At 38.7% G+C, this 144,179-nt stretch overlaps 2 protein-coding genes, 1 long non-coding RNA gene and 2 other non-coding genes across 7 annotated transcripts in view; all 5 read left to right on the top strand.

Annotated features, from left to right (window-relative positions):
- LOC132537560 (uncharacterized) overlaps positions 1-1,336 on the top strand; it is a 163,703-nt gene extending 162,367 nt beyond the window's left edge. Inside the window, exon 3 of the long non-coding RNA XR_009549037.1 lies at positions 1,033-1,336. This is a non-coding gene — a long non-coding RNA (uncharacterized LOC132537560). The remainder of the gene's footprint in view (positions 1-1,032) is intronic.
- A 37,906-nt stretch (positions 1,337-39,242) lies between these two features.
- Positions 39,243-73,049, top strand: TMEM33 (transmembrane protein 33). 3 transcript variants are annotated; one of them, XM_007527006.3, is made up of 9 exons: positions 39,243-39,387; positions 39,569-39,636; positions 44,980-45,074; positions 45,559-45,746; positions 48,761-48,828; positions 49,927-50,060; positions 51,483-51,566; positions 61,655-61,775; positions 72,236-73,048. In XM_007527006.3, exons 2-9 carry the CDS (start codon positions 39,592-39,594, stop codon positions 72,251-72,253), a joined length of 753 nt encoding a protein of 250 aa, XP_007527068.2. In that variant the 5' UTR covers positions 39,243-39,387; positions 39,569-39,591; the 3' UTR covers positions 72,254-73,048. The 3 variants fall into 3 exon arrangements, with proteins under 3 accessions (XP_007527068.2, XP_060044105.1, XP_016045445.2); XM_060188122.1 differs by lacking the exon at positions 72,236-73,048 and adding an exon at positions 62,645-68,204; XM_016189959.2 differs by having other exon boundaries at positions 39,260-39,468; positions 72,236-73,049.
- Positions 42,492-42,625, top strand: LOC132537972 (small Cajal body-specific RNA 14). The gene has a single exon (XR_009549371.1). It is a non-coding gene; the product is annotated as a small Cajal body-specific RNA 14 (non-coding RNA).
- Positions 73,050-75,638: 2,589 nt separating the features above from the next.
- Positions 75,639-135,754, top strand: SLC30A9 (solute carrier family 30 member 9). Its single transcript, XM_016189955.2, has 19 exons — positions 75,639-75,887; positions 86,244-86,411; positions 94,947-95,009; positions 96,602-96,701; positions 100,759-100,851; positions 101,922-102,004; positions 105,107-105,165; positions 107,981-108,048; positions 110,258-110,360; positions 112,174-112,229; positions 114,956-115,091; positions 116,427-116,466; positions 117,638-117,709; positions 118,456-118,563; positions 123,639-123,804; positions 126,357-126,486; positions 128,103-128,216; positions 132,265-135,400; positions 135,443-135,754. Exons 1-18 carry the CDS (start codon positions 75,776-75,778, stop codon positions 132,307-132,309), a joined length of 1,716 nt encoding a protein of 571 aa, XP_016045441.1. The 5' UTR covers positions 75,639-75,775; the 3' UTR covers positions 132,310-135,400; positions 135,443-135,754.
- LOC132537871 (U6 spliceosomal RNA) lies at positions 121,092-121,197 on the top strand. The gene has a single exon (XR_009549294.1). It is a non-coding gene; the product is annotated as a U6 spliceosomal RNA (small nuclear RNA).
- Positions 135,755-144,179: the final 8,425 nt, after the last annotated feature.

Below are 144,179 nucleotides of genomic sequence, written 5' to 3'. Positions count from 1 at the left end.
ATTCAAATGCTCACTGTATTTGGTTACAAAAGCCCACAGGTAGTAAAGTTGGTGCTGTCAAAATAGCATGAGCTTCACTTGCCACTCAACAGGAAGGCAGGATTTAGTAGGCAGTCGTTTAAATCTGTTTGTCTTGTTTTCTTAAGGAAAGCAAGTTTCAACGACAACGACAGCCTCGCTGCCGAATGGATTTGACTGGCCCACTCTTTTTAAATAAATAAATACCATTAAAGAGTCTGGCAGTTCTGGGAGGCAGGGTTTTATGAGCTAATCACACCCCTGGGGGGAATTTGGCTGTGTGTAGTGTCGTCTCACCCTAGGGGTGTGATTCCGCTTTGGTAACCACACCCACCCGTCATGCTTTATTGCTGGACTAATAAATCACTACAAATGATGGGATCCGTGCAGCCTTCTATCTCGAGGCTGTCCCTGCACTCACTAACAGTCCCCTCCAGTGATTGTGAGTCGTGTCCTCACAATCAATATTCCACAGCTTGCCCTTTGTGATAAAATAATAATAATAATAATAAGCTGAAACAAGGGTGTGTCTGAAATGTGTCTATTTTCCGTTTCCTCATTTGATTTTTTCTAACATGGCATAGACTCTTTCTTGCCAGAGATCCTCTGAGCTGCCCTGAAGAGTGAGTGCCCAGCCTGTTGTCTAGTGAGCTTCTAGATTTCAACGTGAGTTTGTCCACAGAATTTGGTTATTTGTGATTGCAGGGTGATCTGGAGGTGACCTCTGTGCCCTCATTCTTTATCAGGGATTGGCTGGAGCTGGCACACACGCTTTTAAAGGTCTTTGCACACAATCAGTGTTTCTCCCATTGTATTCCTCCAGGTCCATTTTCTCCTCCGGCCCCACCCCCCCCCCTTCCTCAGCAAAGCGTTCATTTGCTTTAACTTCACCTAGTCTAGTTGACAGTATCCATTGTGGCCAGTTTAAAACTTTTGTCCTGCTGGGTTTTATCTTCCAAAATGGAATACCATGACCATCTTTTCCATTCTCTCTCTCTCCTCTTTCTCTTTCAGTTTCTTGAACTGATTCCATCTAGGTCAGCATTCTACCCTTGACAGGCAAGAGTTAATGAAGGACAAAGAAACTTCCAAACCTCAGAGGCCAAGCTGGAGCTGAACACCAACCAGAAAAAAAAAAAGGCTCACACATCTGAGACCTGGCAAGCAGCAAGAAAGCACATCCACCTATAAGTACCGTCACGTTTAATAAGAATCCCAGGCAGGCTGCAAATTGATATTGTGGTGTCAGATACCGCTAGGTGGTTTTGAAAATTAAATTTTTTGTTTGAAAATTAAAGTTAATCGCAAAAGTACTTGATGCCTGCACTTTTAAATATATGTATTTGCTTCATTCTCTTAAACCATTTTGGTAAAAGTAGATATATCAATGGGACAGGGGATTTATGCTATAGGTTTTTTTTAAATCTCTGTATTGGGGGTTAATGATTTATAGTTGACAATAAAATGCAATAGTTTGTGCATGCATAACATTGTATGTACAGTTGTTATGTGGAAAACTGGGAAATGTTATGCACCTTTAAATATTATCACCGGGAATAAAAATAGTAATCCAATTTTCGAAAGAAAGAAAATGCACCCATGCCTTTATAGTGCTGGTTTTTTTTGTTGTGGATTGGGAAAAGAAGAAAGTGGTGTTTTTATATAAGTATGTAACTTGTACTTTACAAACTTGAGATACATTTTGTGAACTTTTTGCCGTATCTAGGAGGTAAAAACCAGTGGCACTATCTGTGTGTGAGTGTGCATGTGTCTGTGCAAGTGTTGGGGTTTCTACTTCCAATGTCAGACCTGAGAGAAAAGTCTAGTATTGCCAACAGTCACAGCCAGGACATATGGAAAATTTGCCTATTGTTCTGAATGACCTTGGCACTTCCAGCCTGGACTACCCCCCCAGCTTCGGCCTATGATTCTGATCCTCTGCCCACCAGAGGCAGAGCCTGCTATATTTGGGCTTGAGAGACAGGCACAGGCTCATGAACTGTCACTGGGAAATAATGAAAAGGGGCCTCCATATTTTATGATCAGCCGGAGAATGTGATCTACACTTGCTGGAGTTCTTTGACATTAGGGGCGTGTCATTTTCTTGTAGGTGAATTTGGAGCTAAGGGGATGTTCATTAACTTGAGCAGTAGAATGTTTCAGTTAATAGGTTTTACTAGGCATTCTATTGATAATTTGGATTTATTCTCTATTTTCTGTTGCCTCCTACAGTCCAGCAGTGCTCCGGTGACCTGTCCTTTTGTTAAAAGTCATTCTGGAGGAGAAGTGCTTCATACTGCCACTTTTCCCCCATATCTGCCTGAGTGGGTCAGCACATACTCATGACAAGCACAAATCTCTCAAATATATAGCATAAATCTCTCAAATACTCCTTCTCAAATATCTTTTTTAAATTTTTTTTGTAATTTTAATTATTTTTTTCCCTTTTGTTGCCCTTGTTGTCTTTTTATTGTTGTTGTATTTATTGTTGTTTTATTGTTGTTATTATTGTTGTTACTGATGTTGTCATTGTTGGATAGGACAGAGAGAAATGGAGAGAGGAGGGGAAGATAGAGAAGGGGAGAGAAAGATAGACACCTGCAGACCTGCTTCACTGCCTGTGAAGGGACTCCCCTGCAGGTGGGGAGCCGGGGCTCGAACCGGGATCCTCATGCCGGCCCTTGTGCTTCGCGCCACCTGCGCTTAACCCACTGCGCTACCCTTTCTCAAATATCTTTTTTATATATAGTTAAATGAACAAAGATATTTTTTTCTGTTTATAGCATTTTTTTACTCTGCTTTTTTTTTTATTGGGGAATTAAGTGTCTCTTAAACTCTATATCTCTTTGACCACATTTCACCTTTTATTTTTCAGTGTTTTTTTTTTCTTCTTTGTAATTAGCATCTCACCTTTTCTTTTTCCATTTGTTTGTTTTTCCACTGTGACCTCACTTCTCAAGACTAGGTAGCATTTACCCTAGGTAACAGAATGACTATTGCATTTGTACTTAAAGGAACTGGGTTTGAGTTCCAGCTTCACACTATCTGAGAATAGAATAGAAAGTGAAGAAATGGGAGTCAGTTGGTAGTGCAGCGGGTTAAGTGCACATGGCGCGCAAAGCGCAGGGACCAGCATAAGGATCCTGGTTCAAGCCCCCGGCTCCCCACCTGCAGGGGAGTCACTTCACCAGTGGTGAAGCCGGTCTTCAGGTGTCTTTCTCTCCTCCTCTCTCTCTCCCCTCCTCTCTCGATTTCTCTCTGATCTATCCAACAACAACAACAACAGTAATAATAATGACAACAACAAGGGTAACAACAATGGGAAAAATGGCCTCCAGGAGCAGTGGATTCATAGTGCAGGCACTGATCCCCAGCTATAAATCTGGAGGGAAAAAAAAAAAGTGAAGAAATATCTTACGGGTCTTTTTTTTTTTCTTTTTAAAAAAGTACTTTATTAATTTTTATTTTTTTATTTTTTTATTGGGGAATTAATGTTGTACGTTCAACAGTAAATACAATAGTTTTTACATGCATAACATTCCCCAGTTTCCCATATAACAATACAACCCCCACTAGGTCCTCTGTCATCCTTCTTGGATCTGTATTCTCCCCACCCACCCACCCAGAGTCTTTTACTTTGGTGCAATACGCCAGTTCCAGTTCAGGTTCTACTTGTTCAGATTCTACTCTTCTGATCTTGTTTTTCAACTTCTGCCTGAGGGTCTTTCTGATTTAATTGAACTGCTTTGGGATCTGATTTGAAGTGTGCTGTAGCAAGTCCCAGGGTAGTCTGTCTTTTTTAAGACTTATTTTATTTATTTCACAAGAGATAGGTAGATTGAGAGAGAGGCCAGAGTAGCAATCTGGCATATGTTGGACCTGGGCTCCAACTCAGTATCTCATGCTTATAAATCCAAGCCTCTAGCCACTTCATAACCTCCCAAGCCTCAAGGCATTCTCAGCGCAGTGATGGCTATGAAGCTCTGTTCTATACTGGTTCCTTGATGGAGCACTTGGAACCAGTGAAACCACAATCTAGAACTAGTAGCATAAGAAACAGTAGAATATCTGACTCAAGCCGTTTGAATCAGTGGGCAAAAGCTCCTCTCTGGGCCTGGTAGTGGCACACCTGGTAGAATACACATGTTACCATGCACAAGGACTCAGGTTCAAGCCTCCTTATCCAAAATAAATAAAATAAATCAAAATATTAAAGAAAAATTTTCCTTGTGATATTGTTAGTGTTTGTTGTGACTAGCGCATAGAACATATCAGGAAAAGGAAAAAATGTGCATGAGTTTAAATCCAGTCTTGGAAATTCCAGCATGTGACCTTGAACAAGTCATCTGATTTCTCTCAGATCTCAGTTTGTCAATATCTGCTAATGCAGAGACATGACTCTGTAGGGCACAGTATTGTTGGCACATTAAGTGATAGTAACAGCCACCACTCATCACATGTTGCTTTGATGCCCACATGCCCACTTTGTGTAAGTTACACTTTGTGTAAATTGTCTCAGTTAATGCTTGCAAAATCCCATTTGAAGAAGGACTTCTGGGGAGATAGCACATGGAAAAGTGCTTCTTAATAGGGAAAGTTTTGTGAGTTCATGATTTGATCATGTCCCACATGATAAAGAACAGATGTGGTGCAACATTATTTCTCCACTATGCCTGTAACCGCCCAAGTTTACATAGCTGGAAAGCAGAGATCCTAAAATTTATATTTGTTTTTTAATACTGAAATTGCTCATTTTTGAGGCCAGGCAGTGGCACACCCGGCTAAGCGCACACACACAGTATGAAATTGTTCATCTTTTCACTATATGCACCAGGTTTCTGTTTAATTACAAACTGTAGCATGTTTGAATCCAACTATCCCTTAGTTTCTTATTATGCAAAATGTGAACTTTGTAGTTGCACCATAAACCTCACCCAAATTGTGGGAAGGTTTAGAACCAAAAAGTTTTAATTTCATTATGTCATTAAGTATAGCTTTTCAATTATGACAGATGCATGTATTCCAAACCTAAATGTCAATTCTGGGCATATAAAATGTGATGACTTATATTAATTATCCTTCAGATGTTCAGAGGTGTATCAATAATCCTGAACTTGAGGATGTATTTCTTAGAAGTTCATAGCTGGTTTGCATTTATGTATGTATGTATTTATTTATGGATAGAGACAGAGAGAAATTGAGAGGGGCAGGGAGATAAAGGAAGAGACAAAGAGACACCTGCAACCCCACTTCACCTGAAAGGGGGGGGCTGTTCTGCTTTTACAGCAACTATTTTTTCTTCTTACCACATTTTAGAGGAGGCAGGAGACATAAAGCATCCTTTGATGAATATATATGCACTATGCATTTGATACCTTAACTCTCCCACCAGTTGTCACTAGCTCTCTTAATTAAACATTTGCATTTAAATGTTACTTGCAGGGCTGGTTGATTCAGAAATAAATGACAGGACTTGTATCATCTGAGGTACCAGAGGTAGCAGGTTCAGTTCCCATCACCACCATATACAGGAGCTGACTGATGCTCGGATCTTTCTCAATCTCCAATAAAAATAAATATATCTTTATAAATAAATAAGTAGATAGCATTCTCTACATTGAATTTAACCTTGGCCCCTCACCAAGTCGCACTGAGACTGGACTCCAGATTAGCAATCCCTGTCTTTCTTTTGTCTCTTGATTGTCTATTCACCAATAAGGCCAGTTCTTCTATGTTTTCATAGATCTCATAAAAGGTTTGTTGAGGGGGGGTGGGATGGTAGCGCAGTGGTAGTGCATCAGGTTAAGCGCGTGTGGCGCAAAGCACAAGGACCAGGCATAAGGATCCCAGTTCGAGCCCCAGGCTCTGCACCTGCAGGGGAGTCACTTCACAAGCGGTGAAGCAGGTCTGCAGGTGCCTATCTTTCTCTTCCCCTCCTCTCTCCTTTTCTCTGTCCTATCCAACAACAATGACATCATCATCAACAACAATAATAACTACAACAAGGGCAACAAAAAGGGAATAAATAAATAAATATTATAAAAAAAGGTTTATTGACACCAATGCTAACTTAGAATGTGGTTTTTATTTTTAAATTACATTTTGTGCCTATTCTTGCTTCGGTCTTTGGTTTCAATGAATCGACTGCCCTCTGGTGGACAAGAATGTTAATTCATATGAAAACTAGTTTGTTTTTGCTGCTTCAGGTAGTATGCTGAATTATTTTCCTTCGATTAGTATGAATTCTGTTCATATGAAAAAATAAATTGAATTGACAACACATAAAATTAAGTCTGTATAAATTAAGTACAAAATATAGGTACTACTCTTAAGACTATCTCAAGTACAAGAGCAGATCTTTCTTAATCTTTGTATACTACATTCCCATTTTTCCAGAGAGGTTGAGAACTATGAATCCCAATGAGTATGTTATCACACACTCACTGATACCTTACACAGACTAATTACTTGCAAAAAATATAGTAGGTCATATATAATTGAATGCATGAACTACTATCAATTTCATAAATATTTGATAATAACCAATATTTATGCTGCCTACACTCAGTGTTCAGATATTTTCATTTCTCTTTTTCTATAAAATGGATGTGACTTCTGTCTTTATGAAGGTAAAGAAACCGAGAGCAGTGACCCAAAAGGGGGCACAGTGGATAAGGTGTTAGACTCTCAAGCATGAGGTTGCAAGTTCAAGCCCTGCCATCTCATGTGCCACAGTGATGTTCTGGTTCCTTCTCTCTCATAAATTAGTCTAGAAAGAGAGAGGGAGAGAGAGAGGGAGAGAGAGAGAGAGAGAGAGAGAGAGAGATGGAAAAGAAGGAGAAGGAGGAGAAAGAGAAGAAGGAGGAGGAAGTGGTGGTGGTGGAGGAGGAGGAGGAGGAGGAGGAAGGGGGCCAGGTGGTGGCACACCTGATTGAATGCACATCTTACAGTGCACAAGGACCTGGGTTCAAGCACCTCCCCCCTGCAGGGGGAAAGCTTCATGAGTGGTGAAGCAGGTGTCTCTCTTTCTCTCTTCCTCTCTATCTCCCCATTCCCTCCTGTCTCTATCCAATAAATAAAGGTAATTTTTTTTTTTTGCCTTCAGGGTTATTTCTGGGACTCGGTGCCATGAATCCACTGCTCCTGGAGGCTATTTTTCCCCTTTCGTTGCCCTTGTTGGTTTATCGGTGTTGTGGCTATTATTATTGTTGTTGTTACTGATGTCATTGTTGTTGGATAGGACAGAGAAAAATGGAGAGAGGAGGGGAAGACAGAGGGGGAGAGAAAGACACCTGCAGACCTGATTCACCACTTGTGAAACGACCCCACTGCAGGTGGGGAGCTGGGGGCTCAAACCAGGATCTTTACACCAGTCCTTGTGCTTTGCACCATGTGGGCTTAACCCATTGCACTACTGCCCAACCCCCAATAAAAAAATGTTTAAAGGAAGAGAGAAATTGAGAAAGAGAAAGTCAAGGGGAGAGAGAGAGAGAGAGGAATAGAAAGAAACTGGCAACAGGTAGGAAGTGACAAAATTTTAATTTAAACCTGGGCCATGGTCATCAAGCTCCAGGGAGCTTGATCTTAAGATCTTAATTAACCCGATTTAAGTGAACCAGCTTACAAGTCACACACAGTTCATTGCAGCAGCCACAGAGTCTGCCTCCTAAATGTTGCTCCTCCTTGTGCTGCATTGCCAGTCCAGACCCTGGAGAGAGTCAGAATGGACCTAAGGTCAAACCATCTCCTTCTCCCTTCCTGCACTTCCCACTCCTCTCACCATATTGACACACATGAGGGTATTGTACATATTAAGGGCATGACACATACTTGTTATCAATGAACTTAACTTTTTTGAAAGTCTTCTAAAAATAAATAAAACAAACCTCAGCTTTCAGTTTATTTGTTGATCATTTATTTATTTATTTATTATTGGATAGAGACAGAGAGAAATTGAGAGGGGAGATGGAGATAGACACCTGTAACCCTGCTTCACCATTCATAAAGCCTTTCCTCCTGCAGGTAGAGACCAGTGGCTTGAACCTGGGTCCTTGCACACTGTTGTGTGCGCACTTAACCAGATGTTCCACCACCTGGTCCCGATCACTTTTTTTTCTAAGACCATGATGGATGTTAGATAGCCCAGCTATGAATTTAATTCAAGATAAGCAAATCTTGTTATTATTATAAATTGAATAAGAATTAACAAAACAATGAATACATATAAAACTCAAATATATATATTCAAAAATTATTCATGTAATTCAAGATACTAGCTTCTCCACATATGCTGAAGCACTTCTAGCACATCCGAACTAAAGTTCTTACCCACTTTGGTATGAACCGTTTCAGCCTTTCAAGGCAATTTTGGGGTTGTCAGTGTTCAAGTTCACATGAACCAGGTTCACATCTCTATACATAACACCTCAGGGGGGAACTGTGATGCTACATTTCATGAAAATGTGCTGGATTCACAGTCCAAAATGGAACCTGTATAACAAACTCTTGTAGCCTGTGGGTTTGCCTACCCAAGAATGACTGAGTGGGAGTACACCCTGTCCTAAAGTATTCCTTCTCTGGATGGCCTATATCATTCCTACCTACAAATCTGGCTCTGGTTTCAAGCTCTGATGCCTCTCCACCATGAATATGGGCAGGCAGCTGGTGGTGCAGAGACTCTGTCTCCCACTAACTGGTTTATGGCATCAATCTTTGCAGCGGATGAACTTCCTTTTGGTAGCAATGGCCATTTCCTAGTTGGAAAGCCAAATTCATTTCTCATTACATAGAAATCTGGACTCTTGACATTCCCCACATCACATTGTCTAATCACTTTGTGCTTGACATTATACAGTATCCCTGCTTACTGCTAGGTGCACCGGAAACAGTTATAAATGACATGGAAGCATTCCACCCAGCAATTTCACCAATCTTTCATCGCTATTATAGTTTTCCTAGGAATAAGTTGTATGCTTGGAGACTGCTTCTACATATAATCATGTACTTCAGATGGATTTGTGAAGATATAGGGAGATAGAGAGGTGCTGCACCAGGCTTGCATGCTTGAGGTCCCAGAGGTCACATGTCCAATCCCCAGCAGTACTGTATGCCAAAACTGAGCCATGCTGTTTTCTCTCTATTTCTCTATTTCTCTCTTGATTATGAGAATAAGTACAAAATAGTGAAGATATTTTTTGCAGGTGGGAAGAAAAGGTTATCTCTATGACCCAAGAGAAATAGCATTGCTTCAAAATATGGTCTAACTGATCTAGAAACACAGATATTGCTTTGTCTTTACATGAAATATTAATGAAGCCAGAAATCATGGTGCTTTTTAAATCTTGTTGTTTTATTAATAAAGTTCATCATTTCATGTGCCATTTGGTTGGTTGGTTTTACATTTCAGCTGATATTAAAGCTATAAAGCATTACATTGCACACACATAGAAAAGTTAAAAAAAAAAAGAAAACATTGTCCAACTCTGAAGTTTTGGTATAATTAACATGGGACTTAATTAAGTTCCTTTTTCCCCCTCCCCTAAAGGAAAAAGAGGGGAAAAAAAAACCAAACCTTATCATCTGCATTCACCCAGAAGCACATGCATGGTTGAAATCAGACAGTCTGAGTGTTTTGGACACAAAAGAAACCTTTGAAAACCCTGACTTGAGCATATGAGTGTCAAGAACCCCCACAGCAGAGCCAATCGAAGACGTGCCACAGTGTCTCCATTCAGAGGGCATCAATGTGCCTCTTCAGTGGTTTTTCAGCATCCCAGGAAATTGTGATTACATGGCATTAGCTTTTTATTTTCAAAAGAATGGATGAAAAGCATGAAAGTCTTTGGAACAATGTGAAGAAAAGTATTTTTTGGTTCTGGTAAACTTCTGCTTTCCCTGATTTAAAAAAAAAGACACAGAAAATGCCTTTAAGATACCACACAATTATATATACAATCATAGCTCAGTAGTTGGGGTGCAACAAAGACTACAACCTTCTCCAGCTTGAAAAGGCCTGCAAATGGCCATTGTTCTTCTTGAACAGTCACTTAGTCAAGGATGGTATCCATTCTGGAGACATCAGGAATATTTCTCTTTCTCTGTTAGATGCTCTTATTTCTCCCTGGATCAGAGGGAGGAAATATGCCTAGTAAATTATGGCAGATCTTGAAGGAAATTCACTTCATCTAGTTGATTGTTTGGTATGAAGAGGAAGAAAGTACTCACTACTCCATCATTTGCGTAAATTACAGAAATCACGCTGGCCTGGACATCTTCCATACATTCTAGCAGTATTTACTAGGCATTGGTAAAAAGTACTAGTAATGGGCCCAGAGGAATTCTAAAGGCATTGTAAAAACTAAAGATTCCTAGAAGATTCAGGCGAGATCCCAAAATTGAAAGCATAAGCAATTTTAGAAAAAACATATTTTACTTCTTTTGTAATTAATGATTTAATAATGATTAACAAGATTGTAAAATAACAGAAGTACAATTCCATACAGTTCCTACCACCAGAGTTCTGGGTCCCATCCCCTCCATAAAAAATAAGGAAGCTTCCTTATCTTTTTATCCTTCTTTGGGAGTATGGAGCAAAATTCTTTTTATTTTTATTTATTTATTTATTATTGGATATATACAGAGAAAGACTGAGAGGGGAGGGAGTGATAGAGTGGGAGAGAGACAGAGAGACACCTGCAGACCTGCTTCACCACTTGTGAAGCTTTCTCCCTGCAGATAGGGATCAGGGGCTTGAACCTGGGTTTTTTCAGACTGGAAAGTGAGTGTTTTTATTATTATTATTATTTACTATTTTCCCTTTTGTTGCCCTTGTTATTTTTTATTGTTGTTGTAATTATTGTTGTTGTTATTGATGTCGTCGTTGTTAGGGCAGAGAGAAAATGGAGAGAGGAGGGGAAGACAGAGAGGAGGAGAGAAATATAAGACACCTGCAGACCTGTTTCACTGCCTGTGAAGTGACTCCCCTTCAGGTTGGGAGCCGTGGACTGGAACAAGGATCCGGTCCTTGCACTTTGTACCACCGGCACTTAACCCACTATGCTATAGTCCAACTCCCAAAAGTGAGCGCTTAACCAGGTATGCCACCATCTGGCCCTCTGGAGCAAAATTATTATTATTATTTAAAGATTTTATTTATTTATGAGAAAGATAAGAGGAGAGAGAAAGAACCAGACATCACTCTGGCACATGTGCTGCCGGGCATCGAACTCGGGACCTCATGATTGAGAGTCCAAAGCCTTATCACTGTGCCACCTCCTGGACCACCGGAGCAAAATTCTTTTTTTTTTAAATTTATTTCTTTATTGGGGAATTAATGTTTTACATTCAACAGTAAATACAATAATTTGTACATGCATAACATTCCCCAGTTTCCCATTTAACAATACAACCCCCACTAGGTCCTCTGAATCCTTCTTGGACATGTATTCTCCCCACCCACCCACCCCAGAGTCTTTTACTTGGGTGCAATATGCCAATTCCATTTTAGGTTCGACTTGTGTTTTCTTTTCTTTTTTTTTGACTTTTTGATTCATTTTTTTTAAATTTTTTTCTTTTTCTTTTTTTTTTTTTTATTTAAGAAAGAATTAATTAACAAAACCATAGGGTAGGAGGGGTACAACTCCACACAATTCCCACCGCCCAATCTCCATATCCCACCCCCTCCCCCGATAGCTTTCCCATTCTCTATCCCTCTGGGAGCATGGACCCAGGGTCATTGTGGGTTGCAGAAGGTAGGAGGTCTGGCTTCTGTAATTGCTTCCCCGCTGAACATGGGCGTTGACTGGTCGGTCCATACTCCCAGTCTGCCTCTCTCTTTCCCTAGTAGGGTGGGTCTCTGGGGAAGCTGAGCTCCAGGACATATTGGTGGGGTCTTCAATCCAGGGAAGTCTGGCCGGCATCCTGATGACACCTGGAACCTGGTGACTGAAAAGAGAGTTAACATACAAAGCCAAACAAATTGTTGAGCAATCATGGACCCAAAGCTTGGAAAAGTGGAGAGGAAGTATTAGGGAGGTACTCACTGCAAACTCTAGTGTACTTCTGCTTTCTTACTTTGGTGCCATACTCCAAACTCAGTCAATTTCTGCTTTGCGTTTCTACTTCTTTTTTTTTTTTTTACATGCATAACATTCCCCAGATTCCCATTTAACAATACAACCCCCACTATTTCATTCATCATTTTTCATGGACCTGTATTCTCCCCACCCACCCACCCACCCCAGAGTCTTTTACTTTGGTGTAATACTCCAATTCCATTTCAGGTTCAACTTGTGTTTTCTTTTCTAATCTTGTTTTTCAACTTCTGCCTGAGAGTGAGATCATCCCATATTCATCCTTCTGTTTCTGACTTCTTTCACTCAACATGATTTTTTCAAGGTCCATCCAAGATCGGCAAAAAAAAGTGAAGTCACCATTTTTTACAGCTGAGTAGTATTCCATTGTGTAGATATACCACAACTTGCTCAGCCACTCATCTGTTGTTGGACACCTGGGTTGTTTCCAGGTTTTGGCTATTACAAATTGTGCTGCCAAGAACATATGTGTACACAGATCTTTTTGGATGGATGTGTTGAGTTCCTTAGGATATATCCCCAGGAGAGGAATTGCAGGGTCATAGGGTAGGTCCATTTCTAGCCTTCTGAGAGTTCTCCAGACTGTTCTCCACAGAGGTTGGACCAATTGACATTCCCACCAGCAGTGCAGGAGGGTTCCTTTGAACCCGCACCCTCTCCAGCATTTGCTGCTGTTACCTTTTCTGATGTATGACATTCTCACAGGAGTGAAGTGATATCTCATTGTTGTCTTGATTTGCTTTTCTCTGACAATCAGAGACTTGGAGCATTTTTTCATGTGTTTCTCGGCCTTTTGGATCTCTTCTGTGGTGAATATTCTGTCCATGTCCTCCTTCCATTTTTGGATGGGGTTATTTGTTGTTGAGTCTGGCAAGCTCTTTATATATGTTGGTTATTAAACTCTTATCTGATGTATGACATATAAAGATCTTCTCCCATTCTGTGAGGGGTCTCTTGGTTTGGGTAGTGGTTTCTTTTGCTGTGAAGAAGCTTTTTAATTTGATGTAGTCCCATAGGTTTATACTTGCCTTAGTCTTCTTTGTAATTGGATTCGTTTCATTGAAAATGTCTTTAAAATTTATGCAGAAAAGAGTTCTGCCAATATTTTCCTCTAAGTATTTGATAGTTTGTGTTCTAACATCCAAGTCCTTGATCCACTTGGAATTTACTTTTGTATTCAGTGAAATACAGTGATTCAGTTTCATTCTTCTACATGTTTCAACCCATTGTTTCCAACACCATTTGTTGAAGAGACTCTGCTTTCCCCATGTAATAGTCTGGGCCCCTTTGTCAAAGATTATATATCCATACTTGTGGGGCCTCATTTCTGGGCTCTCAATTCTATTCCACTGGTCAGTGTGTCTGTTCATGTTCCAGTACCAAGCAGTTTTGATGACAATGGCCCTATAATACAGTTTGAGATCTGGCAGTGTGATGCCTCCGGTTCTGTTCTTTTTTCTCAAGATTGTTTTGGAAATTCTAGGTCTTTTCTGGTTCCAGATAAACATTTGTAGCATTTGTTCTATTCTCCTAAAAAATGTGCTTGGGATTTTGATGGGAATAGCATTAAATTTGTAGATGGCTCTGGGTAATATATTCATTTTGATGATGTTAATTCTTCCAACCCATGAACATGGAATATCTTTCCACTTCTTTGTGTCTTTTTCAATTTCTTTGAGTAGTGACTCATAATTTTCAGTATACAAGTCTTTCACTTCTTTGGTTAGGCTTACTCCTAGATATTTTATTGTTTTTGTTGCTATAGTAAAAGGAATTGATTTCTGGATTTCAATTTCTTCTAACTTAGTGTTTGCATAGAGGAATGCCACTGCCTTTTGAATGTTAATTTTGTAGCCTGACACCTTACTGTATTGCCTGATGATTTCCAAAAGCTTCTTGCTGGATTCCTTAGGTTTTTCCATGTATACTATCATGTCATCTGCAAATAAGGAAAGTTTGACTTCTTCTCTTCCAATCTGTATCCCTTTAATGCCTTGCTCCTGCCTGATCGCTATGGAAAGAACTTCCAACACTATGTTGAATAGTAATGGTGATAGTGGGCAGCCCTGTCTAGTACCTGATCTGAGTGGAAATGCTTCCAGTTTTTCACCATTGAGTATGATGTTGGCTGTAGGTTTGCTATATATAGACTCCACTATCTTCAGGAATTTTCCATCTATTCCCATTTTTTGTAGTGTTTTGATCATAAAGGGATGTTGTATTTTGTCAAAGGCTTTCTCTGCATCTATTGATATAACCATGTGGTTTTTGGTCTTGCTTTGTTGATGTGGTGGATCACATTGATTGATTTACGTATATTAAACCAACCTTGGTCATGATGAACAATCTTTTTGATATACTGCTGTATCCGGTTGGCTAGAATTTTATTCAATATTTTCGCACCTATGTTCATCAGAGATATTGGTCTGTAGTTTTCTTTTTTGGTTGTGTCCCTGTCTGCTTTTGGTATCAGGGTGATGTTGGCTTCATAGAAGCTGGCAGGGAGTATTCCAGTGTCTTCAATCTTCTGGAAGACTTTTAAAAGTAGAGGTATTAGTTCCTCTTTTAAGGTTTTGTAAAATTCATTTGCAAAACCATCTGGTCCAGGACGTTTATTTTTGGGGAGATTTTTGATAACTGTTTCAATTTCATTAGCTGTGATCGGCCTGTTCATGTTATCCGCTTCCTCTTTACTTAGTTTTGGAAGTTGGTAGGTATCTAGGAAATCGTCCATTTCTTCCAGGTTCTCTAGCTTGGTGGCATATAGTTGTTCATAGAAGCCTCGCATGATATGTTGAATTTCTGCGGTGTCTGTTGTGATATCTCCTCTTTCATTTACTATCCGATTTATTTGGGTCTTCTCCCCTTTTTGTTTTGTGAATCTGGCTAAAGGTTTGTCGATTTTGTTTACTCTTTCGAAGAACCAACATTTACTTTCGTTGATCTTTTGTATGGTTTTCCTATTCTCAATGTTATTTATTTCTGCCCTAACTTTAGTGATTTCTCTCCTTCTGGTTGCTTTAGGATTCCTTTGTTGTTCTTCTTCTAGGTCTTTAAGCTGTGCAATCAGGCTGTTTATTTGTGCCTTTTCTTGTTTCCTAATGTGTGCTTGTATAGCTATGAACTTTCCTCTTAGGACTGCTTTAGCTGTGTCCCAAATATTTTGATAGCTTGTGTCTTCATTTTCATTGAACTCTCGAAACATTTTGATTTCTTCCTTGATTTCTTCTTTGACCCAGAAGTTGTTAAGAATTGTACTGTTGAGCTTCCACATTTTGGCACTGTTACTAATCTTTTGTTGATTGTTAAGTGTTAGTTTAATTCCACTGTGGTCTGAGAAGATGCTTGGGATGATTTCAATGCTCTTGAATTGGCTGATGCTGTCTTTGTGGCCTAACATATGGTCTATCCTTGAGAATGACCCATGTGGATTTGAGTAAAATGTGTATTCCAGTTTTTTGGGATGAATGACTCTGAAAATGTCCAATAGTTCTAGTTTATCTATCTCTTCATTTAGCTCCCTTATGTCTTTATTGATTTTCTGCCTGGATGATCTGTCAAGTTGAGAGAGTGGGGTGTTGAAGTCCCCTATTATGATTGTGTTACTGTTAATATATTGCTATAGTTCTTTCAGTAGAAGTTTGATGTATTTAGATGGCTTCTCATTGGGTGCATAGATGTTAATAATTGTTAAGTCCTCTTGATTGACTGATCCTCTGAGCATTAAGTAGGGTCCATTCCTATCTTTTTTAATCTTATCTATTTTAAAGTCTATCATGTCAGATATGAGAATAGCTGTTCCTGCCCTTTTTTGTGGGCCATTGGCTTGTATGATAGTTTTCCATCCTTTCACTGTGTTTGTCTTGTTGAGTTAGGTGGGTTTCCTGTAGACAGCATATTGTTGGGTTGTGTTTTCTGACCCATCTTCCTACTCTGTGTCTTTTAATAGGTGAATTTAGGCCATTGACATTTATTGATATCAAAGATTGAAGATATTTTAACGCCATTCTTGTAGAGTTTTAGAGTGTTTTGATATATGTCCTATTTATGGTGGTCTGGTTGTTTATAGGAGACCTTTCAGAACTTCTTTCAGGGCAGGCTTGGTGATGGTTGATTCCTTCAACTGTTGCTTGTCTGAGAAGGTTTTGATGCCTCCATCTAGTCTGAATGACAGTCTAGCAGGATATAGTATTCTTGGCTGAAAGCCTTTCTCATTGAGCACTCGATAGATATCTTGCCATTCTCTTCTGGCCTGTAGTGTTTGTATGGAGAAGTCTGCTGCTAATCTTATGGGTTTTCCTTTGTAGGTGACTCTTTGTTTTTCTCTTGCCGCCTTGAGGATCCTTTCTTTATCCTTATTCCTTTCCATTCTAAGTACGATATGTCTTGGGGTCTTTAGGTCTGGGTTAATTCTGTTTGGGACCCTCTGGGCTTCTTGAATTTTTATGTCTTTGATGTTGTCTAGACCAGAGAAGTTTTCAGCTACTATGGCCTGGAAAATGCTTTCTTCCTCTCCTTCTCTTTCTTCCTCTGGTATGCCAATAATGCGTATATTGTTTCTTTTGAAGCCATCCCATAGAACTCTGTTGTTGTTTTCAGCATCAATTCATCTCTTTTTGAGATCTCCTACTTCTTTTTTAGTTGTCTCTAATTCATCCTCAATCTTGCTAATTCTGTCTTCAGCCTCACAGATTCTATTCTCTCTGCCCTCTACTGTTTTCTGGAGTTCATCTATTTTGTTGCCCTGCTCTGATACTGTTTTAGCTTGTTTAGCTAGTTGCATTCTTAGCTCAGCGACTTCAGCTTTCAGCTCTCTAATAACCATGAGATAATCAGTATTTTCTTCCATATTCTCATTTGTTGTTCCTGCATTTCTGATTACAATTTTTTCAAATTCTTTACTCACTCCTGTTATTATTTCCTTAGCTAATGTTTGGATGTTGAACTCGTTATTTTGTGCTTCACCCTCTGGAGGACTTTTATCTGGACTCTTGTCCTGGTTCTATTCTCCTATTTCTTCTTGTTGTTTTAACCATTTTATATATTATGTTATGAGTTCCCTTTATCAGTACTTTTCAAATTATTGATCACTATTGCCTGGATTGACTTGTGTCTAAGTAAGTTGAAGGGTTCACAGTGGTGGAAGTTAACAGTTATTTAAATCCCTGAGTTGGAGCTCAGTGGTTTAAAAGCCTCTTTCTTTTTTTTTTTTTTCCTTACCTGTAGGCTATGGGATCCTGAGGGCTTTTAAACTATCAATAGGCTTCTTAGCTTAATCACTGACTCCTGACCAAGAGATAAAGCAGGGTGTGGCAGAGATAATCCAGTGGCTATGCAAAGAGAGTTTCACAGCCCCTCAGCTATGCCACCAAGGTATAGGTCTTCTGAGTTTCCTGGTTATATCTCTGTCCCCTGTGTCCCTTCCTGTCACTGCTCCAGATTCTGAGGGTAGTAGCAATGGAGACTCAGAGTTGCACTTGGTGAGTCTCTGGGGAGTCCTTTCCTCCCTTAAGCTGTCCCCTTGTTGGTGGAGCAGACTGGAGGTGGTGTCTCCACTGATAAACTGTTGAACTGTTAGCAGTCACTTAATCTCTCCTTAGGCCCCTCTCTCCTCTCTGTCACCAGCCACACGTGTTTGTACTCACCGGTGATTTACTGGGTTCCTGTGGTCATTCTAGTCCTGTCTTGTTTCGGTCCTGGGTGGTCTCCTTTGGTATTCCTAGTTGATCCGGGAGAGGAGAAGAGAGGAGAGAAAGCGATCTGCTGCTTGTAGTTCCACCTCCGGAAGTCCAGGAGCAAAATTCTTTATGGGGTGCAGAAAATAGGAGTTCAGGCTTCTGTAGTTGCTTCTTCGCTGGACATTGATGTTAGCAGGTTGGTCCATGTGGGCTGCATCTGCAAAACCCCACTGCCTCCTCGGTCACTGGAGGCAAGAGTGGGGCGGACCACCAGAGGTCCAGGGAGGTACCCGAGGGTTGGGGATGGGCACACAGAGGAAGACATGACCCCCGGGAGTGCTTCAGAAAGACAACTCAATCTTATTGGGGTGAGAACAGATTTATATATGGTTTAGAGAAAGAAGAAAAGGGGCAAAATGGGAGAGGACCAACAGAGGAAGATGGGTCCAAATAAAGACTATTGGGGAAAAGTCTGTTGCTACTATGCAGAACAAGGTGGCTAGTAAAGGAATTTATGGTCAGGCTGGTCCTGGTGAGAGGGGATAATTTTATCTGGGGTGGGGGCTCTTTTATTGCGGGGCAGAGATCCTTTAAGCCGAGGGAGGAAATGCCTGCCAACCTCTTTGCAGAAGGAACCCGGGGTTCAACCCTCTCAAGGCCTGGGGTTGCCTAGGGACCACTCCCTACAGGTTCATACCCCCAGCCTGTTTCTATTTTTCCCTAATGGGGTAAGGCTCTAGAGAGGTGAGACTTTGGGACACATTGGTGAGGTTGTCTGCCCAGTGAGGTCAGGATGGAATCATAGTAGCATCTGCAAGTTGGTGGCTGAAAGGTGGTAAGATATAAAGCAAATTGTTTGACACCTTCTCTCCACCATCACTGGTCACTTCTATCAGGAACATCGTAAGCCTTCTTTTGAGCCTCTCCAGGACCTTGCCCTCACTGTAGAGCACCAATAGTAGGAACTGCCCCACTCTCTGAAGGAGGGCTGGGTCAACCTACTATGCCACTCAAGGAAGATCGGTCCTGAAACGAGTGGAGCCTAGAATGTTCCTAGCTATGACCATGGACGTCGAGCTTAGACTGACAGGGATGCAGAGGTTACACAAGCTCTTGTGCTATACATCCATGGACATGGGCCCTAGGTCAGATCAGTGGGGTTAACAGTTAATGGCCTTTATTTACTTTCCTCATATTTGGGAGCTACTCTCTGCCTTGACCCAGATTTCTATTCCTATTCTCAATTCTGACACCACCTTCCCAGACAATGTCTTTAGTCTACCTACCTGCATGTTAGCTATCAGGCTCAGGCAAAAATTACTCAAGTTATGGGCTTCATGGAACAAACCTAAAATAGACTTCCTAAGACAGGGATTTCTACTGTGTATACTGCAGCTATGAACATAGAAATGCTTATATATCTCTGAATTTGTGTTTTCATGCCCTGTGGATATCTGCCTAGAAGTGATACTTCAGAGTCATAAGATATATCCACTTTTGTGGTCCGGGAGGTGCCACAGTGGATGAAACATTGGGCTCTCATGCAAGAGGCCCTGAGTTCAATCCCTGGCAGCACATGTACCAGAGTGATGTCTGGTTCTTTAACTCTCTCCTCCTATCTTTCTAATAAATAAAATCTTTAAAAAAAAAAAAGATACATCCACTTTTATTTTTCTGAAAACTCTCCAAACTGTTTTTTTTTACTTGACTTTTTTTTAAAGATTTAAAAAAAAATTTTTAATATTTATTTAATTTATTTATTCCCTTTTGTTGCCCTTGTTGTTTTATTGTTGTAGTTATTATTGTTGTTGTCGTTGTTGGATAGGACAGAGAGAAATGGAGAGAGGAGGGGAAGACAGAGAGGAGGAGAGAAAGACAGACACCTGCAGACCTGCTTCACCGCCTGTGAAGCGACTCCCCTGCAGGTGGGGAGCCGGGGTTCGAACCGGGATCCTTATGCCGGTCCTTGTGCTTTGCGCCACCTGCACTTAGTCCACTGCACTACAGCCCGACTTCCCAAACTGTTTTCCATAAGTGCTGCACCAGTTTGTATTTCCCACCAGCAGTGTATCAAGGTTCCTTTTTCTTACAATTGTTGTTTCCATTTTATATATATACAGAGAGTTTTACTGAAGAACCCAAATGCTCTAAATTCATCCCCCTTGGAGGAATAGTGACTGGATATAAAGACCAAGTGATCTTACAGAAATAAATGAAACTCCAGTCACTATCTTAATTTTCCAAGTCATTTGATGATATTGTTTTGACCTCATTCTATAGATTATGAAAGATACGACTGGAGTGTCAGAGCCTATCTGAACAGCTGGAAAAAGAAATTTAACAAAAATGAAAAGATCTAGTATGAAATGTCACAAATGAGTGTTTTCTTCCAGTGAACCTTTCATGGAGGTAATTATAAGAGGTAGGGAGCTGGCTAGTGGCCCACCTAGATAAGCCCACCTAGTTAAGTGCACACATTCCCATGTGCAAAGACGTGGGTTTGAGCCCCTACACCCCACCTGGAGTGGGGATGCTTCACTAGTGGTGAAGTAGGTTTACAGGTGTCTATCTCTCTTCCCCTCTATGTCCCCCTCCCCTTTTATATTCTCTCTGTCCTATCCAGTTAATAGACATATAGAAAGGGGAAAAAAAGAGGAAGGCAGCTAGGAGCTGTGTATTTGTAATGTCAGCACAGAGCAATAACCCTGATTGCAATAAAAACAGAGCAGGGGCAATAAAAACAAACAAAACCAGGTGGTGGAACGCCTGGTAAAGTACTCACATTACAATGTGCAAGGACCTGGGCTCAAGCCCTCGGTTCCCACCTGCAAAGGGAAAACTTCACAAATTGTGAAGGAGGGTTGCAGGTATCTCTCCCCGCCTTTCAATTTCTGGCTATCTCTATCCAATAAATAAATAAAGACAATAAAAAATTTTAAAGGGAAAGAATTGAAAGATGTAAAGAACCCAAACTCTTTTTAGTTGTTATTGGCAAACTGACTGTTGAACTAGTATTCATTTAGGACATTTTCAGACTCTGAAATGTGTCTACTCTGTGTCAGCAAAATGGTATTGAACGTGTGAACAAGAAATGCCCAGAACAAAAAATAGGTGTTAACAGTTTTCAAATACCACCTCAATGTTGACATAATAGTGCCAGAAGATACAGACTTTAAAATGAAGCCCTAGGAGTTGGGGTAGATAGCATAGTGTTTATGCAAAGAAATTCTTGTATCTGAGACACCAAAGTCCCAGATTTAGTCCTCCAAACCACCATAAGTCTGAGCTGTACTCTGGTAGAAGAAGGGCATGGACGAGGCCCTAGTGTCCCTAGTGAACTTTGAGGTATGAGGTCCAGAGTTCAATTCCTGGCATTTCATGTGCCAGAGTGATGATATATATATAATTTTTTTTTCACCATAGCATAGCTCAGTTCTGGCATATAGTGGTGCTGGGGATTGAACCTGGGGCCTTAGAACCTGAGGTATGAAAGTCTTTTGCATAACGTTATGCTATGTTCCTAGCCCATAAATATATACATATAAAAACTATAAAACATGGGTCTAAATTTACAAATCTGATGAAATGATCAAACTAGTTCCTTTGTACGATACACTTTATCATTTCAATTGAAAAGAAGAAGCCTTCAAACAACTTGATAGAATATATTGTAGAACAATATATATTTTTTGGTTTTCTCTACTATAATGTAAACTCTTGAAAGTAAGCCCTTCGAGTGCTTATTTCAATATGCACTGTCCCCAGCACAAAGCAAGTGCGATCAAATTTGTCTTGCAAAAAGGTGAAAGTCTCTCAGACTTCATGAAAGGAAGAAAGTATATGTGTGTGTGTGTGTGTGTGTGTGTGTGTGTGTGTGTGTGTGTGTGTATTAAATGTCATTTATTATCCTGAATTATTCGTCACAGTATATTGTCACCAATGGGTATTTTTGAGGAGCAAATTCTGTTACTTTACAGTCTCCCTTCCCTTCCATTTCTAGGTAAGTGAGTGTTAGTGCTCACTCAGTGACCAAGGGGTTCTTTTTTTTTAATATTTATTTATTTATTAGTTTTTGTTGCCCTTATTGTAGTTATTATTGTTGTCATCGTTGTTGGATAGGACAGAGAGAAATGGAGAGAGGAAGGGAAGACAGAGAGGAGGAGAGAAAGTTAGACACCTGCAGACCTGCTTCACCGCCTGTGAAGCGACTCCCCTGCAGGTGGGGAGCCGGGGGCTTAAACCAGGATCCTTATGCTGGTCCTTTTGCTTCGTGCCACCTGCGCTTAACCTGCTGCGCTACTGCCCGACTCCTTGGCCAAAGGGTTCTATACATCATTCCTTACTTGAGAACTTTCTGTTCTCAGTATTGGATACACCTTATTACACACAACTGAATTTGACATGGACACTCTTGGATTTCCCCATATAAGTCAATAGAGGGAATATTTTGTCTTATCATGTGACGGGAGGTATAGACATGTTTTATTTTAAAAAATGATTCTAGCATAATGTAAGGTTTAGAGACTTCTTTGAATCTCTAGTAGTTCCCCTGAAGGCAGCAGTATTTCCAAGATACTTCTTAGACTTTTCAGAGTATTTTCTATTTAAATTGGCAGTTTATGTGTGAGCCTGCAATCCTTCCTCTAATTTGCATAATTAATACTGTAAACAGTACAATAATGTTCTTTGATATTGGAGTTGGGAATGAAATTTTTATTTGAAATGTCTTCCATAAATAATTTGATTGTTGATTCTGTAAGTGTCATTTTTAATGTGCTTATGGGATGCATTGGATCGACCTTCTCGTGGTGCATCCCGTGAGTACCCATTCATTGGGGAAACTGACGATCCTTCCTAGCCGACTGAATCCACATGGATCCCAGTCACTTTCAAAGCCAGCAACAAGCAGCTCCTGACAGCTTTCAACCTGACGCTGTTGACTGGCTACGGAAGAAGGGCAAACGCTAGAAGAAGAAGAATGTGCTTATAACTATTTTCCCAACAACTACTCTGGCAACAAGCCACACTGTGCAGCAAATATTCTGGAATTATATAAAACAGCATATTTACTTTTATCACAGTTCAGTTTTCACTTTTTGTAACTCACTTTACCAGTTCTAGATTTTAAAAATAAAGAATAAATTCTGATCATTGTTGTATGCTTTATATTCAGTTCTAGTTCTCCCCCGCCAAGAGAATTAGATTAGTCCAGTTAATTTCGCGGCCCGCTTGGCCCCGCCCCTAGAAAACCCGCCAGAGTTCCAGAGAGACAGAGTTCCTGGGTTCCTGAGTTGGGAGAGTGCCAGAGTTGGAGAGTTCCTGAGTTCCTGAGTTCCAGAAAAAGAGAGAGTGCTTGCTCCGCTGCAAAGAGACAGCCGAGTTCTGTTTGGTGATTAGTTTGTCTTAGTTTATAAATCGTTGTTCCTGAATAAAGAAATACAGCTTCCCTGCCCAGCCGTTGTCTCCGCGTCTCTGTTACCCGCCCGTGAAGCTAGCCCGGCCAGCAAGAGCCTACAAATTTTAACAACAGATCATTCTTTGTTTCCTCACCAGATTTAAAAACAATAAAACAAATTTATATTGAGAATAGAAAATACGGGGGTTGGGCAGTAGCACAACCGGTTAAGCGCACGTGGCACAAAGCGCAAGGACAGGCATAAGGATCCCAGTTCTAGCCCCCGATCCCCACCTGCAGGGGAGTCGCTTCACAGGCGGTGAAACAGGTCTGCAGGTGTCTATCTTTCTCTCCTCCTGTCTTCCCCTCTCCTCTCCATTTCTCTCTGTCCTATCCAACAATGAATGACATCAACAACAATAATAATAACCACAACAAGGCTACAACAACAAGGGCAACAAAAGGGGGAAAAATGGCCTCCAGGAGCAGTGGATTCATGGTGCAGGCACTGAGCCCCAGCAATAACCTTGGAGGAAAAAAAAAGAATAGAAAATACTTTTAACTATTATCTTACACTTTAGTTACAGGAGATGTATTAGATTTTCAGAGCTGCCATGACATTATGTTAAATACTAAGTGACATAACAGACTTCTGAAAAAATATTCAGGGAGCCAGGTGGTGGCACACACAGTTGAGCAACCATGTTATGATGCTTAAAGACCCAGGTTCAGGCCCCTGGTTCTCATTTCCAGGGGGGAAGAAGCTTCACAAGCAAGGAAGCAGGGCTACAAGTATCTCCCCTTCTCTCCCCTTCTACCTCCCACTCCCCTCTCAATTATTTTTCCCTTCTCTCTGTACCATCAAATAAAAATAAAATAACAGAAAATGTAAAGAAATGGCTGCCCTGTGTGTGGATTTGTTGTGCAGGCACTGCACCTCAGTAATAACCCTGGTGGCAAATAAATTGAAAAATATATATATATACATATATACAAAGTCACTAATTATCAGAGAAATGCAAAGAAATACAACAATGAGGTGCCACTGTATACCTGTGAGAATTTCATACATTAGAAAAGACATAGTGGGGGTTGTATTGTTATATGGGAAACTGGGGAATGTTATGCATGTACAAACTATTGTACTTACTGTTGAATGTAAAACATTAATTCCCCAATAAAAATATAAAAATAAATTTTAAAAAAGACAAAAAACAGGTGGAGGAGATGGCATAATGGTCATGCAAAGAAACTCACGTGCCTGTTGCTTCAAAGTCCCAGGCTCAATCCCCCATACCACCATAAGCCAGAGTTGAGCAGTGCTCTGGTAAAAATGAAGAAAAAGAAAGGAGGAAAGGAAAAAAGGAAGAGAGGAAGGAAAGAAGGGAGGGAAGGAAAGATAAGACAGAAACAAGTGCTGATGAAGATATAAGAGTAAAATAACACTTCTACACTGGTAGGGATGTAAATTGGTCCGAACTTTATGGACAAGAATCTGGAGATTTCTCATAATGCCAAAACTATGATCTAGCAATTTCTCTTCTAGGAATTTACCCCAAGGAAGCAAAACACCTATCCAAGGAGATCTATGCACATGTATACTTTTTCTAAATTAGTGATTTAATATTGATTTACAAAATGACATGCCAACAGGGGAATACTTCTACACCGTTCCCACCACCAGAGTTCTGAGTCCCCAATCTCCCCCACTGCAAGCCACTGCAGTTCTCCCAAGGTTGCAGACATGGGCCAGCCATCATCTCTAGAACTATCTGTCTACATTTGTACATGATTGTCCCTTTTTCTTCCTGGTCCAGTCCTCTCTTCCTCTCCAAGCCACTCATGGCACCGTTACTACATCCAAATGTCCCTCTTCTTTTCCTCCTCTCTTTCCAGGTGCTAATAGAGGCGGAACTCTTCCCTCTCACTGGGAGTATGGATCAAGATTGTTTTGGGGATCCAGAAGGTAGGAGTTCTGTAATTGCTTATCTGCTGGACATGGTGTTGGTAGGGCGATCCATACCCCCAGCTAATTTTTATCTTTCCCTAATGGGTTAGAGCCCTGGAGAGGGGAGTTTCCAGGACACACAGGTAAGATCATCTGCCCAGAGGAGTCAGGATGGAATCTGCAATTTGGTGTCTGGAAGGTGTCAGGATATAAAGTGAGACAAAATGGCTAATGAACAGGAACCAAAAAAAATAGGATCAGAGTGGATGAGATTAGGGATTTTAGGGTGGAAGAAAGTTAGGAAGTTCATTTTAGACATGTTTCTAGGGAACCACAACTGTGGTAGTTTTGCTTGAGTTTGCTAGCTAGCATGAAGCTGTGTAAGAATACTGTCTGAGGGGGTCGGGCAGTAGCAGCGGGTTAAGCGCACATGGCGCAAAGCGCAAGGACCTGAGTAAGGATCTCGGTTCCAGCCCACCGCTCCCCACCTGCAGGGAAGTCACTTCACAGGTGGTGAAGCAGATCTGCAGATGTCTATCTTTCTCTCCCTATCTCTGTCTTCCCCATCTCTCTCCATTTCTCTCTGTCCTGTCCAACAACAACGACATTGGTAACAACCACAATAATAACTACAACAATAAAACAACAAGGGAAACAAAAGGGAATAAATAAATAAATATTTAAACAAAGAATATTGTCTGAGAAAATGGTGTTAGAGTAGAGAAAAGGGTTAGAAAGTTGGATTAGGGCAGTGAGTAGCTCCCATCTAAAAAAAAATTCTGTGGATGAAATTAACTGATTACCTCCATCTACCTAACCCAGGGCCCTTATATGTATTTATATTTAGCACTAGAGCCTGTATAACCTCTAAGTCCCTGTTGGTCTGAGCTTGCAGCTCATGGTCACAGCTGGGAACATTGTAGGCTGCTCTCATTTCAGGACCAGTCTTCCTCAAGGGGCAGAGCAGGATACCCCAGCCTCCCTTCGGAGTCTGAGGCCATCCCTGTCATCACTGCTTTATGGTGAAGGAAAGGTCCTAGGAAGGCCTACAAGAGAGTTTATGATGACGTTCCTGATGGAACTGACCAGTGGTAGTACAGAGAGGGGTCCATTAGAAGTTTAAGCCCATCATGTTTGTGTAGGAATCCAAGGATCCCCTGACTAAGGCCCCAGATGATGAGGTGGTGTGATATTGACCAAAAGAGCCATTATTAAACACACACTTATAACAGCACAATTTATAATAGCCCAACCTTGGAAGCAACTCAGATGTCCAAAGACAGATGAGTGACAAGAAAGTTGTAGTATGCATACACAACAAAATGCTACTCAGTTGTTAAAAAAAAAAAAATCCGGAGTTGGACGGTAGAGCAGTGGGTTAAGCGCACGTGGCACAAAGCGCAAGGACTGGCTTAAGGATCCCGGTTAGAGCCCCCAGCTCCCCACCTGCAGGGGAGTCACTTCACAGGCAGTGAAGCAGGTCTACAGGTATCTCTCTTTCTCTCCCCCTCTCTATTTTCCCCTCCTCTCTCCATTTCTCTCTGTTCTATCCAACGTCAATGACATAACTGCAGCAATAAAACAAGAACAACAAAAGGGAATAAATAATAATTAAATATTTTAAAAAATTATGAAGTCATCTCCTTTGCCTCACCTTAGATGAGTCTCAAAGAACCATGTTAAGTGAGATAAGCCAAAAAGAGAAGGATGAGTACCAAAGGCTCTCACTTATAGGTGCAACTCAAGAAACAAGAAGTTAGAGCCAAGTGGTGACCCACCTAGTAGAGTGCACTTGTTACATTACTCAAGATTCCAGGTTCAAGCTCCTTGGCCTCCACCTGAAGGAGAAAAACTCATGACTGGTGAAGCCATGCTACAGGTGTCTCTTTTTCTTTCTCCCTCTCTGTCTCCCCCTTCCTTCTTAATTTCTGTCACCATGCAATAGATAAGTAATAAAAGAAACAAGGCAGGCCAGTAAAACAGCTCATTTGGATAGTGTGCTGCTTTGCCATGTATGCCATCCAGGTTTGAGACTGCTAACCCTTCCACCCCTTCACCCCATCGCCTCCCTCCTGGACTAAAGGAAACTTTGGTACTACAGTCTCTTCCACTCTCTTTCTTTCTTTCTGTCTTTCTGTCTCTATATTTATTTATTTATTTATTTCCTCCAGGGTTATTGCTGGAGCTCAGTGCCTGCACTATGAACCCACTGCTCCTGGAGGCTATTTTCTCCCCCTTTTGTTGTCCTTGTTGTTTTATCGTTGTTGTGGTTATTATTATTGCTATTGATGTCATTGGTGCTGGATAAAACACAGAGAAATTGAGAGAAGAGGGGAAGACAGAGGGGGAGAGAAAGATAGACACCTGCAGACACACTTCACTGCTTGTGAAGCAACCTCCATGTAGGTGGAGAGTCAGGGGTTCCAACCGGGATCCTTATGCTGCAACTTGTGCTTTGTACCATGTTCGCTTAACTCGCTGGGCCACTGCCCGACCCCCCTGTCTCTATCTTTAAAAAGGAATAAAAAAGTTCTGGTGGTGGGAATTGTGTGAAATTGTACCCTTCTTATTAGTCTTGGTGTGAAATTGTACCCTTCTTATTAGTCTTGGTCTTGTCAGTGTTTCCATTTTATAAATAAACATTTTAAAAAAAGGAAAAAAGGGGGGAGGGCAAGAAAAAAAGGGAAAACACAAAGTGAAACTTGGACTGGGTGTGATGTATTGCACCAAGACAAAGGACTTTGGGGAAGGAGGGAAAGGGAGAGATACAGAGGGCATTGCGGTCCTGGTGCGTGATGGCAAAAAAAGACCTAAGTTGGGGGTGAGACTGTTTTGCCTATGCCTATCAAAAAAAGAGATGGAAATTGTATCCATGTTAAAAAAAATTGAAATTTAAGGAAACAAACAATGAGGTGGTATACAACAACAGAAATGTTTTCTTGTGGTTCTGGAAGTTAGTCCTAGTTTGAAATCAAAGCAGGGTCATTTCCCTTTGGAACTTGTGGGGCAACCTTTTTCTTTTTCCTTTTTTAAAAATTTATTCATAAAATAAAAAATATCGATAAGACCATAGGATAAGAGGGGCACAATTCCACACAGTTCTCACCACCAGAGATTCGTATCCCATCCTCTCCTTGAAAGCTTTCTTATTCTTTATCCCTCTGGGAGCATGGTCCCAGGATTATTATGGAGTGCAGAAGGTGGAAGGTCTGGCATCTGTAATTGCTTCTCCACTGAACATGAGCATTAGCAGGTCAATCTATATTCCCAGCCTGTCCCTATCTTTCCCTAATAGGGCAGAGTTGTGGCGAGGTGGGGTTCCAGGACACACTGATTGGTGAGTCTGCCCAGGGAAGTGAGGTTGGCATCATAGTAGCATCTGCAACTTGGTGGCTGAAAAAGGCTGGGAGTATGGATCGACCTGTCATTGCCCATGTTCAGCCAGGAAGCAATTACAGAAGCCAGACCTTCTACCTTCTATGGACCCTGGGTCCACACTCCCAGAGGGATAAAGAATAGGAAAGCTATCAGAGGAGGGCATGGGATACAGAGTTCTGGTGGTGGGAATTGTGTGGAGTTGTACCCCTCTTATCTGATGGTTTTTGTCAGTGTTTCCTTTTTATAAATAAAAATTTAAAAAAATGAAAAAAGAAGGGAGCCGGGAGATGGCATAGTGGGTTAAGCGCACATGATGTGAAGCAAAGGACTGGATTAAGGATCCCGGTTCGAGCCCCTGGTTTCCTACCTGTAGGGGAGCCACTTCACAGGCAGTGAAGCAGGTCTGCAGATATGTCTTATCTTTCTCTCTCCCTTTGTCTTCCCCTCCTCTCTCCATTTCTCTCTGTCCTATCCAACAACTATGACAACAGTAATAATAACAATGAGCAACAAAATGGGAAAAATATCCTTCAGGAGCAGTGGATTCATAGTGCAGGCACCGAGCCCCAGCAATAATCCTGGAGGCAAAAATAAATAAATAATCAAGATATAAAGCAGAACAAATTGTTTTAATAATCAGGAACTTAAAGGTAGAAGTATAGCAGATGAGATTTGGAGTCTCTATTTTGGAAAAGCTAGATGGTCTATTTTAGGTACATTCCAGGGGGCCCATGATTTTACTAATTTTTGCCTGAGCCTGACAGCTAACATGCAGGTGTACCAAAGGTATCGTCTGGGGAGATGGCGTCAGAGTTGGAAATAGGACTAGAAATCCAGATCAGGTAAAAGAATAGCTCCCCAATATGGGGAAAGGGGAGATTTTTTTTTTTGGCCTACTCCAACCTCAACAGATTAGACTGGAAAAAATTATTTTGCATCTGCAGTATAAAGCACAGTGTTTTAATTTAATTTAATTTGTCATTGTAGGGGTCTTGCATATACATGATTTCATGTATGCTGACACTGACAATCCAGGTTCAATCCCCAGCACTGTGCTAAATCTGAACTGAGCAGTGCTCTGGTCTCTCTATCTCCCCTATCTCTCTCTCTCTCTCTCTCTCATTTAAAAATAAATAAATAAATAAATAAATAAAGGCACATACAAACAAACCTCAGATATACAGTGTCTGCAGAGTTTAAGGAACTTACTTTAAAAAAGCAGGAACATACTCCTAATGAGATGAATGATTCAGCACTTAGCAATTGCAAATATGCCCTATCCAACCACAGAACCATTAATCACTGAGAGAAGCAGGAATGAGCAAATTGATGACTTGATGGTTCAGTAGAATCCCCCCTGAAAAAAAGGGAAGAGCCAAATCATCAATAACTGTGGAATCAATTTTTGCTCCATCAGCCAATTTCTAGCCAAAAGGAGTAATGGCTTAGTAGCCAATTGCTTCAACTTGAGGGTTTGTGTTACAGCAGAATGTCCTTTCTTTCAATTAAAATAAGCTGGGTAATACTTAGATATTGACCTGGACAAAGCAATGTAGTTTGCCCCCCACACCTTTTTTTAAAATTTTAAATATATATATTCTCACCCTTTGGAAATTCTTACCAAGCACTGATTTTTTTAAAAAGCAATAACAAAAATACAAAAAGCATAACGTGGGGCTGGGTGGTGGTGCACCTGGTTGAGCACACATGTTATAGTGCGTAAGGACGGAGGTTCGAGCCTTTGATCCCCACTTACAGGAGGAAAGTTTTGTGAGTGGTGAAGCAGGGCTGCAGATGTCTCTCTGTCTCTCTCCTCTCTATCACTCCCTTCCTTCTAGATTTCTGGCTGTCTCTGTCTAATAAATAAAGATGATAAAATTTTTTTTAAAAAGCATAACGTAAAAACTGATAGATTGAAGAATTATTTTATTTTTGTTTTCCTATCACTCATACCTCATTCTTCTTTCTTTCTCTCCTTTTTTATTTTTCTATCTTTCCTTCTTTCCTAATGTACCAGAACACTGCTCAATTCTTGATTTTGATGGTGCTGGAGATTGAACCTGGGACTTTTGGTGCCTCAGTCACGAATGTCTTTTTCTTATCATCATTATGCTATTTCTTCAGCTCCTATTTCACTCTTTTCATAGAAAAACAACAACAACAACAACAACGACAACAAAACTTTAATCTTAAATAAATTTCACCTTCTCTTTGTCTAGTCCTTTTTGAAATCTGTGTAAACCTGTTTTGAGATTGTCTCTATTTATGCATGTAATAGCAAAAAATATATTATTGTCTGGCAAAAATTTACTTTGACTACTTTTACTCTTTTATAGTTTCAGCAATGAGAGGAAATGTAATGGCTATTTTAATATTCCTATTAAATGTCTAAATATATACTATTAAAAAAGGAAAACAAAAAACAACTCTGGCCCATGTATTGGGCTGGAAAGACAATATAATGATTATGTAAAAAGACTTTCATGGGGAGTTGGGTGGTAGCGTAGTGGGTTAAGTGCACGTGGCATAAGTATCCTGGTTCAATCCTCAGGCTCCCCACCTGCAGGGGAGTTGCTTCACAAGTGATGAAGCAGGTCTGCAGGTGTCTCTCTTTCTCTCCCCCTCTGTCTTCCCCTCCTCTCTCCATTTTTCTCTGTCCTATCCAACAACAACAATAATAACTACAACAATAAAACAACAGGGCAACAAAAGGGAATAAATAAATAAATATTTAAAAAAAAGAAAAAAAAGACTTTCATGGGGGGCTGGGCGGTAATGCACAGCTTTAAATACACATAGTACACAGTGTAAGGACCCCACACAAGGATCCCAGTTTGAGCCCCAATACCCCACCTGCAGAGGGGTGGGCACGCCTCACAAGTGGTAAAGCAGGACTTCAGGTTTCTCTCTCTCTCTCTCTTTTTAATTTATTGATTGATGAGAAAGACAGGAGGAGAGAAAGAGCCAGTTATCACTCTGGTACATGTGCTGCGGGGAATCGAACTCAAGACCTCATGCTTGAGAGTCCAAATTTTTATCCGTTGTGCCACCTCCTGGACCACTCTCTCTTCCTCTGTATCTCCCCATCCTCTCTCAATTTCTCTGTGTCCTATCCAATAAAATGGAAAAAATGGCCACCAGGAGGGTACTGAATTTGGAAGTGTGAGACCTGAAGCTTGATCCTCAGCACCCCATATGCCAGACTGGTGCTCTTGTTCTCTCTTTTCTCTTTCTATTTTGTGTTAATAAATAAAATCTTAAAAAGGGAGGGGCTGTGGTGAGACGGCATAATGTTTATGCAAAAGACTTTCAGGCCTGAGGCTCCAAGGGCCCAGGCTCAATCCCCAAAAAGTATCAGCAAAAACTAGAGCTGATCAATGCTCTTTCTCTCTGTGCATCTTTTTCTTTGCTTCACTCTCTCTCCCCCTTTTCCATTAAAGTTAATTAATTAATTAATCAATTAGTTGTGAGAGAGAAAAAAGAAAGAATTATCAGGCCAAGATTCCAGGTTCAATCCCTGACACTTCCATAAGCCAGCATGATCAGTGCTTTGCCTAAAAATTATAGTTATTTGGGAGTTAGGCGGTAGCGCAGCGGGTTAAACGCATATGGCACAAAACACAAGGACTCGCCGCATAAGGATTCAGGTTTGAGCCCCTGGCTCCCCACGGCTTCATAAGCGGTGAAGCAGGTCTGTAGGTGTCTTTCTCTCCCCCTCTCTGTCTTCCCGTCCTCTCTCCATTTCTCTCTGTCCTGTCTAACAACGACGATATCAATAACAACAACAATAATCACTACAACAATAACAAAAGGGAAAATAAGTATAAAAAATAAATAAATGAAAATAATAGTAATTTATGGGGTCAGTATCTGGAAGGTGGCTCACTGGTAGAGTACATGCATACATACATCCTCAGCACCACACGAAAGAAAAACATCAGAAATCACAGACTGGTGCTTTGGTCTTGCTCTCTCTCATTAAAAAAAAAAAATGAAGAGGAATTTATAGTGCTAGATTTGACACATTAAAAATTAAATGGATCATTATTTAAAAGTGTCAGTCAAAAGGCACTTTGTAAAGGTTGGTTTTTACTAACCTGGTAATTATTGACTAGGGTTGAAGGAGGGAGATTCAGCTTGAGGATGAATTCAAAGAAAGTAAAAATGAGAACACAGCACATATGTATCACCAACGCTTCTATTATTTGCAAATAAAAGAGTCCTCAGGCCATCATGTATATTTGAAAAATTGTCTCGCTGCTACTAAAAAAAAAATAATAAACTAAGATACATTATAAGTTTTTAGAGTTCATTTGAATGAAAATCTGTTCAAATCAGGCAGCATTAGGAATACTCCACAGGGGATCGGGTGGAAGAATGAAAGCAAAAGAAGAACATTTCTTAATTGGACGTAGCTTTAAAACTAAGTTTATTTGGAAAGAATAATTGGCTGTTAGTGATTAGTTGCTAACCTTTTAAAGGACTAAGTCCCACAAGTTGATTCAATTAGGAATCCCCCATTTAGAAAGCTAGGTGATTTTAGCGATTAAGAGCAAACCTTTAGAGAACTAGATAATGAAGGAATTTCCCCTTTTCCCCACCAAAGGACAGCGAGAGTTTCTGATTAACTAAGAATGTTTATAGAAGAGATACCGAAACCCATCTGCCTTGTAACCTTTATGCCTTGAAGTTATATGCCGGCCTGGGATCTCCCAGCTGGGATTTGCCTCGTCTTTGTCTGTGTAAGTCTGTGTACTGACCTAATTTTCACTCTTTCAAACTTAAGAATAAATTCCTTATCCTTCACTTATATACAAGAGTTGTGTCAGTTTTTGTGGGTTCCAATCAGAAGTGCTCTTTCACCTTGAGGGACTTACTGGGTTAAGTTAGGATTTACTTATTTAGTCTGCAAAAGTACTAGCAGCATTTCAATCGAATGACTTCCTTGTTTCATAAATTTAACATAACCAAAATACACTATGAAAGAAAAGGCAAATTTTATTTGTTAAAAAAGAGTAACATTAAATAATATCCATATGTTAAATACAACACAAAACATAAACCTATCTGACACTTCGTATTAAAAAAAAAAAAAAGATAGATGCCTGTCAGTAGTTAATTATTATCACCAACCAGTGAAAGGTCTTACATAACTAAGTATCTTGACAAGTTAGTTTTAATTTTGCTCTGACATCAATGTATTTTGTACTATCTCTAAATTGCTTGAAACATTGCCCTGGAATCCACATCAGCATCTACAGATTTGTTTGAAGTTGGGAGGAATGACAAAAAAGTAGAGGAAATGTAGTCTGTCTTGGAGATGCTTATGCCCTAGAGAGACAACAGGAGAAAATCTAACTGTTACAAAAAGAGAGCACTTTGTACCAATAACTGTAGCATACATCTGATAAAGTATTATGCCTCTAATCCATCCAGAACAAATTGTTTCTTCCTTGAAACCTTCCTGAAACTTTCATTGCAGGCTTACTCCTGTAGTCCTTTTAGTCTATCTTCAGTTCTTCTGAGAATGCAGAAGAAGCAAGGAGAATGAAATAAAAACTCAATTATTAGAATAACATGATTAAGTTGATTCAGTCAGCAAAATGAAGTCAACCTATTAAAAAGAGTTTTAATGGGGAGTATCATCTTTCATAAATCAGGCCAGCAAACCATGAACCATTTGTGAAGCAACTTGGTCTATGCTTTCTTTTCATTTATCTTAGTGAAGCAGCTTCATGGAGCCATGCCTTGGCAGTGTCTGGTTCAGCATAGGATCTAAGGTCGGGGCACCCACTGTTATTCTATCCTTCCCCCATATAGTCACTTATTGTTTTACTCCACTCTGTAAGACAATGGAAACACCCCTCCCCCCACTAAAGATTGGCATCAAAACACAGTTTTAACATGTATACATAAAATGTTTAAGCTCTAACAAAGCTGTTATAGTGGCTAATAATAAGTCCAACAGAAAAAGAGGCAACAGAGGAGAAAATCCCAAATGACCAATAAAGATGAAAAGATGCCCAACCTCATGGCTATTCAGGAAAATGCTGATAAAATGACATGCCACTTCATACATGCAAGGTGGGTGAGAATGAGAAATTACAAATGTCGATAGGGGTTAAGGATATTCTCATGCACTGAACATAACCACTGATGGGAGTAAACTTATAATAGCTTTAATATGGTTGATGAAGATACCCTGTGGTATACTAATTCCACTTTATTTTATTTTTGTTTTGCTTTATTGGTGTATGCTGCTTTCATGTCTGTATGATTCCACTACTCTTTTTTTTTTCTTTTACTATAGAGAAAAATAAGAGGCCAGTGTGAGAATCAAAAATGAATACAGGTATAATCAAGGGAAAAATGGATACAGGTATAATCAAGGGAAAAATGGGTACAGGTATAATCAAGGGAAAAATGGGTACAGAAATCAAGAAATTGCTGGCATAGTTCAGAGATCAGACCCGGATAGTATTCAGGCACCAGAACAATAGAAGAGTTAAAAAATACCAAACTTAGAGTAGGAATAATGTTTCCTTTCCGCCTCTGTAAGCCCTGCTACTTTTAGTAAGGTAGGATGTTTGTTTCTGGGAAAATAAGATGTTTTTGTACCAAGATGTGGTGCAAGCCTAAAAGCCCCCAGTCATTAGATTTCAAGTCAATGAGCCAAGTCCCAGAACCTGTGCCGAACTATAGTATGTAACCAATGCTGGCATATGCTGCAAAAAGTATAAAAAGATGCTGTGACTGTGCTTAGGCATTCCATCCTTGGGTAGCACCTGTGTGAGCTTGGACTGGACTCTCAGCTTGAGTAGGCTTTAAAAAAATTCATACTCAACCACCTTACTTGGTGTGGAGTACTGAGATTTTAGTGTGGAGAATTCTATCCCATTACAGCCAGTAGGTGGCTCACCCAGGCACACATTACTGCATATAAGGACCTAGGTTAGACCCCCAGGCCATGGAAGTGCCTGCAGGAGGGAAATTTCAGGATTGGCAGAGCAATGCAGCAGGATCTCTTCTTCTCTCCACCCATTTTTCCCTATCTCTGTCTGTCACCATCTATCTAAAAGGAGGGTGGGGAAAGACCACTGGGAGCAATTGAGTCCTGCAGGCACAAAATCCCATGATAACTCTGGCAGCAAATGCAGATAGATAGATGGATGGATGGATGGATGGATGGATGGATGGATAGATAGAGGAGAGCCACCACAGTACCTTCTGTACATGGTGTTCCTAGGTGGTTGGTGCCAGTGGCTTGAATCTGGGTCCTCACCCATGGTAAAGTATTTACTTTGTGGTGTGAGTTAACTTCTAGCCTGTTTGTTTGCTTTAATTTTGAGAGGGGAGGAAGCCGGGTGGTAGCGCAGCAGGTTAAATGCACATGGCCCGAAGCACCAGCATAAGGATCCCGGCTCCCCACCTGCAGGGGAGTCTTTTCACAAGAGGTGAAGCAGGTCTGCAGGTGTCTCTTTCTCCCTATCTTTCTTCCCCTCCTCTCTCGATTTCTCTCTGTCCTATCCAACAATAACAATAATAATAACAATAACAAGGGCAACAAAAGGGGAAAGTAAGTAAAATAAAAAGCTTAAAAAATTTTTTTGAGAAGGGGAGAGAGAGAGAGAAAGAGAGAGGGAAGAGAGAGAGACACACACACAGTGTAAACACACACGTAGAGAGGCATCTTAGAATAATCCCACCACTCATGGAGCTTTGCTTGTACCATCTCCCATGCTCCCATGTGATACCACATTTGTAGACTGCATTGGTGCCATACCCAAATTGATGAGTGTAATTTTGTCTTCCTGGCAAGAGATAGGAGGGAAGAATGAATTCACATCCCACTTGTATCAACTTCTCCTTAATTGCCTTTAGCTTAAAATCCTATCCTATGCAAAATGGCATATTTTGAGGTGGCATATTTTACTGTCACATGCTCTTATTTATTTTCACCTCATCACAGACCCCTGCAAGCGTCAACCCGGCTTTGACCTAGCATGTTATGATTGGGCCCTCCTCAATCGCTATCGAACAGGCCATGGCCGGTGCGCCGCTATGTTCCATCGCTGGGGAGCCAGAGACGACCCGAACTGCCCCTGCGGCTCCAGACAGACTATGATCCACATAGTCAACGACCGCCACCTCTCCAGATTCAAAGGAGGTCTCGAAACTTTACATCAGGCTCAACCTGACACTGTTGACTGGCTACGGATGAAGGGCAAACGCTAGAAGAAGAAGAATTTATTTTCAGCAACATCAGAGGACCAAATTAAACTGTTAGTTGTTTGATCATTACATATAATAATGGCAAGAAATCAATACTAATGGCTTTTAGACATTATATTGCAACAAAAATATTTCTTCTATTCTCTCCCAAACTTTTTTTTTTTGTGTGAGAGGCCAGAGCACCTCTCCATCATTTTTGGTATTTGTTGTCTTTCTTCTTGTTATGTGATAGGACAGAGAGAAATTGAGAGGAGGAGAGTAAGAGAGGCAGAGATAAAGATAGACACCCTTAGACCTGCTTCACCACTCATGAAGTATCCCTGCTGCAGGTGGGGAGCAGAGGCTCAAGCCCAGGTCCTTGAACATTGTACTATGTGTGCTTAACTGGGTGTGCCAACACCCAGACCTTTCCTAAATGTTTTATTGCCATTGCCCAATCCAGAATACAGATAATAAACCATGTAATTTATTGTTATGACTTTATGCCATTTTCTAATTTGAAATATTCTTTCAATTTATATAATGGTATATTCTGAAGAGTCCAGGTCAGTTATGTTACTTGTAAACAATTATTTCTATATACTCATAATTTTATTTTGTCTTATAGTATTTGATTTTTCACTCCAGATTTTCTGTAAACTGGAAGTTAGTTTTAGAAGGACTTGAAATTAGGAGGAAACATTTTGTCAAAAATTTTTATATGGAATGTCATATTGTACTATAATCCATCAAGGGATAGTATCAGGATAAACTTTATCACTTAGATAAAATTTCAACTGCCACCAAGTAGATCAGAAGCAACCAATAGCACAGCTATTTACAAGATACTGGGTACTATACAGCAAACCCTAACAAAAGGACTTTTCAAAGTTAACCCAATTACCAAATAATGTGATGATAACATTAACTATCCATTGTCTTTTTGAACCCTAAGACAGCAGGAACCTCACATCTCCACTATAGAGCCAATATTTCCCCCAGTCCTGGAACCTTAGGATAGGGCCCACTTTCCCGCATGCCTCTCCCAATCCATATCAAATAATATTGCATCTGCCGATCGCAACCTAATCAACCCAACGATTGCCACCTCAACATGCTTCAGCTCAGACTGTGTCCAGAGACTTCAGGTGTGGAATGACAACCCTTCAGCTTCATTACTCGGGTGAGACCTTTCCTTTCATAGCATTCTCTAATTCCATCCCAGGTGGATCACTTTCTAACAAAGTCCCAAAACCTAGATATAGACCAGGTTCTGTGAGAGAGAGCATATGTTCACACGTATCCATAAACTACTGCAAAATATACACCTGAAAGCAGAAGTACACTAGAGTTTTCAGTGAGTACCCCCCCAATACTTCCTCTCCACTATTCCAGGCTTTGGGTCCATGATTGCTCAACAATTTGTTTGGCTTTGTATGTTAACTCTCTTTTCAGCCACCAGGTTCCAGATGCCATCAGGATGCCTGCCAGGCTTCCCTGGACTGAAGACCCCACCAATGTGTCCTGGAGCTCAGCTTCTCCAGAGACTCACCCTACTAGGGAAAGAGAGAGGCAGACTGGGAGTATGGATCGACCAGTCAATGCCCATGTTCAGCAGGGAAGCAATTACAGAAGCCAGACCTTCTACCTTCTGCAACCCACAATGACCCTGGGTCCATGCTCCCAGAGGGATAGAGAATGGGAAAGCTATCAGGGGAGGGGGTGGGATATGGAGATTGGGTGGTGGGAATTGTGTGTAGTTGTACCCCTCATACCCTATGGTTTTGTTAATTTATCTTTTCTTAAATAAAAAATAAATCAAAAAAAATTTCAACTGCCATTTGGCTTCCTTAGGAAAGTTAATCATTCTCTTTGTCATTAGTGTTCAAAAATAGCTACAGTGATACTACAGAATTCTGTCCATATTGTAGCTTCATCAATATTTCACCCAATAATTTTAGTATCTGAAAAAATATTTCTATAACTAGTATTTTATGACAAAGGTTTTATTTATTTTAATTAGATAGTTAAAATTTTTTATTATAATTATGATACATATGTGTGTCAGCAAAATGTCCTCCACCCTCTTCTATTCACCATTGTTGAGCTTATGTTCCCTTCTTGTAATTTAAAATCTTCATAAATAACATAAAATTGTCCCAGTACAAAAGATTGAATAAACAATCTAATAGAATAAGAACACACAGTTTTCAGTGAGGGATTTTTCTAGTGGAAAAAAGAGAGATCAGTGATTGATTGTATCACTAAGGAGTGAAATTAAGTAGCCATTCAAATTTAAACAAAATTTCAATATCTAAAGGAAGTGAGAAGGACTGAGATTATATGAACGAAGACACAAAGTAGCTTGCAAGAAGTGATTATTACAGTTTAAGTAGTTTCACACATGCACACACATACCTTTCATAAAGAGAACCCGTACGGATTAAAAAAAAAAAACTACATTGCCCATAATGCAGCAGAGCACTGTTTCAGGGCTTCCTTCCATGACAGCTTCCTTTTCTCACGGAAGTGAAAGGAGTAGTTCCGTGTTCAACAATAACCCGGAGCTGGCGGCATTGGGTCTGCTCTGTTGGGCCTTGCTCAGAAGCTCCGCCTTCTCTCCGGTCTTTCTAGAAGCTCAGCTTTGCTCCCAGCGAAGCGGAGCAGGTATTTTCCAGCCAGAGACCACCCCCCCCTCCGGCAGTCTGCGCACAGAAGTTGCCTCTAGGGGCTGAAAATTCCGACTGGGTGCGGCAGGGTGGTGGTACGGGGTCTGGAAGGGGGTTGGTTACAGGAGTCGTAGCCCCGGCACTGACATCTTTTCTTTCTTTTGCCTCCCCGTGTGCAGCGTCCCAGACGCGCGTGTGAGTCATGGCTGAAACGGCCCCGAACGGCCCCCAAGGGCCAGGCGCGGTGGTAAGTGAGCGGGCAGGGTCGTTTGACTTACCTACTCCGCTTAGGCAGAAGCAGGAAGTGTTGCAAGTGAAAGAGTCAAGAGATTCCAAGAAGCTCAGTGCCTTGGCAAACGCTAGAAGAAGAAGAAGTGCCTTGGAGGGTTGGGATTAATGGACGGGGGGGGGGGGGGGGGGGGAGGTATTGGGGGGAGCGGTTGAAAAGACTAGATCGTGAGCGAAGATGTAGAGGGAGATCACAGGCTTCTGTTTCAGAGGCTACCACGGACTGGCTTGAAGCAGGTGGCTCTCACCTGGCCGCCTGCAGAATCGGACCTTTGAGCCTCTTGCCGCCCCGGGTCTCTGATTGATTGCAAGGCTGATGATGCCCCCCTGCGGTTGTGCAGTGTGACTCAGGCCTTCGTGCTATGCCATTCTGTAGCTGTTAAGAAAAAGGGAAGGAGGAGAGCAGCCTTTTTTGTTTTCTCTTTCTTGTTTTTTTCTCTGCCATCTCGTCCTTACACCTTGTGAAATGAAGTTGTATTGCGTTGTTATTGCTCCGTTTGAGATCGCAACTTCCTAGTCATTCAGCATTGATAATTGAAACATTACTTCACTCTCTTTATGCACTCTTGATTAGGTGGATCGAGCAAATGATTTTACTTTTTGAACATCTCTATATGCACTTTTCTTTGTTGCCCAGCCATTTTGGAGTCACTTGCTTATATCATGATGATTAACACATAAACACAGAAATAGATGTATTCAGCATCACCACAAAGCAGCTGTTGGTGTAGTTCTTGACGTTAAATGTAGGATATTTGACACTACTAACTAATATATAGTCCATATTCCAATTTCCTTACTTGTTTCTTAACATTCTTTCAGGATTGACAGAAAGCTTGGATTAATATACTGCCTTTAGTCTAGGCCAATTCCCTTGCTGTCCCGTCCCCACGACCCCCTTTTTCCCTGGTCTTTCTGCAGTATAGATTTGTTTTGTAGAATATTCTAAAAGTTGGAGCTGTTTGATTTCTTTTACCCATTATGGGCTAGATTCAGGTCAAACAAATTTTGACAGCAGTATTGCACAAGTGGTATTCTGTTTTCAGTGCATTCATATCTTAGTAAACTTTTAAAAAATATGCTATCTTTATATATTTTTTATAATTTTTTTATTATTATCTTTATTCATTTATTGGCTAGAGACAGCCAGAAATCAAGAGGGAAGGGGGGGGGGACAGAGAGGAAGAGAGACAAAGAGAAACCTGCAGCACCGCTTCACCACTTGTGAAGCTTTCCCCCTGCAGGTGGGGACTGGGGACTTGAACCTGGGTCCTTGCGCATTGTAACATGTGCACTCAACCAGGTGCGCCACCACCTGGCCCCCGCTATCTTTATATTCTTAGTAAGCATGTTGGTTTATCTAGTCATTGAAGATAGAAGATTTGGGAGTCGGGTGGTAGCGCAGCGGGTTAAAGCCTGTGGCACAAAGCGCAAGGACGGGCTTTAAGGATCCCGGTTCGAGCTCTCCCCTCCCCACCTGCGGGGAAGTCGCTTCACAGATGGTGAAGCAAGTCTGCAGGTGTCTCTCTCCCCCTCTCTGTCTTCCCCTCCCCTCTCCATTTCTCTCTTCCTATCCAACAATAATGACATCAATAACAGCAACAGTAATAACTACAACAATAAAACAAGGGCAACAAAAGGGGAAAGAAATAAACATTTAAAAAGATTTGATTAAGTTGATTCCCACCAGATTCTCGATTGAACAGATACTTTACTTCCTTTTTAAGTTTTTTTGTTGTTAAGATTTCTTTATTTATTAAAGAAAAAGAGAGAGAACCAGAGTATTATTCTGGTGTATTTGATACTGGGGATTGAACTCCCGACCTCATCTTAGAATCCAACACTGCCACTTCCCAGGCCATATAGTTGAAAATATTCTATGGTGTGATAATGTGATACTGAATAGTTTTCACCCAAAGATTTATTACTTTTTTTTCAAAATTTTAATATGGCTCAGTAGTTTAATTTTTTTTTTTAAAGATTTTATTTATTTACGAGAAAGGAGAGAGAAAGAACCAGACATCACTCTGGCACATGTGCTGTGGGGGATCAAACTCAGGACCTCACACTTGATAGTCCAAAGCGTTATCACTGTACCACCTCCCGGACTCAGTAGTTTAATTTTAAAATGTAAACCATTGTACTTTTAAAATCTTCTTATTGTGTAAGAAGATACATATCCAGCATGAGAGTATACAAAATGAATGGCCCAGAGATGGGCAGTGAATAAAACACTGAGCTCTTTTAAGACCGGGAGTTCAATCCTCAGCATCTCATGTACCAGAGTAACGCTCTAGTTCTCTCCCCTTTTCTATCATATATAAATAAATACACTTTTTAAAAACATACAATTAGGGGGCTGGGTGGTGGCACACCTGGTTGAGCGCTAGTTACAATGCACGAGGACCGAGTTCAAGCTCCCAGTCCCCACCTGCAGGGGGAAAGAAAGCTTCATGAGTGGTGAAGCAGGGCTGCAAGTGTCTCTTTGGCTTTCTCCCTTTGTATCTCTCCTCTCTCCTTTCAGTTTCTCTCTGTCTCTATCCAATAAATAAGTATGAGCTTCCAAAAAAACATAGATCGTAAAAGAGAATTTTCTAAATTTTAAACTGTGTTCTTGTGTCTGAGCATTTGTTATAGAAATTGCACAGTAAGCTATATTCAACCTTCCACTTATCTACAGGTGATATTATAATTTAGAGGAGTCGCAGTCTAGTAATGTTTAGTAGACTAGATCAGAGGCATGGCTTTGAAATTGCTTGCAAGCTAAAAAAAGACATGCAATAAAACATCCTTGAATTTGAAAATGTATTGCATGTGACTGTCCCTGGTACTGGTTGTATCTGTTAGTTGTACACTACAGCCTTGGGAAGTCACACACATCAAAATGTGGTTCCTGCCGACAGAGTCTGTATAGTTATCAGATTCTCTGTGCGATGGCTCCACACATGCTTGAAAAAACAATAACAAAAAGAAAATTTATGGGATTCTCAACTTTTTTTTTTTTTTTTTTTAGGAGAGGCTGCCATGGGTTGAACTCAAAGCCTCACATTTGTAAAGTGTATGCTTTACCACTGCACTGCATTCTTGGCCATTCCAAACGTTTTTAGTAGCTTTCTCCTTTTTATTATTATTTTTAAAATTATCTTTGTTTATTGTATAAAGATAGCCAGAAATCAAGAGGTGAGGGGGTGGTAGGGAGAGAGACAGAGACACCTGCAACACTGCTTCACCTGCAACACTGCTTCACCACTCACGAAGCTTAGCTCCTGCCGGGGGGGGGGGGGGGGGGGGCTGGAGTCTTGAACCCGGGGACTTGAGCTTTTTTGTAACATGCACTCAACCAGGTGCTCCACAACAGGGCCCCTAATACCTTTTCCCTAGAGATGACTTAGACTGCTTAGTGCGGTGTTTCAGATTTCAGGTTAAGACTCATGAATTCAGAAATCAGTTTATTTCTGAAATAATAAATAAAATACAAAGTACACAGTATGGGTAAATGTGAGTTTTTCATACTCAGTTTGCCCTCACATATTTGTATTGGGAGTTGATATAAACATTATTGAGGTTGATTTCTATTAAAAATAGAAAAATCACTTTAGGAGGTTGGGCAGTGGCACAACTTGTGCAAGGACTCCAGTTCAAGCCCCACTCCCCAGCTGTACAGGGTATATACTTCACAATCAATGAAGCAGGTCTGCAGATGTCTCATCTTTCTCACTCTCTCCTTCCTCTCGATTTCTGTCTTGTCAAATAAAAATAGAAAGGAAGGAAGCCAGCTACTGGCAGTGGATTCATCGTGCCATCACTGAGCCCTAGCAGTAACCCTGGTAACAATAAGAAAATAAGTATCACTTTAGAGGGTGGAGGTAGTTAGCATAATATTTATGCAAACAGACTTGCATGCCTGAGGCTCTGAGGTCCCAAGTTCAATCTCCTGTACCATCATAAACCAGAGCTAAGCAGAGCTCTGGGGGAGAAAAACACTTTATAACTGATAATAAAACACAATTTGAATGAGAAAATGTTACTTCAATATACATTACAGTACATTATACATAGTGCTAGTTAGTATTTATTATTTTTTAATATTTATTTATTGGAAAGAGAAATCAAGCGGGGAGAGACAGAGACGCACCTATGGTACTGCCTTACTGTTGGCAAATCTTTCCTCCTGCTGGTGGGGAACGGGGTGTTGAACTTGTGCGTTGTAACGTATATGTCATCTGGATGCTGTGCTTGTTAAGTAATGATGGCTGTTGTCAAAAAGTAGCAAAAAGAAAAAGTGGAGAACAAAGTGTTATATGGAAGGGCCACTGAAACTATGGTAAGACTTGTAGGGACTTCAAAGGAAGAAGAAAGTCCAAATCCCAGAGGCAGGTGTCATTTTAATATCTGAGAGCTATAGTTTGAATACTTGTAATATGTTAGGAATATATACATATACATATATATATATATGTAAGTTATCCATAGACCCAGGAGTTCAATAGTGGGTGGCTTGCCACAGTTTTACATTTCTCCTAATGATGTTTTTCAGATCCAAATTGATTGATAATAGTGCCTTTTTACTCAGATCTGAGACCTAAGTTTTTGAATTTGAAACTTCTAAGAATAGTCATTATCTCTTGAGAGCAATTAGTTTTTATTTAACATTCTTTCAAAATAGATACAGCCAGTATTACAAGGGTTGAAGGAATATAGAGAATTACAGTTAAATTTCTGTTCAAAAATTTTTCCCAATTAGTCTGTTTCATATTTAAGTAACAGCTGTTCTTTCCCCCCTAAGTACTTCCTCTATTTTTTATACTAAAACTTTAAGGTGTTTTGTGCTGTTTACTGAGCATATACAATTGCCTTAAAAAGTTTTCACTTTGGGAGTAGGGTGGTAGCACAGTGGGTTAAGCGCACATGACACAAAGTGCAGGGACTAGGAGTAAGGATACTGGCCCCGAGCCCCTGGCTCCCCACCTGCAGGGGGGTTGCTTCACAAGTGTTGAAGCAGGTCTGCAGGTGTCTATCTTTCTCTCCCCTTTTCTGTCTTCCCCTCCTCTTCATTTCTCTGTCCTATTCAGCAATGACAACAGTAAAAACAACAGTAACTACAGCAATAAAACAATAAGGGCAACAAAAGGAAATAAATATTTTAAAAAAGGTTTTTTAAAAAAGTTTTCACTTTATTATAAAGAAAAATTCTTATAGGGTGGCTAAACTACTTTAGTAGGACTAAAACCACATAATCTTCATCCTTATAGATGTAATTCTCAGGTTTAGTTTACTGACAAATTTTTTCTTTTCAATCTAGCAATTTATGATGACCAATAAACTGGATACAGCAATGTGGCTTTCTCGCTTATTCACAGTTTATTGCTCTGCTTTGTTTGTTCTGCCGCTTCTTGGGTATGTATTATATGTATTTTTGTCTTTATATTCAGCTGTTTGGTTTTTACGGAATACCTTTTAGGTGCAAGACTTGTTAAAAGTGTAAGAAGTTGGGGACCAATAAAACACAAGTCTTACTCTTGAAGTACTGAAACATAATATTTTCAGCTAGAGGAATACTTTCTGTTGTGTGCCTATGAAAACAAACAATAAAAATCTGAGGAATAATGGAAATATGGGATGAATCAAGTTTGTTTTTTGTTTGCTTTAACTGAACAGAAATGTTTATAAAATGTGATATATATATATATATATATATATATATATATATGACACTTCATATAGGTCTATATGTGAAACATGAAGTAGTGCTTCTAAGGTCAAGTAATTTTTTCTCTTGACAAGTAATAGATTTAGGTGTTATGCAATTATGATGCAATTCACAAAGGAAGAAGAGATGAGGTTGTTTATGTCTCTTGATAATTTCTCTGGTAATTTACAGGTTGCATGAAGCAGCAAGCTTTTACCAACGTGCTCTGCTGGCAAATGCTCTTACCAGTGCTCTGAGGCTGCACCAAAGATTACCGCACTTCCAGTTAAGCAGAGCATTCCTGGCCCAGGCTTTATTAGAGGACAGCTGCCACTACCTGCTCTATTCACTCATCTTTGTCAATTCCTACCCAGTTACAAGTATCCTTTTTGTACCTTTGGGACAGTGAGCATATAGGAAATCTGTTATTTCTTCCCATAAGAAGCATTCAGCTGTGAGTAGGTTGGTTTGTTGACATTGTGGTTCAGTGAAGATCTTTATTGTTAGAATTTCTGAGTATAAGGGACCAGGTGGTGATATACCTGGTTGAATGCTCATGTTACCATGCACAAGGACCCAGGTTCAAGTCTCTGATTCCCACCTGCAGAGAAGCCGCTTCATAAACAGTGAAGCACTGTTACAGGTGTCTTTCTCTCTTCTCTACCCTTCTCTTTCAATTTCTGTCTATACAATAATTTTAAAATTTTCTGAAGTGTAGAAATCTATATTCTAAAGAACTGACCTGGAAATTTAGATTTAATGTTTAATTTTAAATTCTTTTTTTTAAATATTTATTGTCCTTTTTGTTCCCTTTGTTGTTTTTATTATTGTTGTAATTATTATTGTTGATGCCATTGTTGTTGGATAGGACAGGGAAATGGAGAGAGGAGGGGGAGACAGAAAGAGAAAGACACCTGCAGATCTGTTTCATCGCCTGTGAAGCGATTCCCCTGCAGGTGGGCAGCCAGGGCTTGAACCAGGATTCTCACGCTGGTCCTTGCGCTTTGCACCATGTGCGTTTAACCCGCTGCGCTACTGCCTGACTCCCTAATGTCTAATTTTATTCTTGGCCTGAAGAGTTTCTCTTAGAGATGGATATTTGAAGATTCAGATTCAGAGCAGGACTTAACAATATTTCTTTTTCCAAAGACACTTTTTAAAAAATCTTTATTTATTGGATAGAAACAGCCAGAAATCAAGAGAAAGGAGGTGATAGAGAGGGAAAGAGACAGAGACACCTGCAGCCCTGCTTGACCAGTTGCAAAGCTTCCCCCTGTAGGTAGAGAGCTGGGGCTTGAACCGGGATCATTATGCCGGTCCTTGTGTTTTGCACCTTGTGTGCTTAACCCCCTACGCTGCTGCCCAGCTCCCCCAACATTGCTTCTTTATTAAATCAATTTTTCAGATAGTATGTGTTTTAAAATTATTTAGGAAACAATGGGGTTTAACAGTGTTCTTAAGAAAGTTGTAGCTATTATCAGTTTGAAAGGCCCCTATGAATCATAAAGGAATATTAAAATTTACACATTAAAAAAGTTTACATATGGGCCGGGTGGTGGCACACTTGGTTGAGCACACATGCTACAGTTCACAAGGACCTGAGTTTAATCCCCCGCTCCTTACCTAGAGGGTAGAAGCTTCACAAGTGGTAAAACTATTGTAGGTGTCTGTCTCTATATTTCTATCTCCCCCTTTCAGTTTCTCTCTGTGTCTATCCAAAAAATAAAATAAAAACAAAGTAAAAATTATACACGGAACATGTACATACGCATATATACTCAGAAAATTGGTGTTTTACTTAATTTTTATGACTGGCAGGGCAAAATTATATTAGTTGGGCAGAGGCTAGTAACTTATTTGCCCTTTGGAAATTAGGAGCTATTGGGTCTTAAATGAATTCTGGTTATAACTTAGTATTGAGATTGTGACAGCAGTCATTTCATGTCACATTAATTTCAGTTGGTATTGAAAAGCATAATGATTTATTTCTTAAGAAAGTGCAAACATTGTTAGAACAAGAATTTGCATCCATGGTTGACTAACAGTCGATACTACTTTATGGAAATACTTGAAGCATTTTGTTGTCATCAGCCCAACAGAAATTCAGGTGAATAAGGTATTCTGAGCAATTTCCAGTCTTCAGAATGAAAATTGTATGTCTACAGTGTAACACCGAACAGATGAATTTAAATATCAGGATTCTGGGGGTCGGGTGGTAGTGCAGCGGGTTAAGTGCACATGGCGCAAAGCGCAAGGACTAGCATAAGGATCCCGGTTCAAGACCTAACTCCCCACCTGTGGGGGGCTTGCTTCACAGGCGGTGAAGCAGGTCTGCAGGTGTCTATCTTTCTCTCCCCCTCTCTGTCTTCCCCTCTCTCCCTATTTCTGTCCTATCCAACAACAACAGCAATGACAGCAATAATAATAATAAGGGCAACAAATTGGGGAAAAATGGCCTCCAAGAGCAGTGGATTTGTAGTGCATGCACCAAGCCCCAGCAATAACCCTGGAGGCAATAAATAAATAAAAATAAAATAAATATCAGGATTTTGTGGTTAAGCCTCTAATGAGGCTTTTAGTTGAGTATATCTAAACTATATATACAGTCTTTATTTGAACAGTTTGTGAACACACTAACTATAACAGCTTAATTGGTGCATTTTTTTTTTTTTTATATTTTATTTATTCCCTTTTGTTGCCCCTGTTTTATTGTTGTAGTTATTATAGTTGTTATTGATGTTGCTGGATAGGACAGAGAGAAATGGAGAGAGGAGGGGGATAAAAAGATAGACACCTGCAGACCTGCTTCACCGCTTGCAAAGCAACTCCCCTGCAGGTGGGGATCCAGGGGGCTCGAACCGGGAACCGGGATCCTTACATGGGTCCTTGTGGTTTGCACCACATGCACTTAACCCGCTGTGCTACCGCCTGACTCCCCGATTGGTGCATTATTTCAAAGTAATGGAGCTTTTGTAGGAACAAAATATCTACAATTGAAAAAATTTGGGAACTAGTCTTTAAACTATTACCCAGACTCTTTCCTAAGAGTTGATCTGATGAAAGTTGTACAAAAGACCGTATTGAAGGCATAAATTATTCTAGCCAAGGTGGGCATTAGGTAGTGAAAATCTGCATTATTTAACCCATTGGGTTGACCTGAATTTCAAATTAATTTTTGCAAGTGTATACAATATTTTGTTATTCATTTAGAAATAATGGAAACTCATATTTTCTTTGTAAAACTGAGTTTTAGAAAATGAAATGGCTTACTTCTTTACATATTAAAACATTTGACTATAAAATATATCCATAAAAGCTGTTACTGAGCACATATTAGCAGATGCCATTTCAAATCTATGTGGACTTTTTAAATTTTCTTAATTGTTTGCTCCAGTGAGTATTTTTCCAGTCTTATTATTCTCTTTGCTTCATGCTGCCACATACACAAAGAAGGTCCTTGACGTAAGTAAAACTTGTTATTTTATTCTGGGGTTATAGATAATTGACATGAATTTGAGTTCTTAAGATATTTTGGCATTTACTACAAAAGGTTCCGCTACTCTTTACAGACTTATTCTAAAGTGTTTAGTGATTTGAATGTTTTAATTTTGGAATTTTATTTATTGTTGAAATTTTATAAGTTACTAGTATGTTTTATAGATAAAAGGCTATATTTATTTATGTTTTATTATTTAATAATCATCGACAAGACCATAGGATAAGAGGGGTCCATTTCCACACAGTTCCCACCACCAGAGTTCTGTATTCCCATCTCCTCCATTGAAAGCTTTCCTATTCTTTATTCCTCTGGGAGTATGGACCCAGGATCATTATTGGGTGCAGCAGGTGGAAAGTCTGGCTTCTGTCTTCTTTGGACATGGGCATGGCAAGCTAATTCATACTCCCAGGAACAGCTATATTTAATATTATCCCAGTGAAGTTTCTGAAGATTGAAATGTCTCTTTACTTGAAACAAAATTATAATCTTTGAGATCTGAATAAATTCATCAGAGATCTCTCGTTCTGTGAATATTTAATTTCTAGCATATCTTGTAAGTAGATTTTACTGAATTACTTTAGGTTAACAACCAGAGATGTTACTTCCCAAATTGTTTTTTCTTAACCCTAAATTGGAACACTAAGTTGAGTAGCTTTGCTGTAGTAAGGGATTGCAATGCACCAAAATTTAAATTAAAATAACTAAATGTTTTGTGCTGGCCTTTTTCTTCCTATGGTGCTTTGGTCATAACCATAATGGTAATCAAACTCTAATTTCTTTTTTTCAGTTAGCTAATGTGTCAGAAAAACTTTAATTGTATATGTAGCATAATTTGATATTAAAATGTGGAACTTATGCTTTCCTTTTTAACTCTTTAGATACGCAAAATACAATAAAATGAGTAAAACAATACCTTTTCCCCAAGTTTATAAACTTTTATATAATTTCCAAGATAGTTGCTTTTTAATTGTATTGGTTCCTGCATATGCTATTAGTTAGTGAATAAATGAGGGATCAAAAATGTTTTTATTATTACTAATGTCAGTTTTCTTATGTTTTAGGCAAAGGGTTCAAATAGTTTACCTCTGCTGAGATCTATGTTGGATAAATTAAGTGCTAATCAACAGAATATTCTGAAATTTATTGCTTGTAATGAAATATTCTTGATGCCTGCTACAGTTTTTATGCTTTTCAGGTAAGAATAAAAATGAGACTGGGAAGGCTAGTAACTGAGCAAGCATGTTCAAATATTAATTTATATTTTATTCTGCTTACATCAGTTGATGTTACAGAATTAGGTTGATTTTAACAATGATTGTTTCACTTTAGAGAACATGGGATACTATAGGAAACCTAGAAATTTATTACACATGATTTATCATCTTGAAAATGCCAGAATTACACCCTTTGAAAGAATCTTAGAAAATCTAGTTTAGTCTATTGTGCACTGTTAAGATGATTTTTCTCGTACTAGAAAAGAATCCCTAAATACGTGGTATAGGATCAGTGAGATCACTCACCAGTGGAGCATGTGCTTGTATTGTCTTGCATGCAGCCAGCTTTGAGCCCAGCACCACATGGGAACTCTTATGGCAGTGGAGGAACCTCCAGTGCTGTGTTCTCTTTCTGTCTCTCTTAATAAAAAAGTGGCGTAATGCTGAGATTAAGTATATGTGGGGGTGGGGGAAATGTGTGTGTGTGTGTGTATGTATGTACACATATATACATATATGTGTGTGCGTTTGTATGGTTTAGTATTAACAGTTATATACTACTGTATCCATATTTTATCTTTACATTAATTATAGAAGAAAGCTTTCCAAGGTTTGGAGATGTTACTCCTTGATAGAGCACATGCTTTATATGTAAGAAAATTTTTCTCTTAAAAATCAGAATATCTGGCTTAGAAGAGAGCCCAGGTCTCACATATGCAAGGTCCCAGGTTTGATCCTAGTTACCACTAACAGCTAAAGTTGAACAGTGCTTTGTTAAAAAAAAAAAAATTACAATGTTAAAATAGTATTGACCTCATTATTGATACTTTTAAAAGGTTTCCTTACATATTTTATTTGCTTATGTATTTATTTGATAGGACAGAGAAAAACTGGGAGGGGAAGGGAAGATAAGGATAAAGATATTTGCAGCCCTGCTTCATTGCTGCTCGTAAAGCTTTCCCCCTGCAGGTGGGGGCCCGGGGCTTGAGCCCAGATCCTTAGTGCTTAGTAATGTGCACTAACCAAATGTGCTGTCACCACCTTTTACATTTCCCCAAAAATGAAGTTTTGTGTTTTTTCTTAAGTGTTCATTTCATTAGTAAGGCAAATAATTTTTGTTGAAGTCCCAAGTATATTAACAGACCTATAACTTAATCTTTCATTTAAACACTTAATGTGTGACTAACTGGGTAAAGTTTATACAAAAGTTTATTAAGCAATAACACTTTACTCTTTACCAATTTTGTGGTGTTTTTCGTTTTTAAGAGTAACTTGGATGTGATGGACATTACTGTGAACATTTGAAGGTGCATATTCTCCAAGTAAATTACATTTAAAAAGCTTTGAGAATATACTTATGAATCGATATGTATATTTATTATCTTTTTATTTGTTTATTTCAGTGGGCAAGGAAGCTTGTTGCAGCCTTTTATATACTATAGATTTCTTACTCTTCGATATTCCTCTCGAAGAAATCCATATTGCCGGTAAGCTGGTGATTTAATCTGTTTACTTGTTAAGATTATTGTGAGGGCTGGGTGGTAGCTCAGCAGGTTAAGCGCACATGGCGTGAAGCACAAGGACCAGCTTAAGGATCCTAGTTTGAGCCCCCAGTTCTCCGCCTTCAGGGAGGGGCCACTTCACAAGTAGTGAAGCAGGTCTGCAGGTGTCTGTCTATCTCTTCCCTCTGTCTTCCCCTTCTCTTGATTTCTCTTTGTCGTATCCAGAAACAATAGCAAAGGCAACAATAACAACAGCAAGGGCAACAAAATGGGAAAAATGGCCTCTAGGAGCAGTGGATTTGTAGTGTAGGCACTGAGCTCCAGCGATAACCCTGGAGGGAAAAAAAAAATTATATATATATATATGAAGTATTTATTTGTAACTTTTAAAGGGTTATTTAGCTTTTATGATATAATTTAGGAACATGTAGTGATTCTGTAAATTTAACTTCTGGGCCTTTCTGGGATTGATGAAGTCCTTTTGTATTTCTTTTAAGAAATGAGATTGTAGGGAGTCGGGTGGTAGCACAGGGGTTAAGCGCACGTGGCCCAAAGCACAAGGACTAGCATAAGGATCCTGGTTCCAGCCCCCGGCTCCCCACCTGCAGGGGAGTCGAGTCACAGGTGGTGAAGCAGGTCTGCAGGTGTCTATCTTTCTCTCCCCCTCCCCTATCTTCCCCTCCTCTCTCCATTTCTCTCTGTCCTATCCAACAACAACTACATCAGTAACAACAATAACTACAACAATAAAACAAGGGCAACAAAGGGGAATAAATAAATAAATATAAAAAAATAAAAATAAAAATGAGATTGTAGTTGTCTTGAACAGTTCCAAAGTAGTGTTTAAAGCTCAGTAAATTTAAAGATGTCTAAATTAAAAAAATTTAAAGATGTTAAGACATGTCTCAATCTTAAAGGACTTTCCAGTTGAAATAAAAACATATATAATAAAGAAGGAAACAATTATTTATTTATTTATTTATTGGGGAATTAATGTTTTACATTCAACAATAAATACAATAGTTTGTACATGCATAACATTCCCTAGTTTCCCATTTAACAATACAACCCCCACTAGGTCCTCTGTCATCCTTCTTGGACCTGTATTCTCCCCACCCACCCACCCCAGAGTCTTTTACTTTGGTGCGTATGATACGCCAGTTCCATTTCAGGTTCTACTTGTGTTTTCTTTTATGATCTTGTTTTTCAACTTCTGCCTGAGAGTGAGATCATCCCATACTCATCCTTCACTTTCTGACTTCTTTCACTTGACATGAATTTTTCAAGGACCATCCAAGATCGGCTGAAAACAGTGAAGTCACCATTTTTTACAATTGAGTAGTATTCCATTGTGCTTATATACCACAACTTGCTCAGCCACTCATCTGTTGTTGGACACCTGGGTTGCTTCCAGGTTTTGGCTATTACAAATTGTACTGCTAAGAACATATGTGTACACAGATCTTTTTGGATGGATGTGTTGGGTTCCTTAGGATATATCCCCTGGAAAGGAATTGCAGGGTCATAGGGTAGGTCCATTTCTAGCCTTCTGAGAGTTCTCCAGACTGTTCTCCACAGAGGTTGGACCAATTTACATTCCCACCAGCAGTGCAGGAGGGTTCCTTTGACCCCACACCCTCTTTAGCATTTGCTGCTGTTACCTTTTCTGATGTATGACATTCTCATAGGAGTGAAGTGATATCTCATTGTTGTCTTGATTTGCATTTCTCTGACAGTCAGAGACTTGGAGCATTTTTTCATGTGTTTCTCGGCCTTTTGGATCTCTTCTGTGTTGAATATTCTGTCCATGTCCTCCTTCCATTTTTGGATGGGGTTATTTCTTGTCTTTTTGAGTTTGGCAAGCTCCTTATATATGTTGGTTATTAAACTCTTGTCTGATGTATGGCATGTAAAGATCTTCTCCCATTCTGTGAGGGGTCTCTTGGTTTTGGTAGTGGTTTCTTTTGCTGTGAAGAAGCTTTTTAATTTGATGTAGTCCCATAGGTTTATAGTTGCCTTAGTCATCTTTGTAATTGGATTCGTTTCATTGAAGATGTCTTTAAAATGTATGCGGAAAAGAGTTCTGCCAATATTTTCCTCTTAGTATCTGATAGTTTGTGGTCTAACATCCAAGTTCACTTGATCCACTTGGAATTTACTTTTGTATTTGGTGAAATACAGTGGTTCGGTTTCAGTCTTCTGCATGTTTCAATCCATTGTTTCCAACACCATTTGTTGAAGAGACTCTGCTTTCCCCATTTAATAGTCTGAGCCCCTTTGTCAAAGATTAGCTGTCCATAGGTTATGACCTTAGATAAGTTATTTAAATGTTAACTCCATCACTGGTAGAGGAGAAAACCTCTTAGGGTTGAAAGAAGGTTATGTTTTAAAAGCAGTACTTGACTTCTCTCAGGTTCTTTATAAATAGTTTATTTTTCATTTTATATAATTCTGTTTGAGTTTTTTTCCCATCTCACTTTGGAGGGCTTTGTTATTGTTTGTTTTCTTGCATTTTGTCTTAATACTTCCTGAATTGGAGCTTACTTTAGACATAGGTTCTTGCTCCCTCATTGTAAATAGATCTTCAGTTTTATCTCATTCCATGTATTTTTGCCCCCTTGCCTTTTCACATGTCTCTAAGATAAGTCACACCTCCCCCTCCACCAAATTGTCATCTTCTACCATATAATACTGGGTTCCCATTCCCCATTCAGCCTCCTACTGCCTATCCCCTTTTAGATGTACTGAAATAGACCAGTTTATTAACATTTCACCCTGTACTTTCCCTATTCTTAAATTGTATCAGCTCATAGAGACATTTAGAAGTGTCCAGTGGAGAGGGCTGAGTGCTGGAGCACCTGGTTAAGCGCACACATTACTGTGCACAAAGACCTGGGCTCAAGCTCCTACTCCTCACCTGCAGGGGGAAACTTCACAGGCAGTGAAGCAAGTGCTGCAGGTGTCTGTCTTTCTCCCTTTCTGTCTCCTCCTCCCCTCTCATCGTCTCTCAGTCCTGTCAAAAATAAATAAATAAATAAGCCACAGAGAGATGGATTCCTCATGTAGTAGCACAAGCATGTGTCAATGTCTTATAAGAGCTCCTATAAACATACCTTTTGGACAAAACAGTGAAAGGTGAAATACTTGAGTGTAGGTGGTGAACCCAGTTAAGCACGCATGTTACTAAGCTCAAGGACCAGGTCAAGGCCCTGCTCCCTACCTGTAAGTATCTACTTCATGAGTGGTGACGCAGATCTTCTGGGTCTATCTTTCTCTCCCTCTCTGTCTCCCCATCCTTTTTCAATTTCTCTCTGTCCTATCTCATAGAAATTAAGGGGGGCCACCAGGAGCAGTAAGTTTGAAGTGCCAACACCTAGCCCCAGCGATAACCCTGGTGGCAATAAAAAATATTAATAATAAGCATATTAAAGTACTTGAGTTTGTAAATATTGGTGAACACATATGTGCGCTTAACTGGGTACCCACCATCTGGCCCCCTGGATCACAGTTCCTTATGGGGTGCAGAAAGTGGAAGGTCTGGCTTCTGTAATTGCTTCTCCACTGAACATGGATGTTGGTAGGTTGATCCATATCCCCAGGCAGTTTTTATTTTTCCATAGTGTGGAGGGCTCTAGCGAGGTGAGAGTTTGGGACACATTGGTGAGGTTGTCTGCTTGGGGAAGTCAGGATGGAATCATAGTAGCGCCTGCAACTTTGTGCCTGAAAGGTGGTAAGAAAAAAAGCCCAACAAATTGTTTAGTAAACAGGAGCCCGAATATAGGAATAGAGCAGACGAAACTAGGGGCCTTCAGGTGGGAAGAAGCTAGCCAAGTATGACCCATGGGGCCCATGACTAGTAATTTTTGCCTAAGCCTGATAGTTAACATGCAGGTGGACTAAAAATATTGTCTGGAAAGAGTTGGGCAGTAGTGCAGTGAGTTAAGCGCACATGGCGCAAAGCACAGGGACTGGTGTAAGGATCCCAGTTCGAGCCCCTGGCTCCCCACCTGCAGGGGAGTCACTTCACAGGTGGAGAAGCAGGTCTACAGGTATCTCTCTTTCCCCCTCTCTGTCTTCCTCTCCTCTCTCCATTTCCCTCTGTCCTATCCAACAACAACATCAATAATAACTATAACAACAATAAAAAACAATGGCAACAAAAAGGGAAAAATAAATATATAAAAAATATTGTCTGGAAAGATAGTGTCAGAGCTGAGAATAGAGATAAAGCTAAATGCTACATTTTTTATACCTTACTTTTGTGTTGTTAAGGGTTTCAAGACAGCCTGTCTTTATATTAGTTTCACTTGTCATGTTCTCATTACTGCTATCAGTCCTTTGTAGATGTCTAGTACAGATTGATCAGAGCTGGTTGTCTAGTACTACAACCACTAACCACATTTAACCATTTAAATTTAGTTACAATTTGTTAATTTTCAGTCTTGGCTCCTGAGTCACACTAAACACATTTCAAATACTCAGAAGCCCATGTATAACTGATGTCCACTGTATTGAACAACACAGATACACATTAATTTTTTTTTTTGCCTCCAGGGTTATTGCTGGGGTTCAGTGCCTGCACTATGAATCTACTGCTCCTGGAGGCTGTTTTTTCTACTTTGTTGCCATTGTTGTTATTGAATAGGACAGAGAGAAATCAAGAGAGATGGGGAAGACAGAGAGAGAGAGAGAGAGAGAAAGATAAGACGCCTGCATCCCTCTTTCACCACTTGCAAAGCTTTCCCCCTCCACTTGGGCACTGGATGGCTGAACCCGGGTCCTTACACACAGTAATATGTTCAAGGTGCGCCACCACCTGCCCCCAGATACACATTTTTATTTCCACTGCGAAGTTTGTTGTCAGCACTATTACAAAGGAACTCTAGGTTGTTCTAGATTATGCCATTGCTAAAGCCAGTAGATAAAAAAAAGAACTAGTCAGGAGTCAGGTTAAGCACAAGGACCTGCGGAAGGATCCCGGTTCGAGCCCCCGGATCCCCACAGTGGTGAAGCAGGTCTGCAGGTGTCTATCTTTCTCTCCTCCTCTCTGTCTTGCCCTCCTCTTTCCATTTCTCTCTGTCCTATCCAACAGTGACAAGATCAATAACAATAATAACTACAACAATAAAACAACAAGGGCAGCAAAAGGGAATAAATATTATTTTTTTAAAAAAGAGAGTATAATGGTTATACAAAGAGAAAGAGACACCTGTAGCACTGCTTCACCACCTGTGAAGCTGCCCCCTGCAGTTAAGTGCTGAGGGCTTGTACTTGGGTCTTTGCTCATGGTAATGTTTGCACTCAGCCAGTTGTGCCGACACCCAGCCCAACTTTATCTTATAATTGCCACCAGAGTTATGATAGAGCTTGGTGCCCACACTATGAATCCACCACTCCTGGAGGGCATTTACATTTTCCTTTAATTTCTATTTTATATGATAGTACAGAGAGAAATGAAGAGGGCAGAGAGTGATAGAGAGTGGGAGAGAAAGATAGATACCTGCAGATCTGCTTGTGAGGCTTCCCCCACGTAGGTGGAGGGCAGGGTCTCAAACCTGGGTCCTTATCCATGATAACACATGCACTTAATAGAGTACACCAACATCTGCGCCCACTTCCTGGGCTATAAAATGATATTTATATATTTTTAACCAGAGCACTGCTTAGCTCTGGTTTATGGTAGTGCAGGGGCTGAACCTGGGGCTCTGGAACCTCGGGCACGAGGCTCTGCATAACCATTATGCTATCTCTACCCTCACCCCTGAAATGGTGTTTCTAGATCAAATATCATCATGGTCTCCACCACTGGAAATGATATACTTTTAATGTTCTTCCCACCACAAGATAAAAAGCCAAAACCTTCCCTGATCTAGTTCCTTTTTTCACAAAACTTCATTTCTTCCATAGTTTAAGACTGGCAGGGCAAGCACTCACAGGCACCCATGTACCAGAACTCAAGACTTCAAAAGACTTGGCACCTTCAGTGAATTTTCATCTGTCTTCCCATGTATCTGTATCTTCATCATGATATTTCTAATGATAAGAATAACCACCTACTGCATTCAGCTGTGAGTCTCTAGTAAAATAAATCAACTTGTTATCAATATACATTCACTGCTGGGGGAAAAAATGATTCTAATAAATAAAATTAATAGTCACAGGGCCAGGCAGTGGCACATCTGGTTAAGCGCACACATTACAGTGCATAAGGACCTAGGTTCAAACCCTTGGTCCCTACCTGCAGGGGGTAGCTTAACAAGGTGTCTCTCTCTACCCTCCTCTGTCTCCCTTCTCTCAATTTCTCTTTATCTTTATCCAATAATAAGTGATGTGACTACTTTTTAAAAAAATACATATTTCACTTATTAAGCAGTGCTCTGGTTAAAAATATATAAATACCATTTTATAGCCTAGGAAGTGGCACAGTAAGTAAAGTGCTGGGCTTTTTGAGCTTGAAGTCTTTAGTTTGATCCCTGGCATCCATATACTAAGTGATATTTTAGTTCTCCCTCTGTCTTCCTCTTTCTCTCATTCATAAGTATATCATCAACCAAGGGGACCCAAAATATCAAATGGAGAAAAGTGAGTCTTTTCAACAAATGTTATTGGAAAAATCGGGTTGAAACATGTAGAAGAATGAAACAGGGCCACCATATGTGACCACACAAAAAAGTCAACTCCAAGTGGATCAAATACTTGGACATTAGATCAGAAACCATCAAATAAACAGAAGTAAACATTGACATGATGTCTGTTTCAGAAGTGCCCTTGAAGAATCAAGTCCAACAGCTAGGAAAACAAACCAAAAAAGCCAACTGTATCAGACTGAAAAGCTTCTGTAAAGCCAAAGGAAATATCAAACAGAAAGACACCGTACTGAATGGAAGATCTTTACATGCCATATATCAGACAAAGGGCTATAGCCAGAGTATATAAAGAGCTCGTTAAACTCAGCAACAGTAACACAAAAAATAAACTAGCCCCATTAGAAAATGGGGAGAATGGGGAGTTGAGCAATAGCATAGCAGGTTAAGCGCAGGTGGCACGAAGTGCAAGAACCGAAGTGCAAGAACCGGTGTAAGGATCCCGGTTCGAGCCCCTGGATCCCCACCTGCAGGGGAGTTGCTTCACAGGCGGTGAAGCAGGTTTGCAGGTGTCTATCTTTCTGTCCCCCTCTCTGTCTTCCCCTCCGCTCTCCATTTCTCTCTGTCCTATCCATCAACAACAGCAATAATATCTACAACAACAGTAAAAAACAACAAGAGCAACAAAAGGGAATAAATAAATAAATAAAATTTTTATTTTAAAAAAAGAAGAAAATGGGGAGAATGGGTGGGGGCGATAGCATAATAGTTATGTAAAAAAACTCTTGCCTGAGACTGCAAGGTCCCAGGTTTAATCCCATGCACTGCCACCACCATAAGCCAGAGCTGAGCAGTGTTCTGGTTATAAAACAAAACCTAAGCCAATAATAATAATTAGGAAAAAATTGGAGAGGATCTGGGTAAAATTTTTACTAAAACAATATACAGGTGGCAAATAAAAATATGTGCAGCAAAGTAACTGATTATGAGAGAAATACAAGTTAAGACAAAAGTGAGATTTATGCCTGTGATTATGTCATATATTAGACAAGAGAGTGGGAAAGAGAGATAACATAATGGTTATGCAGACTCTCAAACTCTGAGGTCTCAGGTTCAGTCCCCATAACACCATAAACCAGAACTGAGCTAAAAGAAGAAACAGCAAGTGCTAGTGAGGATGTGGGGAAAGATGAACACTTCTAAATAGTTAATGTGGGGTGGTTGGGCAAACGCTAGAAGAAGAAGAAGTGGGGTGGGTGGGTAGTGCACCGGGTTCAGTGCACATAGTATGAAACAAGGACCTGCTTAAGGATCCCAGTTTGAGCCCCCCGCTCCCCACAGGTGAAGCAGGTCTGCAGGTATCTTAACTTGCCCCCTTTGTCTTCCTCTCCCATCTCAATTTCTCTGTCTTATCAAAAAATTGGGGGAGGTGGGGAAGGTCGCCAAAACACAAGAAAAGGTTCTATCATGTAATTCAGCAGTTTCTCTTATAAACCTATACAAAGAACACACAAGCACCTATCCAGAGATCTGTGTGAACCTATGTTCATACCAGTACAGTTTGTAATAGCCTAGACCTGGAAGCAACTCATGTCCAAAAACAGAGAAGTGGTTGAGGACATTGTAGTGCATATATATAAGGGAAGACTATTCAGCTGTGAGAAATATGAAGTATTTTCCTTTTTCCTATCTTGAATGGAACTTAAAGGAAACATGCTAAGTAAGATAAACCAGAAAGAGAAAGATGAATACTGAATGATCTCACTTATAGGTGGTACTTTCAAGGGTAGGGAAGAAAAGGGAAACAGAGGCTGAATTTTGGATAGTGTCAGATTACTGCAGCAAAACAATGGACAGTGGACTAGGAGAAAGAGCATAGATGTGGGGATAGGACATAGGGTATGCAGTACCTGTGGTGAAGGGGATTTGGGTTGGTGGTAGGAGTGGTGTGCAGGAACCTGTCATGGGAGATAAGAAACCGCCCATGTTTCAACAGTTACTCTATAAACCATTATTTCCCCAATAAAATATTTGTATTAAAAAAGCACCATTTCATCGATCAGGGTGGTGGATCAGTAGTAGAATGCATACCTCCCCTGCTTAGAGCCCTAGCATTATACAATAAAAAGACTAAAATAAATGGCTGATCCATATTCTGCTCTCTAACACAGACAGAATAATAAAGATAGATTATTGCAGGAGATAGACATGTAAATAGAAAAAGATGATGGGGGGATAGCATAATGGACATGCAAAGAAACTTTCATGTCTGAGGCACCAGAAGTCCCAGATTCAACACCCACCACCACCACCACCACCACCATAAACCAGAACTGAGCAGTGCTCTGATAGCTCTCTCTGTGCATCTTTCTCTCTGTATGTCTCTGTCATTAAAAATATTAAAGAGAGGAAGAAAAAATAAATAAAGGGGAAAAGAAAGTAAGCTATTTAGGAAGGAATATCAGAGAATATTTAGATCTAACTTATGTTGATGCCAGGAGCCAGGATTGAACTTGTGACCCAAGTGCTTTCAAGCATGAGAATCTTTTACTTACGCTATCTCCCTGACCCCTTATATCTCCTTCCTCTCTCCCTCTCTCTCCTTCTCTCTCTCTCTCTCCCCAACAGTATATTATTGCTTTCTATCCATAAAGATAATACAGGGGGCAGGGGTAGATAGCTTAATGGTTATGCAAAGAGACTCTCATGCTTGAGGCTCTGGAGTCCCAGGTTCAGTCTCCTGCACCACCATAAGCCAGAGCTGAGTAGTGCTCTGGTAAATAAATAAATAAATAAATAAATAAATAATACAGAAAGCTAGAACAGGAATTGTATCTTTTTGCAGGTCACTTAGCACATAAAGTGAAAATGTGAACAGTCAGAATTCTTGATATTTCAGATTACCTATAAATTACAGTAATATATATATAACTTTGCATCTGCTAGGATAAAAATGTATTATGTGTCCAGAACAAAATAAAGGTAAAGAGTACAGTGTGGTCCAGGAAGTGACACAGAGGATAAAGCACTGACTCTCAAGCACGAGGTCCCTAGTTCAGTCCCCGGCAGCACATGTACCAGAGTATGTCTGGTTATTTCTCTCTCCTATCTTTCTCATTAATAATTGAATAAAATCTTTTAAAAAAAAGTAGTGTGGCCAACTTGAGTTTACCTAAGTCTACAGCCTGTTTTTTAGTAATCATTTCAGCTTACCTGGCATTTAGGAGTCTTGGCAGAGAGTGGCAGGAGATGAAGCAAACAATTTGAATGTAACTAACTTTTTGTAGAGGATATTGGATGTTGAGGGCTTTCATCTGAAAGCGACTAAGCTTGTTCAAGGGAGTGCTCCAATATTCAGCATCTTCTCTGTTACTTCTTACTAAAAGTATGCTGCAACTCTTAATAACTCTGAAAAATTCCTCCATCAGTTTGCTTTCTGTTATGTTATCTTTTCCTTATTTCTGAAAAAAAAAATTTTTTTTCTTACAGGACCTTGTTTAACGAACTGAGGATTGTTGTTGAGCATATAATAATGAAACCTGCTTGCCCATTGTTTGTGAGAAGACTTTGTCTCCAGAGCATTGCCTTTATAAGCAGACTGGCTCCAACAGTTGCGTAGTTGAGCATCCATCTAAATCATATGTAATATAAGCATTATTAGCAACTGGTACTTCTGATAAGGATTCTTTCCAGGTGTAAAACTGACCTCAATGCAATTTACAAAATTTACATATGTGCATCTCAGTGAAAAACAAAAACCCTTTCTTGGCATGTTCATCAAGCCTTTTAGAAAGTTTCTGAGAAAATTTTACTGTGTTCTGTTGCTAATGGTTAAGGATGTTTGTATCTTGTGATAAATGTGTCAACACTTTTTTTAGATGCTGCTGTGCCTTTATCATGAAGTACATTTTTCTCTGTAGAAATGGCTCTAAATTTTGTTTAAACCTTACTGGTAACCTGAATTCATAACTGACCTGAGTTCATTATGGTAACGTAAATGGATATCCATGAATTCAGTAGTATATTTTGAGACAGTGTTCTTAAGCCATTCATTAATTTTAGTTGATGATTTTAACAAAGCACTTCCCACTATATTTAATTTCAAATTATTTAAAGTGATCTTGTGTTGCTTAAGTCAGATTTAGTTTGGATGTACCATAATGAGGAATTTTACATGTGTCTCGTGTGTTTTTCAAAATTACATTTTCATAATTACTCTGTAACTTTGACTTTTTTTTTTTAATTAAAGGCCCAACTGTATGCTTGTTAGCCAATTGGGTAAATATCTGAGGTCACTTAATCATTTTACATCAGAAAGCAGTAGTCATACAGCTTCCTTTCAGAGATCACTGAAAAGTAAAACTTCTCAAATAGAAAATCCTTCCTTTAGAACTATGGGAAAATAAATTATTAGTATTGTTATAATTTCTAGAAATACCTAGGTGAGATTATTGACTACCAATTTTCTTGGTTTCTTAGGTTTGAATTTTTATAGACAGTTGCAGCCTATGCAATTCAGATGCCTTTTGAAAGGAGTGTAACTGAAGATTGAGCATATGACTATACTTGGTTTCTATTCTGAAATAATAATGAAGATTATCCTATAGATTATATACTTACCCATCAAATCTGATTTAAAAGGTTAATGGAAAGGATTATAGGTAAGGTAAAGAATTGACTGGGAATGGGGCTGGAGGAGGAATTGGGAGTAGTGTGTAATTTGGCTTTGTGATGCAGAGGTAAACTTGGGGGTACTGGATGTATTATGCAACTATGATTTGAGTTGTGTAATATGTTAAATTCTGTTACTTTAGCTTCTTCCATCAGCTCCTTTATAAGTTTGTTCTTTATTACTATTGTATGATTGGAAGTGTTTAAAACAAAAATTTTAGTACAGAGTAATGTGATGATTTTGGTAACCAGTTTTCTTCTGTATGCATGTAATTTGGATTTCTCAAATACATTCATTAGTAACTTATCAGTAACATTAGTTTTTGTTTTGTTCAATTTTCTGAGCTATAGATATCTTCCCTTGATAACTGTCTATTTTTGTATTTTGTAATATTAATAAGTTAGAGAAGCAACCTCATGACATTCAGTTGAGTGTGTAGTCTCATAATCACTATGTCATCTGATGATTTTAAGAACTAAATTTTTAGAGCAATAAAGTGACTATAATGTTAAGTAAATAGTATATTGATTTCTAATGTTTTTAAAAATTAAGCCTTAAATAATATCATGAAATTTTGGCAGCTGAAGGTTTATTAAGTTACTAGTTTTCTTTCATATATATATATATTTTTTAATCTTAGCAAGTTTAGATTTTAGAAGAGTTGGAAAAAATAGTGCAGAATTCCTGTGTTCCATTTAATCAACTCCCCTTTTGTTAGTATCTTATGTAACTATACAACATTCATCAAAATTAAGAGATCATTTCTGGGGTGGGGAGATAGCATAATAGTTATGTGAAGAGAATTTTTCTGAGGCTCCAAGTCCCAAATTCATTCCCCACACCACATAAGCAAGAGTTGAGCTGTGTTAAAGAAAAAAGGGGGGGGGAGAAGGAAAGAGAGAGAGAGAGACTTTGGGATACTATTAACAGAAGTGTAACTAGCTTTCACCAGTTCCCCCCCCCTTTTTTTGGTACATTCTGCTTTTACTTTTAATGAGTCTTTTTTTTTTTTTTTTAAAGAATTTATTTATTTATGAGAGAGATAAGAGGAGAGAAAGAGCCAGACATCACTCTGGCACATGTGCTGCTGGGGATTGAACTCAGGACCTCATAGTTGAGAATCCAGTGCTTAATCTACTGTGCCACCTCCTGACCACAAATGATGAGTCTTTTTTTTTTTTTTTTTAATTACTATTGGTCAAAAAGATTTTCTTAATGGGGGTCAGGCGATAGTGCAGCTGGTTAATAAGCACACACAGCGCCAAGCCCCTCCCCCCCCACCTGCAGGAGGGTAGCTTCACAAGCGGTGAAGCAGGTGTCTTTCTCTTCCCCTCTCCGTCTTCTCTCTCCATTACTCTCTGTCCTATCTAACAACAATGACATCAATAACAACAATAAAACAACAAGGGCAACAAAAAGGAAAAAAATGGCCCCCAGGAGCATTGGATTCGTAGTGCAGGCACAGAGCCCCAGCAATAACCCTGGTGGCAAAAAAAAAAAAAAAATTCTCAATGGAAATAATTTATATTTATTTTTAACAAAAAGAACTTTAATACTAAAACTTACAATTTAAAATACTGCTTTAAAGTCAAGACTTTAAGGGGCTGGGTGGTGGTGCACCTGGTTGAGCACACATATTATAGTGCACAAGGACCCAGGTTCCAGCCCCCAGACCCCACCTGCAGAGGGAATGCTTTGCAAGTGGTGATGCAGTGCTGCAGGTGCCTCTCCCCCTCTACCACCCCGTTCCCTCTTGATTTCTGGCTGTCTCTATCCAGTAAATAAAGATAAAAAAAAAAAGAAACCACTAAATTTTTAAAAAGTCAAGACTTTAAATCACATAACAGGATTTTATTTCTGGTTGATTGTGTTCTTCAAAGAAAGGTTTGATTTCTAAATACAACAATACATGAAAATAAAATTTTACAAAGTAAGTATTACTAGATATTTATAGTTAGAAATTCAGCAATATGAATAGGTATTGCCATCTTATTTGGCATCTGAAATGGTAATACTCAAGTAAAAGTTTAGAAATAGAATAGCAGTGTATTGAATGAAAACTTGAAGAAATTATGCTTGCACAACTAAACTTATTTTTACCAGTTTAAAAAAATGCTGACAACATCCAGAATAAAAACAAACAACAACAAAAAACTAAATACAGATATTTAGTAACTTTTTTTTTTAAATCATACTTTAAAAAAAATTTATTTTTTTATGAGGAAGATAGGAGGAGAGAGAAAGAAGCAGACATCACTCTGGCACATGTGCTGTTGGGGATCAAACTCGGGAGCTCATGCTTGACAGTCCAAAGCTTTATCACTGTGCCACCTCCTGGACCACAAGTAACTTTTCAAATAAAGAAAATACTGGCTTATTGGAATAGTTATGACACATATTGACACAGAAAAAAAATATATGACTTTTCCAACAACACAGTAACTATGCTTATATTAAAGCAGTTTTCAAATTGTAATGCTGTCATTACTTTTTTCTTCCCAAATTTCAAGGAAAAAAAAATAATGTTTGTAGGGAGTCTCACGGTAGCGCAGCAGGTTAAGTGCATGTGGCACAAAGCGCAAGGACCGGTGTAAAAATCCCCTACCTGCAGGGGAGTCGCTTCACAAGCGGTGAAGCAGGTCTGCAGGTGTCTCTCTCTCCCCTCTCTGTCTTCCCCTCCTCTCTCCATATTAATGACAACAATAATAACTACAACAAAAATATAAAACAAGGAGAACAAAAGGGAAAATAAATAAAATATAAAAGATTTAGGTTTGGGCAGAGGGTTATGCAAAACAGACTCTCATGCCTGAGGCTCCTAAGTCCTAGGTTCAATCCCCCACACCACCATAAGCCAGAGCTGAACAGTGCTCTGGTTAAAAAAAAAAAAAAATAGGTTTGTAAGTTTGGAACATGATACTGTTCATCCTGAAATGGAAAATGAGTGTAGCAAACAAATAGGACTAAAAGATTTACTCCTTTTGAAGTTTGAGATCAGATGAATGGAAGTAATTTTGAAGAAATATGCAGAAGACCCTTATCTAATAATTGATTACATTTGTTTTCTGAAGCTCCCTCCCCATCTCCACAAGTCTCTTACAGTCCTTTAGCTGCCTAGCTGTCACCTACAGTTAGGTTAAATTTGATACTTTCTCTTTTGAAGTTTTCTTAAGAGTCACCACAGATGATTATGTTTATGATCAGTAGGTGGCACTCTTCTCTTCAAATAGCCCCCTAGGAGTGTCACACACCACTTTGAAAGGTTGAAAAGTGCTGGATCGGCCATAAAACTAGACATCTGAATTCCACAACCCCTTTTAGTGTGTAACTAACCAGTAAATATTTAATAAGCCCTTACCATGAATATATTTTAAGGTATTGAAGCGCTCACTATCTACTTTCTAGGTAAACAGTAAAATAGAACACGAATGGGAGTAGCGTCATTCAGATCATAGTCTCTGTTTTTTCAAATGCTTGATTTACCTAAACACATGAGTTGTGCAATTATAATCCTTCATTTTCAAGTGTATAGAAAAATGGCACTCAAGTCTTTGTGGTCATTCTGTATGAGCTAATTTCAGATCCTTAAATTTAGACTTCATAGTAATAAAAGAGCATATTGAGGTCCTGGGTGGTGGCTCACCTGGTTGAGCACACATGTTATAATGTACAGGACCTGCAGTTGAGGCCCTGGTCCCCACCTGCAAAGGGAAAGCTTTGTGAGTGGTGAAGAAGCAGTGTTGCAGGGGTCACTATTTCTCTTCCTGTCTATCACCTCCTTCCCTCTTAAACTCTGGCTGTCTCTATCTAATAAATAAATAAAGGTTATTATTATTTTTTTTAAAAAAAGCATATTGAAAATTTTGGTTATTGTATCAGAATAGTACCTAGATTTATAAATTTAGTTTGTGTTACAGATTCAACTAGTTTCTCCTAACACCTCACTAGAATATCACCAGAATTCTGCAGAGGTTATGATGTACGTATTATGTAACTTAACCGATAGTGTATTTGGTATGCTATCTGTTAAGTCCAGGAGTTATTTCCATAGATTATCTTAATGAGAAGTCCTACTACCATATTCTGGGTGGAATTTTTGGTATCAGGTATGAGAAAGCAGCTGCTAAAGTTGGTGAGGTTTCTTGGAAACAATTGTTCTATAACATGTTTAGTTTTCAAAGTGATGTTCATGTGGGCTCTTATAATTAACATGTTGCTCTTATGTGAGGGATTTAACCTAGGGCAGCCTTTCTCTTGTGAAATACAAATAGAAAAATTGCCCTTTGTTGAGTTGAAGTGACAATTGGTAAACTTTATTTTTCAGATTCTTAGTAAGTGATAGGAAAAAAATGATTGATGAATTTCCTTAAAAATTAACTTACATTCTGATAGTTGTTTCAGTTTTTCCTTAAATGGTACTTTAAAGCATGCTTTTTCATCTTGGGTTCATAACAATTTAACTCCAAAATTTTTTACTATTTTAACTTTAAAACAGAACAAAAAAAAATTTTTTTTTTTTTTTTAAATAAGTTGAGACCAAATGGACAGGAGTCTTGGGCAGGTAACATTTGTGATATGTACATATTGGAATAAATGTAAAAGGACTTCAGAGATTAGAAAGCCATTAAGAATGGCTTGATTTATAAATGCATTACGTCTAGTGCTGTAATATAGTGGGATATATTGAACTAAAAAAATTTGTAAATACAGTATGTCAGCAGTTCTTAGTAACTTCTCTTTAATCCATTTTTTAATATCTCCTATAGGTTAAGGAGTTATACTCTTTAGGCCAATACTACCCAGACTCTATAAATTTATAAAATAAATTGAAAAATTCATCATTCCCCCTGTATTCAAGACCAAAGCACGTAAATGCTAATGTAGGGCTCAGAGGGGAAATCTATTTCTCCTGAATATTTGAGAAAATGTGAAGTCCTTTCAAGAAAATCTAATAAACATAATAATCATAGCCTGCTGACACTAAGGAAAAAGGACCTCATTCGCTTTTTTCTTTTATGCAGTGATTTAGTGGTCCCTAATGATTTCCAAATTGGATCACTGCAGTAAATCATCTATGTTGGTACCTGTGCAAGTACGCCCTGAGATCCATATCTGTTTTGTTTTCTGCTTAAATCAGCAAGAATGATAAATTTGATGGTGTGAAATTGCAAGTGTCAAGGGCTTTTTTTAGTGATTGAGCAAAATAATGTCTCCACTTGTAATTTATTGTGACCCCCTTTCTCTGTATGTGCTTTGTATATCTAATATTTATTTCAATACAAATTAAATTGTTATTCCTTCATTTATATTGTTACATTGAAGATTTTATTGATGGAAATTGTGTAATAAAAATCTCTCCAGACTTAAGCAGATTTAAGATGCTATGTTGCAGATAAACCACTTACAGTTAGAATTGAGTTTTCCATTGTACTTCAATGTCTTATTGTTAGAATAAGGTGAATTTGAGCACTTTCGTTTTCCTCAATTTATCACAAAGTAATAGAAATAGTGTAATTTGAAGCTGAGTAAAATGTAGTCTAAGGTAGAACTGGAAAGAAAAAACATTACAGTGACACTCAGTTGTTTGCTTCTGTCCTTTTTTGTCTATTGAAATGTATATCCTAGTGATAGATTAGTTATTTGTAACCCTGAGATGATTCATAATATGCAGTACTTAAAAAAATCAGCAGGAGTTGGGCGGTGGCGCAGCGGGTTAAGTGCACGTGGCGCAAATCGCCAGGACCTGCATAAGGATCCCAGGGGGTGAAGCAGGTCTGCAGGTGTCTGTCTTTCTCTCCTCCTCTCTGTCTTCCCCTCTCTCCATTTCTCTCTGTTGTATCCAACAACGACATTAATAACCACAACAATGTTCAACAACAAGGGCAACAAAAAGGAAAATAAATAAATAAATAAAAACTTAATAAAAAAAAATCAGCACACAGTAACATATAGGAATATATTTCCTTCATAAGTGTTTGGATTTGGCAAATGTTTACTATGGCCATTATAGCAACTGATACTAAGCAAAATACTGTATAAGCAAGTTAAACAAATTCCTGTCCACTTAAAGATTATAATCAATGAAACATTATGGAAATTAGCTATCTAGAGGCAACTCCTATAGAGAATAATAAATATTAAACTGATAAGAACAGATACTACATTTAGTCAAAAGGCTGAGGAGTAGTAATAAATACTGAATTAGTAAATGAGTTGTCCATATACAGGCAGAAGTGATAACCTAGTAAGTTAAATAAGTATTAGGGTAATTGATTTGTTAAATATTTAGTAGTTAAGGTCTTAGGGACATACACATTATTGATTAATAATGGTTCTTTAGCATATGGGAATATAGAAAGCTGTTTATTGTTGAATCATTCTTGAGCTTTGGGAAGGACAGGCCATCTCATTTCTCCAGGTTGGTTGAATGAGACTCCTGAGAGTGATCTGCTGAGGTATTTGAAGTTACCAGTCAATCTAGGCAGTTGCCCACAATTTCTTTTAAATTTTTATTGTGAAATTTGAACACCAAAGTGGAATGGTATCGTGAACTTCCATATTATCACCCAACCCTCATACTCCACCACCATGGCCTACCCCATCATACCTTTGTTCCTTTTCCCTACTGGTTTAAATTCACTATTTTATGCTAGTAAAATATTTATTACTGTGTTTAAAAGATAAAGATCATTTTTAAGATTAATATATGTAAGAGTAATGAACTTTTGGATTGGATGACTAGAAATAATTGAGCACAACACTCTTGATAAGGAGTCTCATGATTTCATAAAAAATGTAAATCTGGGAGCCAGTAGCACACACCTGGTTAAGCACACATAGTACTAAGCACAAGGATCTGGGTTGAGCCTCCAGCTCCCCACCTGCAGGAGGGATGCTTCACAAGCAGCAAAGCAAGTCCGCAGATGACTGTCTCCCTCTTTATCACCCCATCCTCTCAAGTTCTCTCTATCCAGTAAAACGGAAAATATGACCACCAGGACCAGTGGATTCATACCAAGCCCCAGGGATAAGTCTAGAGGCAAAAACAAAACAAAAGGAAAAAAAATAATAATAACATAAACCTGAAGGAAGGGAGGGGGAATATTCTAATATTCTTCAATAGAACAAAGACCTCTCCCTATACTGCTACCATTAGAGAAGCACACACAAGACTACTATCTTTTTTTTTTTTTAAATATTTATTTCCTTTTGTTGCCCTTGTTTTATTGTTGTAGTTACTGTTGTTGTTCTTGATATCGTTGTTGGGTAGGACAGAGGAATGGAGAGAGGAGGGGAAGACGTGGAGAGAAAGATAGACACCTGCAGACCTGCTTCACCGCCTGTGAAGGGACTCCCCTGCAGGTGGGGAGCCGGGGGCTCGAACTGGAATTCTTACCGCGGTTGTTGTGCTTTGCACCACCTGCGCTTAACCCGCTGCGCTACTGCTCGACTCCCAAGACTATCATCTTGGTGAAGTGAAAATGGAGAGTCTGGTAACAGTGGTGACAGACCAGTTCTTCAAAAGAGGGAAGGGCTCTTGAGCAAAGAAGGGAGATAAACAATTTGGGATTAGTTTATTTCCTATATTCAGATCTGGTAATTAACAGATTCTCAAAATATAAAACATTAGAATCTTTTTAAATAAATATTTATTTTATTTTAGCATACAAAGAGAGAGATCTAGCCAGAGTATCAGTTGAATACATGGGATGTCAGAGACTGAACTCAGGAACTTATGCTTGAGAGCCTAATACTTGATGGACTGCACCACCTCCAGACAACATTGGAATATTTTAATTACAAGTAGATTTTCTGGAGTCTTGCTTTAATAGCATGCAAACTACCTCTTAGGTAGTAACTTTTAAAAATCTTTTTATTTATTAGATAGAGACAGAGAAATTGAGAGGGGAGGGGAAGATAGAGAAGAGAGAGACACAGAGACACCTGTAGGACTTCAACACTGGTGAAGCTTTGCCCCCTGAAGGTGGGGACAGGAGATTGAACCCCGATCCTTGAGCACTGTAATGTGTTTATTTTTCTTTATACCTGTCATCTTACCTTTAAAGTTTATCAGTTGCTAGGCTGGGGGACAGATGAATGGTTATGCAAAAAAACTTTCATGCCAGAGGCTCTGAGGTTCTAGGTTCAATCCCCTGCACCACGATAAGCCAGAGTTGAGCAGTGCTCTGGTGTCTGTCTCTGTCTCTCATTAGACTAAAATATATAAAGTATTTAAAGTTTATCAATTGCATATTCTCTCATTTGACATCCTGGTATGTAGTAACAAAAATCCATTGCCTAAAGTTTGCTTTTCATCATGAACTTGTACTCCTTGGCTATTGGGTAGAATAAGCAAACCAATCAGTGCTTTATTTACAGAAATGAAGTAATAGTGTAAGCCCACTATCAGACCAAAAACAGCAAGGGTGTAAAATATTGATCACTTCAGAGCTTCTTACTTGGCAGCATACAAATAGCTGGGCCAGTGGGCAAGCCAGTCTGCTCATCCTCTTCAAATAGTGTATTGAATTTTATGGCTAGTCCTCATACCATTTAGCCACTTTTCTATAATCTTTATCTTTCTTTTTATTTTGCTAAGTATAAAATTAGAAATGATTCATCTAAATTTCTAGATATTAGTGTTTATTCACTACAGAATTTAGTTGCTGAAATAACACGCAAGTTAATGAATAATTCTTTTTTGTACTCTGGCCTCTGATGGCAATTCATTTGTCACAACCATGTGAGTTTTGTAATTATTCTCTTGATACCTTCTAAAATGTTTTCAGCTTTCAAAGCACCTTTGATGCTTTTTTTTCCATTCCTTTTTATTCTGATCTTTTCAATGAATTTTTTTCATCTACCCCTAACTCTTTGGAAAGTCTCATGACTCCTAGTGTTCTAATTCTATGAAAGTATGAAAAGGAATGTGGAATTCTTTTAATTTATTTGTTTCTTACTGTAAATAAGTCAAAATTATGGTCAAGTTTGTTTACCATTTCACATAAAGAATGTAAGCCTCAGCTTTTAAAATCAAATTTGTGTTCTTGGCAAGCCTCATGACAGAGCTTCTCATTTTATCTTTAAACTTAGCTTTCCAAATAAACAGACCATTTGCTCTTATGACCATATCATATTTTCTCAAAGATTCAGAAGGGATAAAACCATGGAATAGTCAAATTATAGAAACAAATTTCTGAGAGATAAAACTCCTTCAGAGTTCATGGAGAATCATGTAGGAGTTGTATATAGTAAAAAATCAGATGACATTTCACCACTTCATACTTAAACTCCTATGTATCTGACTTAATAATTTCCTATATTTAGGTATTTAAATGAATCACAAATCCTTGTGAAATTCAGACAGTATAACACTTTTTTTTTTTTTTTGCCTACAGGGTTATCGCTGGGGCTAGCTACCTTCACTACTACAAATCCCCTGCTCTTGGAGGCCGTTTTTCTCATTTTGTTGCCCTTCTTGTAGTCATTATTGTTGTTATAGCTGTTGTTGGCTAGGACAGAGAAATTTGAGAGGAGGGAAGACAGAGAGGAGAGAAAGACAGACACCTGCTTCACCGGTTGTGAAGCGATCCCCCTGCAGGTGAGGAATAAGCCATCTTGATCATATCTAAAATGATGTAAAAGACCTGGAAAATTTTACATCAGTCAGGACTTCTGTACTGAGCTATGTTTCAAATTTAAAAAAATAATAATAAAGATCTTGTTGGCATTTGGGTTTTTTGAAAAGCCTCGGATTTTCTTTCAAAGGACAAAACCCTGACTGAGGAAGTATAAAATGGTGGTTGAAAACAAGATCTCCCAGGGTGGTCAGTAAGAACTGATCAAAGCTAAGCCAAGAAGTAAAGTCTGTTTACTCTCCTGGGGGGGAAAAAAAAAGAACAATATCTTTGGGCTGTAGTGTCTTCATCTATAACTTCCTAAAGTGTCATAAAAGAGATAATGTACATATAAGATGTAGCAACTAGGAAATAATATAACCACTACTAAAACAATTATTTTCAAATGAACTATGTTTAATTTTTATTTTTTGGTTTTCTTCAGTAGAAAATAAACTCCAGGAACTAGATAGTGGTGCATCTGGTTGAGCACATTTTACAGTGTACTAGGACTCTGGTTTCAAAGTCCCTGGTCCCCATCTGCATGAGGGAAGCTTCACAAGTGGTGAAGCAGTGCTGAATATGTATATCCCCTTCCCTCTGATTTCTGTCTCCAATAAATACTAAATAAAATGTTAAAAAAAAACAACTCCAAGATGTTAGATCTTACTTGTCTAGTATATCTGCTGAATACTGAATGTGCACTATTAACATAATGAATTTTGAAAAAGATTACCTTTTTTCCCCCAAAGAAGTTAGGGTTAAAGGAAATCCCCCAAAGAACTCTAAAATTGGCATTGCCTTAATTTTCAGTAGTTCAGAAAAAGTTGAAGGCTACCCAGCAAGATAACTATATGATGACAATATATGTGTAAACACTAAGAACTGTTCTGAGACTTTTAAAACATTTTTAAAAATATTTATTTTCCCTCTTGTTGCCCTTGTTTTTTATTGTTGTTGTAGTTATTATTGTTGTTATTGATGTCGTTGTTAGATAGGACAGAGAGAAATGGAGAGAGGAGAAGACAGAGGAAAATAGACACCTGGGAGTCAGGCGGTAGAGCAGCGGGTTAAGCGCACGTGGCGCTAAGCGCAAGGACCGGCATAAGGATCCCGGTTCAAGTCCCCGGCTTCCCACCTACAGGGGGGTCGCTTCACAGATGGTGAAGCAGGTCTGATGGTGTCTTCCCCCCCCATCTCCCCTTCTCTCTCCATTTCTCTCTGTCCTATCTAACAATGATGACATCAATAACAATAGTAACTACAACAACAAGAAAAAAACCAAGGGCAAGGAAAGGGAAAATAGAAATATATATATAAAGACACCTGTGAGGCAATCCCCCCCCCTGAGGTGGGGAGCCGGGGGTTTGAACCGGGATCTTTCCATTGTTCCTTGGGCTTCACGCCACGTGCACTTAACCCACTGCGCTACTGCCTGACTGCCCTATTTTGAGGCTTTAAAAGCACTTTGGTGGGGAGTCGGGCTGTAGCGCAGCGGGTTAAGCGCAGGTGGCGCGAAGCACAAGGACCGGCACAAGGACCGGCATAAGGATCCTGGTTCGAACCCCGGCTCCCCACCTGCAGGGGAGTCGCTTCACAGGCGGTGAAGCAGGTCTGCAGGTGTCTATCTTTCTCTCCCCCTCTCTGTCTTCCCCTCCCTCTCTCCATTTCTCTCTGTCCTATCCAACAACGACAACAACAATAATAACTACAACTACAACAACAAGGGCAACAAAAAGGGAATAAATAAATATTTTTTTAAAAAAAGCATTTTGGTTTTTTTATTATCCAATGACTGCGCTGCTGTAAAATGACTTTTTCAGAGGTGTGTGTATATGTGGGAGGTGGTGGGGTGGAGACAGAAAGGGGTATATCAGCACTGAAGCTTCCTTCAGTATAACGGGGTCTAAGCCTGAACCTGCTGTGAAGTACATAGCAAAGCAACACAATACCCAAGTGGGTTATTTTGATTTCAATCCAAGTTCCTGGAGAATTTATGTAACAGAATACTATGAAGGTTAAACAAGGTAACATAGCATGATCCACTTTATTATTTTTTTTAACTTACTTGGTAAGTAACAGTTTCTGGAGGTTAACGGCCCTCTTTCCTTCCATTTTCTTTTCAACACTAAGGTCTTGGGTTTGAGCTCAGGAAAAAAGAAATGACTAGGCAGATCCCTCCCACCCCTCACCTCCCTCCCCCAAACAGGAACAAAACTGGCACTTCTCCTAAAGCTTTCCTGAATGTTGCGGTGCAGTTTATTTTTCCCCCCGCTCCAGGGTTATTGCTGGAGTTCGGTGCCGGCACTACAGTAAGTCCACTGCGATTTTTTCCATTTTATTGATAGGACAGAGAGAGATTGAGAGGGCCAGGCGGTGGTTCACCTGGTTAAGTGCTCACACTACAGTGCGCAAGGACCCAGGTTCAAGCCCTTGGTCCCCACCCGCAGGGAAAAAGCTTCACGAGTGGTGAAGCAGGGCTGCAGGCCTCTGTCTCTCCATCTCCGCCTCCCCTCTCAATTTCTCTGTCTCTATCCAATAATGAATAAATAAAAATTTTAAATGATTTATTTATTTTTTGTTACCTTTGTTGTTTTTTTTTATTGTTGCTGTTACTGATGTCATTGTTGGATAGGACAGAGAGAAATGGAGAGAGGAGAAGACAGAGGGGAGGAGAAAGACATGAAGTGACTCCTCTGCAGGTGGGGAGCCGGGGGCTCCAACCGGGATCTTTACGCTGGTCCTTGTGCTTTGCGCAACGTGCACTTAACCCACTGCGCTACCGCCCGACTCCCCAAATAATTTTTTAAAAAGAGAAATTGAGAGGGGAGGGGAAGATAGGGAGAGAGAAAGATAAGACACCAGCAGACCTGCTTCACCGCTTGTGAAGTGTCCTCCCTGAAGGGGAGCCCGGAGCTCGACCCCAGATCATTGGGTGGGTCCTTGTGCTTGTGTATGTGCACTTAACCGGGTGCGCATCGCCCGTTCCCCCGGGAAGCAGACAATTTATCCCACGACTTCCCAGCAAAAGCCAAGAAGGACAGCTGGGAAAACGTGGTGTTACGGAAGGCCAACTTCACCCGAAGCCACGCCCTCCCCACCAGGGCGGAGTCACGGAGGTCAGCCCTCGGGATTGGTGCATCGCGTTTAAGTCACTTCCGCTGCCTCCTGGGCGGGCGTCGCTAAATGTCGTCACCGTTTCCGGATCCCAGAGGCCGCTGGCATTGATATTCTCAGGCGTCCGGTCTATGGAGTCTATTGGTGCCCCTGGCGGCGCCGAAGCTGGAGGTGGTGATCGAGTAGGGACCTTGCCCGGACACGATGTTATCGGGCTTGGCCGCCGCCGCTGCGGCCCACAGATGTAGCTGGTCCTCCCTGTACCGGCTCCGTCTGCGCTGCAGGGCGGCGGCCCGCGGCTCCAGCGAGCGCCAGGGTGAGTGTCCCGCGTCGGCCGCTGACTCCGCGGAAAGCCGAACTGGAGGATCGGGCCGGGCTCGGATCCTCGCCTGGGGGCTGCACGCCCGCTTATTCTTCCCCACCTGCAGATGCTTGCTTTCAGGCCTCCGATCGGAGCGATCTGGCGGCCGTATCTGATGCAGAGGCTTCTGACAGGTCTCCCAGACTCCGGTCTTAGCTACCCAGCCGCGGAAACTTGGGAGCCACTCATTGGCTGGGTGGCATTTATTAAGCCGACCGCGTTGTGATGAATAACTTCGTACGTGCGCATCGCAGCGCTAATGATGACACCCCCCCCCCCCTTCCGAGCAATGGGAAATGTGTCCTTCACAAAGTCCTAGGGTCTTTGGAGCTCGTCGATTTATCTTTATTGATCATTTTTGACCCAGTAAATGTCCTTGTACCACCCCTCCCCTTATTTTCCCAACTTTTTTTTTTTTTTTTTTTTAAGGAGGAAGAATGTGTCTTACACCTAAGTAGTGTGTGCTGCTCATCAGTTACGAATCATTTATTGAATGAATTCAGTTTTGAACAGAAAATCAAAAGTACTCTTTCGTTCCCTTGGACACTTTTCTTTTTGGTTAAAAAAAAAAGTAGCCATGGTAGGTAGCAAAACCCCAGAACAAAGTGGTCAGTGAGAGTAATCTTCATTCTTTTCTGATTCAAAATTACATTGTTCAGTAATTTTCAAAATATGTTTTAATCAAGCTAGCTTCAGTTCTTGCCATAGTCTGGCATTCCATAACTTGATGCTTTCGAACTGGTAGGAATTATGAGGGAGAAGACAGACCAAATCTGTGCCCAACAGCAGCCTTCAGATTCTTGGGGATCCAGAACATTTCTTTATTTTGTCTATATAATTTTGATAAGAAATTGAGAGGGGAGAGGGAAATAGGGAGAGACTTTAACTTTTTTCTGAACAAAAGTTTAAAATGCCTAAAAGACAAAATAATGTTTTAAGAAACAGCATATTTGTAACCCAGCAAAGAGAAGTGGGGCTTGCTGTCATTCAGTATTTTTTAAGTAATGTAAGCTACAGGAATTTATGCTGTGCCGTAAATTAGATTGTACTTGTATCTTTTATTTGCAACAGATGCAAAAACTGGTTGTCAGAATTTAATGACATTTTCATAAGTTGCTGAATTTTAATAGCATTGTCATTGGGACTTCTTGGTAGTGATAAACAAGTATAAGTTGATTTTTCATACTACCAGTATACCTGTTCTTTTCTAAACAAAAGGAATTACTGGCTATACTTACTTTACTCCAAATTCCCCAAGTAAATTTTCTAGCATGCTTGCTTTCATTGACTAAGCAATTTCAGCTAGCTACTTACACTTAAATTAGGTGTAGTGGCAGAATTTTAAATGTTGATTTTTTTTTTTTTAATTTTTTATTTAAGAAAGGATTAGTGAACAAAAGCATAAGGTAGGAGGGGTACAACTCCACACAATTCCCAACACCCAATCCCCATAACCCACCCCCTCCCCTGATAGCTTTCCCATTCTCTATCCCTCTGGGAGCATGGACTCAGGGTCGTTGAGGGATGCAGAAGGTAGAAGGTCTGGCTTCTGTAATTGCTTCCCCGCTGAACATGGGCGTTGACTGGTCGGTCCATACCCCCAGTCTGCCTCTCTCTTTCCCTAGTAGGGTGTGACTCTGGGGAAGCTGAGCTCCAGGACACATTGGTGGGGTCTTCAATCCAGGGAAGCCTAGCCAGCATCCTGGTGGCATCTGGAACCTGGTGATTGAAAAGAGAGTTAACATATGAAGCCAAACAATTTGTTGAGTTAAATGTTGATTTAAAGAAAAAGTTGAAATAGTGTTACTTGCAGTTTGTTCTCTGTAAAAACAGAGAGAAAATGTTGGGAGTAGACTGATGATAAGATCTTAGTAGCTTTGCACTCTTGAAGAAAATGTCTTTGCTTAGTCCTGTGGAATACTGAGTGCTAGATGAAAGACTAGTAGCTTATTTTAAACATCATCTCTAAGAAAGGGTATTAATATTGTATTTAGTACTTTTCTGCCTCCTTTAATCAATAAATTCAACAATTTATTCAACAAATGTATGTACATATGCATTTTAATACTTTAGTTTATTTTTATTATTTTATAAAAATATGTTTTATGGGGCCAAGTGGTGGCACACCTGGTTAAGCGCACACACATTACAGTGCACAAGGACCTGGCATCAGGCTCCCAGTCCCTACCTGCAGGGGAGAGTTTGTTAATTGGGGAAGCAGTGCCACAAGGTGTCTCTCGCCCTCTCTCCCTCTCTTTCTTTCCCCTCTCAATTTCACTCTGCCTCTACCCAACAAATAAGAAAATAAAGTATCAAAAATATATGTTTTATTTATTTTTAATGAGAGAAATACAGAAAGAGACCAGAAAGTGTTCAGTTCTGGCTTATGGGAGTGCTGGGAGTTGAACCTGGGACCTTTGAACCTCAGGCATAAGAGTCTTTTGTATAGCCATTGTGCTATCTCCCCAGCCCCTTGTGTGTGTGTGTGTGTGTGTGTGTGTGTGTGTGTATATATATATATATATATATATATATATATATATATATATATATATATATTAGAATACAAAATCTTAAAGGCAGCAATGCATTCTGCAATTCTGTGTAATTTTCAATCTTGTATTAATGGCAAATATGTACTTTAAAGTTGCTGATGACTGAAATTCCAGTGAAGTTAAAAATTAAGGAAATAATTATCAAGGAAGCTATCAAAGGTTCCTAGGATAGTGTTAAAAGGACCGAGAAGTTAGTAGAAGAGATCCTGACTGTCCAAGAAAACAAAAAACTAAAGGATAGAGCATTCATCAGGCTGATGACTAAAATGGATTATAATGCACTAGTAAATATTTAAGTATATGAAATGGTCATTATATATACACTTACATTAGTGCCATGATTGCAGTATGGTAGATAATAAGCTCATTATTTCATTAGGTTGATAAAAGAAAAAAAATTAAACATTTAAGCTGACTTATATAAACTGCTAGATGGCTAAATAAATTAGGGTAAATTTATTTTTGCATTGATAGAGGCAGTCTGGTAAATAAAAATACAAGGAGATTAGAATATCTCTTAATTTTCTGATTTCCTGGGGCCAGGTGGTGGCACACCTGGTTTGAGTGTACATGTTACAATGTGCAAGGACACAGTTCGAGGGAGCCCTTGGTCCCCACCTGTAGTGGGAAAGCTTTGCAATTGGTAAAGCTGTGCTGCAGGTGTGTCTGTCTCCCTCCCTCTCTGCCACCCCCCACTTCTTGATTTCTGGCTGTCTCTATCCAATAAATAAAGATTTAAAAATTCTTTTTAAGGTTATAATTTTCTAATTTCCTAATTGTTTCAGGCATTGAACTCAATAGGCATCATAAAAATTAAAGACACAACCAAATATTATATGGTTTCGAATGAACTCTTTTTTTTTCCCCCCTCTAGGGTTATTGCTGGGCTTGGTGCCTGCACCATGAATCCACCGCTCCTGGAGGCCATTTTTTTCCCCCTTTTCTTGCCCTTGTGGTTGTAGCCTTGTTGTGGTTATTATTATTGCCATTGTTGATGTTGTTCGTTGTTGGATAGGACAGAGAGAAATGGAGAGAGGAGGGGAAGACAGAGAAGGGGAGAGAAAGATAGACACCTGCAGACCTGCTCCACCGCCTGTGAAGCGACTCCCCTGTAGGTGGGGAGCCGGGGGCTCGAACCGGGATCCTTACGCTGGTCCCTGCGCTTTGCGCCGCATACGCTTAACCCACTACGCCACGGCCCGACCCCCATGAGCTTTTTTTTTTTTTAAGACATTCATTCGCTTTTTTTTTTTTTTTTAAATTTCTCCCCTGAGACAAGGAGAGAACCCCAGAGCATTACTCTGGCATATGTGATGAGGGGAGTCAAATTCAGGATCTCACACCTGCTTGTCCAGTGCTTCATCTACTCTGAGGCCAGTAACTCATCACTTCTTGATGAGTAGTGTCTTTATCTAAAGGATGTGAATTTGGGATAAAGCCTTTACATGTGTTAATTTATAGAAATATAAAACAGTATAAACATAGCCATTGGAATTCAATCTGCAAAATTCTAGGAAACTACTGGGATAAAAACTTGGTTTCTTCAATGTAAAAAATTACACACACACACACACACAAAAGACATTGTTGTTTAAAAGACTTTTTTAAAAAAAATACTTATTCCCTTTTTTTGCCCTTGTTTTTTGTGTTTTTTTATTGTTGTTATTAATGTCGATGTTGTTGGATAGGACAGAGAGAAATGGAGAGAGAAGGGGAAGACAGAGATGGGGAGAGAGAGACACCTGCAGACATGCTCAACCACTTGTGAAGCGATTCCCTGCAGGTGGGGATCTGGGGGCTCGAACCGGGGTCCTTACGTGGTCCTTGCGCTTTGCGCCACGTGCGCTTAAACTGCTGTGCTACAGCCTGACTCCCAAACAGGAAACTTTTTAAAAATGATTTTATTTATTAATGAGAAAGGAGGAGAGAAAAAGAATCAGGCTTCACTTTGCTGCCAGGGATTGGACTTGGGACCTCATGCCTGAGAGTCCAATGCTTTATACACGGTGCCAACTCCTGGACCACGAAAAAAAGAAACTTAAGGGGGCCGAGCAGTAGCGCAGCGGGGTAAGCGCAAATGGCGAAGCGCAAGGACCGGTGTAAGAATCCCGGTTCGAGCCCGGCTCCCCACCTGCAAGGGGGTTGCCTCTCAAGCGGTGAAGCAGGTCTGCAGATGTCTGTCTTCCCCATCTCTCTCCATTTCTCTCTGTCCTAGCCAACAGCTATGACAACAGTAATAAGAACAATAACAAGGGTAACAAAAGGGAAAAAATGGCCTCCAGGAGCATTGAATTTGCAGTGCTGCAACCGAGCCCCAGCAATAACCTTAGAGGCAAAAAAAAAAAAAAAAAAAAATGAAACTTAAATGACACCTCAGTCATAGTGTGAACCTTGTTAGTCTGCTTACACACACACACACAAAATAGCCATTTGTAACAATTGGAAATTTGATATAAAAGATATTTGATTAAAAAAATTTTTGTTTATTTACTTACTGGATAGAGACAGCCAGAAATCGAGAGGAAAGGGAATGATAGGGAGAGAGACAGAGAGACACCTGCAATACTGCTTCACCACTTGCAAAGCTTTCCCTCTACCGGTAGGGACAGGGATCCTTGCACATTGTGAACCCAGATCCTTGCACATTGTAACATGTGCGCTCAACCAGGTGCACCACCACCCAGCCCCAAAGATATGTGATTATTTGAGAGAATTTTATATTACTTTTTAATGTGTAGTTGTGGTATAGTTATATTAATAAAAGTTCTCTAGATACACACTGAAATATTTAATCAATGAAATTATTTTATGCATTGTATTTGCATTAAATTATTGGGTTGTCAGAAGTCGTGACATATTTTTCTGTACAAAAAAATGCATCATGACTTCTGAAAACCCAGTCAAGTATTACTGGGCTACTAAGTATGAAAAGAGCAGTAAGCGATGCTAGCTAAAAGAAGAGGCAGAGGGGCCTGGTGGTGACACAGCTGGTTGAGCACACATTAGGCTACCATGCAGGAAGACCTGGGTTCAAAGCCCGTGGCTCCCCCACTTGCAGTGGTGGGGAAGGTTCACAAGCATTCAGCAGTACTGCAGGTCTTTCTCTGTCTGTCTGTCTGTCTGTCTCTCTCTCTCTCCCTCTCTCTCCCTCTTTCTTTCTGTCTCCCTTTCTCTCTCCTCTCAATTTCTGTATTATGAATAAAATTAAAAAAAAAAAAGAGGTAGAGTGGCAGGAGAAATAGTTTGCTTAGTGGAGCTCCAGACTATCCTTCCGAGGGTCCGCCCCTGTTTGATCCCTGGCTCCACATACACTGGCCTGCTGCTCTGGCTTCTTTCTCCATCCTCTCTGCCGCATGTGATGGTTTGTTTCTTTCTTTCTCTCTTTCTTTTCCTTCCTTCCATCCTTCCTTCCTTCCCTTTCCTCCAGGGTTATCACTGGGGCTCGGTGCCTACACTACAAATCCACTGCTCCTGAAGGCTATTTTTTCCCTTTTGTTGCCCTTGTTGTTTATTGTTGTTGTAACTGTTATTGTTGTCATTGCTGTCAATGTTGTTGGGTAGGACAGAGAGAAATTGAGAAAGGAGGGAAACAGAGAGGGGGAGAGAAAGACACCTGCAGACCAGCCTCACTGCTTGTGAAGTGACCCTCCTGTAGGTGGGGGGTTGGAACCAGGATCCTTAAGCCAGTCCTTGCACTTTGTGCCATGTGTGCTTAACCTGCTGTGCTACTGCCCGACCCCTGTGAAGTTTTCTTTTATGTAATAAATGAAATCAATCTTTAAAAAAAAAAAGAGAGAGAGAGAAAGTGGGAACATTGGTAAACATTAAATGGTTATTATGCAAAAAATTAGTATGGAGGGAGTTACTGGGGCAGGTAGAGACAGATGAGACAAGATTGTCCCTAAGTTAATAATTGCTGAATTAAGCTAAGGTCTGTACTAAAGTTTAAGTACCTTTGCACCATTAATTTTTTTAGTTCAATTTATTAATATATATGCTTGCATTAGTGATTTAATGATGATTTACAAGATTAGAAGATTATAATAGAGGCCATAATTCCACTATAGTCTTCACCACGGAAGTTCCATATTGCCATCCCCTCCAGCAGAAATCACCATAGTTCTCCCAGTGTCACAGATAAGGGTTGACTATCTATATAGCCAGAAAATTTGGGGAAATGCTTATGTCCCTGATGCTCTTCAGATTATCTTCAGCATTCACACTCCATTATGTTTCAGTGAATCCTCAGAACTATTTTTTAATATTTTATTTGTTTAGTAATGAGAGGGATAGGAGATGGGGGGTGGAGAGAGAGAGAGAAAGAGAGCGAGAACCAGACATCGCCGCCGGTACATGTGTTGTGGAGGTCTGAAATCAGGACCTCATGCTTGGGAGTCCAGCACCTTATCTACTGCGCCACCTCCTGGACCACTTTTTTTTTCCCCCAGAGCGCGGCTCAGCTCTGGTTTATGATAGCATGGGGGAATTGAACCTGGGACATAATATCCTCAGGCATGAGAGTCTTTTTGTTGTTGTTGTATTGGATAGAGATAGAAATTGAGAAGGGTGGGGGAGATAGGGAGAGAGACAGACACTTACAGCCCTGCTTCACCACTTGCAAAGCTTTCCCCTGGCAGGTGGGGATTGGGGGTTCAAACCTGGGTCCTTCAGCATTGTAACATGTGTGCTCAACCAGGTGCGCCACCATCCAGCCCCGGATCCTTAGAACTGTTAAGAAAAAGTTGGTTCTTGATTTCAGGAGGCACACGCACTGCCACACTTTACTATTTCTGGAAGCTGTGAGAAAAGTTTCTCTCCCATCCTTCCTTTCTCCTCCCTCCCTCCCTCCCTCTCCCTTTCTTCCTCCCTCCCTCCCTCCCTCCCTCCCTCTTTCTTCCTTCCTCCCTCCCTCTCGCTCCCTTTCTTCCTCCCTCCCTCCCTCTCCCTTCCTTCCTTCCTTCCTCTCTTTCTCTTTCTTTCTTCCTTCCTTTCTTTCTCTCTCTCTCTTTCTTTCTTTTTTTTTTTTTTTTAAATTTTTTTATTTAAGAAAGGAGTAATTAACAAAACCATAAGGTAGGAGGGGTACAACTCCACACAATTCCCACCACCCAATCTCCATATCCCACCCCCTCCCCTGATAGCTTTCCCATTCTCTATCCCTCTGGGAGCATGGACCCAGGGCCATTGTGGGTTGCAGAGGGTGGAAGGTCTGGCTTCTGTAATTGCTTCCCCGCTGAACATGGGCGTTGACTGGTCGGTCCATACTCCCAGTCTGTCTCTCTCTTTCCCTAGTAGGGTGGGTCTCTGGGGAAGCTGAGCTCCAGGACACATTGGTGGGGTCTTCAATCCAGGGAAGCCTGGCCAGCATCCTGGTGGCATCTGGAACCTGGTGATTGAAAAGAGAGTTAACATACGAAGCCAAACAATTTGTTGAGCTTTCTTTCTTTTCATAGCACTGCTCAGCTCTAGTTTATGGTGTTGTTGGGGAGATTGAACCTGGGGTTTTGAAGCCTCAGGCATCAGTCTTTGCATAACCATTAAGCTATCTACCCACACACAACTTTTTTTTTTTTTTGTGATATGACGTGACTTTATTTTTTTTTATTTTTATTTTTTTATTTATTTTTTATTTTTTTATTTTTTATTTAGGAAAGGATTAATTAACAAAACCATAGGGTAGGAGGGGTACAACTCCACACAATTCCCACGGCCCAATCTCCATATCCCACCCCCTCCCCCGATAGCTTTCCCATTCTCTATCCCTCTGGGAGCATGGACCCAGGGTCATTGTGGGTTGCAGAAGGTAGAAGGTCTGGCTTCTGTAATTGCTTCCTCGCTGAACATGGGCGTTGACTGGTCGGTCCATACTCCCAGTCTGCCTCTCTCTTTCCCTAGTAGGGTGGGGCTCTGGGGAAGCTGAGCTCCAGGACACATTGGTGGGGTCTTCAATCCAGGGAAGTCTGGCCGGCATCCTGATGACACCTGGAACCTGGTGACTGAAAAGAGAGTTAACATACAAAGCCAAACAAATTGTTGAGCAATCATGGACCCAAAGCTTGGAAAAGCCACACACAACTTTTAATTTTTTTTTTTTTTGCCTCCAGGGTTATCGCTGTCCTGGAGACTGTTTTGTTGCCCTTATTGCCTTTGTTGTGGTTATTATTGTTATTGTTGTTATAGTTGTTGGATAGGACAGAGAGAGATGGGGAAGACAGAGAGAAAGACACCTGCAGACCTGCTTCACCGCTTGTGAAGTGACCCCCCCATGCAGGTGGGGAGCCGGGGGCTCGAACCAGGTTCCTTACACGGTCCTGTGCTTTGCGCCACTGAACTACCGCCCAGCCCCTAACTTTAAAATTATTAACCTTAAGCTCTTGGAAAATCTTTACTATCTCAAATAATAAAATTTTATTGTTTCACCTACAAATTTAGAAAAAAATATATACAGATTGACTTGGTTTTGGGGCTCTAAACAATCAATTGTTAAAAAAAAAAGCGAGAGAGAGAGAGAGAGAGAGAGAAGGGCACTTGAGAGTCGAGACAGATTTTTGTGCCGCTTCATTAGAACTGTGTAATGCAGTTTCTCTTTTTATTCCAGCTCTCCAAAGCCCGGTCAACTCATATGCAGCTGAAGTGTTTCATAGTCTTCTATTCTTCCATCAATTAAAATTCCCATATACTGAGGAATTTTGCACTAAATGTTGATCTAATTATCTGATCAGTGACATATGAATGGTTGATGAATGTAATTCACTTATTATTGATGGTGAAATGAAAGGGGGAAATATCTCCAGCTAGTAGAAGGAAGATACAGGGTAATTTTTAGTAGGAAACCTTTCTGACACCCTCCCACCTTTCCACACCCCAAGAGCTTTTTAATTCTGAAAAGTATACTACAACATGTCAGCTTTAAAAAAAAATTATTTTATTTTAGTGAGAGAGAGAAAGGCCAGAGCACTGCTCAGCTCTGACTTATGGTGGTGCTAGGAACTAACAGTATGTCAACATTTTTTTAACAGCATATGAAATAGTCACTGATATTTGCTAACTGTATTTTAGAATGATATCTAAGATGACTATTTGACTTTATATATGCTTTCAAAGTGTCCAAATCTACAAATTAGGGAAAATAGGGACATGATTCTAATTTTTTTCTTTTTCTGTATGAAGTATAGGCTGCACACACAAGGGGTGACTTGAAAGACCTTGTTTTTTGAGAGTGACTTGCCCTTGTGCATTTGACTAACAGTGTCAAAGTTTTTTGTTATGTAAAACTATTCTTTTTTTTCCTCTTTTATTTTATTTTATTTTTTTTTATATTTGTTTACTTATTTTCCCTTTTTTTTGCCCTTGTTTTTCATTGTTGTAGTAATTATTGTTGTTGTTATTCATATCGTTGTTGTTAGATAGGATAAAGAGAAATGGAGAGAGGAGGGGAAGACAGAGATGGGGACAGAAAGACACCTGCAGACCTGCTTCACCACCTGTGAATCGATGCCCCTGCAGGTGGGGAGCGGGGGGCTTGAACCGGGATCCTTTCACTGGTCCTTGCACTTTGCACCATGTGTGCTTAACCCACTGTGCTACCCCGACTTCCTCTTTTTTTTTTTTTTAATATTTATTTATCTATTCCCTTTTGTTGCCCTTGTATGTAAAACTATTCTAACTCTAGGGGCTGTGAAAATCCTTACTGAGTTCGTTTGAAATTAATTTCTTGTTTTTATTTATTTTTTTTTTGCTTTGCTTTTTGTCTTAGAATGGCAGAATTTAGTGACATTTGGGAGCTTTTCAAATATGGTCCCCTACAGTCACCCACACATCTGTCCATCAAATCCCGTCAAGTTGTACTCCACAGATGTTCACAAAGACAAACAAGGATCACAAACTCTCAGAGTGGAAAAAGTATCATTACTTGATAAAGCAGGTATGTATACATGTTTTAAATTACTTTTTCTCCTGTATACTGGAATAGTTTGCATAAGATTATTTGTTCCTGGAATGCTTGATAGAACTGTAAAACGAATGGGGGGTGGCGTGGGGTGGGGATGGGTAGTAGACAGCATAATGGTTATGCAAAGAGATTCTCATGCCTGAGGCTCTGAAGTCTCAGGTTCAATTCCCCCCCCCACCCCCCACCCCCCACCCCCCCGGCCCCCCATAAGCCAGAGCTGAGCAGCGCTCTGGTAAATAAATGGACTGTAAAACAGGACTAGCCCTTAATGTGTGTGCTCTACAGGTGCACCGCCACCTGGCCCCTTGGGCTAGTACTTTTCAAGGGGGGGGGGATATATCATCAAACTTAATAAGACCTTTTAAAATTGCTGTTTCTTTTTGGCTCAGTTTTGCTGTTCTGTTCTCCAACAATCTGTCTACTGAAACTGAAAATTTAATTTATTGGTACAAAGTTCATGGTATTCTCTCTCTCTCTCTCTCTTTTTTTTTTTTTTTTGCCTCCAGGGTTATCTCTGGGCCTTGGTGCCTGCACTAGGAATCCACAGCTCCTGTGGCCATTTTTTCTTTTTTTTTTGGATAGGACAGAAAGAAATTGAGAGGGGAGGGGAAGAGAGAGAGAGAGAGAGAGAGAGAGAGACCTGCAGCCCTACTTCACCACTTGTGAAGCGACTCCCTTGCAGGTGAGGAGTCAAGGGCTCGAACGAGGATCCTTGAGCAGGTTGTACCTCAAACTATGTGTACTTAACCTGGTGGTGCACCAGAGCCCGGCCCCTCATGGTATTCTGTTATGAAAAGCTTAATAGTATGTGTAGCATATGTAGTCAGTTGTATTCCTTTTTCATTCCCAACTATGTTTGTCTTATTTTTTGAGTAATCTTGCTGGAGCTTTGTCCATTTTTTTTTTCATTTTTAAGATCAATTTTGACTTTGAGCCTTTATGCTATCTATATGTTTGTTTCATATTTCATACTTTTTATCCTTACCATAATTATGGCCTCCTTTCTACCTGAAAACAATTTGCAAAGGAGGAAGACTGAAAGTTGTACAGGGAGTCGGGCTATAGCCCAGCGGGTTAAGCGCAGGTGGTGCAAAGTGCAAGGAGAAGGATCCTGGTTCGAGCCCCCGGCTCCCCACCTGCAGGGGAGTCGCTTCACAGGCAGTGAAGCAGGTCTGCAGGTGTCTATCTTTCTCTCCTCCTCTCTGTCTTCCCCTCCTCTCTCCATTTCTCTCTGTCCTATCCAACAACAACGACAACAATAATAACTACAACAATAAAACAACAAGGGCAACAAAAGGGAATAAATAAAAAATAAATATTAGGGAGTCGGGCTGTAGCGCAGCGGGTTAAGCGCAGGTGGCGCAAAGCACAAGGACCGGCATAAGGATCCCGGTTTGAACCCGGCTCCCCACCTGCAGGGGAGTCGCTTCACAGGCGGTGAAGCAGGTCTGCAGGTGTCTATCTTTCTCTCCTCCTCTCTGTCTTCCCCTCCTCTCTCCATTTCTCTCTGTCCTATCCAACAACGACGACAACAACAACAATAACTACAACAATAAAAAAACAACAAGGGCAACAAAAGGGAATAAATAAATTAAAGATAAATAAAAATAAAAAATATAACAAAAAAAGAATTAAAAAAATAAATGAATATTAAAAAAAGAAAGTCGTACAAGTTGTGTCCAGTGTAGGCTAGTAGCAGTGATTTTTTTTTCTTTTTTCTTTTAAGAACTTAAGGAGATTAACTGAATAATTAGGACTTGGTGGTTGAATCAGGGGAAAGGAAGGAGAGAGTAAGGAAAGGACAATTCCTGGGCAATTATGCAGATAATGTCATTGACTTCTAATATCATGGCTAACAAACCTGGGAGTTACTTGGAAGTGAAGTTAATGCCTGAGTCTTGGGAATCTGAATTGTAAGTGTCTACCTAGGTGATTGGATAAAGTACTGTTGTGTTCTGAGACACATCACTTGTTGACTGAGTTACTGTAATAGCCTTCTGCCTGGTCGGTCTGCTTCTGCTCTATTATTTACTGATACCATACTCTTTCTGGCCCTTAGAAATGCAAATCTTTGGGGGTCGGGCGGTGGCGGCGCAGTGGGTTGAGCGCACGTGATGCAAAGCCCAGCGACCGGCATAAGGATCTCCGTTCTAGCCCCCGCCTCCCCACCTGCAGGGGAGTCGCTTCACAAGCGGTGAAGCAGGTCTGCAGGTGTCTATCTTTCTCTCCCATCTTTCTCTCCCCCTCTCTGTCTTCCCCTCCTCTCTCCATTTCTCTCTGTCCTATTCAACAACGAACAACATCAACAATGGTAATAATAATAACCACAACGAGGCTACAACAAGGGAAACAAAGGGGGGCGGGGGGAATGGCCTCCAGGAGGCGTGGATTCATGGTGCAGGCACGGAGCCCAGCAATAATCCTGGAGGGAAAAAAAAAAAGAAATGCAAATCTTTTTCTTGTTATGAAGCTTTATTCTAGTTGCCTTTTTTTTTCCAAAGTGCCTTTCATCACAAGGCTAATACCTTCTGGTTATTTACATATTTAAAGAATATTTATTTATTAGTGAGGAAGAGGGAGAGAAAGAAAAACACAAAGCAATACTCTGGCATATAGGATGCTGGGGATTGAACTAGGACCTCCTGCTTGCAAGTCAGACTCTACCAGCTGTTCAATCTCCAAGGCTGTTTATTTACATCTTAGTTAATGTTAGCATTGCAAAAGCCATTCTTTAGTAATCCCTCAATGTAGAGTATTAATAAATAAATATTAACCACATCTAATCTAAATTATATAATCATGACTGATATAAATTGTAAAAATTTAAAACATAATAAAGTATTTTTTCATGTATTTGTTTGCAAGCCCTGTGACAGAAGGAAGTTCATGCCTAGATACGTGACTTGCACATAGTGGTGTTTAATAAGCATTTGTAAATGAATAGAGTTCTAACCTGAGGATAGCGATTTAGAAGTTACCAGCTCTGGGAGTGGGCGGTGCAGTGGGTTAAGCGCAGGTGGTGCAAAGTGCAAGGACCGGCTTAAGGATCCTGGTTTGAGCCCCCGGCTCCCCACCTGCAGGGGAGTCCCTTCACAGGCGGTGAAGCAGGTCTGCAGGTGTCTATCTTTCTCTCCCCGTCTCTGTCTTCCCCTCCTCTCTCCATTTCTCTGTGTCCTATCCAACAACAACGACATCAATAACAACAATAACAACAACAACAATAACAAAACAACAAGGGCAATAAAAGGGAAAATAAATATATATATTAAAATTGTTTTTTTAATTAAAAAAAAAAAGAAGTTACCAGCTCTGCCCAGGGATGGTGCATGTCTAAGCCAGTACAGGGAGGTGGTTGAGAGTGAGGAGATAAGATCACCTAGCACAGACTATCCAGATGTGAAGGGGCAGGAGCGCCAAGAGGAGCTAATACAGAAAACCTGTGGAGGAGCAGCCCGGGTCATGGGAGGAAAAGAAAGAAGAAGGGAAAAAAAGAACTGAGCAATGTAATGTTAAGAGAAAAATGTTTGCAGAAGAATAAACATTTCAGACTATCTTTTTTGTTTTTTCACAATTTTTTTAAACCATTTTCTATTTGTGATTAATAATGGTTTACGAGATTGTAAGGGTATAGGGTATAGTCCCACAACACACCTGCTACCAAAGTTCTGTGCCTCCACCTTCCCAACAACCACCACCATAGTTCTCACAGAGTCAGAGACAGTTTACTTGTGTTCTCTCTCTCTCTCTCAACTTCAGTCACTGCCTTTCATTCCTTTATTTCACTAATCAAAATCACCTCTAGTTCTGTCCGTATTGTCCCAAAGGACACAATATCATCTTTTTTGATTGCAAAGTAGTATTCCATGGAGTGTATATCCCATAACTTGTTTGTCTAGTCATCTGTTCATGGACATTTAGACCACTTCTACTCTTTGGCTATTGTGAATAATGCAGCTATAAACATTAGAGGTGTATATGTCTCTTCGAGTCAGTTCATACAAAGGATTTTACAGATTCCTTGAGAAAACTGTGTTGGTTTTTATAATGCCTCATCTTCATCCTTTTCCCTAAGTTCCACCTTAAGTTTAGGTTTACTGTGCAGTTTTAGCACATTTCTTTTCTGTGTGGTGGTGGAAAATTGCTGAATTAAATTTTGATTGAGTTTGATGTTAGAGGGTAAAGAGGTGGAAAGTTTAGTAAGTATCTGGGTTCCAGAAATGTGCATATTTCCTAGAGCATAGAAGTAGCAGAAGAAACAGGTGATGGGCTAATGTCATGAAGGGTAACATATGGTATTAATGCTTTTCGGAGGTGACAGACCCATACAAAAATATTTCATATTGGTTCCATTGTACAAAATATCTCAGGGACCAGGTGGTAGCACACCTGGTAGAGTGCACATTACAGTGCGTAAGGACCCAAGTTCAATCCCCCAGTCCCCACCTGAAGGGGGAAAGCTTTCCAAGTCGTGAAGCAGTGTTGCAGCTGTCTCTTTTCTCTCTCCCTGTCTGTCACCCCGTTCCCTCTTGATTTCTGACTGCCTCTATCCAATAAATAGGTAAAGATTAAAGATAATACATTTTTTTAAATAACAAAATATTTGAAATTAAAATTCATTACTAGGTTATTTTTCCCCTCTGCTGACTAAAATAAAAATGCTAGCTTATTATTATTTTAAAACTAGGCATTTATTGTGTATTATTGATTTTTGACCTCAATTTTTTAGGATTGGCTTAGGCCAAATAAGAACTTGTTAGCCATCAACTAGACAGCAAGTAATTGCTTGATTGAAAGATAATTTGTGTATTTAAGTGTTTGAGATTGACTTTTGAATAATTCAAATCACATGATAGAGTCAGGAGCGGCTCATTAAGATGCAGTAAGATGCAGAGACTTGCTAAAGAATCCTTAAGTTTATAAGGAGCATTTAGATATTTTAAATTTTAGTAAAATTAGTTTTAATTTTGCTAATCACAGCAGATGTGTGGCAAACAGCCAGGGCTTAAGCTTTAAACAAAATGTCTACGAGATATATTCATGGGTAGAATACCTGGTTATTTACTGAAATCAGAATTCTACTCTAGTAGTGCCATGTAAGTTTATAAAGATGTTGGTGTGGAAAACAGATATTTAAACCTGTGTTGGAGCCATCCCCTAGCATTTCTTGTTTTTAATTCTTAACATAACCAGTATGTGTAGACTATTTGCAGTGAAGAGAATGTCCGCAAAATTCTTAGCAATATTCATTTAATATGATTTGGTGAATGACTTTGATCATTGTTAAAAGGGGAACTGTCTCTGGATCTTTTTATTTCAGTTGTTCAAACATTGGATGAGTGTTACAAGTCCATTATTTCAGGTAGGGGAATGGTTATACAAAAAGACTTTAATTCCTGAGGCTCCAACGTTCTAGGTTCAGCCTCTCCACACAGCTGTAAGTCAGAGCTGAGCAAAGGAAAAGAATGGGAGAATTCCTGGGAAGAAGGGCAAGGAAAAGGGAGGGAGAGGAAAAGAAAGGAAACATATTTACTCTTCTCTGCCCTGCTTTCTAGACCCCCCCAAGCAAAAAATCTAAGAAATTAACACTTGGATTCTATAAAGATAGTTTAGAATTTGCTTTCTGTGTAACTAGATGAAATAAAGTCATGTTAATTAAAAGAGTTCAGTATCAATGGGAGTCAGGCGGTAGCGAGCGGGCAAAGCTCATAAGGATCCACAGAAGGATCCCAGTTCGAGCCCCCGGCTCCCCACCTGCAGGGAAGTCACATCACGGACAGTGAAGCAGTTCTGCAAGTGTCTTATCTTTCTATCCCCCTCTCTGTCCTCCCCTCCTCTCTCCATTTCTCTCTGCCCTATCCAACGATGACAACAATAGTAACTACAACAATAAAACAACAAGGGCAACAGAAGGAAATTGATAAATAAATATTTTTAAAAAAGAGTTCAATATCAAATATTAAAACCTCTAGTTATTAATTGAATAAAACTTTTGTAACCCTATATTAATATATCATAACCTAAGATTGGTAAGTAATCTCTTTTTAGACATTAAACATGTTTTAGATAGTAAACTAATACACCATTTTTTATCCATTTTCCTAATGATTTTCACTAAAAAACTAAGCACAGTAAAAAAAAAAATGTATGTAAATATTTTTGCTGTTTATTCCCTATTTTTCCTCTTATGGCACTCGGGCCCCATGGATGAGTGATTCCAGTGATCTCATGCTGACAACCCTCAATTTTGTGTTTTGGTCTTTTAGTTTGGAAAAAAAAAAAGATTTTATTTAATAGATACAAATGTCTAAATAGTAGATTTAGAGATTTGTATCTCTCTCTAGTTGTTTATTTTTCTGTGCTTTATAGTTAACTTACGTCTGCATTTTCCTTCCTTCCTTCCTTTCTTGAGCACTAGTCAGCTCTGGCTTATGTTGGTGCATGGGATTGAACCTGGGACCTCAGTGTCTTAAGCATGAGATTTTTTTTGTTGTTGTTGTTGTTCTATCATCTTTGTTTCTTTTTTAGTTTATTATTTAAACTTTAAAAAATTTTTTATTTATAAAAAGGAAACATTGACAAAACCATAGGATAAGAGGGGTACAACTCCACACAATTTCCACCACCAGTTCTCTGTATCCCATCCCCTCCCCTGATAGCTTTCCTATTCTTTAACCCTCTGGGAGTATGGACCCAAGGTCATTGTGGGATGCAGAAGGTGGAAGGTCTGGCTTCTGTAATTGCTTCCCCACTGAACATGGGCATTGGCAGGTTGATCCATACTCCCAGCCAGCCTCTCTCTTTCCCTAGTAGGGTGGGGCTCTGGGGAAGTGGAGCTCCAGGACATATTGGTGCAGTTGTCTGCCCAGAGAAGTCTGGTTGGCATGATGCTAACATCTGGAACCTGGAGGTTGAAAAGAGAGTTAACATACAAAGCCAAACAAATTGTTGACCAATCATGGACCTAAGGGCTGGAATAGTGCAGATGAAGAGTGGTGGTGGGGAGGTGTCCTTTATTTTGTAGATAGCTAGTAGGCATATTTTAGTTATATTCCAAAAGGCCTGTGGCTATACTAGTGTGTTTGTGTGTTTGTTTGTTTGTTTTGCCTGAGCCTGAAATCTTATATGCAGGTGGATCCTAATTATTGTCTGGGGAGATGATGGATCAGGGAAGAGAGTAGCTCCCTAATATGGGAAAGGTGTATAAATATTATTGACCCCATCGATTGGATGTGATCTGGGGCCCATATTCAGCTTAGGTATTTATGTCACCTCAGCATCCCTGTGGATCTGAGCTCACATTCTGTGGTAATAAGTAGGAACATTTGAAGCTGCCCCAATATCAGGACCCATTTTCCTTAGGTGTAGCATAGAGTATATTGTTTAGCCTCCCTTTGGAGGTTGGAACATTCTCTACTATTGTTGATCCAAGTTAGGTAAGGTCCTAAGGGGGCCCACAATGGGGTCTGTTGTGTTGTTCCTGATAGAAATGACCGGTAACAATGGAGAGAGGGATTTATTTGAGGTCTAGGCCCATCATGTCTGTTGGGAATCTCCGGACTCCCTGATTATCAGGGCCCCAGCTGATAAGCATGAGATTCTTTTTGCATAACCATTATGCCATCTCCCCTGCCCTGCCTGTATTCTCTTATGGTATACCCCTTTCACTAAATTTTGTGACTAAGATTTATCTTAATGGTATATTTGTTTAATTCACTAATTTTCATGCAATAATAATATACCTTTAGGGTTGTGTAAATTAAATGAGTTGATGGTGCACCTGGTTAAGCACACACATTGTAGTGCATAAGGATCCAGGTTCAAGTCCTTTGTCCCTACAGGGCTGCAGGAGTCTGTCTCTTTCTCTCTCTCTTTTCTTTTTGGCCTCCAGGGTTATTGCTGGGGTTCAGAGCCTGCACTATGAATCCACTGTTCTAGAGCCTTTTTTTTTTTTTTTTTTTTGGGTAAGAGAGAGAAATTGAGAGGGGAAGACAAAGAGGGAGTGAGAAAGACACCTGCAGACTCTCTTCACCGCTTGTGAAGTGACCCTCCTGCAAATGTAGGTGAACTCGAACTGGGATCCTTCCCCTTCATACTATGTGGTCTTAACCTGATGCAACACCACCTGACCAGCCTCCTTCTCTTTCCCTCTCTGTCACCCCTCCCCTCTCAATTTCTCTCTGTCTCTATCCAATAATAAATAAATTAAATTATCTATTAAATAAATAAGTTAATTAAATGAGTATACATATAAATGTTTAGAATTGAAACATGTCTTGAATTTTATTAAATGTGTTTTTTTTGTTTCAGAAATAAGATTTATAGTTTTTCTTCTTAATCTTTTAAAGATGGGAATTAATAGCTTTCCTGTTTAATCTTTAAGTCGAAAATCAATCTAACTTGGTCTATGAGATAGTTACTACCTTTTTCATATATTAATAGATTATTAGCTGATATATAGGTTTGTATGGAAGGAGACAATGTAAACACTTTTATAAATAAACTTTGCAGGAGAAAATATAGGTGAAGAACTTAAAGCTCCACTTCTGAACCAAGATCCACTCCAAGTAAGAGGTAAGTACATTTTATTTTTTATTATATTGGCTTTTGAAATTAAAATATGACTAGTTTTTTTAAGCTCCTTATATATTCTAGTGGTATATGTACATTTACTTTTATTTTACTTATTTTTGTCTTCTATTTTTTTCACTTTACTTTTCTTTAAATATATTGAACTTTAGGATTTATTTTTATGTTTATAAACTATTAATTATTATTATTGGATAGAGACAGAGAAATTGAAAGGGCATGGGGATAGAGAAGGAATGAGACAGAGAATCACCTGCGGTCCTGCTTCACCACTTATGAAGCTTTTCCCCTGCAGTTGGGGACCAGGAACTTGAACCTGGGTCCTTGTGCACTGTAATGTGTGTGCTTAACCAGGTGCACTACTGCCTGGCCTGTATAAACTAATTTTCTACTGATTTTCACTTTGCATTTTGATTGCAGATTTTGTATCTTTTTCTCTTTCACTCTTTCTTTTTATCCTTCCTTCCTTCCTTCTTATTGCCACCAAGATTATCACTGGCGCTTGGTGTCTCTGCACAGTGAACCCACTGTTTCTGGTGGTCTTTTCTTTTTTCTAATTCTCCATCCCCCTCTCCATGTATATGTAAAGAGAAATTGAAAGAGGGTAGATAGAGATGAACAAGAGAGACCCCTGCAGCACTGCAGGTGGGCATTGAGGCTTGAACACGCTTCCTTTTGCAGGGCTAATGTTTGTGTTCTACTAAATGTACCATTTCCTAGCCTCTAGACTTTTTGTGACTTCAACCTAGGTAAGAAACACTAATGATTCAGTGTATGTACATATATAGCTATATTTAATTGAAACAAAAATTTTCACAAAACTAGCTATTCTGATTTACATTCGGTGATCTTTGATTACTTTCTACTCCCCCTCCAAACATTTGTTTTCAAATTTAAAGCAGGCTTTAAGACACTTCATTCTGTTCCTGCTGGGAAGTGATATTATGAGTGGGAGTCAGTCTAGATGTTTCAACAGAATGGAGTTAAGGATCACCAGGAACCCCCAGGAACACCTTTTCGCTTCTAACTCCACTTGTGGAGTCCCCTGAGGCTTTTAAGTCAGTTCTGCTTTTCTTTTTTCTTGGCCCCAATGCCTGATCTCTACTGTTGATCTCCTTTGCTGCTTCTTAGACTGTTGCAGGAGCTGCTGCTAACCACCTTCTTAGTTGGGCAGAGCTGTTGCCACTTGTTCTCTAGACCCTGCCAGCAGTTCTATTTTTACTCTTTATAAAATGCTAACTTCTCCCCAGAGTTTGAAAAATACTGAGCCATCCTGTAATTTTTAATCTAAGTGCCAGTTCACTTTCATTTAGATGCAATTCATATTATACTTGTAGAACTTGAACAGATCAGTAATGAATACCCATACAAGTTAGGCGTTAGAGGTAAACTGGAGCTAAAAGCTAAGTGGGTACAAATGTGATTTCATTCTATTCTGCACATGGGCTGATATTTTTCCTGAAGCAGTTCATACATAGTATCAGGGAAAATATTAGTGAACACTCAGGATATAATCTTCAAGTGTGACTTTCACTGTACGTATTTTAAATTTTTTTTATGTATTTTTAAAATTCTAGTTAAGGCAGTCCTTAAGAAGAGGGACTATGGGGCAAAGTACACTCAGAATAATTTCATCACTGGAGTCAGAGCAATAAATGAGTTCTGTCTTAAATCCAGGTATGGATGCTTCTTCAAAATGTGGTTTGTTCTTTCTTGTCTAAATAAACACTTATTTTAAAAGAATGTTTTACCTGCTATCATTCATGTGTAAATTTTCCATGGGTCCTTCCTAAATTCATATGTAAGTATACGTATGTGTGTGTGTAATGTTTTTTTGGGGGGATTAATGGTTTATAGTACAGTTATTGACACATCAGTACAACCATACATCAAAGGACTAGTAGCCCAAATTGAATTATTGCATTCAGTTTTTTTTTAACTTTTTTTTTTTAATTTATTTTTTATTTAAGAAAGGATAAATTAACAAATCCATAGGGTAGGAGGGGTACAACTACACACAATTCCCACCACCCAATCTCCATATCCCACCCCCTCCCCTGATAGCTTTCCCATTCTCTATCCCTCTGGGAGCATGGACCCAGGGTCATTGTGGGTTACAGAAGGTAGAAGGTCTGGCTTCTGTAATTGCTTCCCCGCTGAACATGGGCGTTGACTGGTCGGTCCATACTCCCAGTCTGCCTCCCTCTTTCCCTAGTAAGGTGTGTCTCTGGGGAAGCGGAGCTCTAGGACACATTGGTGGGGTCTTCAGTCCAGGGAAGCCAGGCCGGCATCCTGATGGCATCTGGAACCTGGTGGCTGAAAAGAGAGTTAACATACAAAGCCAAACAAATTGTTGAGCAATCATGGACCCAAAGGTTGGAATAGTGGAGAAGGAAGTGTTAGGGGGGTACTCGCTGCAAACTCTAGTGTACTTCTGCTTTCAGGTATATATTTTGCAGTAGTTTATGCATACGTGTGAACATATGCTCTCTCTCACAGAAACTGGTGTATATCTAGGTTTTGGGTCTTTGTTAGAAAGTAAACATGTTAAAATTGTTAGCTTACTAAACAAAATTGTGTAAACAGTTCCAGTCCTTTAATTAATTAATTAATTTTAAGATAAGTGTGTTTCATTAGAGAGGGAAATAGCCTAGAGGTTAAGCATAGTTCTACTCCTGCTTCTGTAGTACCCAGAAAAAATGTACTGCCTCAAGCATGCAGGTCATGTATTCTGCTTTTGAATTAACTCCCTGGTTGATCTGTGAACTTCTTAAAAATGACAAGAGGCTGGTCATGAAACTGTGTGCTTTTTTTTATATGAAACTCTGGGTTTTTCTCCAGCACCTCTCCCCAGAATAAATAATGCAAGTTCTTCAAAGCCTCTGTATCAAAGAAGAACCTTAAAATTTTTATTGTTATTGTATTTACTGTTGAATGTAAAACAGTAATTTACCAATAAAGAAATTAAAAAAAGAAAATCATTAAAAAATTTATTGTTGTGTTAAAATGTAGCAGAATTATAAGTAATATTTGTATGCTTGACTTTTTGCTGCTTGTATAAGCAGAGTGCTTAATTTGGTTACCTTTATGTGGAAAATCCAGCTATGGGTTCTGTTGAGTCTAAAATAATTTTTCTTTATTCTGAAATCTTTGGTTGTTATAGTCAGTTACTTGTTGATATTGTATCTATGATAAAGTAAAAAGTTTCTCTTCCTTTGTATGTTGACCTTAAGAATCAGTATTTTTAAAAATATTTTCATTTATTTCTTTACTATTAGATAGAAACAGAGAAAAAATGAGAGGGGAGAAGGATAAAGAAGGAAAGAGACAGAGAGACACCTACAGACCTGCTTCACCACTCGTGAAGATTTTCCCCTGCAGGTGGGGACCAGGAGCTTGAACCTAGGTCCTTGTGCACTGTAATGTGTGTGCTTAACCAAGTGTGCTCCCACCCCCACCCCAAGAAGCAATATTTATGTGGAAGATTACTAGATTACTTGACTTTTTAGAAAAATCAGATGATTTACCTTTATTTTGCACTTTCCCCTTATGGTCATAGCCTATGATATCGTGTCAAGAAATAAGAATTCCTCTAATCCATTTTTAACTTACATAACTATTAAGAGAATAATGACTTGTAACACTGATGTATATTAATATTCTGTGTCACAGAAAGCGTTTCATTTACTTCTTAAAGATTTGTGACTTACGTGGGTTAAAGGTATCTTTCTCTGACAGTCTAGGCCAGGAAACAGTAAAGATGTTAATGATTACCCACATCATTTAGTGAGTCAGTGAAGAGAAAGCAGGAATACATATGCTTTTAAAAATATTTATTTACTGAGAGAAATGAGAGAACCAGAGCATCACTTTACCATATTAAAAGCAAGGGGGCTTAAACTCAGTAACTCGTGCTTAAGAGTCCAGTACTTGATCCACTGTGCCATCTACCGGACCTCTAGAAGACAGATTTTTTTATGCATAGTGCAGATATTTTAACTAATATTAGAGTAGTTGGTTGTTGATTTTTCTTTTTGTTTGTTTCCATGAGAGAAAGCAAATGAGAGAGAAACAGATCAGAGCACTGCTTCTGCTCTGGCAGATGTGATGCTGGGGACTGAGCCTGGTACCTCTTGCATGCAGATTCTGTGTGAAGATCAATGATCAAATGCGGAAATACTTTTCAGCATTGATTTGATTAAAAATTATATATATATATATATATATAAAATTTTTCTAGACATTAAGAGAAAGATAAATACCATGGAATTGACACTCAGAAACCATCCATTTTGAGTGATATTACCACTAAATATCAGTCTGTATGTAGACAAATATAACTAAATTTTACTGATTTTTCATTTTTTTCTGCACATTTATGTGTCAGGGATCAGATATAGGCCTCATACATGTAAGTATGTACCTATAACTGACCTCTACATCTGGTGGTGCTGGGGATTGAACCTGGGACCTTTGGTGCCTCAGTCATGAAAGTCTTTTTGAGATAACCATTATGTTATCTCCCCAGCCCTCCACTTCTTTTTTTTTTTTTTTTTTTTTTTTAATAACACCAGACATTGCTGTGATGTATCCATAGCTGGTAAGTTATAAGCACTAATGAAGGACTTGAATCTTTACATGTTATGTTATGGTTTATATATTGGGAATCAAGAACATTTTTTTTTATAGTCCTTGAACCAAATTTGTATAGAAATTTCAGTTTAAAAGTTATACAGTTCTGGGAGTCAGGCAGTAGCGCATCAGGTTAAGCGCATGTGTGCAAAGACCGGCATAAGGATCCTGTTTCGAGCCTCTGGCTCCCCACCTGCAGGGGAGTCACTTCACAAGCAGTGAAGCAGGTCTGCAGATGTCTATCTTTCTCTCCCCCTCTCTGTCTTCCCCTCCTCTCTCCATTTCTCTCGGATCTATCCAACAACGATGACATCAACAACAATCAGTACAACAATAAAAAAAACACCAACAAGGGCAACAAAAGGGAATAAATAAATAAATATATATATATATAAAGGATGACTCACTACAAGGGCTCATTCCTTTAAAAAAAAAGTTATACAGTTCTATGATCTTTTTAAAAAAAAATTTATATTTATTTTCTCTTTTGTTGCCCTTTTTTATTGTTGTAGTTATTGTTGTTATTGATATTATCATTCATTGTTGGATAGGACAGAGAGAAATGGAGAGAGGAGGGAAAGACAGAGGGGGAGAGAAAGATAGACACCTGCAGATCTGCTTCATTGCCTGTGAAGCAACTCCCCTGCAGGTGGGGAGCCGGGGGCTTGAACCAGGATCCTTATCCTGGTCCTTGTACTTTGTGCCACGTGCACTTAACCCACTGCACTACCGCCCGACTCCCTCTATGATCTTTTAATGCAGTAGCATGGATTGTTAATAGGATATGCTCTACTGAGTCATTTACTCAATTTACTATTATGCTATTACTCTTGCTACTATTACTATTATTTGTTTATCTTTAATAAAAGAACAGGAGGTACCAAAGTACTGCTCTGTCATCGTGAAACTTTTGTTTTTGGTGCTTTAATATGCCCGAGTCTCATGCAGGGAAGGCATATGCTCTACCCTTTCTTGGATTTGCTTTAAGCCTTTTAAGATGAAAAAACCAGCATCGTAACTTTAACCTGCCTTTTAACAGTCATTTAAAATACATAAAATATATGAAGTTTGTCTAAATAACTCAAGAAATTTCTTTCTTCAGTGATCTAGAACAACTTCGAAAAATCAGACGGCGAAGTCCCCATGAAGATACTGAATCCTTTACTGTATATTTGAGATCAGATGTGGAGACAAAGTAAGAATACAGTTCCTGTAGAGTAAAAATATGGTTGAATTTGGGGTTAAAAAAGAAAAAAATACACACACATTTTAGATGAACTTTTTGCTATATATTATAAAAATTGCTATTGGATTTACTCTTACAGCTTAAATTTAATTTAGAAAAGTTCCTATGTGTCTTATAATTTTTTCCAAAAGACCTTGTTTTTAAATTAAGATTTTACTTATTTATTTATGAGAAAGAAAGAGAAAGAACCAGACATTGCTCTGGTACATGTGATGCTGGGGATTGAACTCAGGACCTCATACCTGAGAGCTTTATCTACTGTGCCACAGGACCATTTATTTTTAAAGATTTATTTATTTTTAAATATGCAAATAATTCTTAACTTTTTAAAAAAATTTTGATCAGACAGAGAAGTTGAGAGGGAAAAGGAGATAGGGAGAAAGATTTATTTTATTTATTTTTTTACCAGAGCACTGCTCAGCTCTGGTTTATGGTAGTGCCGGGATTGAACCAGGGACTTTAGAGCTTCAAGCACAAGAGTCTCTTTGCATAACCACTTTGCTGTCTACCCCCACCTGAGAAAGAAATTCTTATACTACTCTTTCACCACTTGTGAAGCTTCCCTCACTGTAGGCTGGATACTGAGGGCTTGAGCCTATACCCTTGCACATGTTAATTCCCCTTCTCCTCCTTTTCCTTCTCCTTCTCCTTCTCCTCCTTCTCCTCCTCCTCCTTCTCCTTCTCCTTCTCCTTCTTCTCCTCCCCTTTTCCTTCTCCCTCCTCCTCCTTCCTCCTCCCCCCCTCCTCCTTCTCCTTCTCCCCTTCTTCCTTCTCCCTCCTTCTCCTTCCTCCTCCTCCTTCTCCTCCTTCTTCTCCCCCTCCTCCTTCTCTGTCCTCCTCCTTCCTCCTCCCTCCTCCTCCTCAACTCCTTCCTCCTCCCTTCTCTTTCCTCCTCTCTCCTCCTCCTCCTTCCTCCTCCTCCTTCCTCAAAAGAGAATCTCATAAGTAGTTGATTTAAATATGGCTACAATAAAAGCATTAAGTTTAACTGTTGTTGGTGATCATGTCTGTATGTACAGATCTTTGGAAGTTTGGGGAAGTCCTGAAGCTCTTGCCAGAGAGAGAAAACTACGTAAAGAAGCAGAAATAGAATATAGAGAAAGTAAGTACATTGAACTTAAAGCTGAGTTAGTTGAAAAGTAACTTGCAAGTAAGACCTGCTTCTGTAATGACTGGCACTCCCTAGTGGTTACGACTCTTGGCTTTGGCTCTGTTCTAGCAACTACCAATTTCTGCTTTGTGATTCAGTTATTTTACAAAAGCAACAAATATTTTTTGTTGGTTTCACTTCTGTGCCTTTTAAAAGCTGACAAGAGGAACTGAAGTTTGTTGGTGGCTTTTATGAAACAGTGAAAATTATAACATGTCCTAATTATTTCTATGGCTTCTTACCTCTTGCTGCCTCAATTTTTTTCTAAGCTCTTTTAAAAAATTTTTTTAGTTGTTATTAATAGCAGGTTACAAGATTGTAAGATTGTAATGTATAGTTTCTGCCTCACTTTTAATTTATATAAAGACAGAGAAACTGAGATAGAAAGGAAAGATAAGGAAAGAGAGACACCTACAGTGCTGTTTCACCACTTAGAAAGCTTTCCTCCTACAGGTGAAGACTGAGGGCTTAAACCTGGGTCCCTGCACACTGTGTAGTCAGCCAAGTATGCCACAACCCAGTCCCCCACCTCACTCTATTAAGAAAGTCAGCTTAGGTTAGTGAAACCCTTAAATCAACAACAAAACAAAACAAGATAGAAAATTACATGCTATGTAGGGGTTTTGGAGAGGGAGCTCATGATGGAGTAGTTCCAACAGTGACCATAAGTGACTATCCCGTACTTACACTGTTCCGCAATGCTGTACTAATTGCAGTAACATATTTACAATAAGCAGTGTTTTCAGTCCCTTATGTTTTGCTTTATATGAAACTTTCTTTTTGAGTAACAATGCATACCTACTTGGTCAGTGATTTCAAGACACAGTTTAGCTATGGTTATTTTCTTATTGAATTAGATTTCACTGTGTTTGTTGTGCACTAATATAAGAGTTAAAAGAGTGCAGTAAGTATTGACATTACCAGACTCACTACAGTATTCCAGACTGACCTGAAGGCATGGTTAGATAAATTAGAACATTAAAAATGGAATATTGAATGCTTGTTGACAGATGACTGAATAAAGAAGTTATGGATATATAGTCTATGAAATACTCATCTGCATTAAAAAAGATGATATTTTGTCCTTTGGCACAAAATGGATGGAACTGGAGATGATTATGCCTAACAAAATAAGAGATGAAAGATAACTAACAGATGCTTTCACTCATATGTGAAATTTAGAGAACTAATACACATAGACTTGCAGTAAAATAAAAATAAAATAGGCCAGGTGGTTGCACACCTGGTTAAGGACACGTATTACAATGCTCAAGGATCTGGGTTCAAGTCCCTGGCCCTCACCTGCAGGGGGAAAACTTTACGAGTGGTGAAATAGGGCTGCAAGTGTTTCTCTGTCTTTTTCCCTTTCTATCTCCCCCTCCCCTCTCAATTTTTCTCCGACTATTCAATAATAAATAAAAATAAAGGGATTTAAAAAAAAAAAAAAAACAACAAGCAAACAAACCATCTCTAAGACTCTGAGAGCTATGGTGGCTGTCATTGGGAGGCACAGCACTTTGGTGGTGGGTGCAGTGTGAAACTACACCATATATATATAATAGATATATTTAACATTTAAATTAGTTTTAATGAGAAAGATATAAAGAGAAAGACCAGAACATTGCTCATCTCTGCTTATGGTGTTTCTTGGGATTGAACCTGGGACCTTGGAGCCTCAGGCGTAAAGTCTTTTGCATTACTATTATACTATCTCCTCAGCTTTATGCCCTGTAATCTCATAATCTTGTAAATCACTATTAACCACATGTAAAAAATGGCTTGGAACAGATTTTTATGTGAGATGTTATAGTACAATTTTCCACAAAACTGAAAATGTGATTGCAATTACAATTGTAGCTTCTGGGTGGAGTGTTTGCTAGCTAAGCAAGGAAAGTTTTTGAGTTACTTAGAAGGATGAGGTAACTGAAATAAGTAGAGCAGTTGGAGGAGCTGGCACATTTCCAGCTTTATTAGACAGTAGTAGTGATTTGAAGACTTGAAGACTTTGATAGCAACATTGCTTATTAAAGTAAATAAACAAACAAAAAAAACCCAAGAGACATGATTTGGAGTAGTTTTACTCATTTCTCTAAGTTAACAGACATTACCGGTCTAGTTGGTCTTTGTTTACTTGAGGAGACACTAATGAGTTATAAGTGCATGAAGTGAATTCTTTGTAAATAGTCTGCATAGAACAGCTACAGGCAAAAATATTTTCAAAGATGTGGGAATATTTAGCCATAAAATCTAAAGTGGAATCTGTTAAGGTGTCTTATAGATAATGGTAAAAATATGTGTAGTACAGAAAAGAGCTTTTTGTTGGAGAGATTTACTGAGCTTGTGAAATTGTAAGATGCTTAAAGTCTATTCATCAGACATCAGCAGGTAATTTTGCAGAAAATATTTAATATCTGTCACTTGCTGAGCTAGTAGTATTAATTTATTCATTCTTGTGCACTTAACCATTATCCCTGTTCTATTTGTCCTGCTACATAGCAGTTAAATGACTTAAACATTTTAGTGCACTTTCTTAAGCTCAGGGCCAAAATTCAATTTTTTTTTTTTTCCGGAATAAGATTTTCTCAACAATTGCTATTGTCAAACATTGTATGGCTTTTTTTGAAAGAAAATAAAAAAGCTTTTCTTATAGGCTTGATAATGTTAATTCAATGTAAAATTACAAGACAGTGCTTAAGTATAAAATGTATTCTGTAGTAAAGTCATTTCAATAATAGCTAGCATTGTTTGGATCACAAGTAATGTCACTCTGTTTTATGTACTTTCCATGCTGTTAAAAAGTAAAACAAAAGAAATTTGAAGCAGATAGATTTTCCAGTCTAAAACTGATAGTTCTGGAATTCTTTTTCAGGACTATTCAAATCTTTTTGCCCCTTTTAAATTGTGTTGCAAATCTAGATTTTTGTAATATGCTAGTATTTTTGCTGGTAGTCAGTAGGATACACTTAAACATCTTAAATAGAATAACTATATTAATCTAAAGTGATTAGGATTATATGCATGAACTAAATGTATTTTGTAAATTTTTTCTTACAGGATTATTTAAAAACCAAAAAGTACTAAGAGAATACAGGGAGTTTTTGGGCAACACAAAGGTAAGAATAGTTATGTGTGTCTGTGTTGCAGAGTGAATTCCTGCTATCAGTGTATTGAAATGCTCGATGTCTGTGGGCCTAATTCAAGATTTTCCTGAACACATTGTGATTTATACTCTATTTGTTTCTGTCTTTCTTGAAATTAAAAAGTTGAGATGTGAATTCTCTTTAAGTTTGTAACTGTCGTAAGCCACAAACATACAGAGTAGAGGAGAGAGAAGACTATATTATTATTAGATTTTTTCCCCTTTATTTGGGGGATCAGTGTTTTATATTAAACAGTAAATACAATAATTTGTACATGCATAACATTTTTCAGTTTTCCACATAACAATACAACCTGCACTAGGTCCTCTGCCATCCTGTTCCAGGACCTGTATTCTCTACCCCACCCACCCCACAGTCTTACTTTGATGTAATATACCAACTCCAGTCCAAATTCTGCTTTGTGTTTTCTCTTCTGATCTTGTTTTTCAACTTCTGCCTGAGAGTGAGGTCATCCCATGTTCATCCTTCAGTTTCTTACTTATTTCACTTAACATGATTTCTTCAAGCTCCATCCAAGATGGGCTGAAAATGGTGAAGTCACCATTTTTTACAGCTGAGTAGTATTCCATTGTGTATATATACCACAACTTGCTCAGCCACTCATCTGTTGTTGGACACCTGGGTTGCTTCCAGGTTTTGGCTATTACAAATTGTGCTGCCAAGAACATATGTGTACACAGATCTTTTTGGATGGATGTGTTGGGTTCCTTAGGATATATCCCCAGGAAAGGAATTGCAGGATCATAGGGTAGGTCCATTTCTAACCTTCTGAGAGTTCTCCAGACTGTTCTCCACAGAGGTTGGACCAATTGACATTCCCACCAGCAGTGTAGGAGGGTTCCTTTGACTCCATTTACTGCTGTTACCTTTTCTTTTTTTTTTTTTTTTCCTCCTCCAGGGTTATTGCTGGGCTCGGTGCCTGCACCATGAATCCACCGCTCCTGGAGGCCATTTTTTTTTTTTTTTAGCTTCGTTGTGGTTATTATTATTGCCCTTGTTGACGCTCGTTGTTGGATAGGACAGAGAGAAATGGAGAGAGGAGGGGAAGATAGAGAAGGGGAGAGAAAGATAGACACCTGCAGACCTGCTTCACCGCCTGTGAAGCGACTCCCCTGCAGGTGGGGAGCCGGGGGCTCGAACCGGAATCCTTACGCCGGTCCCTGCGCTTTGCGCCACATGCACTTAACCCTCTGCGCCACCTCCCGACTCCCCTGCTGTTACCTTTTCTGATGTATGACATTCTTACAGGAGTGAAGTAGTATCTCGTTGTCTTTATTTGCATTTCTCTGACAATCAAAGACTTGGAGCTTTTTTTCATGTGTTTCTCGGCCTTTTGGGTCTCTTCTGTGGTAAATATTCTGTCCCTGTCCTCTCCTCATTTTGGGATGGGGTCATTTGTTTTCTTGTTGTTGAGTTTGGCAGGTTCTTTATATATTTTGGTTACTAAACTCTTGTCTGATGTATGGCATATAAAAATCTTCTCCCATTCTGTGAGGGGTCTTTTTGGGTATTGCTTTCTTTTTTTTTTTTTAATACTGTTTTTTTTTTTTTTTTTTACTTTTTAAAAGTTTATTTTATTTTACCTTTTGTTGCCCTTTTTTATTGTTGTAGTTATTATTATCATTATTGATGTCATTGTTAGATAGGACAGAGAAATGGAGAGAGGAGGGGAAGACAGAGGGGGAGAGAAATACAGACACCTGCAAACTTGCTTCACTGCTTATGAAGCGATCCCCCTGCTGGTGGAGAGACAGGGCCTCAAACTGGTAACCTTAGCCAGTCCTTAATGCTTTGTACCACCTGCGTTTAACCTGCTGTGCTACTGCCCGACACCTGGGTACTGGTTTCTTTTGTTGTACGGAAGCTTCTAAATTTGATGTAGTCCCATTGGTTTATTCTTGCCTTAGTCTTCTTTATAATTGGATTTGTTTCATTGAAGATGTCTTTAAAATTTATGCGGAAAAGAGTTTTGCCAATATTTTCCTCTAAGTATCTGATAGTTTCTGGTCTAACATGCAAATCCTTGATTCATTTGGAATTTACTTTTGTGTTTGGTGAAATATAGTAGTTCAGTTTCATTCTTCTGCGTGTTTCAACCCATTTTTTTTTTCCCAACACCATTTGTTGAAAAAACTCCCCTTTCCCCATTAGGTTTTAGCAAGATTTAATTCTCTCATATAAACCTTTCATTTTCTTTGTATTCTCCTTGTATAATACATTTAAAAATTTACTCCTAGTTTATTTAATTAATATTCTTTATAGAAATAGTTGGCACATGAACTGCAATGAGACATGGGTCTAAAAAAATAGGGCTTATAGGTATTTTTGAAAAGATTTTATTTATTAATGAGAGGGTGAGAGGGATAGGAGAGAGAGAAAGAGAATCTGGTACATGTGCTCCTACGGATCAATCTCAGGACATTATGCTTGAGAGTCCAACACTTTATCCACTACACCATCTCCCAGACCACCATAAGCACTTTTTTAAAAGCTTGTTTTCATTTGCTTTAGAATATTATAAGATTTTAGAAGTATAGTATGTGTTTATGTTAGTTTGTTTGTAATTCACTGCACCTGCTATCAAAGTTTCTGGCATATACACTTTTAATTTTAAAAACAAATTCTTGAGAAAAATAAAGTATACACACCATATCGTTCAAAGATTTTGATAGAGGAAATATCTTCTGATGTGTCAGGCTTGCATTATAAGCATTAAGAGTGCTTCTCTGGGAAATTTTAGAGAAATTTTATGTGTGCTTTTTTATAGCCACGCTCCAGAATGCCATCCGTTTTTCTTAAAGGGCCTGGAAAAGTGGTAATGGTTGCCATTTGCATGTAAGTACAGAAAAATGAGCATTGTAAAGTTGAAAAATACTATTTTAAATATTTACATGCTATCTAAATAAAGAGAAGTAAATATATCTAGGAATTTAACAAAATATAGTATTTGCGATAAAACTAATCTAAATAGATATCTGCAATAGATGTTATTGTTAGTGAGTTGAAGACATTGAGCGAGGACAGCATGACATGATTCTGTCAAGAGAGTATTTAAATTCTGATGTTTCAGTTCTCTTGATTCTATATTTGAGTGAAACCATCCAGTAGTTGCCTTTTTTTTTTTTCTTTTTTTTTTTTCCCTCCAGGGTTATTGCTGGGCTCTGTGCCTGCACCATGAATCCACCGCTCCTGGAGGCCATTATTCCCCCCTTTTGTTGCAGCCTGGTTGTGGTTATTATTATTGCCATTGTTGATGCTGTTCGTTGTTGGATAGGACAGAGAGAAATGGAGAGAGGAGGGGAAGACAGAGAGGGGGAGAGAAAGATAGACACCTGCAGACCTGCTTCACCGCCCGTGAAGCGACTCCCCTGCAGGTGGGGAGCTGGGGGCTCAAACCGGGATCCTATCCTTACGCCGGTCCTTGTGCCAGTAGTTGCCTTTTATCTCATTTCCCTAAACATTATTACCTCTAATTCCATCCATTTTGTCCCAAAGGACACAATATCATCTCTTTTGATTGCAGAGTATTATTTCATGATATATAACATAATATATTGGGCTGTTGGAAAGTTATGCATAACAAAATGAAAAAACATAACTTTTCTCTGTGTGTATGCATGAAACACATCTATGTGGCACATGAGCTTGGATATATATATATATATATATATATGTATACATATATATATATATAAATATAAATATATATTTGGAAATATATATATATATATATCTTTGAAAAAAAAACCCCAGAAACAAATACACTGTCTCTAAGACTTTCATGTCTTAAATTATGTGATTATTTTTGTTATTTTAATTAGTTAATTTTATTTTATTATTATTTTTTGCCTCCAGGGTTATTGCCGGGGCTCAGTGCCTATACCACAAATCCACTGGTCCTGGAGACTGTTTTTTCCCTTTTGTTGCCCTTGTTGTTTTATCATTGTGGTTATTATTATTGTTGTTGTTGTTGCTGTCGTTGGATAAGGCAGAGAGAAATTGAGAGAGGAGAGGAAACAGGGGGAGAGAAAGATAGACACCTGCAGATTTGCTTCACCTCGATTCCCCTGCAGGTGGGGAGCCGGGGGCTTGAACCAGGATCCTTACACCGGTCCTTGTACTTGTGATTATTTTTTGAAAGAGTGGGGGACACAGAACTTTACTTTGGTGGTGGGATTATAATCTTACTGTCCTGTAAACACTATTAATCACAAATAAAAATTAAAAAAATGTATATATAAGAATTAAAGTTGACAGGAAGGGGGTAGCTGGAAGTTATTGTCAGCTTAGTAACATTATAATAAAACCTGATAAGTGATTATTGTTGTGCCTGAGAGTCATTACTGTTGGATTCTGAGTAGCTGACTTCCCAGAGCAAACCATGTTTATTTTAGCCTCTATGACCTTCTAATAGGACTGAGTCAACTTGGTCTACATTTGTCTGTCCCCATACAGCCACCACCACTCCCATCTGCCTACTTAAGTAAAAAGATTCTCTCCTCAGTCTTAGTTTTTATACTTGTCTACTGGACAATATAAAAACAACAGGTTCTCATTTAAGTACCTAAAGCACTTAATTTCAGTTTCATTTTGTCGAAATGTAGAATACCTTCCTCTATTTAAAAATGATTTGTTTGTTTATTTATTTAAATGAGAGACAAGAAGAAAACAAACAACAGCTTTACGTTGACAGATGCAATGATTGCAATTAAGCCTAATGCTTCCAAGCTAACACTGTAGCTATTGCATCTTCAAACCACACCCCCCCAAAGCTGCCTCTCCTTTCTTAGTCTAAAAGTGCATTTAAGTAATTTGCTTAACTCCATATCATGTCTCTGCATTTCAGTTTGTAATGGAACCATATGCTGTACTTTTCAAATTTGAGCCCTTGTTACCTAAAATATAAAACGTTTCGAAGGGCTAAGCATTCTTTGTAATTTACTTTGAGTAGAATCTAGTATGGCAGTATATATAATAATTAAATAAGCTTTGGGTAGAAAATTTTTCTCCATATCTTCTCTAAATTGTTTTATTTCTCCCTTAGCAATGGATTAAACTGCTTCTTTAAATTTCTTGCCTGGATTTATACGGGTTCAGCAAGTATGTTCTCTGAAGCTATACATTCTTTGTCTGATACTTGTAATCAGGTAAGGAATAAAAGTCTTTTTCTTACTAATTTCAGTGTAAATTTTATAAAACTTTAAAGGCTGACCTATTTAAAAACTGAATAATTGCTAGAGTCTGCTTGTGGAAGGAAAGGACAATTATTTTACTTTTAAATGATGCAGTACATAGAAACATGATCACAGCATTTTGTTATTATTACTTTGTTTTATTGACATATAGCTTAGATCTAAATATTTGATAGATTGAACCTGGGATTGCTCATGTGCAAGCCCTGTGTACCCCACTGTGTCATTTCCCTGGTCCTGTGAGCATAGTATTTTAAAGCAGGTCATTATGCTTTAAACTTCCAATTGAATGTGAGCTAGAGTTATACGTTGCTAAATGTTTGGGCAGAAGATTTCATACAAGAGATTCTTATATTAGGTTGAAATTTGACCTTTGAATGTGAGTGTTCTCTCTCTTTTTTCAAATATTTATTTTTAGGAGAGAGATAGAGACCAGAGTTGTGTTTTGGCCTAAGGGGAACTAGAGATAACCCTTGGGGCTCATCTAATCTAATCTAATCTGTCATTTAGCCACCTCCCTGGCCTCTACATATGGGTTCCTAAGGAAATACATTATATTTTTCTTATGAAATAATTAAAATCATTCACACATTAGACTAGTGTTTTGAATCATTTTCTTTGAATTTACAGATGAATTTTTAAATAAAATTAGAAGAAAAATTTATTTAACCCAAATTTTGAATACTAAAAAATTAAGCCTGTTTAAAAATATAATCAATGTTCTATTTATGTATCATTTCATATTTATTTGAAGATTTACTTAGAGAGAGAGGGAGGTATAAGAGCAGCTCTCTGTATAATGTGTGGCCAGGGGTAGGACCTTGGCCTTCATACATACAAATGTACTTTTTCAGTGGTTGTTTATTTCCTGTTATGGGAGAATGGATTTGAGAAGCTATATAGTAAAGGGCACTGGCGGGGGGGGGGGGGGGGTCAACCCAGTAACCCATATGGGCATAGATTAAAAGATTTATGAACTATAATTATGTTCTTCTTAATTTATTCTCATCCTTTTAAGTTTAATTCACTGAAAATTCATTTGTGTCTTAGGTAATTTTCTTTCTTTTTTTTTTTTTTTTGAGTTAAAAATCCAGTATGTATTTGTTTTAGACATAGTCACGTTGGTGTGATTGCTAAATATTTTACTAGCAAGCATATTCCTCTTAAGTGTCTTGTAACATATGGGGATACCTCTCCTATGGAGAATGTGGTTATCTTAAAGCTTTAATTACCTGATTAGTTGGTACTATGCAGAAAAAAATGGGAAATATTCTAAGATTAGTCTAAGTCATAGGATAGTAACTCTTAAGACTTTCCATTTTTTAAACAAATAATTCTATTAAGGTACTATCTCTCTGACTCTTAAATTCATATAAATTGATAATGGGAAGGATTTATTAGAGGTGATCATACTAGTATTGAGAGGTTTCAGTGGATAACTCTGCATGACTAGAAAAGGAAGGAAGGAAGGAAGGAAGGAAGGAAGGAAGGAAGGAAGGAAGGAAGGACAGATGAGGCAAGGGAGGAAGAAAGGAAATATGAAGGTAGTTATTTGAAATATATTTATTCCTTCTATATAAGAAATGGTGTTTTGAACCCCTTGAGTTCATCTTTGTTTCAATAAAGTACTGACAATCAAAATGACAAGAGTGTTGGATATGACTATGTTTGAGTGTTTGTCATTGTCAGATTGTACCCTTTAGAGTGACCTTATTATCATATTCCCTATTTTGTTCTAATGATTTATATGGCTTCTGTTTTTCCATAGGGTCTACTTGCAGTGGGTATCAGTAAATCTATTCAAACACCAGATCCTTCTCATCCGTAAGGATATTGCCTTAATCTCCTTGTTGTTATTATCATTATTTCATTACTGTGGGGTGCATGTGTGTGGCATGCCACTAAGTAAAAATAACTAAATTTTAGAAATCTCTTTCCATGTATGTACTTGTAGCATTATGTTAAAGATTTGGTTATTTTTTCCACTGTTATGGTAAATTAAAGATGTCTAGAGATATGGGCCAGGTGGTGACACACCTGGTTGAGTGCACATGTTACAGTGCACAAGGACCCGGGTTCAAGCCCTCGGTCCCCACCTGCAGGGGAAAGCTTCACAAGTGGCGGAGCAGGGCTGCAAGTGTAGGCCTCTCTCTCTCTCTCCCCCTCTCTCCCCCTCTCCCTCTCCCTCTCCCTTCCTTCTCGGTTTCTGGCTGTTTCTATCCAAAAAATAAATAAAGATAATAAAAAAAAATTTTTTTGAATGTCTAGAGATAGAGTTAAAATATCTTTAAATTTTGTAATACAGCATAGAAATTTAGTTATCCTCATATTTGATAATAATAAAGCACATATGTTGACATTAGAGTTTTATTCTGATTGGTCAAAGGAAGCCTGTCCTATTTTTAGACCAATAGGCTGTTGAATTTAAAGGTTGGTGATAATGTCTATTATTATTACTATTATTTTATACCAGAGCACTATTCTGCCTTATGGTAGTGTTGGGGATACAACCTAGGGCATTGTATGTAGCATGTAGCTTGACAGTCTTTTTAGATCTCTGTTATGCTCTCTTTCTCATCCTCTATTAAACTTGTACTTAAGTTATTTTAATCTTTGTAGTATTTTAGAGATAACATCCTGTAGTGTTTCAAAATTACTGAATCATACATACTTTTAGAGTATTTGGAATCAAAGCAGTTATTTGATATTGTTTCTGTTGCTTCTAACCAACTAATATTTTTTCATTCCACACACAAAATTTTTTGGTTAGCTTTTATTAGTGATTTGATACGTGCTATAAATTATAAGATTTCAGGGGGTATATTTTCACACCCATGCTTAGTTTGTGCACGTCCTCACACCCTCCACCAAAGTCCTGCAGGCCACCTCACCCTCATAACCGCATAGTTCTCACAAACTCTAAGAGACAGTTTGGCTGCTATTGTCTTTTGCCAGTTCATTTGCTTTAATCATCTTTTTTTTCTTTCTTTTTTAAAAAAGTTTTTAAGGAGTTTAATATCAAGGTATTTTCAGTCATCTATATTAGTCCTACCCAATAGAAACTTCCCAGTGATGAAAAATATCTGTTTCTTATCATATTCACTGTTGATGTGAGACTGATGAGCACTTGATATGTGACTAGTATGAGTGAAGAGCTGTATTTTAAATTTTATTTGGTTGTAATTTATTCAACTATTTTAAATATTTATTCAACTATATTAAATATTTATTCAACTATTTTAAATTTTATTTAGTTGTATTTATTCAACTATAAAGTCACAAGCCACACAAGCCTTGTGTGGCTTGTGACTTATATTGAACAGTAAAGAATTACATGATAAGGGGCCGGGTTGTGGCTCACCTGGTTGAGCACATGTTACAATGTGCAAGGCCCCAGGTTCAAGCCCCCTGTCCTCACCTACAAGGGGAAAGCTTTGTAAGGTGAAGCAGGCTGCAGGTATCTCTCTCTCTCCCTCTCTGTCACCCCCTTCCCTCTCGATTCTGGCTGTCTCTATCCAATAAATAAAGATAACAGTCATAAAAAATACGTTTTAAAAAAGAATACATGATAAAAAATTTTAATAAGAAACTACAAACTCCTTAAACACATACACACACACTTAAGAGTAAAGCCATTGCTTATATTGCTATATTACTTTACAGGAACCTCATAAAAAATTTAAAAAGCTGTATGTTTTCTAAGTGAAACTGATGGAACACTGTCATATCTATAAACAGTATTTCCTATGGCAAAATTACATATTTATATTTATGTAAGGATTCAATAATCTTTTTTTCCTTTTTTTCTTTTGACAGAACAGAGAGTAATTGAGAGTAGAGGAAGAGAGAGAGAGAGAGAGAGAGAGAGAGAGAGAGAGAAGCACCTGCAGAAGGATACCTGCAGATGGGGAGCAGGGGCTGGAACCTGGGGTCCGTGAGCTTGGTAACATGCATTTAACCTGGTGCGCCACTGCCTGGCCCCAATAATCGGTTTTTGTTAAGAATTCTGCTTTAAGTTTGCAGCTGCTAAAAGGTGGCCTTGGAATTTGGACTTGGAAATAAATTTCCTACGAAATATTTTTGAGTGATTATTTTTTTCATGTCATATCACATTTTTAACTCAGTTGTCATTGTTTTATTGACAGATACAGTACAATAATGCATAGATTGAACAAAGATGCTTATAAATGATTGTGATTAAAATTCTTTTTTTTTTTTTGTTTTGTTTTGTTATGAAAGTACCCAGAAAACCAAAGTTCTTAGTTCTAAATAATAGTGCTTAATTGCTGTTTAAATTGTTTAGAACTAGCAATAAGTTCTAGCAATAGTCATTGATTGGCTGTGTAGGAAGATAACAATATTAAGTAAGATGTTCTATAAGAAAATTTAAATGTTATTTTGTTCATTACAAATCTGAATACATATTTAAAAAAATTGCTTTTCACCAGCTTTCATGGTATATGTAGTAAAGTTGCTCCACTAAATCAAAACAGTATATATTTTAAAAGTAAACCTTTTGTATTCTAAACTATATTATCCTTATTTTTCAGGTATGGATTTTCAAATATGCGTTATATTGCTTCACTAATTAGTGGTGTTGGTATTTTCATGATGGGTGCAGGATTATCTTGGTACCATGGAATCATGGGATTACTTAATCCTCAACCAATAGAATCCTTTTTATGGGTAATTTAGTTTTCCTTTTCCATTTTAAAGAAATATCATTCAGTGACTAAGTATAATGGAATAATTTTCTCATATTGATGTTAGAACAGACTAATAAGGGGCTGGTTGGTACTGCACTCCATAGAGTGTGCATGTTATAATGTACAAAGACCCAGGTTCAAGGGCCCAGTCTCCTGCAGAGGGAAAGGTTCACAAGCTGTGAAGTAGTGTTGCAAGTATCTCTTCCTTCTCCCTATCTGCATCCTCCTTCCTTCTTGACTTGTCTCTGTCTCTGTCCACTTAACATATCTTCTTGACTGTGCCATGCAAGGTGTATCATACAGGATTATGTATTTAAGATTTATTTTTTTACTTTTTAATTAATTTTACATGTTTATTTTATTGCCTCCAGGGTTATCACTGGGGCTAGGTGGCTGTAGAGTTAATCCATGGCTAACGACTACCTCTCTTCCCCTCCTTATTTGATAGGACAGAGATATTGAGAGAGGAGCAGGTGATAGAGAGGGAGAGGAAAAGAGAAACACTTGAGCAGTAGTGCTTCACCACTTATGAAGCTTCCCCCTACAGGTGGGGACTGGGGGCTTAATGCTGAGTTTTTGTACATGGCAATGTGTTCATTCAACTGAGTGTACCACCACCTGGCCCCTGGGACTGTATTTTTTAGATCATGAATAGACATGACCTCTAAATATGTATAATTCATTGATGTTGAATAAGAAAGTCTTCATAACTATAATGATTAAGCATTGCCCACTTTAGTTAAGAGCTTAGGCAGTTGGGGGCTGGGTTATGGCGCACCTGGTTGAGCACACGTTACAATGTGCAAGGACCTGGGTTTGAGCTCCTGGTCCCCACTTATAGGGGGAAAGAGTAGTGAGTAGTGAAGCAGTGTTGCAGGTGTTTCTCTATCCCTAACAAATAAAAATAATAAAAAAAATTTAAATCTTGGGCAGTATTGTTTATTTTTCTAGTTACCATTGAACAATCAAACTTCTGTTCATTTTTAGTCCCTAGAAGAAATCTACCAGTAATTACGATTTCCAATCCCATCTGATATTCATACACTGAAATTGTATTTTAATGTTTAGGCTTCTACCTCACCTCACCTTGGTGGGAAGCCTACAAGGAGGGAATGGGAGAACAGGAGAATGAGCACTTTCTGTATTTTCCTCCCTAGGGCGTGCATACCTTCTCTCCCTGTCCCTAGGATGCTTCTGGCACCACAATGCAGGGCAGGGGAGAGGGGAAGACATTCAAATCAGGATTGTGTACCAGGCAAAGCAGGATGAATTTTTTTTTTTAAGTATTAATTAATATGCTTTTGCTATTTTCTAGGCATATTGTATTTTAGCAGGATCATTAGTATCTGAAGGAGGTATGTATTGTCATAGTTTCTCTTTGTTATTTTACTTTTTAAAATACATTTATTATTATCATCATTATTATTACTATAATTATCAGAGCACTGCTCAGCTCTGGCTTATGGTCGTGTAAGGCATTGAACCTGGGACCTTGGAGCCTCAGGCATGAAAGTCTCTTTGCACAACCACTATGCTATCTCAATCTGACCTCTTTGTTATTTATTAATACATATTCATTAGTCCATTGTTATGGATTGTTCAATTCTATTGATTAAAGAAAACTATGGGGATAGGAATCTAAGGTTAGTCTACTTTTAGGGATGAAATTTCTTTGTATGATGCAATATGGTTGTTTCTATAATTGTTGGAAGCAATGGAAAAACTATGTTTTTGTTCTTGAGTATCATATCATGAAAGCAGTATAGATATATATTGAATTTTTAAAAATCAGTGTTACTCAAAGAAGCTGCCTCTTTTTGCAGTACAAACATTACAGAGTTTCTGTAAGTTTCAGTTATAGCAGTATTATGACAGAAGTGTTACTATCATGTATAAAACTGCTTAAGTTATTGCTCGGCTCCTAAAATATATGCCCCAGAAATGCTGTCATTCTATGCAGTGATACTTTGTCTGTAAGATGGTGATAATATCACATGTCTCAAAAAGTTGGGAGGATCAGAGGTGATTGTGCATGTAGTAGCTGTCTGGCAAATTAGTGCTGTTGTTATGGTAGTGATATTTGCATTATTGTGGCTCAGAAATGTGGAATTCATTATTTGTGGATAATTATTTGGAGTCTAGACAAAATCTAGTTAATAGGGGGCTGGGTGATAGCGCAGTAGGTTAAGCGCACTTGGTGCAAAGCGCAAGGACTGGAACGACAATCTCAGTTCCAGCCCCCTGTTCCTCACCTGAGGTGAAGAAGGTCTGCAGGTGTCTGTCTGTCTTTCTCTCCCCTTCTCTGTCTTTCCCTCCTCTCTTGATTTCTCTCTGTCCTATCCAACAATGACAGCAATAAGAACAACAATGATAAATAACAAGGGCAACAAAAGGGGGGGAAACTAATTAATACAGTTTTTTTTCCTAGCCCTGTCATTAAAGGGTTATTTAATATTTGACATGTCATATGTAAAGTTTGAAATCTGAAGATTATTTCTTGCTGATGTGATTTTTTTTTTCTTTCAGCAACACTTCTTGTTGCTTTAAATGAACTTCGTAGGAGTGCTCAGGCCAAAGGAATGTCCTTATATAAATATGGTAGGTAATTTAAGAAACCAGGTATGTTGTTTTATCTCTTTCATTTACTTAAAGCTAACCAGTGCTACTTCTTATTTCTTACAGATATGTACATAATGTCTCAGTGTCTTCCCTATGTGTCTCTTACATATATATCAGCTCTTTTAAAAGGAGACATGTAATGTAATTTGGACTTGGATGCTTTATATTTGGGTTTAACTTAGTCAACTACAGTAGTTCTGAATATATATAACCCTATAATTGGAGAAAGTAATTTGACTTTATTTATTTAAAATAAACCCTTTATTCAAGGTCTCAAAGATGTTGAACTACCAGCATAGCTTTCTCATTTATTTATTTATTTATTTATTTATTTATTTATTTATTTATTTAATAGAGACAGAGAAATTTCGAGTAAATGAAGAAAGAGGGAGAAAGAGATCCTTGCAGCACAGCTTCACTGCTCATGAAGCTTTCCCATTGCAGCTGAAGGCCCAGGGGCTTCCACCTAAGTCTTTGCACATTGTAATGTGTGTGCTTAGCCAGGTATACCATTGCTTGGCCTCATAATTTAACTTTAAATATCAGTTGTTGTTAACATTTAAGCTAAGAAAATATCTTTCTAATGAACAGGGATTATTGAAGTCAGGGTCTTACGCATTTTAATCTTAATTTTAAAAGAATGCTTATTAAAATGTTAACTGATAATCTCAAAGTTTCCTTTTTTTTTCTTTTCTTTTTTTTTGTTTTTTTCCCTGATGATTAAGTAATGGAAAGTCGTGATCCTAGTACAAATGTTATCTTATTGGAGGATACTGCAGCGGTCTTGGGAGTGATAATAGCAGCATCTTGTATGGGCCTTACATCTCTAACAGGTAAATGTTTCCTAAATTATGAGTCATTTAATTTTTTAAATTATCTTTATTTATTAATTAGAGACAACTAAAAATTGAGAGGGAAGGAGGTAATACAGAGGAAGAGAGTTAGAGAGACACCTGCAGCACTGCTTCACCACTTGCAAAGTTTTCCCCCTGCAAGTGGGGATTGGAGGCTGGAACCTGGGTCCTTGTGCATTGTAGCATGTGCTCTGGTGCACCGCCACCCAGACCCCGATTTATGATTCATTTATTTGACTACTTAAATTATTCTCTAATAGGTGGGAATTTTCTTTTACATCAGTGCATAATTTAAAACTGCAAGTTTGCTATGTGTTAACTCCATTTAACTCTATTTCTTCATATAAGAGATTTGAGCAGCAAATGTGCTCAGATTTCTCCAGGATAGAAGTTTCTTTTTGCAGGCTGGGGAGACAGCATAGTGGTTATGCAAAAGACTCTTGTGTCTGAGGCTCTGAAGTCTCTGAAGTTCATTCCCCAGCACCACCATAAACCAGAGCTGAGCAGTGCTCTGGTCTGGTCTTTCTTTCTGTATCTCTCATTAAAATAAATAAAAAATATTAAAAAAAAAAAAAAGAAATTTCTTTTTGCTAGGAATAAAGAATTCTATAAGGGGTGGAGGAGATAGCATAATGGTTATGCAAAAAGACTCATGCCTGAGGTTTCTAAGTTTCAGTTTCAATACCGCATCCCCCCATAAGCCAGAGCTGAGCAGTGCTCTGGTAAAAGAACATAAAAATCAGGGCCAGCTGGTGGCGCACCTGGTTGAGTGCACATGTTACAGTGTGCAAGGACCCGGGTTCAAGCCTCTGGTCCCCACCTGCAGGAGGAAAGCTTCACAAGTGGTGAAGCAGTGCTGCAGATGTCTCTCTGTCTCTTTCTATCTCTATCTCCCCCTTCCTCTCAATTTCTGGCTGTTTCTATCAAATAAATAAAGATTAAAAAAATTAAAAAATAAAATATCTATGAGTAGAGAGTTTCTATAATACTTGGAACCTTTCTGTGACTTAATAGCATGACTTAAAAAATAATGAAACCACCCCCCAGGCTTTAAGTTCCTGACCTATAAAAGGATTGATTGCCTTGTTTATCCTAGTGACCTCACAGGTTACAGTAACATACAAGGGGCCAGGAAATGGCTCACATAGTAGATCATGTGCCTTTCCATGCATGGATTTAAGCCCTAGGGCCGCATAGGAGCATCACAAATTGCACCAAGCAACTAACTCCATGATTGGTCAAGTGGTGCTGAGGTATCTCTCTTTTGTCTTTCTTTCTCTACCCTTCATTCCCTCTCTAAATCAAGAAAATAATAATAAAAAAATAAAATGGGGGGGGCTGGCGGTAGGTAGCAGTGGGTTAAGCGCACATGGTGCAAAGCTCAAGGACCAACGCTGGGATCCTGGTTCGAGCCCCCAGCTTCCCACCTGCATGGGAATCGCCTCACAAGCCGTGAAGCAGGTCTGCAGGTGTCTGTCTTTCTCTCCCCCTCTGTCTCTGTCTCCCCTCCTCTTTTGATTTCTCTCTGTCCTACCCAACAACGACAGCAATAACAACAATAATAATAACAATGGTAAACAAGGGCAACAGAAGGGAAAAAATGGTCTCCAGGAGCAGTGGATTCATAGTGCAGGAACTGAGTCCTAGCAATGACCCTGGAGGCAAAAATTAAAATAAAACAGGGCCTATGTAGCTGCTAGTCATGTGTCTTTTGTCACTATAGTATTGATAACTTTCTAAATAACTACCATACTTTCCCATTTCCTTGTCTTTCAAGTTTGTGCCATCCTCATTCTGGTAGGTAAGTGTGCTGAAGGCCATTATAATTCAAGTGAAGAAAAGCATTGGAAAATCTTTTTTTTTTTTTTTTTTTCTAAAAAGTACTTACTATGAGAAGATTTAGTTTCTAAAGTTGGGGTTCTCAGATTAAAACTTCTCCAATTTTTGTTTACTTTTCCTTCCGTGTTTAAAATAATTTTAGGTGATTAACCCTCCACAGTTCTGCAGTGTTTCATTTATTTATCTGTTTGTTTGTTTATTTATTTATTTATTTATTTACCAAAAGTACTGCTCAGGTCAGCTATATGGTGGTCTTTGTGACTGAGCCTGGGACTTCAGGGCCTCAGGCCTGAAAGTCTTTTACTATTCCCATCCCTCACCCCCTTACAGTCTTCCATAACATAATCTAAAAGGGAGTAATGGATTTTCCTCATTTTCCAACATTCAAATGTCTGTGATGCTCATTGTGATCCAAAGCATTTCTACACATTCTGATTGTTTTTCTGGTGAGTCTTAACTGTTGTAGACTTTTTAAAATATATATATATATAAACTATACTTAGCAGCATTTCAGCCTCAAGAAAAGTGTGACTTGGTGAATAATTCAACTTTTAAAATATTTTTCTTTCACACAGTAGTATAAGCCAGTCAAATCAAATTTACAGAAGATTTTACATTCTGAGTGCTTCATCTGAATTACATTTTATTGAAGTAATTAATTTAAATTACTGCTCACTTTGGCAGCACATAGACTAAAATTGGAACGATACTGGGAAGATTAGCATGGCCTCTGTGCAAGGATGCATGCAAAGTCATAAAGTGTTCCAAATTAAGTTTTTGTGTACTTTAAAATAATGAAATAAGTAACATGCCAAGAAATAAATCAAATATTTTCCAGCTAATATTTTTGTGATAGGTATGGGATTACTTATATACTTAAATTTTTAAATAGAAATAATTAAATATATCTACAGAGCAGTGTTTAATTTTGAACTGTAGTTGCATATCTTTTAGTATATTATGCCTTACAAGTAGAGCATCTTTACCACTTTAATATAGATAAGTTGTTTGACTTTTTGTAGTGATATATTGTGATTAGTATTTAAATTGAGATGTTCCATTAAATTAGATATGTTTTATCAAATATCAAGAGACTTATATATTTAATATTGACATTTCATCTTTGAAATAAAAGATTTCTAATCATAAAAGCCTTAAATGTGAAAAAAATTGTTAAAATATGTATTATAGGGAGTTGGGCAGTAGCGCAGCGGGCTAAGAGCATATGGCGCGAAGTGCAGGGACTGGTATAAGGATCCCGGTTCGAGCCCCCAGCTGCCCACCTGCAGGGGAGTTGCTTCACAGGTAGTGAAGCAGATCTGCAGGTCTCTATCTTTCTCTCCCCCTCCATCTCCCCCCCCATTTTTCTCTTTCCTATCTAACAGTAACGACATCAATAACAACAACAATAATATCAACAATAAAAAAGGCAACAAAAGGATAAATATTTTTAAAAATATATAAATTACATCTGTTATATAAATACTAACCCATTCATAGAGAGTGAATTAAGGAGGCTGGCTGGTGGCATACCTGGTTGATGGTACATACTATAGTGCACAAGGAGCGGGGTTCAAGCCCCCACTCCCCACCTGCAGGGGGAAAGCTTTGTGAGTGGTGAAGCTGGGCAGCAGGTATCTCTCTGTCTCTTTCCCTCCTTACTACTCTCTCCCCTCTTGATTTCTGTCTGTTTCTATCTAATAAATAAATAAATAAAGACAATTTAAAAAAGAGAGAGAGAGAGAGTGGGGCAGGGATAGATAGCATAATGGTTATGCAAAGAGACTCTCATGCCCAGGCTCAATCCCCCGCACCACCATAAGGCAGAGCTGAGTGGTGCTCTGGTGAAAAACTTTTTTAAAAAAAGTGAATTAACACTTCTTGTTTTTGGAAGAGAAGCTCTAAAAACTTAATGTAAACTTTAGAATCAGAATTACATGGAAGACTTGGGAAAGTACAGAAAGACAGACCTTACCTCCAGAATTTCTGATTTAAAAAGTCTTGAATAAGTCCTAAATATTTGCATTTCTACCAAGTTCTCGAGATGCTGTTGCTGTAGGTCAGGAGCACAGCTTACAGTGAGTTAGCTTCTGTCCTGTTTATCTCGATTCCTACTAGCTACATATAATACTTGGTTGAATGGATGAGAAAGAAGTGACTCATTTCTATTGATAATATGTCTTAATCCTTTCACAGAATGTAAGAAGACATATAAAGGGTTATTTTAGCTTTTGATCTCAGTTATTTTGTGAACCTGGATAAAGGAAAGCTCTACTGATAGATCTAAAAGAAATATTCTTTTTGGGCCAGCAAAATAGCTCGCATGGACAATGTGCTGCTGCTTTGCCATTTGCATGATCCAGGTTTAAGTCAGAGCCCTACCACAGTGAAGGGAACTTTGGTGCTGTGATGTGTTTGTCTCTCTATCTCTGTCTCTCTCTGTCTCTCCAAAACAGTCATCCTGGAGAGGTGGATTCCTGATGATGACCAAAAAAAAGAAATGTTCTTTAAAATTTTTTAAAATTTTTATTTATTTATTGGATAGAGACAGCCAGAAATTGAGAGGAAGGGAGAGACAGAGGGAGAGAGGCAGAGAAACACCTACAGCCCTGCTTCACCACTTGTGAAGCTTTCCCCCTGCAGGTGGGGACTGGGGGCTTGAACCGAGGTCCTTGCACATTGTAATGTGTGTGCTCAACCTGGTGTAACACCACCACCTAGCCTCTAGAAATGTTCTTTTTATTATATTACTAATATGTAGAAGATGTTTTTAATCTGAAAAGCTCAGAATACATATCCATTTAACAACCAGATATAAGAAACAGATTGTAAAGAATTAAGTCAGTAGTCTGGGAGGTGGTGCAATAGATGAAGCATTGGACTCTCAAGCATGAGGTCCTGAGTTCAATCACTAACAGCACATGTATCAGAGTGATGTCTGGTTCTTTCTCTCTCTCCTATCCTTCTCATTAATAAATAAATAAAATCTTAAAAAAATAATTAAGTCACATCCCCCTGTGTGATATGAAGCAAGGCTTTTAGCACTTCATTTTGTAGTTTAGTTAAGCTATTGAGGAAAAAAATCATTAAAGAAATTAGGAATGAATTGCAAGTCCCTTGATTTATAAACTCTCACCTTGATTTATGAAATTGCTCGGTAATGCTCATTAAAATAATGGAAGATGTCAATTTACTGACTTTTCTGGTTTATTTAGGCAACCCACTGTATGACAGCCTAGGTTCTTTGGGTGTGGGCACCTTACTAGGTGTTGTCTCAGCATTCCTCATCTACACTAACACAGAAGCACTTTTGGGAAGGTCCATCCAGCCAGAACAAGTTCAAAGGCTTACAGAACTCCTGGAAAATGACCCATCAGTCAGGTCAGTTTTTATAGTATAGTTATTAACAAAAAAAATGTATTAAGAAAAGGAAGTTGTTTTTTTTTTTTAATTGATATCTTCTAAGAAAAAAGTGAGTGAATTTAGGTATCTCCCTAAGCTTTCTTTTAAATTCCGTATATCCATTATTTTTAGAATAACTAGGTACTGTAATGGGAACAGACTTTTGACTTCTTGATGGGGAACATGAAACCTTAACATATAAACACGCCTCATACATGTAATAGAATTAATTACAAGCTGAAAAGATTTGAATTTGAGTTTTCTATTTTTGGGAGCATGCTTACCACAGAATTTGTAACTTTGAAAATAAATATGTGTTAGCTTATTTTAAATGTTTTCCCTTATAATTTTTTTAAAGTTAAAAAAATTTTTTTAAATTATTTTTATTTATTGGATAGAGACTATCAGAAATTGAGAGGGTTGGGGAGATAGAGAGGGAGAGAGACAGAAAGACCCCTGCAGCCCTGCTTCACCACTCGCAAAGCTTTCCCACTGCAGGTGGGGACCAGGGGCTTGAACCCATGTCCTTGTGCACTGTAACATGTGCGCTCAACCAGGTGCGCCACCTCCCAGTCCCCCCTTAGAATTTTTATTCATCTTTTAACTGATATGATAATGAAGATATGAAAGCTAGAAGATGAGAGATGCAGAGTTTTAACAGTACTTTTTGTTAAATTCAGTAGCATGGTGGCTACAAGGTGAACTGGAGGGAACTCCAAGCCTTTAAAATGTCATTTTCATATATATTATTCTGAAAATGAATTTTATTCTATTATAACTAAAATCTTTATTTATTTTTTATTTTATTTTTTATTTAAGAAAGGATTAATTAACAAAACCATAGGGTAGGAGGGGTGCAACTCCACACAATTCCCACCACCCAATCTCCATAACCCACCCCCTCCCCTGATAGCTTTCCCATTCTCTATCTCTCTGGGAGCATGGACCCAGGGTCATTGAGGGTTGCAGAAGGTAGAAGGTCTGGCTTCTGTAATTGCTTCCCCACTGAACATGGTCGTTGACTGGTCGGTCCATACTCCCAGTCTGCCTCCCTCTTTCCCTAGTAGGGTGTGTCTCTGGGGAAGCTGAGCTCCAGGACACATTGGTGGGGTCTTCAATCCAGGGAAACCTGGCTAGCATCCTGGTGGCATCTGGAACCTGGTGGCTGAAAAGAGAGTTAACATATGAAGCCAAACAAATTGTTGAGCAGTCATGGACCTAAAGCTTGGAATAGTGGAGAGGAAGTATTAGGGAGGTACTCACTGCAAACTCTAGTGTACTTCTGCTTTCAGGTATATATTTTGCAGTAGTTTATGGATACGTGTGAACATAAGCTCTCTCTCACAGAAACTGGTGTATATCTAGGTTATGGGACTTTGTTAGAAAGTGAACCACCTGAGATGAAATTAGAGTGTACTATAAAAGGAAAGGTCTCACTTTAAATGACCTGATGTCTGAATTAGTAAAATAAATGATATATACTCTAAGCTATATATATTTAATCTTGGAAACTAGTTGCATAACTGGATTTAGCTTACAGCCTGCCCCTCTCAGAATTGGTACTGGTTTTAGTAACTTAATGAGAAGCAATCTATGTAAATACCTTTTCCTTATGATGTCTTTGTCTAGTTTTCTTATCAAGGTACTAATCTTCTATAATGAATTGGGGAGTATTCATGTTTTTTAGATAAACTCGTGAAAAATTAGTCTATTTATTTTTAAAAGTATAGGATTTAGCAGTGATGCCACCTGGCTATCGAGGTGTGTGTGTGTGTGTGTGTGTGTGTGTGTACGCACGTGTTTAATTCTTCATTCTATCTTTTGTTATAGATCTGTTCAGATTGTTCTCAAGTCAGCACTGACAGTCTGTGTCTTGTTAGGAATTTGCCTATTATAGTTAATTTGTTGTCATATTAGTTGTTCATAGTATTCATTTTTAGTTTTTGTAATATTGGGAACAAGTTGTTTCTTTTTTCCTTAGTGAGTTTTACTAAAGATTTGTCACTTTTATTGATCTTTTCAGAGAAGTAGATTTTGGTTTACAATGTGTAAGGATCCAGGTTCAGGGAAGGCCCTGATCACTACCTGTATGGGGGAAAACTTCATAAGCAGTGAAGTAATGCTGCAGGTGTCTCTCTCCCTATCTCCCTCTTCCCTCTCAATTTTTATCTCTATCCAATAAATAATAAAATTTTAAAAATAAAGAAGCTAATGAAAAAATTATGAGAGTTTATGACAATACATAGAAGAGTACTTTAGAGTTTATTAGGCCACAAACTTTATAATTCACACATGTTCAAGTTATAATGCAGTAATAATAGTTAAATTTGTACTTTTATATGACATCCAAAAAGGCTAAATGGACAGTTATTTTGGAAAATGTAAGTGGTACATAATGGCAACGCTGTGAAAGCCATCTTAGTCCATTCATATCACTGGAGGAAAAAAATAAGAACTCTAGACTTTGTGACATTGAAATATATACGTATATGTATATATATATAAATGTGTATCTTTGTTATTGATTGCAGGGCAATTCATGATGTTAAAGCTACAGATATGGGATTAGGTAAAGTAAGATTTAAGGCTGAAGTAGATTTTGATGGACGAGTTGTTACAAGATCATATTTAGAAAAACAAGATTTTGACCAAATGTTACAGGTAAGTTTGTATATTTGTTATTTTTAATAAAACATGTGAAAAAGATGTACTTGTTTTTTTATGGTGGGGTTGAGTGGGGAGAGAGAAAGAACAGCATTGCTTAGCTATATGCAGTGTGAGTGATTGAACCAGGGGCCTCATGCATGCAAATTCTGCCCTCTACCCACTGAACTACTTGTGTTACTCCTCTATTCATTCTTGTATAGCCAAAAGGTTAGAAAAATGACTCTTTAAGTAAAACAAAACTTTTCATTTATATGCTTTAAAATTATTTCACCTTTCAACTTGTTAGGATTCCAAAATTTGACAGAAACTGTTATTTACTATAATGAGGGATTGGAGGGGATAGCAGAAATGCAGATGTTATTAAAATGATTGGTATGTGCTGGACATTTACTTATTTAAACTTTACTTTTAATATGCTTTCCTCAGCAAGCATAGTTTTCTAGTTCATGACTTAGCCATATTATTTTGCCATACAAAACATCTAATGTGGTTTTTAAGTGTAAAATCTGTCATTTTTTTTGTCTGTTTTTATCTTGTTTGAGAAAACCTTCCTTATCCAATATCAAAAGAATACTCTTTTTTATATATATATTTATTTATTTTCCCTTTTGTTGCCCTTATTTTTTTATTGTTGTTGTCGTGATTGTTGGTGTTATTGATGTCGTCGTCGTTAGATATGACAGAGAGAAATGGGGACGACAAAGAGGGGGAAAGAAAGATAGACACCTGCAAACCTGCTTCACCGCCTGTGAAGGGACTCCCCTGCAGGTGGGGAGCCAGGGGCTCGAACCAGGATCCTTATGCCAGTTCTTGCGCTTTGGCACTTAACCTGCTGTGCTACCACCCAACTCCCTACTCTTTTCTTTTAAAAGCTTAATGTTTTGTATTTTAATCTTAAGGTTTTTGTTGCTGTTGTTTGCTTTGTTTTCTGTTATTGTTTCATTTAGGGAGGATGTTATTTTTGATGCTAGGGGTCAACCCAAGGTTGTATACATGTGAATTATATGCTCTAGCACTGAGCTATATCCTCAGCCTCATACTATGAGGTGATTTTTTGTTTGTTTGTTTTGCCTCCTGTGTTATCGCTGGGTCTCGGTGCCTGAACTACAAATCTACTGCTCCTAGAGGGCCTTCCTTTCTTCCTCCCTCCCTCCCTTCCTCCCTCCCTTCCTTCCTTTCTATTGGATAGGACAGAGAGAAATTGAGAGAGATAGGAAAGATAGAGAAGGGGAGAGAAAGACACCTACAGACCTGCTTCACAACTCATGAAGTGACCCCCCCCCAAGGTGGGGAGCAGGGGACTTGAACCACTATGAGGCTTTGAATTGAAGTCTGATGTAGGAACTTAATGTGTTGTTGTTGTTTTTCCCCTTACAGAAAATGTCCTGGTATCATTTGTTGGGTATATATAGTTCATTTTTTTCTCACCAGTTTTGTGATGTTGCTTTTGTATTGTCCTTTACCTTTAATAGGCTTTCCTTAGCAAGCATAGTTTTCTAGTTCGTGTATTTTACTTTCTCAGTATATGTGATACTGAAATGAGCCATGTCTTGAAAATCATTGTGGTTTTTCAAATTATAATTTTTTTCTGCTTATATTTTTCTCTATAGGAAATACAAGAAGTGAAAACTTCTGAAGAACTAGAGACTTTTATGCTTAAACATGGAGAAAATATTATTGATACTTTAGGAGCTGAAGTAGATAGACTTGAGAAGGAACTGAAAGTAAGATGTATTCATTATAACTTCGTGAATATTTACTCAGTATCAGATACTGTGCTGATAATAGCAAACATACACTTTTTCTTTCCTCAGAAACTCTTGTGTTGTATTGGAACAATATCTTAAAATTCACTGGTCTTTGTTCTTTAAATAGGTCTTTTCCCAGTGTATCATCCTTGTAACACTATTATTTGGTCACTTAGAAAATATTGGTTGATGCAAAGAGATTCTCATGCCTGAGGCTCCAAAGTCCCAGGTTCAATCCCCTGCACCACCATAAGCCAGAGCTGAGCAGTGCTCTGGTAAAAAAAAAAATGAAAAAAAGAAAATATTGGTTGACTTAATTTGTGCACTGAGTTGAGACATTTCAAACTATTAAGAAGGCTCATGATAGTGGATATGAGTTTTCTTTTTCTCTTTCTCCTTCTTTTCTTCTTTCCTTCCTTCCTTCTTTCCTTTCTTCCTTCCTTCCTTCCTTCCTTCTGAGCTCTACTCAGCTTTGGTTTATGGTGGTAGAAGGAATTGAACTTGGGGCCTTGGAGCTTCAGGCATGAAAGTCTTTTGCATAACTATTGTGTTTTCTTCCCAGCTCAGATATGAATTTTAAAAAAATATTTATTTATTTATTCCCTTTTGGTGCCCTTGTAGTTATTATTGTTTTTATTGCTGTTGTCATGTTGGCTAGGACAGAGAGAAATGGAGAGAGGAGGGGAAGACAGAGAGGGGGAGAGAAAGATAGACACCTGCAGACCTGCTTCACCGCCTGTGAAACAACTCCCCAGCAGGTGGGGAGCGGGACTCGAACCCGGATCCTTCTTCTGGTCCTTGCGCTTTGTACCACATGCACTTAAGCTGCTGCGCTACTGCCAACTTCCCAGATATGAATTTTTTAACGTTCTTATTTTCACTTGAAAACTTGCATTTTATAATTTGCTACAAATATTGTTGGTTTTTTGTTTGTTTGTTTGTTTGCTGTGGTAATGCAAAGAGATTCTCATGCCTGAGGCACCGAAGTCCAAGATTCAATTCCCCACAGCGCCATAAACCAGAGCTGAGTAGTGCTTTGGTTAAAAATAAATAAATAAATAATATATTTTTTAAAGGTGGTCTTGGGGGAATCCAGCGGGTTAAGCGCATGTGGCGCCAAGCACAAGGACTGGAGAATCCCGGTTCAAGCCCTGGCTCCCCACCTGGCCGGGAGTTGCTTCACAGGCGGTGAAGCAGGTCTGCAGGTCTCTGTCTTTCTCTCTCCCCCCTTTCTGTCTTCCCCTCCTCTCTCCATTTCTCTTTGTCCCATCCAACAATGATAACATCAATAACAACAATAATAAAAACAAGGGCAACAAAAGGGAAAATAAATAAATAAAATTTTTTAGAAAGGTGGTCTTGGGAGCAGTGAAATCAGGCATGTTTAAGGAAAAAGGAAGCTAGGAAAGAAGGAAGGGAAAAAATGAAGGAGTTATTAACAAACTGTCATTATTAACTATATCTTCTCTTATCTCAGTGAGATAAACTTAAGGTTTTAAATTTAAGTAACTTTGAAATTTAATTAGAAACTATTTAAATCTTTTGATATTCACTCATGTTGGTTTTTTTTTTTTTAAAGATTTTATTTATTAATGAGAAAGATAGGAGGAGAGAGAAAGAACCAGACATCACTCTGGCACATGCGCTGCTGGGGATCGAACTGGGGACCTCATGCTTGAGAGTCCAAAGCTTTACCACTGTGCCACCTCCCGGACCACCATGTTGGTTTTAAATCATGTTAGTTTTGAATTACATAATTCCTTTCAACCAAGGACCCAAGTCTTAACCCAGGTTTCAGGTGGAAGCATATCTGACTAAGGAATGAGGCATAATTAATCTTATATCAAAAGAAAAACATTCCTTATAGTTGAAAGACCAAACCAAGAGAATTCATGGTGTAAATTCTCCTCATATGAAATTTACCTGATTTCTTTTGAAAATGAAAACCCTGTTTACTTGCATATTCCCCCCCCTTTTTTTTTTGTAAGTGAACATGGTTGACTTTAAATTTTAGTAACTACTGAATTACTCTGGAAGGTGTCAGTGATAAAATTCTTCACAAATACTGTTAGTTGAGTTGACTCATCTCTATTGAGTAATGCCATTGATCCAAGCATGAGAGCATTTGTTATTTTTTAGTTAAAGTCTCTAAGATGCATAGTTACTAGAAGCTAATATATAAAGTCCTATATTATAAATGTGAACTATATTTTATTTTTGTTTTGGAGGTCTTTGAACTGTTGACGTCATGCTTTTTGGTTATTGTTCTGTTGCTGTATTTCAGTCTCTCAGTAGAGGCTTTCCTGTCCTTAAAGTTTTTTGAGCTTGGTAGAAAATAATTTTTATTGGCAACTAATTAATTCTATGGGAAAGTGCCATGGCCATAGTATTCAAATTCCAACTAAGCAGTTTCCCAGTGAAGTGCTCTCCTCATTACTTCTGCTTCACTAATTATATCCTTTTATAGCATTTCCTTAACTTGAGCCAGTCGCATTGCAAAATAAGGTTTTTTTTTATCTCTCCATATTATAAATATTGGGGTAAATTTCTCTCTGGTATATAAAATGTTAACAATTTGCGGCAGAGGAGATAGTATAATGGTTATGCAATCAGACTCTTCAAGCCTGAGGCTCCAAAGTCCCAAGTCTGATCCCCTGTACCACTATATGCCAGATATATAAAATAAAATAAAAATGTTCTAATTTGTGTTTAAAATTACCTGGGACATAATAGATCATTAAGTATTTGTTTAATAAGGAAAAATTATAAGTGGGACACCAATTATTGATTTTCATTTCTGTTTAACAAATAATCAGTTTTTAATATACACATGAAATTTTGAAGGGAGCAAACATTAAAATTTAAAAGTATCAATACTACTTTTAGTTCAATTATTCTTTCAAAAAATATATTATGTGCTTACACTGAATATATTGTATTTTAGAAGTTTGATTGGTGTCCTTACTGAAAACTTTGATCTTTTTTTCCCCCCCAATGAGCCAGGAACTCTCACATATGTGGTTTCGCTACTCTTCAGTCAGTGTTTTTATTCAGATAGAGAGAAATAGAGGCAGAGACCCTGCAGCACTGAAGCATTCCCCAGTTTTAAGGTATCCACATGTAGTACCAGGACTTCAACCTGGGCCTTGTCCATGGCAGGACACTTGTGTTCTTGCTGTTGATGTATACTTTCTTTATGTTTTTTCCATATCAATTTCTTATCAAATGTGTGATGCCCAAATATCTTCTCCCTGTTGCTGGCTTTCCTTTTTTGTAGAAATCTTTGAAGGTGTTAAAAAAACTTTTTGATATGATGTAGTCCTGGTGTTTGTTTATTTTTCTTTAGTTTCCCTTGCCAATGAGATTATATCTCCAAGTATATATGATGCTGAGGTCCTGATGTGTTTCACCCATGCTTTCCTCTCTGTATTTTGTAGGCTTGGGTCAAATATCCAGCTCTTCAATTTTATTTTTGAGTCAGTTTGATTATATAGTTAGGTGATGGGCTAGATTCATTTCTTTGTATATGACCAGTTTTCCCAAACACTATTTGTTGAAGTGTTTCCTCATTGAAATCTAGAGTCTTAATCCATTATTGTATTAATACATGCATGTGAAAACAGCGAGGGAATTTGGACTTTCTTTTTTTATTATTTTTTATTTGATAGGACAGAGAAGTTGAGAGGGCGGTGGGAATAGAGAGGGAGGGAGAGTCAGATACCTGCAACACTGCTTCACTGCTACAAAAGCTTACCCCGCCGGGTGGGGCCTGGACGCTTGAACCTGGGTCCTTGTGCTTGCCAACATGAGTTGGCAACTAGGTGTTCCATTACCCAGTCCCCAGGACTGCTTTCTTTATAGTGTGTAGTTGATCTTTTCAACTATTAATATTTTATGCAAATGTCCTAGGATGTTACAATGAATAGTTTGGTCTAGGGTTTTCAGTGATTTAGTGATCAGAAGAAATAAATGGAAATAGAAGGTTCCATTTGGCATAACCAAAGGTGCTGATTTTTCCTTCCAGAAAAGAAATCCTGAAGTTCGACATGTAGATTTGGAGATATTATAGATTTGATGAGATGAACCACCCTGGATGGAGCTTTGGAAACAATTTTGTTACACCTGTTCCCAGATGCAGAGGTCAACGCCATTCAGAAGCACCCCCTTGTTTTTTGTTTTTCTTCTTTTTAAATTTTTGCTGTTGTTGTTTTCAAGATGAAGGAAATACTTTGTATAAATGGCAGTTAAACAGTCCACAGAACTAAAGCAATTTCTTATTTCTAAGAGACATACTACAAGTTGAATTAACTTGGAAATCATGTTTTTGTGTTTCAGTCGGAAACAGTAACTTAAGTTATTCATTCTTGTGTAGCATGCCAAGATTACCATCATGTCACCTTTCCTCATATTATACAAATAAGCAGAATCCATAGGATTTAAATATTTTTTTTGCTACTAAAGATTTCACTCCACCAAATCCTGCCAATATTGAACATTCTGGCTAACTCTTGGTTTACAGGTTTTAAAATAATCACTTTGTTTCAAAGTCTCTCTCTGTCTATGGTATGTAGAAATTACTTGTACAGAAATTGTAATTTTGCCCTGAGAATGTAGGCATACTCTTCCACCTGGTAAACCATAACTGTTCATTCCAGAAAAATCTTACTAGATTGTAGGAAGACAGTAAAGCACTTCCTTCTAGGGCATTGAGGATACCATTTTATCATGTTTCTTAGCTCTCTTTGATTTTTTTTTCTTTATTTGGTTTAATTTTTCTGATGGTAAAAGGTATAAAATAACCCTAGATATTTTCCACGGGCCAGTATGATGGCTGGAATTTAGTTTGTTTTTAACTGGCTTTAGTGCCATAATATGTATTTACTAGGGTATAAATAGGCATCCTCTAAGATGGACTAGAAGTATTTATAAATTTACTGACAAGACAGCATTATATTTTTAATTTATTTTTAAAAGAGTCGCTGCTTATGTAAATCTGAACTGTGGGCTATTTCTTGCTTTACAAGGAAGAGAAGTAAATTTCTTTATTTGGAAATTTGTGGCCATGATTTTGTGTTATGTCATAGTGGTGTGCTTGTAACATGAGTTTCTTGTAGTTACAAATGGGCAGTTAGCAGAATACATGACTTGTGGAAGTAGTACTCAAATTATCAGACTACTTTTGCCAGGTTGAAAAAAGACAGAATTCAGTAATTGAAGATTTAGTGAAAAACTACAGCTGTGTTTCTACCCATCTAAGCAACTTACATGCACTTTAAATTGCTGAGGTGACAGTGAACATTGTTCATACAAGAGTGATGGCTGGATGGTCCCTTTGTTGGATAAGTGAGTGCTTGGTATGAAGACTTGGCTATTTGTGTGAGGTCATTGTCTAAAGAGTTACACTAAAGTTCATGAATATAGGAAATTATAATGCTGGATATAAAAAAAAATAAACATTTGGTTAAGGAGTTTAAAACAGTGATTTTTGATCCAAAAAGTCATTTGCTAGGAAATTTACATTAAAGTCCTTTTTTTTTTTAAACTTTTACAGAGCATTTTACATGCTCTACATTTTAGTTAAAATGACATTGCAATTTTTCTCTTAATATTCTCTTTAATATTTAAAATAATATTCCAGTTTTTCTTCTGGTTTAAAACTCCTTACCTTGACATTAAGATTTCTTTTTTTTTTTTTACTCATTATAAATTATACTTTTCTTTTTCTTCCATCCTTTTCCACCTACCATATCTTATTCCCTGTCACTGTCATGTGGGAAGATACCAAATTATATATCTATTAGTAAACTTACTCTAGAAATTTGCATACCTAAACAAGAATAAACTCTTTAAAAAGAAAATCTCAGAATTGATATGCAAATGTTATTCTTAGTGTTAGATTTTCCCAAAAAGAAGCCTAATGCTTCTTAAAAGTTTTTGAGTTTGAGTGAAAGCATACCTGTTCCTAAGGAAAATTGAAGGCTTATTGTTCTTTTTTTTCCCTTTTTTTCTTTTTGATGGAGACAGAAAAGGCAGAAAGGCAGTGAGAGTGAAGGAGACTGCAGCACTGAAAGCTCAGTGCCCTTAGGGTCAGCCTCAAACCTGGGTCATGCACATAGCAAAGCAGCAAACTGTCAGGTGAGCTATTTCACCAGCCCAGTTCTGTCATTCCTTTACGAATTCTAGTTAGCCCTGATATTTTAAATTTTGCTTAAGCAAAACTTTATTTTTTATATAATTTGATTTAAAGAAATACAGCATATCTAGGAATTTGAATATTTCTGTGGAGTCAGAAAACATAGGACATCACTAGTTCTTGTTTTTATGTTTTAAATGAGAGTTGAATTTGAATTTTAAAGTTAGGTTGTGGTTTTTATTTTTATTTTTTAAAGATCTAGTTGTTCAGGATTTATGTCCTCTCCCTCAAATTAATCTTCCTTACTTTGCCTTCCTTGATGTGTATAGTATTTGGGCATTTAAGTGTGTAAATCTTACTATTTTTAAGGAAAATGGCCCTTGGAGTAGAGTTATTGCAAGAGCAATATTAATTAAGAAACTAATAGGAGAGAGCAGTTGAAGGCTAAGTGACTTTGTAATGATGCATAGTAAGTAAAGAATACTTGTTTTCAGATTTGGCTGACAATGGAGTCTAATCAATTGTAAAGTAGCAGACCTGGAAATGTGTATGGTGGAAATTTTTTTTTTTCAGACCATGACAGTGGGAAAGTGAGGTTTGGAGTCCTTGATCCATGCTGGTGGTCAATTGTATCTAACCCCAAAGGTGAGATTCTTGAACACACATGAAATCATGTAGTATGTGATCAGAGACAGACAAAATTATTATCTTTCTGCATTCTTACATAAACACACTCTTAATCCTAACCCCTTATAATATAGAGTAACAGTGGCACACGGTTTGAATTGGGGGTATATGATGGTTAGCCTTAGTTATTCCCAAATTTGGTTTTTCTGAAGTGGTACCATCTAAGGAAAATAACAAGTTTGAAATCTGGTAAATTGATGTTGACTGCAAGTAACTACCAAAAAAAAAAAAAAAATTACATAGACATTTGGAATTTATACTACCTTTCTCCGATTACATTTGTCAAAGCTTTGGCATTTCCTTTAAATGAGATGATACACAATTTGCGAAACTGCCACAAGTCAGTGAAGCAAACAATTGAAGGTAAAATGTTGATTCACAGATTGTCTCCTCTATGTCTCTCATTCGTGTCTTTGAAATTGAACTTTGGAAGACATTGATATAGAAACAAGTCTGGCAACTTTTATATTTGCATTTAAGTTTACTAGCTTTTGTAAACTTGTTTTTGTGGAAAAGGAACGTTTTTGTTTCTGTTAGATTGTATTTCATCTGCCTTACTTTGTTGGCAGAGAAAAATGGCTCTTATCCCACAGGATGCTTCTTCTTTAATTAATGTTATGTGTAAATAACAGTAGTTCACATACTAGTTTGGGTTCTTTTTTTTCCTGATAAATAAATGTTTGTAAAGCATAAATGCTTCCTTATTTCATGTGCTAAAAACTAAAAGGTAGGGAGTGGGGCAGTAGCGCAGCGGGTTAAGCGCATGTGGCGCAAAGCAAGGACTGACGTAAGGATCCCGGTTCAGGCCCCTGACTCCCCACCTGCAGGGGAGTTGCTTCACAAGTGGTGAAGCAGGTCTGCAGGTGTCTTTCTCTCTCCCTCTCTGTCATCCCCTCCTCTCTCCATTTCTCTCTGTCCTATCTAACAACGACAACATCAATAACAACAATAACTACAACAATTAAAAAAAAAAAGGTACCAAACTGTAATCTCATATTTTACCTTTAAAAGGATGCCATTATAGAAAATCTCTTCTGTACATCCCTGCTGATTATCATCTCATTGTCATTTGACTTGGAGAACCTACTTTTGACATGAGATTTTCTTATGCAACAGACTGATCAATATAGTATTACTTAAGTGACACATGCCATGTCTAGTGTCTAGGCAGACGTTTTAAAAGATACTGCATGGGGAGTCGGGCTGTAGCGCAGCGGGTTAAGCGCAGGTGGTGCAAAGCACAAGGGCCGGCATAAGGATCCCGGTTCAAACCCTGGCTCCCCACCTGCAGAGGAGTCGCTTCACAGGCGGTGAAGCAGGTCTGCAGGTGTCTTTCTCTCCTCCTCTCTGTCTTCCCCTCCTCTCTCCATTTCTCTCTGTCCTATACAACAACGACAACAACAATAATAACTACAACAATAAAACAACAAGGGCAACAAAAGGGAATAAATAAATAAAATAAATATTAAAAAAGAAAGATACTGCATGATTCTACCATAACTGTTTGCTCTCTTCCATGAGAATGACTTATTCTAGCTAGGGACTGGCATTTTACTCTAAATTCCTGAATTACTATTTTTTTTTCACCACTTGCCTAAATTCCTGAATTAAAAGATGTGGAATAGAAAGATAGCAACTGTAATTTGAACTTTACTGAGTTCTGGGAGCACATACTTCTAACTCAACATATCTAAAAGCAAAATGTTTCTTACCTTCAAAACAAAAATCTTGTAGTCTTTTCTTTCTCAGAAAATGGTATCATTTCTTAGTTTCATAAAGCCTTGTATTCATGTTTGAATACATTTTTCCATTTTTCATGCAATGGACATTCAGCATCTTAGCAAATCCCATGGTTCTACTTTCCAAAATATAATTAATTTCTCATCTTGCTTCTTAAAGGCAACTATTACCTTATTTTGCTTGAATTTTTTTTATTTTTAGTTTTTATTTAAGAAAGGATTAATTAACAAAACCATAGGGTAGGAGGGGTACAACTCCACACAATTCCCACCACCCAATCTCCATATCCCACCCCCTCCCCTGATAGCTTTCCCATTCTCTATCCCTCTGGGACTATGGACCCAGGGTCATTGAGGGTTGCAGAAGGTAGAAGGTCTGGCTTCTGTAATTGCTTCCCCACTGAACATGGGCGTTGACTGGTCGGTCCATACTCCCAGTCTGCCTCTCCCTTTCCCTAGTAGGGTGTGTCTCTGGGGAAGCTGAGCTCCAGGACACATTGGTGGGGTCTTCAATCCAGGGAATCCTGGCCAGCATCCTAGTGGCATCTGGAACCTGGTGATTGAAAAGAGAGTTAACATACGAGGCCAAACAAATTGTTGAGCAATCATGGGCCCAAAGCTTGGAATAGTGGAGAGGAAGTGTTAGGGAGGTACTCACTGCAAACTCTAGTGTACTTCTGCTTTCAGGTATATATTTTGTAGTAGTTTATGGATACGTGTGAACATAAGCTCTCTCTCACAGAAACTGGTGTATATCTAGGTTATAGGACTTTGTTAGAAAGTGAACCACCTGAGATGAAATTAGAGTGTACTATAAAAGGAAAGGTCTCACCCGAGTAATGAAGCTGAAGGGTTGTCATTCCACATGTGAAGTCTCTGGACACAGTCTGAGGTGAAGCATGTTGAGGTGGCAATCGTTGCTTTGGTTAGGTTGTGATTGGCGGATGCAATATTATTTGGTATGGATTGGGAGAGGCATAAGGGAAAGTGGGCCCTATCCAAGGGTTCCAGGAATGGGGGAAGTAGGGGCTCTATAGTTGAGATGTGAGGTTCCTGCTGTCTTAGGGTTCAAAAAGACAATCGATAGTTAATGTTATCACATTATTTGGTAATTGGGTTAACTTTGAAAAGTCCTTTTGTTATGGTTTGCTGTACAGTATCCAGTATCTTGTATATAGCTGTGCTATTGGATGCTTCTAATCTACTTGGTCTAGGCTTTTGAGAGAGTCCGCATATCAAATACACAGCCTATATATGAAGAAGATTCAGTTTGTGTTTTGAAAAACTTTGAGACATACAATTGATTTTCCCCCTCTCATATTAATTAACTACTGATTTATATATTTTGCTAGGAGTGTACATAAACACCATTCCCACCACCAAAAGACTGTGACCCATCCCTTCCACCCACTCCCACCCCCCACTGTCCCAGGAAGCTGCATGTCTACCCCTCACCACAGGGTACTTTGGTGCCCTACTTACAATTTGATCAGGTCCTGCTTTTAGTTTCCCTTTCAGATCTTCTTAATCAACTTCTGTTGATGAGTGGGATCATCCCATACTCATCTTTATCTTTCTGACTTAGTTCACTTAACATAATTCCTTCTAGCTCTGTCCAAGATGGGTCAGAGAAGGTGGGTTCATTGTTCTTGATAGCTGCATAGTATTCCATTGTGTATATATACCACAGCTTTCTCAGCCACTCATCTGTTGTTGGGCACCTGGGTTGCTTCTAGGTTTTAGCTATTATGAATTGTGCTGCTATGAACATAGGAGTACACACCTCTTTTTGGTTGGGTGTTATGGAGTCCTTGGGGTATAACCCCAGGAGAGGAATGACTGGATCATATGGAAGGTCCATGTCTAGCCTTGTGAGAGTTTTCCAGACTGCTCTCCACAGAGGCTGTACCAATTTACATTCCCACCAGCAATGTAAAAGGTTTCCTCTGTCCCCACATCCTCTCCAGCATTTGTTGCTGCTGTCCTTTTTGATGTATGCCATTCTTACAGGAGTGAGGTGGTATCTTAGTGTTGTCTTAATTTGCATTTCTCTGACAATCAGTGACCTAGAGCAGTTTTTCATATATTTGTTAGCCTTTTGGATCTCCTCTGTAGTGAATGTTTGTTCATATCCTCTGCCCATTTTTGGATGGGGTCATTTGCTTTTTTGGTGCTAAGTTTGCTGAGCTCTTTATATATTTTGGTGATTAGTTTCTTGTCTGATGTCTGGCATGTGAAGATCTTCTCCCATTCTGTGAGGGGTCTCTCTGTTTGTTTAATAGTTTCCTTGGATGTGCAGAAGCTTTTCAATTTGATGTAGTCCCATTGGTTTGTTTCTGCTTTAGTCTTCCTTGCAATTGGGTTTGATTCATCAAAGATGTCCTTAAGGTGTAGGTGGGAAAGTGTTTTACCAATGTTTTCCTCTAAGTATTTGATTGTTTCTGGTCTGACATCTAGGTCTTTGATCCATTTGGAGTTGATTTTTGTTTCTGGTCAGATAAAGTGGTTCAATTTCATTCTTCTGCATGTTATAATCCAGTTTTCCCAGCACCATTTATTGAAGAGAGCCTCCTTTTTCCATTTAATCCTTTGGGCCCCCTTATCAAAGATTAGATGCCCATAGGTGTTGGGATTTGTTTCTGGGCTTTCAATTCTGTTCCACTGGTCTGTGTGCCTATTTTTGTTCCAGTACCATGCTGTTTTGATGATGATGGCTTTATGATATATAAATATTTATATATAATATATAAATAAATGGCTTTATAATATAATATAGTTTGAGACCTGGGGGTGTGATGCCTCCATTTCTGTTTCTTTTCCTCAAGATGGTTTTGGCAATTCTAGGTGTTTTGCTTGAATTTTTAAAATTGTCTTTTATCAAGGAAAATAGTTGTTTTAGTATTGATTTTTTTTAAACTATGAAAGTGTTCAAAATATTGCATATGAGGTATATGCATTATTTTATTTTTTTAAAAGATTTTATTTATTTATTTATTTATTTATGAGAAAGATAGGAAGAGAGAAAGAACCAGACATCACTCTGGCACATGTGCTACCAGGGATTGAACTCAGGACCTCATGCTTGAGAATCCAAAGCTTTATCACTGCGCCACGTCCCAGACCACTATGTATTCTTTTTTTTTTTTTTTAAGTTTTTATTTATTGATTCATGAGAGTTGATAGGACAGAGTGAAAGAACCAGATGTCACTCTGGTCTATGAACTGCTAGGGACCAACTCAGGACCTCATGCTTGAGAATCCAATGCCTTATTTACTGTGCCACCTCCTGGACCATTATGTATTCTTTTTTCTTTTTATTTATTGATTCATGAGAGTTGATAGGACAGAAAGAAGCAGACATCACTCTGGTACATGTGCTACCGGGGACCGAATTCAGGACCTCATGCTTGAGAGTCCAGTGCCTTATCTACTGTGCCCCTTCCCGGACCACTATGCATTCTTTTAAAACATTTAAAAAATACTTTAGTAATAGGGCCAGATGTTTGTGACAGAAATTTACCTAGCACTAAAGGCTGTACATTCAAAGACTTGAGGATGGATTGGGAAATGTACTTTACTTTTTATTATACACACTAAAATCTTTTTAATTTTGACTAATTTTAGACAGTGCTTAAGGCTTTTTTTGTAGAAAATGATTATTTGGAATAATTCTGACTTTGTATACATAGTAAAAGAACAAAGGCAATACACTTAAGTATTCTCATACATGAGTACTTTTTGTCAGGGGCCTTTTATAATATGAAGATATTTGGGGGGACAATGGGGCTTCATGCATGGTTAATTTCATTATTCTCATGTCAATTTCACTTTTTTAAAATTGGAGATAGAGCAGGGGTAGATAATGGTTATACAAAGAGACTATCCTATGTGTCTCCAAAGTCTGAGGTTCAGTCCCCCACACCACCATAAGCCAGAGCTGAGCAGTGCTCTGGTAAAAATAAATAAATAAATAAATACATTGGAGATAGAGAGGCACACCACAGCATTGGAGCTTCACCAGGTGCAGTGGCACTACGTTTGAGTGAGAGCATCCAGTATTTCTCTTTCTGACATTTTTTTTAGCATGCTCCCCTTCAGATCCATCCATCCTGTAGCAAAAGGGAAAATCTCATTTTCTCTTAAAGCCGTCATATATATATATCACAGCTTGACCACTCACCTGTCATTGGGTACTTGTTTTCACTTTTGATCTATTGTAAATAGTACTACAGTGACTATATCTTTGCAAGTATCCTTAGAGTGTGACTGGTGTGTGTGTGTGTGTGTGTTGACCTATCAAATAGTGCTATAACGAATATAGATTTGCAAATATCCTGTGTGTGTGCTTTGGATATATATGTAGAATAGGAATAGCTGGATCAAATGGCAGGTCTAGTCTTACTTACTTTTGAGAAGTCTCTACAATTTTGTAGAGGGACTCCATCAGTTTACATTCCCACCAACATTGTATGAGGGTTCCCTTATTTCCACATTGTCACCAGCATTTGTTATTTCTGGCTTTTTAAATGCAAGCCATTCTCAGGCATGAGGTAGTATATCATGTTCTCTTGATTTACATTTCCCTAGTAATAAGTGATAATGAATTTTTTTTTTTCAGTGCCTGTAAATCTTTGATGAAGTGTGTTTACCTCTTCACTCCCATTTTTTTTTTCTTTTTTGATGGGTTCACTTATTTTGTTGTTGAATTTAGTGTGTTCTTTTTATTTTTATTTATTTATTTATTTATTTATTTGCCTCCAGGGTTATTGCTGGGGCTCGGTGCCTACACTACAAATCTGCTGCTCCTGTGGCTATTATTTTTTTTTTAAATAGGACAGAGAGAAGTTGAGAGGGGAGGGGATAGTAGAGATGAGGAGAGAAAGACACCTGCAGACCTGCTTCACCGCTTGTGAAGCGACATCCTTCTGCAGGTGGGGAACTGAGGGCTCGAACCGGGATCCTTGTACCAGTCCTTGCACTTCGTAATATGTGTGCTTAACCCGGTGTGCTACCTTCCAGTCCCCAGTGTGTTCTTTATATATCTTCGAGATTATTCCTTTATCCAGTGTGTCTTGTGTGAATATATCTTCTCCCACTTGGAAGGATGCCTTTCTGTGTTGTGTTCATGAAAGGTGTGGTTGGTTGTTGCTTATTTTAAAATGGGATTGTAGTTTTGAGGTGCAAGGGATATTTGACACAGTGCACCATCTCTGATCCGCACCCACCCACCACCCACCCCTGTGTTGAAGCTCTACACCACTGAAGTTTACTTTGGTTTATAGCCTGTTGTTTCCCATCAGCTCAGCTACCCTCTTCTCCCAGACTGTCTGCCTTTATGCCTTCCTATGGAGTTCTGTAGCAATTAAGCTTCATGGTAATGTCTGTGAAATTCAATCTGATTTTTGCTATAGATTCCCTGTGATTACTGAAGGAGCTAAACACTTACTCTCCCTATTTGGCCATTTTTGCCCCTTCATCTACTTTTAATTAATTTAAAACTTAGGCTTAATACCATTAGACTTAGGAAATTTCATGTAGGAATTTCAATCTCCGAATAAGAGCTAACTCTTACCCACTTTGGTGCTGGGACCAAACCCAAGATCTCATATATGAAACGTGCTCTGCTGCTGAGTTACATCCCTAGAGAGTTACATGTCCTGTTCTGTTTCTATAATCAAGTAGTCTTATTCTCACTGTGGCTCACTGTAAAAATAATGTGTCAGAGAAGACTAGGACAATTGTCGTAGGAGTTGAAAAACTTAAGAAGTTTGAGAAACAGTCTTAAGTCATTGCACCACTCAACAATCAGTGCCCTACTGTACTATTTCACTGAGGCACTGGGGGGGGGGGGGGACTTCCTACATAGTCTCAGGCACAAAGAGAGGAGGACTTAGAAAAGATAGCATGTCTACAAAACTGTGGCCATTGATCTTAAGTTGACAGCTATGTTTTGCAGGCTAATAACTTATTCTGGCTATCAGAGAGCATATTCATTCCTTAGAACACATCCCCTGAGTGTTGATACAGATTGTGTCTATCCTTCAATATTGAGTGCATTCTCCTTTGCTACATTTCTGATTATTGATTCTGGAGTCATAACAGATAAAAGTCTCATTCATGCCTGTTTTGAAATGGTTTATATAGTGTCTCTGGTGGTACTGTTTGTTTCACTTATTTCCTTCTAAGTGTAGCTTTAAGGTATTGTTTCTTGCTGGAGTACTGAACTTACCATTCTCAGTAGAAACATTAAATAAATCTGAGAAAACTCTAAAACGTATTTTTATTATAATTTTTCTTATTGAATTTTAGATGTAGCTTTAAGATGATTTAGTAGGAGATGAAAGGGGAGATGGCTGTTCAACTGAGATTGAAGCAATTTAATATTTCATAGGCAGTTATATTTGATATAGAATTTCTCAGTTCATTCTAAAGGGGGAAATGTTTGTCCCTTCACAAAGAAAGAGACAGATGTCACAGCTGTTTTCACCTTATTTGTTTCAAAGATCTCCTTTGCTGCCCTAGCAGTCTTCCTCCTGGGTCTCTCAGCTATCTTCACATCTCTGAGGCTGACCCCTGCTCTTTGCCCTGAAGACTGGCCCTGTGTTATAACAGGACCACACCTCAGAGCTTGACACTGTTTGCAGGTTAAAAAGGCTCAATTTTCTTGTAAATGACTTAATTTCTTGACACTCCTGTCTGGTCTAGCTAAACTCAACCATAGTTCTCTTGCAGATTTAGAATTCATCTAGCTAAATTCAGCTACCATCCTCTTGAAGATAATTCTAAAACTTTAGAATGAACTTTGCTCTTCATAGGGTGATCATCATTCTTTATAGAAAATAATTTCCTTATCTCCATTTCACTGACATTGTAAAGTATGCTGTGATTTTTATAGAATCAGAGTGTGCTTCTCAAATTAACCTGCATGCAAATCACCTGCATTCTTGTTAAAATGCTGAGTTGCAGATTTGGTAGGTCCAGGGCAGGACAAAGAGTCTGTGCTCATAGCAAGAAAAATGATAATTAGGCACAACACACACACACACACACACACACACATGCATGCATGCACAATATTATGTAGTTAACTCAAAAGCTACTGATCAATTCATGGACCATATTACTTTGACTATCACAGACTTTAAAATGTTTGAATATTCAACCTACCACCACAGGAATATATCATTTTTTACAATAGAAAATTAGAGGGACTCCCCCTCCCCACTGTCTAATCTTTGACAAAGGGGCCCAGACTATTAAATGGGGAAAGCAGTCTCTTCAACAAATGGTGTTGGAAATAATGGGTTGAAACATGCAGAAGAATGAAACTGAACCACTGTATTTCACCAAATACAAAAGTAAATTCCAAGTGGATCAAGG

This window comes from Erinaceus europaeus, chromosome 3, assembly GCF_950295315.1.
Source record: "Erinaceus europaeus chromosome 3, mEriEur2.1, whole genome shotgun sequence".
Taxonomy (NCBI): Eukaryota; Metazoa; Chordata; class Mammalia; order Eulipotyphla; family Erinaceidae; genus Erinaceus; species Erinaceus europaeus.
Note: the sequence above shows the minus strand (reverse complement) of the source record. Positions and strands in the feature narration are given on the sequence as shown.

Bases quoted from the DNA above. Each gene is read 5' to 3' on its own strand.
- TMEM33 (XM_016189959.2), top strand. From the start codon at position 39,592: ATGGCTGAAACGGCCCCGAACGGCCCCCAAGGGCCAGGCGCGGTG. The intron at 39,637-44,979 runs GTAAGTGAGCGG...TTTTCAATCTAG, and splicing joins CCCAAGGGCCAGGCGCGGTG to CAATTTATGATGACCAATAA. The intron at 45,075-45,558 runs GTATGTATTATA...GGTAATTTACAG, and splicing joins TTTGTTCTGCCGCTTCTTGG to GTTGCATGAAGCAGCAAGCT.
- SLC30A9 (XM_016189955.2), top strand. From the start codon at position 75,776: ATGTTATCGGGCTTGGCCGCCGCCGCTGCGGCCCACAGATGTAGCTGG. The intron at 75,888-86,243 runs GTGAGTGTCCCG...TTTTTGTCTTAG, and splicing joins CGGCTCCAGCGAGCGCCAGG to AATGGCAGAATTTAGTGACA. The intron at 126,487-128,102 runs GTAAGTTTGTAT...TTTTCTCTATAG, and splicing joins ATTTTGACCAAATGTTACAG to GAAATACAAGAAGTGAAAAC.